The sequence below is a fragment of the Petromyzon marinus genome, unplaced genomic scaffold (genome assembly GCF_048934315.1).
Source record: "Petromyzon marinus isolate PM22_M1 ecotype Great Lakes invasive population unplaced genomic scaffold, UKy_Petmar_22M1.pri1.0 PM_G_Scaffold_24, whole genome shotgun sequence".
NCBI lineage: Eukaryota > Metazoa > Chordata > Hyperoartia > Petromyzontiformes > Petromyzontidae > Petromyzon > Petromyzon marinus.
The window spans coordinates 824,881-969,059 of record NW_027422806.1 but is presented as its reverse complement, the minus strand read 5'-3'; the positions used below and the strand labels follow the sequence as shown (position 1 = coordinate 969,059).

At 51.4% G+C, this 144,179-nt stretch overlaps 5 protein-coding genes and 1 long non-coding RNA gene across 6 annotated transcripts in view; 3 read left to right on the top strand and 3 right to left on the bottom strand.

Moving 5' to 3' along the window:
- The first annotated feature begins 23,875 nt into the window (after window positions 1–23,875).
- On the top strand, window positions 23,876–50,632 carry LOC142913308 (protocadherin Fat 1-like). Its single transcript, XM_076060842.1, has 18 exons — window positions 23,876–26,000; window positions 26,146–27,252; window positions 27,391–27,515; window positions 31,349–31,562; window positions 31,865–31,926; window positions 32,828–33,133; window positions 33,250–33,466; window positions 35,230–35,369; window positions 36,015–36,311; window positions 41,319–41,529; window positions 41,800–42,731; window positions 42,815–45,527; window positions 46,398–46,784; window positions 47,014–47,216; window positions 47,912–48,065; window positions 48,193–48,435; window positions 49,264–49,653; window positions 49,776–50,632. Exons 1-18 carry the CDS (start codon window positions 23,876–23,878, stop codon window positions 49,973–49,975), a joined length of 10,026 nt encoding a protein of 3,341 aa, XP_075916957.1. The 3' UTR covers window positions 49,976–50,632.
- A 3,524-nt stretch (window positions 50,633–54,156) lies between these two features.
- On the bottom strand, window positions 54,157–80,608 carry LOC142913273 (uncharacterized). The gene is made up of 8 exons (XM_076060811.1): window positions 80,396–80,608; window positions 73,107–74,902; window positions 64,817–64,923; window positions 63,724–63,908; window positions 61,720–61,801; window positions 57,143–57,327; window positions 55,889–55,970; window positions 54,157–54,627 (listed from the first exon to the last, which is right to left on the bottom strand). The coding sequence occupies exons 2-8, from the start codon at window positions 74,872–74,874 to the stop codon at window positions 54,454–54,456; spliced, it is 2,583 nt and encodes an 860-aa protein (XP_075916926.1). The 5' UTR covers window positions 74,875–74,902; window positions 80,396–80,608; the 3' UTR covers window positions 54,157–54,453.
- Window positions 78,826–101,550, top strand: LOC116937341 (uncharacterized). The gene is made up of 7 exons (XM_076060841.1): window positions 78,826–78,846; window positions 85,937–86,569; window positions 89,758–89,858; window positions 97,237–97,273; window positions 98,897–99,080; window positions 100,094–100,200; window positions 100,720–101,550. The coding sequence occupies exons 1-7, from the start codon at window positions 78,826–78,828 to the stop codon at window positions 100,951–100,953; spliced, it is 1,317 nt and encodes a 438-aa protein (XP_075916956.1). The 3' UTR covers window positions 100,954–101,550.
- A 4,097-nt stretch (window positions 101,551–105,647) lies between these two features.
- LOC142913272 (rho GTPase-activating protein 5-like) lies at window positions 105,648–121,476 on the bottom strand. The gene is made up of 5 exons (XM_076060810.1): window positions 121,387–121,476; window positions 113,218–117,043; window positions 112,591–112,701; window positions 107,520–107,678; window positions 105,648–106,074 (listed from the first exon to the last, which is right to left on the bottom strand). The coding sequence occupies exons 2-5, from the start codon at window positions 116,839–116,841 to the stop codon at window positions 105,901–105,903; spliced, it is 4,068 nt and encodes a 1,355-aa protein (XP_075916925.1). The 5' UTR covers window positions 116,842–117,043; window positions 121,387–121,476; the 3' UTR covers window positions 105,648–105,900.
- A 4,248-nt stretch (window positions 121,477–125,724) lies between these two features.
- Window positions 125,725–128,341, top strand: LOC142913307 (uncharacterized). Its single transcript, XM_076060840.1, has 2 exons — window positions 125,725–125,742; window positions 126,249–128,341. Exons 1-2 carry the CDS (start codon window positions 125,725–125,727, stop codon window positions 127,275–127,277), a joined length of 1,047 nt encoding a protein of 348 aa, XP_075916955.1. The 3' UTR covers window positions 127,278–128,341.
- Window positions 128,342–142,590: 14,249 nt separating this feature from the next.
- The window catches only part of LOC142913271 (uncharacterized), a 6,884-nt gene continuing 5,295 nt past the window's right edge, over window positions 142,591–144,179 (bottom strand). The window contains exon 4 of the long non-coding RNA XR_012934593.1: window positions 142,591–143,316. This is a non-coding gene — a long non-coding RNA (uncharacterized LOC142913271). The remainder of the gene's footprint in view (window positions 143,317–144,179) is intronic.

Genomic DNA, 144,179 nt, shown 5'->3' with positions numbered 1-144,179 from the left:
GTGTAACTGGAGGAGGTGGAGGAGGTGTAACTGGAGGAGGTGGAGGAGGTGTAGGAGGAGTCTGATGGGGACATCTCCTGGTGATGTCTCTCCCCCCGCGGCCTCCATGGGCGCCACTGTCGGCTCACACCGCTGGCGAGGCCTCTCGGTCTCCGTGTGTGTGCAGCGTGCGCATTAGTGGTGTTGTTGTTGTCGTTATTGTTGATGTTTCGATTTAAAGCTTTCGTGACTGCAAGGATTCATCTTGTTTGGTTCTTTCGGTAAAGTCACGTAGATTGATAATAAAATAATGCTAAATTCTCCTGTTTGATTTGTACTAGGTGCCTCTGTGGATGTGTAAGCTTTGACTTTTACATTGCCATTTCTATGACCAGTCACAAGCTAATCACTCAGTTATTTCAATGCTAAATTCTGTTTGATTTGTACTAGGTGCCTCTGTGGATGTGTAGGCTTTGACTTTAACATAGCTATTTCTATGACCAGTCACAAGATAATCACTCAGTTATTTCAATGCTAAATTCTCCTGTTTGATTTGTACTAGGTGCCTCTGTCGATGTGTAGGCTTTGACTTTAACATAGCTATTTCTATGACCAGTCACAAGCTAATCATGCAGCTATTTCAATGCTAAATTCTCCTGTTTGATTTGTACTAGGTGCCTCTGTGGATGTGTAGGCTTTGACTTTAACATAGCTATTTCTATGACCAGTCACAAGCTAATCACGCAGCTATTTCAATGCTAAATTATCCGAACCAAACATTGAACTAATTTTCAATGGTACAGTATATTTTTTCAAGTATTGGTATCCCAAACTTTCGCAGCAGCTTAAATTCCCTTTTCACACCATCAATATGTAAATTCCCCCTGGTCTGCACATGTTCACCCCCTCTACACCGTTCATCGTGCTAAGTCCGCCAATTAAATGCAAATTTTTATGCTAATTCCTTTGTCAAGGCGCTCTGTTTCTTCTCACACAGCTTAAAGGTCGCGGTCTGAGCTTGGCTGTGTTCGCTCCAGCGCTGTCCTCCAGACAGTCTCGTCCCTTCACCTGATGAAGGCCACTTGTGTTGTGGCCGAAACGTCGTGATAATTTTATTGTGTTATTTTATTAATTTATTACTTTATTCTCATTCTACGTGGTGACTTTACCGAAAGAACCAAAGAAGATGCACCTCTTAACCCCGTCATCTCGTCAATTCCCGGATGCTCTTAGTTTTGAGTATCCTGCGGTGGTCTGAAGCGTTTACTGTGATAAAAATTTGGAGTGTTTCAAAGCAGTCCGCAACCTCGAATAGTGCAGCTCGGAATAATGGAGGACTTCGCGTTCATATTGTGTTGCTTTCTGGAGCCGAGGACATGATTACGAGGCGCAGGACCAGCAAAACGGTGTCGTCCAGCGGTGTGGAATAAACGTGTGTTGCCTCCTACTCCTTAGTGCCTCAGAAGTGACTCACTGCCTCTGGTACCACAAGTACACAGTATATATTCCCCGACAGTACACAGTATATATTCCCCGACAGTACACAGTATATATTCCCCGACAGTACACAGTATATATGCCCCAACAGTAAACAGTATATATATTCCCCGACAGTACACAGTATATATGCCCCAACAGTACACAGTATATATTCCCCGACAGTACACAGTATATATGCCCCAACAGTACACAGTATATATTCCACAACAGTACACAGTATATATTCCCCAACAGTACACAGTATATATTCCCCAACAGTACACAGTATATATTCCCCAACAGTACACAGTATATATGCCCCAACAGTACACAGTATATATGCCCCAACAGTACACAGTATATATTCCCCAACAGTACACAGTATATATTCCCCAACAGTACACAGTATATATGCCCCAACAGTACACAGTATATATTCCCCGACAGTACACAGTATATATATGCCCCAACAGTACACAGTATATATTCCCCGACAGTACACAGTATATATTCCCCAACAGTACACAGTATATATTCCCCGACAGTACACAGTATATATGCCCCAACAGTACACCGTATATATTCCCCAACAGTACACAGTATATATTCCCCGACAGTACACAGTATATATGCCCCAACAGTACACAGTATATATGCCCCAACAGTACACAGTATATATTCCCCAACAGTACACAGTATATATTCCCCGACAGTACACAGTATATATTCCCCAACAGTACACAGTATATATTCCCCAACAGTACACAGTATATATGCCCCAACAGTACACAGTATATATGCCCCAACAGTACACAGTATATATTCCCCAACAGTACACAGTATATATTCCCCGACAGTACACAGTATATATGCCCCAACAGTACACAGTATATATTCCCCAACAGTACACAGTATATATGCCCTGACAGTACACAGTATATATTCCCCGACAGTATACAGTATATATTCCCCAACAGTACACAGTATATATGCCCCAACAGTATATAAAAATGAGGCAAAAGTTGAATGTAGAATGTCGATGTTGACGCGGAGGAAGACGCCGTGGTGTCTTCGGACGTGGAATACGCCGGGGAGGTGATTCCCCAGACAGCCCCGGGGCACCCCGGGGAATAATCCCTAGGGGCCGCTCCCGGCGGAGCAGCTGGAGGAACAATTACGATAATAAATATTACCCGACACATTCTGTTCTTCTTTGGTTCTTTCGGTAAAGTCACCACCACGTAGAATGAGAATAAAATAATAAAATAAAACAATAAAATTATCACGACGTTTCGGCCACAACACAAGTAGCCGTCCTCGGGTGAAGAAACAGGACTGTCCAGAAGACAGCGCTTTTATTCTCATTCTACGTGGTGACTTTACCGAAAGAACCAAAGAAGATGAATCCTTGCAGTCACGAAAGCTTTAAATCAAAACATTCCAATCTGTTCCCGTTCACAGCGATTTCGAGCACTCTGCTGAATTTCTAACGGCAAGTGCTTGATATTGTTGCGTACGAGAATCAGATGCATCCACTCGAAGCGATTTTATCAGATTGACGAATCTATTGTTATCTGTACCGTGTGTGCATCTGGTGATACCGACGTCGATTAGGACAGGGGTGATCCATTCATAAAGCGATATGTAAGCTGCTGTTTGGAAGAGCGCAACCGATTCGAGAAGGAATCGACAACTGGAATCGAAATCTCCGCCACCCAGAGTCGTGAGTATTTATCGAGGCCGCACGAGCAAATCCGACGAGCCGTGAAGCTCTTTGTGACGGGTCTCGCATTTAAAGGCGCCGCTGCTAACGTGGCCTCCCTGTTTGGATCTCTCGTTTGTTGTTGGGGGATTATCAAGAGGCATCGAGCGTCTTGTTTACTGTTGTTGTTAGTGTCACCCCCCCCATCTCCCCCCCCCCCACGTCTCCCCTCTCCCCCATGTCCCCCTCCCCACGTCTCCCCCCCCCCACGTCTCCCCCCCCCATCTCCACCCCCCCACGTCTCCCTCCCCCCACGTCTCCCCCCCCACGTCTCCTCCCCCCCCACGGCGCCCTCTGGTTGAGCACCAATTGGGACGAGGCTCAAAAGAAAGCCGTCCCTGGTGTGGACCAATCAGTTTCAAGGACAATGCATCATCATCATATTATCATAGTGTGTGTTTTGTTTGTATTTTGACCACAAGTATTGTGGTTAATGCAGCAACATGATTCCTTGTAACAAAAAAAGGTTTGAGTTTTGTTGCTGGAAAAAAAGTGGGAAACTCCTATTATTATATCATTATTACATTATTATATTTTATTATTATATTTTGGTACTGGCAAAAAGGTCTAATGATGTGAATCTTCCTGCGGTAACGATTTTCTGACGTTTTACAAAGCCGGCCTTGTGTTGTGAGCACAGCTGATGCTGCGTGCTCGTCATTCCGAACATCAAAGGCACGCACGCGCCACAATTAATGATAATGAGTGATAATTAGTGATAATTAATTGTGCCTGTTCCCCAACAATATAATTATTGATGTCGTATAACCGGTGGCGAGCCAGTGGGGGGTGGGGTGGCACGTGTCCACCCCCCCTCAATGATCCAATCGAAATCCCTCATTTCGATTGGATCATTGGGGTTTATTAGCATAATTATACTTAAGTAATTATACTGTGCCCCAACAGTACACAGTATATATTCCCCGACAGGTGTGACGCTGCTACGAGTCATCTGGGAGATGAAACGAGGACACGCAGCGAGAGGTCCCAGGCCAGACAGACACACTACAACACGTTTAGAGACCCACACACACTACAACACGTTTAGAGACCCACACACACACTACAACACGTTTAGAGACCCACACACACACTACAACACGTTTAGAGACCCACACACACACTACAACACGTTTAGAGACCCACACACACACTACAACACGTTTAGAGACCCACACACACACTACAACACGTTTAGAGACCCACACACACACTACAACACGTTTAGAGACCCACACATACACTACAACACGTTTAGAGACCCACACACACACTACAGCACGTTTAGAGACCCACACACACTACAACACGTTTAGAGACCCACACACTCACTACAACACGTTTAGAGACCCACATACACACTACAACACGTTTAGAGACCCACACACACTACAACACGTTTAGGGACCCACACACACACTACAACACGTTTAGAGACCCACACACACACTACAACACGTTTAGAGACCCACACACTACAATACGTTTAGAGACCCACACACACTACAACACGTTTAGAGACCCACACACACACTACAACACGTTTAGAGACCCACACACACACACTACAACACGTTTAGGGACCCACACACACACTACAACACGTTTAGAGACCCACACACACACTACAACAAGTTTAGAGACCCACACACACACTACAACACGTTTAGAGACCCACACACACACTACAACAAGTGTAGAGACCCACACACACACTACAACACGTTTAGAGACCCACACACACTACAACACGTTTAGAGACCCACACACACGCTACAACACGTTTAGAGACCCGCACACACGCTACAACAAGTTTAGAGACCCACACACACACTACAACAAGTTTAGAGACCCACACACACACTACAACACGTTTAGAGACCCACACACACACTACAACACGTTTAGAGACCCACACACACACTACAACACGTTTAGAGACCCACACACACACTAAACAAGTTTAGAGACCCACACACACACTACAACACGTTTAGAGACCCACACACACACTACAGCACGTTTAGAGACCCACACACACACACTACAACACGTTTAGAGACCCACACACACACTACAACACGTTTAGAGACCCACACACACACTACAACAAGTTTAGAGACCCACACACACACTACAACAAGTTTAGAGACCCACACACACACTACAACACGTTTAGAGACCCACACACACACTACAACAAGTTTAGAGACCCACACACACACTACAACAAGTTTAGAGACCCACACACACACTACAACACGTTTAGAGACCCACACACACTACAACACGTTTAGAGACCCACACACACACTACAACACGTTTAGAGACCAACACACACTACAACACGTTTAGAGACCCACACACACACACTACAGCACGTTTAGAGACCCACACACGCACACTACAACAAGTTTAGAGACCCACACACACACTACAACAAGTTTAGCAACCCACACACACTACAACACGTTTAGAGACCCACACACACACTACAACAAGTTTAGAGACCCACACACACTACACCACGTTTAGAGACCCACACACACACTACAACACGTTTAGAGACCCACACACACACTACACCACGTTTAGAGACCCACACACACACTACACGTTTAGAGACCCACACACACACTACAACAAGTTTAGAGACCCACATACACTACAACACGTTTAGAGACCCACACACACACTACAACACGTTTAGAGACCCACACACACACTACAACACGTTTAGAGACCCACACACACACTACAACACGTTTAGAGACCCACGCACACACTACAACACGTTTAGAGACCCACACACACACTACAACAAGTTTAGAGACCCACATACACACACTACAATACGTTTAGAGACCCACACACACACACTACAACACGTTTAGAGACCCACACACACACTACAACACGTTTAGAGACCAACACACACTACACCACGTTTAGAGACCCACACACACACTACACCACGTTTAGAGACCCACACACACACTACAACAAGTTTAGAGACCCACATACACTACAACACGTTTAGAGACCCACACACACACTACACGTTTAGAGACCCACACACACACTACAACACGTTTAGAGACCCACACACACACTCCAACAAGTTTAGCGACCCACACACACTACAACACGTTTAGAGACCCACACACACACTACAACAAGTTTAGAGACCCACACACACACTACAACACGTTTAGAGACCCACACACACACACTACAACACGTTTAGAGACCCACACACACACTACAACAAGTTTAGAGACCCACACACACACTACAGCACGTTCAGAGACCCACACACACACTACAACAGGTTTAGAGACCCACACACACACTACAACACGTTTAGAGACCCACGCACACACTACAACACGTTTAGAGACCCACACACACACTACAACAAGTTTAGAGACCCACACACACACACTACAACAGGTTTAGAGACCCACACACACACACTACAACACGTTTAGAGACCCACACACACACTACAACAAGTTTAGATACCCACACACACACTACAACACGTTTAGAGACCCACACACACACTACAACACGTTTAGAGACCCACACACACACTACAACACGTTTAGAGACACACACACACTAAACAAGTTTAGAGACCCACACACACACTACAACACGTTTAGAGACCCACACACACACTACACCACGTTTAGAGACCCACACACACACACTACAACACGTTTAGAGACCCACACACACACTACAACACGTTTAGAGACCCACACACACACTACAACAAGTTTAGAGACCCACACACACACTACAACAAGTTTAGAGACCCACACACACACACTACAACAAGTTTAGAGACCCACACACACACTACAACACGTTTAGAGACCCACACACACACTACAACAAGTTTAGAGACCCACACACACAATACAAGTTTAGAGACCCACACACACACTACAACACGTTTAGAGACCCACACACACTACAACACGTTTAGAGACCCACACACACACTACAACACGTTTAGAGACCAACACACACTACAACACGTTTAGAGACCCACACACACACTACAGCACGTTTAGAGACCCACACACACACACTACAACAAGTTTAGAGACCCACACACACACTACAACAAGTTTAGCGACCCACCCACACTACAACACGTTTAGAGACCCACACACACACTACAACAAGTTTAGAGACCCACACACACACTACACCACGTTTAGAGACCCACACACACATTACAACACGTTTAGAGACCCACACACACACTACAACAAGTTTAGAGACCCACACACACACTACAACACGTTTAGAGACCCACACAATACACTACAACACGTTTAGAGACCCACACACACTACACCACGTTTAGAGACCCACACACACACTACACCACGTTTAGAGACCCACACACACACTACACCACGTTTAGAGACCCACACACACACTACAACAAGTTTAGAGACCCACATACACTACAACACGTTTAGAGACCCACACACACACTACAACAAGTTTAGAGACCCACACACACACTACAACAAGTTTAGAGACCCACACACACACTACAACAAGTTTAGAGACCCACACACACACTACAACACGTTTAGAGACCCACACACACACTACAACAAGTTTAGAGACCCACACACACACTACAACAAGTTTAGAGACCCACACACACACTACAACACGTTTAGAGACCCACACACACTACAACACGTTTAGAGACCCACACACACACTACAACACGTTTAGAGACCAACACACACTACAACACGTTTAGAGACCCACACACACACACTACAGCACGTTTAGAGACCCACACACGCACACTACAACAAGTTTAGAGACCCACACACACACTACAACAAGTTTAGCAACCCACACACACTACAACACGTTTAGAGACCCACACACACACTACAACAAGTTTAGAGACCCACACACACTACACCACGTTTAGAGACCCACACACACACTACAACACGTTTAGAGACCCACACACACACTACACCACGTTTAGAGACCCACACACACACTACACGTTTAGAGACCCACACACACACTACAACAAGTTTAGAGACCCACATACACTACAACACGTTTAGAGACCCACACACACACTACAACACGTTTAGAGACCCACACACACACTACAACACGTTTAGAGACCCACGCACACACTACAACACGTTTAGAGACCCACACACACACTACAACAAGTTTAGAGACCCACATACACACACTACAATACGTTTAGAGACCCACATACACACACTACAACACGTTTAGAGACCCACACACACACTACAACAAGTTTAGAGACCCACACACACACTACAACACGTTTAGAGACCCACACAATACACTACAACACGTTTAGAGACCCACACACACTACACCACGTTTAGAGACCCACACACACACTACACCACGTTTAGAGACCCACACACACACTACACCACGTTTAGAGACCCACACACACACTACAACAAGTTTAGAGACCCACATACACTACAACACGTTTAGAGACCCACACACACACTACAACAAGTTTAGAGACCCACACACACACTACAACAAGTTTAGAGACCCACACACACACTACAACAAGTTTAGAGACCCACACACACACTACAACACGTTTAGAGACCCACACACACACTACAACAAGTTTAGAGACCCACACACACACTACAACAAGTTTAGAGACCCACACACACACTACAACACGTTTAGAGACCCACACACACTACAACACGTTTAGAGACCCACACACACACTACAACACGTTTAGAGACCAACACACACTACAACACGTTTAGAGACCCACACACACACACTACAGCACGTTTAGAGACCCACACACGCACACTACAACAAGTTTAGAGACCCACACACACACTACAACAAGTTTAGCAACCCACACACACTACAACACGTTTAGAGACCCACACACACACTACAACAAGTTTAGAGACCCACACACACTACACCACGTTTAGAGACCCACACACACACTACAACACGTTTAGAGACCCACACACACACTACACCACGTTTAGAGACCCACACACACACTACACGTTTAGAGACCCACACACACACTACAACAAGTTTAGAGACCCACATACACTACAACACGTTTAGAGACCCACACACACACTACAACACGTTTAGAGACCCACAAACACACTACAACACGTTTAGAGACCCACGCACACACTACAACACGTTTAGAGACCCACACACACACTACAACAAGTTTAGAGACCCACATACACACACTACAATACGTTTAGAGACCCACATACACACACTACAACACGTTTAGAGACCCACACACACACTACAACACGTTTAGAGACCAACACACACTACACCACGTTTAGAGACCCACACACACACTACACCACGTTTAGAGACCCACACACACACTACAACAAGTTTAGAGACCCACATACACTACAACACGTTTAGAGACCCACACACACACTACACGTTTAGAGACCCACACACACACTACAACACGTTTAGAGACCCACACACACACTCCAACAAGTTTAGCGACCCACACACACTACAACACGTTTAGAGACCCACACACACACTACAACAAGTGTAGAGACCCACACACACTACAACACGTTTAGAGACCCACACACACACACTACAACACGTTTAGAGACCCACACACACACTACAACAAGTTTAGAGACCCACACACACACTACAGCACGTTTAGAGACCCACACACACACACACTACAACAGGTTTAGAGACCCACACACACACTACAACACGTTTAGAGACCCATGCACACACTACAACACGTTTAGAGACCCACACACACACTACAACAAGTTTAGAGACCCACACACACACACACTACAACAGGTTTAGAGACCCACACACACACTACAACACGTTTAGAGACCCACACACACACTACAACAAGTTTAGATACCCACACACACAATACAACACGTTTAGAGACCCACACACACACTACAACACGTTTAGAGACCCACACACACACTACAACACGTTTAGAGACCCACACACACACTAAACAAGTTTAGAGACCCACACACACACTACAACACGTTTAGAGACCCACACACACACTACAGCACGTTTAGAGACCCACACACACACACTACAACACGTTTAGAGACCCACACACACACTACAACACGTTTAGAGACCCACACACACACTACAACAAGTTTAGAGACCCACACACACACTACAACAAGTTTAGAGACCCACACACACACACTACAACAAGTTTAGAGACCCACACACACACTACAACACGTTTAGAGACCCACACACACACTACAACAAGTTTAGAGACCCACACACACACTACAACAAGTTTAGAGACCCACACACACACTACAACACGTTTAGAGACCCACACACACTACAACACGTTTAGAGACCCACACACACACTACAACACGTTTAGAGACCAACACACACTACAACACGTTTAGAGACCCACACACACACTACAGCACGTTTAGAGACCCACACACACACACTACAACAAGTTTAGAGACCCACACACACACTACAACAAGTTTAGCGACCCACCCACACTACAACACGTTTAGAGACCCACACACACACTACAACAAGTTTAGAGACCCACACACACACTACACCAAGTTTAGAGACCCACACACACATTACAACACGTTTAGAGACCCACACACACACTACAACAAGTTTAGAGACCCACACACACACTACAACACGTTTAGAGACCCACACAATACACTACAACACGTTTAGAGACCCACACACACTACACCACGTTTAGAGACCCACACACACACTACACCACGTTTAGAGACCCACACACACACTACACCACGTTTAGAGACCCACACACACACTACAACAAGTTTAGAGACCCACATACACTACAACACGTTTAGAGACCCACACACACACTATAACACGTTTAGAGACCCACACACACACTACAACACGTTTAGAGACCCACACACACACTACAACACGTTTACAGACCCACACACACACTACAACACGTTTAGAGACCCACACATACACTACAACAAGTTTAGAGACCCACACACACACTACAACAAGTTTAGAGACCCACACACACACACTACAATACGTTTAGAGACCCACACACACACACTACAACACGTTTAGAGACCCACACACACTACACCACGTTTAGAGACCAACACACACACTACAACAAGTTTAGAGACCCACACACACACTACAACACGTTTAGAGACCCACACAACACACTACAACACGTTTAGAGACCCACACACACTACACCACGTTTAGAGACACACACACTACACCATGTTTAGAGACCCACACACACACTACACCACGTTTAGAGACCCACACACAGACTACAACAAGTTTAGAGACCCACATACACTACAACACGTTTAGAGACCCACACACACACTACACGTTTAGAGACCCACATACACACTACAACACGTTTAGAGACCCACACACACACTACAACACGTTTAGAGACCCACACACACACTACAACAAGTTTAGAGACCCACACACACACTACAACACGTTTAGAGACCCACACAACACACTACAACACGTTTAGAGACCCACACACACTACACCACGTTTAGAGACCCACACACACACTACACCACGTTTAGAGACCCACACACACACTACACCACGTTTAGAGACCCACACACACACTACAACAAGTTTAGAGACCCACATACACTACAACACGTTTAGAGACCCACACACACACTACAACACGTTTAGAGACCCACACACACACTACAACACGTTTAGAGACCCACACACACACTACAACACGTTTAGAGACCCACACACACACTACAACACGTTTAGAGACCCACACACACACTACAACAAGTTTAGAGACCCACACACACACTACAACAAGTATAGAGACCCACACACACACACTACAATACGTTTAGAGACCCACACACACACACTACAACACGTTTAGAGACCCACACACACACTACAACACGTTTAGAGACCAACACACACTACAACACGTTTAGAGACCCACACACACACACTACAGCACGTTTAGAGACCCACACACACACACTACAACAAGTTTAGAGACCCACACACACACTCCAACAAGTTTAGCGACCCACACACACTACAACACGTTTAGAGACCCACACACACACTACAACAAGTTTAGAGACCCACACACACACTACACCACGTTTAGAGACCCACACACACACTACAACACGTTTAGAGACCCACACACACACTACAACAAGTTTAGAGACCCACACACACACTACAACACGTTTAGAGACCCACACAACACACTACAACACGTTTAGAGACCCACACACACTACACCACGTTTAGAGACCCACACACACACTACACCACGTTTAGAGACCCACACACACACTACACCACGTTTAGAGACCCACACACACACTACAACAAGTTTAGAGACCCACATACACTACAACACGTTTAGAGACCCACACACACACTACAACACGTTTAGAGACCCACACACACACTACAACACGTTTAGAGACCCACACACACACTACAACACGTTTAGAGACCCACACACACACTACAACACGTTTAGAGACCCACACACACACTACAACAAGTTTAGAGACCCACACACACACTACAACAAGTTTAGAGACCGACACACACTATACAACACGTTTAGAGACCCACACACACACACACTACAACAGGTTTAGAGACCCACACACACACTACAACACGTTTAGAGACCCACACACACACTACAACAAGTTTAGAGACCCACACACACACTACAACACGTTTAGAGACCCACACACACACACACTACAACACGTTTAGAGACCCACACACACACTACAACAAGTTTAGAGACCCACACACACACTACAGCACGTTTAGAGACCCACACACACACACTACAACAGGTTTAGAGACCCACACACACACTACAACACGTTTAGAGACCCACACACACACTACAACAAGTTTAGAGACCCACACACACACTACAACAAGTTTAGATACCCACACACTCACTACAACACGTTTAGAGACCCACACACACACTACAACACGTTTAGAGACCCACACACACACTACAACACGTTTAGAGACCCACACACACACTACAGCACGTTTAGAGACCCACACACACACACTACAACACGTTTAGAGACCCACACACACACTACAACACGTTTAGAGACCCACACACACACTACAACAAGTTTAGAGACCCACACACACACTACAACAAGTTTAGAGACCCACACACACACACACTACAACAAGTTTAGAGACCCACACACACACTACAACACGTTTAGAGACCCACACACACACTACAACAAGTTTAGAGACCCACACACACACTACAACAAGTTTAGAAACCCACACACACACTACAACACGTTTAGAGACCCACACACACTACAACACGTTTAGAGACCCACACACACACTACAACACGTTTAGAGACCAACACACACTACAACACGTTTAGAGACCCACACACACACTACAGCACGTTTAGAGACCCACACACACACACTACAACAAGTTTAGAGACCCACACACACACTACAACAAGTTTAGCGACCCACCCACACTACAACACGTTTAGAGACCCACACACACACTACAACAAGTTTAGAGACCCACACACACACTACACCACGTTTAGAGACCCACACACACACTACAACACGTTTAGAGACCCACACACACACTACAACAAGTTTAGAGACCCACACACACACTACAACACGTTTAGAGACCCACACAATACACTACAACACGTTTAGAGACCCACACACACTACACCACGTTTAGAGACCCACACACACACTACACCACGTTTAGAGACCCACACACACACTACACCACGTTTAGAGACCCACACACACACTACAACAAGTTTAGAGACCCACATACACTACAACACGTTTAGAGACCCACACACACACTACAACACGTTTAGAGACCCACACACACACTACAACACGTTTACAGACCCACACACACACTACAACACGTTTAGAGACCCACACATACACTACAACAAGTTTAGAGACCCACACACACACTACAACAAGTTTAGAGACCCACACACACACTACAACACGTTTAGAGACCCACACAACACACTACAACACGTTTAGAGACCCACACACACTACACCACGTTTAGAGACACACACACTACACCACGTTTAGAGACCCACACACACACTACACCACGTTTAGAGACCCACACACACACTACAACAAGTTTAGAGACCCACATACACTACAACACGTTTAGAGACCCACACACACACTACACGTTTAGAGACCCACACACACACTACAACACGTTTAGAGACCCACACACACACTACAACACGTTTAGAGACCCACACACACACTACAACAAGTTTAGAGACCCACACACACACTACAACACGTTTAGAGACCCACACAACACACTACAACACGTTTAGAGACCCACACACACTACACCACGTTTAGAGACCCACACACACACTACACCACGTTTAGAGACCCACACACACACTACACCACGTTTAGAGACCCACACACACACTACAACAAGTTTAGAGACCCACATACACTACAACACGTTTAGAGACCCACACACACACTACAACACGTTTAGAGACCCACACACACACTACAACACGTTTAGAGACCCACACACACACTACAACACGTTTAGAGACCCACACACACACTACAACACGTTTAGAGACCCACACACACACTACAACAAGTTTAGAGACCCACACACACACTACAACAAGTTTAGAGACCCACACACACACACTACAATACGTTTAGAGACCCACACACACACACTACAACACGTTTAGAGACCCACACACACACTACAACACGTTTAGAGACCAACACACACTACAACACGTTTAGAGACCCACACACACACACTACAGCACGTTTAGAGACCCACACACACACACTACAACAAGTTTAGAGACCCACACACACACTCCAACAAGTTTAGCGACCCACACACACTACAACACGTTTAGAGACCCACACACACACTACAACAAGTTTAGAGACCCACACACACACTACACCACGTTTAGAGACCCACACACACACTACAACAAGTTTAGAGACCCACACACACACTACACCACGTTTAGAGACCCACACACACACTACAACAAGTTTAGAGACCCACACACTACAACACGTTTAGAGACCCACACAACACACTACAACACGTTTAGAGACCCACACACACTACACCACGTTTAGAGACCCACACACACACTACACCACGTTTAGAGACCCACACACACACTACACCACGTTTAGAGACCCACACACACACTACAACAAGTTTAGAGACCCACATACACTACAACACGTTTAGAGACCCACACACACACTACAACACGTTTAGAGACCCACACACACACTACAACACGTTTAGAGACCCACACACACACTGCAACACGTTTAGAGACCCACACACACACTACAACACGTTTAGAGACCCACACACACACTACAACAAGTTTAGAGACCCACACACACACTACAACAAGTTTAGAGACCCACACACACACACACTAAAATACGTTTAGAGACCCACACACACACACTACAACACGTTTAGAGACCCACACACACACTACAACACGTTTAGAGACCCACACACACACACTACAACACGTTTAGAGACCCATACACACACTACAACACGTTATTAGGGGCAGCGCTGTCACCAACCCCTCAGCGTGCCGCCGTCTCCATCCCGTGCTGCTGCTAACGGCCCCATTTGGTGCTGTCCGCTCTCACCACTCTGCAGGCAAGTGGCAATGTAACTTTCACCACTAACTATCACTAACTACTATCACCACTAGCTACTATCACCACGACAGCCACCACTACTATTACTACCACCACGACTATCACTAGTACCACCACTACTGCCAGCACTACTACCACTGCTACTGCATTCGACGATGTGTCTACTACAGGGGGTGTGCGGTCTCTATATATGTAATGTGTATGTGGTCTCTATATCATGGTAACAATGTGTGTTCATATTCTTGGTTCTTTCGTTAAAGTCGCGTAGACGCAAAATAAAATATATTTCACGACGTTTCGATCGCAACACAAGCGATTGTCATCAGGCGAAACAGAACCCAGCAGTATAGAACAGCTGAACTAGGAAGAACACAGCGAGAACGCTGCTACCACAACGGGTTGTATATGTCAGCTGTGTCAATGGGCGAGATTATGGGGAGAGAGATTAGTGAGAGATGAGCGTGTCAAAGTCAATGAGCTTCCATCGCCGCATGAGAGCACACCGTCGCCTGCACAGCGGTAGCGTTAACGGGGGATTGGCACTGTCGATGGGAGAGAGGGAGAGCGATTGGGGGAGATTACCAAGCGAACGTCAAGTCTGTGGAGCACAAACTGGCCAGGCCTGCGCTGTGAGAGGCAAGCGCGTCAACCACCGCAGTAGTGGCCGTGCCAGGTGAGAAACGCGCCCATCGAACGGTAAGAACCATTGATGCATCGAGGCAAAGGGAGCAGAGGTGGCGATGTTAGTGAGAACCCCAGCCCGTTAATGCAAAGTGCATCCCACAGGGCAATGCAACTCAGTCGGAGGTAACGGCCAAACGGCAGGAAGGTTGGAAGCATCACAGCGAGTTATTACTTTACCCGGTTCATAACGTCCTTCCAATGATTGCTCGGCTTATGCCCATCTCCTCGGTTGAAATTGTTTCTGTGTTTATATATCTGGACGGCTTGATGGACAAATCTCGATGGTGGCCCAAAGGTTTGCGGAGTATCTTGGTCTCGGAAAACACAATATCGTGCAAGCCCACAGCGTTATAACAATGATCAGCCACGGCAGAGGTATTGGTTCTGCAGTGTTTCAAATCTGCCTTGTGTTCGCGAACACGGTCCGAGACACGTCGTTTCGTTTCCCCAATGTCACTGCTGCTGCAGACACAACTTGGTTTGTAGACACCCGGGTATTGCATGTCAGGAATGACATCCTTAACAGATGTGATCAATCACGGATTTTGTGTATTGTATTGATTCGTACCTGGATCTTGTGTATGTTTAAGATTTTGGAAATCTTTTTGGTAACACCTGCTATGTATGGCAAGGTGATGGTTTTAACTGGGTGCTCAGATGGTTGTCTCCCCATGGTTTGGGATACAGCTTTGTGGATTGTGCGGCCTGAATATCCATTCATCTTGAGGGCCTTGTGTACGTGCTCCGGCTCACTGGCTCGGTGATGTTGGTCGGAGATGCAGTGTTGCCCTACAGTGTAGTGATTTGATGGGGGAATTCTTCTGGGCCGGATGGTGTTGGGAATCAGGCTTTAGAAAGGAACCCGTGTGGGTGGCTTTCCTGCAGACGCAATGTCCCAATGAGCCATCAGGCCTCTCCTCGATCAAAACATCCAGGAATGGTAGCTTATCGTCATTCTCCACTTCCATGGTGAATCTGATGGATGGGTGTATGGAAATTATGTGGTTGAAAAAATGGTTCAGTGCTGGCAGGCCATGCGGCCAAATGACGAAAGTGTCATCTACGTATCTCTTCCACAAGGAAGGACGTAGGGTGGATGGCTGGATGGCATCTGTTTCAAATTTCTCATTGAAAACATTTGGTACCACTGATCAGGGAGAACCCATGGGGGTACCTTCATTTTGTTTGTAGAATATGTGTGTGTGTGGGGGGTCTCTCTATAACAGGGGTCGGGAACCTTTTTGACTAAGAGAGCCATGAAAGCAAAAAATTTGGAAATTTATTTCAGTGAGAGCCATATAATATATTTTAAAAGTGAATTCAACTAAATGTCAGTATAATAAGCCTCTGAATTTATTCTTTTAAATAATGTTGTTATAACACTCACCATTAATGCGACTTCTGGTGCTGCATGGATTTGCTGATGTCTTTGTAGTCGGGTTGGTACTTGGTGAGGTTAAGCTTCATGCAAGCGTTGAGGCTTTCATCCGTTAAACGTGATCGTAGGTTGGACTTGATGTTTTTAAGATGTGAGAATGACTGCTCACATGTATACGTAGATCCAAACATGGTCAATACAGCAATACTCACACGCTGCAGTGTGTGGTATGTGACAGGAAGCGCGTTCCAAGTTTTGAGAATCAGCTGGTCTTCGGGTTGGAGTTTTTTCATTTCTGTCCACATGTGCTTGCTCGCCAACTCCGCTTTCTGTCGTGTGATTCTTTCCAAATCTTCATTCAGTGACTTGAACTTATTCACCCACATGTCTGAGGCCTTCAGGTCAGCCACTTCTGCTTCAAAATCTCTGACGGAGACACCAGGGATGTAATTCAGGTCGGCTGTGTTCAGTGAACACTCGTTTGGATGGGTGATGAACTTAAAAAGACGAGTGTGCTCACGAAATTCTCCAAAGCGTGCTTTGAAGGACTGTAGGAGACTGGATGTGCAGCCAGCTAGCTGGTGGAGATCAAGGTTTTGAATGGGCTCACTTGCTGTGCATGCATCTTTAAATTGGCTCAGTTTTTCAAAATGTAGTAAACGACCTGTTTCAAGATCCGTGATGAAAAGCTCCAGCTTGTTTTCAAAAGCAAATACAGCTTGTTGAAGGGATAACACTGTATTTCCAATGCCTTGCATTTTCACGTTGAGCTGGTTCAGATGTTCAGTCAGATCTACGAGATAGTAAAACTTGAGGAGCCACTCGGTGTCGGCTAGCTCAGGATGCCCGACGCCTTTCATTTCAAGGAAAGTCCGGATTTCGTTCAGGCAAGCCGCAAAACGGCTAAGCACAACGCACATTGCTGTGCAAAAGCAGACCAGGATAGTTATTTACAACTTCATCCAGCAGTGTTTTAAACTGGCGATCATTTAAGGCTCGGGCAACAATAAAGTTGATCACACGAATGACCAGCGACATCACTTCGCCAAACTGCCTGTCACACATCTGAGCACAAAGTGCCTCCTGGTATATAATGCAATGGAAACTTAGGATGGGTCTATTTTCATGTTCACGGAGAAGCGCCACAAATCCTTTGTTTTTCCCCACCATACACGGAGCACCATCAGTACACACTGAGAGAAGTTTATCCATAGGTAGACTTTTTTCTTGAGCAAACTCCATGAAAGACTTGAATAAATCCTCACCTCTTGTGGACCCTTTTAATGGCAGAACAGCAAGACTTTCTTCGCGCAGTGTGTCACCAACAGCATATCTTGCAATCACGCTGAACTGCGACAAATGGCTCACGTCTGTTGACTCATCCAAAGCCAGAGAAAAGAACGGCGCTGCATTTATGTCCTTCACTTGCGTTTCCTCCACTTTGTTTGCCATCACGATGGTATGATCATGAACAGTTCTTGCCGACAGAGGCATGTCTTGTATCCGTTTGATTATCTTGTCTTTGTTCGGAAGATCATCAAAAAGTTCATTGGCTACATCCAGCATGAACGTTTTAGCATACTCGCCATCTGTGAATGGTTTTCCGTTCCTCACTATTGCTAAAGAACCAGCAAAGCTAGCCGAATTATAGTCACCTTGCCGGGTCCATACGCGGAGTTGCTGCTGGCTAGCTTGCACCCTGCTCAGAAGCTCTTGGCACGCTTTCTTTCTGCTGTCTCCCGCAGGGTATTTTGATGCAAAGGTAGCGTGGCGCGTGTCGAAGTGCCGCTTTACATTCGACTGTTTCAACGATGTAATTTTGTCATTGCAAATTAGACACACCGCAGAACCCGCTCTCTCCACAAAGGCGAATTCTTCGGTCCGTTCGTCCTGAAATGTACGATACTCGTCGTCTTTTTTTCTTTTCGCCATCTTCGTCGAAGGGTCAGCTTTGAGCTAATGACCGAGCAGACGCAGTCTCAGACTGATTCAAAAGGGGGCGTTTACCTGTTTTACCCAGCAACGGCAAACGTAGGCCAGTATCATCCAATTAAAATAATGGACAATTGCTCCTGCAGCCCTGAACAGGACATGCGCAGTGAAAAATAGATGGATGGATTACAACAAGTGAGAATATTTTGTTTTATCTGCGAGCCATATGCAATCATCAAAAGAGCCACATCTGGCTCGCGAGCCATAGGTTCCCGACCCCTGCTCTATAATAATAATGTGTGGTGTGTGTGTGTGGTCTCTATATAAATAATAATGTGTGGTCTCTATCATAATGTGTGGTGTGTGTGGTCTCTATACAGGTGGTCCCCAACTTACGACGGTCCGACTTACGATATTTAGATGTTATGTGGGGGCTAGTGCCCCCCTCCCCACTCCCCATTACGTGGGGGCTGATCTCACTCACCACGAGCGGGGGGGGGGCGCCACGTCTAATGGGTGGGGGCTGGTACCCCCCTCCCCCTCCACGCGCGGGGGGGGGGTGTTTGCCTCCCCCACCCCCGTCCCCTCCGCGTTTGTGTCTCTCGGACCGACATAGCTAGCGGCTGGCCCAGCCCGCCTAGGGGTTGATTAGGCGCCGCGTGATTCCCCCACTCCGTGTGGCCTAACCGCGTGGATGACGTAATGGTTTGACTGGCCGGCTGTTTAGAGTTAATTAATTACTTCTGCTAAGCCATTGTGTCAACAAGCCAAGGTGCTCGGAATCAATAATTAATTACTCTCTGCGCGCTACGCTCGCGGGCGCGTTCAAGCGTCCCTATAATTAATTATTTATTTGTGCGTGTGCGCGTCTTGCCTATGCCGATTAAAGTCACCCACACACCGTCGTTGCGCCGACTGCTGTCCCACCGCTCTTCACAGATGCACACATGGCACCACGCGTCACAGCGTCAGTCTGTGCTGAGATTTATTTCCCGGAGCGAATAGTGAACCCCCGTTTATGGCCCCCTCCAGCCAGCACCCTTCCTCCTATCACTTACCCGTCGCAGATTGCGTCTATCCCCCAAGCTCGAGCTGACTGAATTGGCCCCCCTTTCCCGTACCCACTCACCTCTTCAGCTGCCCGATGGGGGCTGGGGAAGATGCTCGCCTCGGGGACTTTTTCTGGCCGACCGTTTCCAGCTCCACCCTGCAGGCGTCGCACGGACGCTGAGGACGGCTGGTCTCTCCCGCCGCTCCAGAAGAACTCTGATTCAATCCACCCCTCCGGCCCCCTTATGTCTCCAAAGCCCCTTAACCCCCGGGTCACATGACGTCATCCTGCGCATCCAATCGAATCCTCTTTGCGGCCGCTTTGAGCGCTCTGGCCGTTGGGTGGGGGGGGGGTCGCGTCATCCCCCCCCCTTCCCATTGTGTCTGTGCCTGCGTTCCTCGCCGTTGACTCATCGATAATCCCCTCGTTCCCTCCAACTTAAGTCAACTTCTTATCTGCCTAGGGGCTTTTCCCTCCCACCCCACTGTTTACCCTGCCGCTGGGTACTGGCTGAAGGTCCCACCCCCCCATGCTGTGTATGCTTCATCACGGCCGGCCTGTAAAGCTCTATGCCCCCTTCTTGGGGGGGGCGCCATATAATCCGGTCTGGGGGGCTCGGCCAATTTCCTGGTCCGGGGAAACCGTGGAACATCCCTGCTAGTGGGGTCCTCGGGTGAAAACCCATCGCACCAGGTGATCCCTCCTCGCGACCCTACGGGGGTGCATGCGGGTGTTTAGTGGGGCGTGCGTGCGTTCGTGGGATGGGGAGGGGGGTGCGAGTAGAGGGTAGAGCCGGCGGAGTTGCTCCGCTGTGGTGGCACCACAGTTACGATGGCGATAGCAATATGACAAAATAGCAAAATATTTTTAATTTTGCGCGGCAGGCAAACGCAGCAGCGTGCTACGAGGTACGAGACTGTAACTTGATCATCGCCATCCTCCTCTTCCAACAACTAAGTTAATGTGGCCATCAACCTAACATCGTTCAAGTGTGCAGACGACGGACAGAATCTTGGTGAGTCCAGTACAATATGATACGTTACGATACGTTCAATGCGTGTATGATAACATAGCTTTAGCGATTTCATTTTAGGGTTACTACGATACATACGTTTAATGCATGTTAAAAGTTTTTATAGCAGATAGGATTGTTTCCTGAAAACACTTTCTATGAAATTGCAGTTCACATAGGTAGGCTAAGAATTTACCTTGTTTTTTACTTTGAATTTTACTGTGCAATACAGTATTGTAATTAATAAATACATACAGTGTATAGTTTATACAGTACGATACTGTAAATTGCTCTGTTTTGCTAAACTATCACCATTCTTTAAGACTCCTGGGTAGGCTTAGGCCATTTTCGCATTACGATATTTTCGACTTACGATGGGGTCGTGGTAACGCATCTCCATCGTAAGTCGGGGACTACCTGTATATATAATAATGTGGTGTGTGTGGTCTATATGGGGAGCGGTAGTGTAGCGGTTGTCGCGCTGCGCTATGAACCCAGCGACCCGGGTTCGATTCCCGCTCACGGCCAACACCATCAGTGACGATTATCTAAACCGATCCTGGGCCTCCCCTAGGTCGACTCAGCCTCAAATGAGTACCTGGTGCGGTGTGTAGTAAACATCGCCACTGGGGAGACAAAGGCGGTCGGGTGTGGTTGCTGGCCACCCACCCCCTCGTGTACCGTTACCGGCCTTCGTAGGCGCTCGCAAACAGCACTTGCCCCTACAGTCTGTTAAGGCTACACGGGGGGGTCTTTGTCTCTCTAACCTATACAATTAATTTTATCGTCTGTCTGTGTCCGTCTGCGCACGCGTGCTTGCGAGGGATTTGGCTACCAAACCGTGGGGTTCACGTGAGAAATGTTTCTGCCAGGAAGCACGCCGTGGGCAAGCGCTGTGCCGTCTTCCCGTCGCTCGCATTCAAAAGAGTTAAAGTTGAGTTGTGTTGGCGATTTCCATTTAAATATTTAGTTAGGTTTGCGGCTATCTATTTATTTATTTATTTCCCCACGCGCCTCGGCCCGGAGACAACGTCATCAGCTGCGCGCACGTGCACAACGCTCGCACGGTTGGCCCCTGCAAGCTCTCACGCACCATCGACGGAGGCGTGCGTCCTTTTTTATTCGCCTGCACACTCTACAGGCAAGTCGCACACATTGGTATCGTAAGCATTTATATAATTACACTTTGCACCGCTGGCAGGGGTTGCCCCTAGCAATGCACACACGATCGGCACACATTTTCATTCGCGTTAAAACTGCAACAAAAACGCACACAACACGCTGAGGTTGAATGTCCTCTTCTCCCCACTCCACACCAATGCATCCTGTTACTACTATAGAGCCCCTAGATATTATTATTACTGCGCTTAGATAGTATTATTGTAGCGTGGCCGGGGGAGCGGCCCAGCCCACACCCTACCAAGGTGAGTGGGTCTCTCTGGTCTCGCAGTGGGTGGGTTTCTGTGGATCTCTGTGCCTGTAGAAACGTGCCTTTTCAAGTATTTGGCTGCTGCTGTAATTATAAATGTCCACGAGGTGACGACGACGATGATGAGCCACTTTGTTGAGCTATCGTTCACGACAGCCAATTCGCTTCTCAAAAAGCACTACCCGGTAGCTCAGCGGGGTGCCTTACCTGGCAAAAAAAAATAGTTTGGTTTGTGTTTGGTCTTGATCTGACATGTTAGAGGAGGAGGAGGAGGAGGAGGAGGACCGACACCCCATTGGGAGCGCCAGACTTTGGCGTCGCCCACCTCTCCGACCGCGGCTCCGTGTCGTCGGCGGCTCTCGGGCGCAGAGCCTGACGCCCAACACGATGGCCTCGGCGCTCCTCCCGCTGCTGCTCCTGCTGCTGCTGCCGCCATGCGGGAAATGCCTCGACGGGCAACGGGGCCGGCCGAAGCCCGCCTTGCGCTTCACCAGCTTGTCCTACAAAGCCACCGTCTACGAAAACTCCGCGCCCGGGACGTACGTGGAGAGCCACGACAAGATGGGGATCCACGTCGGCCGCTCGGCCCCCGGGGCCCGGTACGCCGTCGTGTCCGGGGACGAGGGGGCCGCGTTCGAGGCGGAGGGGCTCGTCGTGGGCGACTTTTGGTTCCTGCGCGTCCGCACGAGGGGCGTGCCGTTGGACCGCGAGGAGCGCCACGGCTACACGCTGGGGGTGAAGGCGTTCTCCGAGAACAGCCGCGGTTCGGCGTCCGCCACGGTCTTCGTCCAGGTGCTGGACCGCAACGACCTGAATCCGCTGTTTTCGGCTTTGTCGTACGCCGCGAGCGTCGCCAACGACGCGCCGGCGGGCACCACGGTCCTACGTGTCGCCGCCACGGACGCCGACGAGGGCCCCAACGGGCGCTTCAGTTACGCCCTGGCGTGGCGCTCGGACGCGTTCGCCGTGCACCCGACGAGCGGCGCGGTGACGCTCGCCAGGAGGCTGACGGAGCCCGGCGACGCGGGGCTGCACGAGTTCAAGGTGATGGCCGTCGACGGCGGCGGGCTGAGCAGCTCGGCGCGTGTCGCGGTGAATGTGAGCCGGGCGAACGCCCACGCCCCGCGCGTCACAGTCGTCGCGACCCGCGGGCAAGGGGCGCCGTTCGCCGACCCCGCTGCCGCGTACGCGGAGCTCGCTGCGGTGGACCGCGACGCCGGCCCCGAGGGGGAGATCGTCGCCGTGGAGATCGTCGCCGGCGACCCCCTCCGGGCGTTCTCCGTCGCCCCGATGGACGGCGCCGGCACCGCCTCGGCCTACGCGGTGAGGCTCTCGGGGCGGCTGGACTGGGCGGACTTCCCCTTCGGGGTGAACCTCACCGTGCAGGCTCGCGACGGGGGGAGGCCGCCCAGGCACTCGCGGCCCGTCACGGTCACGGTCCGGGGGGGCGGCGCCGCCGGCGCGTTCGAGCGGAGCATCTACGCGGGCGCCGTCGAGCGGCAGTCTCCGCCCCGCGCCGTCGTGCTCGCGGTTCGAGCCTCTTGCGGCGCGCGGGGCTGCCGGTACGTCGTCCGAGGCGGCGCCGATGGCGACTTCTTCGCCGTGAACCCCGCCACCGGGGTCGTCTCCGTCCGCGGGTCCCTGGCGGCGGTCGACAGACGCCGCTTCGAGTTCGACGTCGGCACCGACGCCGGCCCGGGCGTCGCCGGGGTCGCGATCGACGTCGCGGACTACAACGCCCACGCCCCGGTCTTCGAGCGGCCCAACTACTCCGCCTCGTTGAGCGAGGACGTCCCGGCGGGCACGTTCGTGCTCATCCTGCACGCCGCCGACGACGACGAGGGGGACGACGGCCGCGTGACGTACGGCCTGGCGGAGGACGAGCCTGGCCCCTTCGCCGTCGACCCCCGCATGGGCATCGTCGTCACGACGGGGCCGCTGGACCACGAGGAGATGGCGGGGGCCTACCGGCTGCGCGTGCGAGCCTCGGACTGGGGGACTCCGTTCCGCCGGGAGGCCGAGGCGACCGTGACGGTGAACGTCACCAACATGAACGACAACGCGCCCGTCTTCGAGTCCGTAGACTGCGTGGGCGAGATCCCCCGGGACCTCCGGCCGGGCGAGCCGATCTTCACCGCGTCGGCCATCGACGCCGACGAGCTCCGGCCGGTGCTCTACGGCATCGCGTCCGGGAACGAGGGCGGCTTCTTCGCGCTGGACGGCGCCCTCGGCGTCGTGACGCTCGCGCGCTCCCTCGCCGACGAACGCCGCCGGGCCGGCGGGGGCCTTCCGCCTCGGCCTCACGGCCACCGACGGGGAGCTCTCGGCGGAGACGGCGTTCCTGAACGTCTCGGTCGTGGACGCCGCTCCCGGACGGGTGCCGTCATGGCGGTGCGTGGAGACGGGGATCGCCCGGAGGATGGTCGCGTGGCTCCACCGGGCAAACCAACGGCGAAACCGCCCGCGCCCCCTCGCCGCCGGCGCCGTCAATCGGCACGCGCCGGCGTTCGCCGCCCCGGCAGTCGCCGTGGAAGTCCGCGAAGATTTGCCAGTCGGGGCCGAGGTCACCCGAATGGAGGCCACGGATCCGGACGACGGCTTCGAGGGGAAGCTGCTGTACGCCCTGACGGACGACGGCGGGGCGAGCGGCCTCGCCGTGGACGCGGAGACCGGCGTCGTGAGGGTCCTGGTGCCGCTGGACCGCGAGGCCACCGCCTCCTACCTCGTGAACATCGTCGTCCGCGACCTGGGCACGCCGCGGCGCTCCGCGAGCGCCACCCTCCGGGTCGTCATCTTGGATGTCAACGACAACCGGCTGGAGTTCTCGCGGCGCGCCTACGAGGCCCGGGTGCCGGAGAGCACGCGGCCGGGCCGCGAGGTGCTCCGGCTGGAGGCCGCCGACGGCGACGCGGGCGCCGCGGGCGCCGTGCGCTACCGTCTGCTGTCCGACACCGACCTCTTCCGCGTGGACGCTGAGACGGGCGCCGTGGAGGTGGCGGCGCCGCTGGACCGCGAGCGGCGCGCCGAGCACGCGCTGCTGGTGGAGGCGTCGGACCTGGCGCCGGAGGAGAGCCGCCTCTCCTCCGTCGCCGCGGTGACCGTGACGGTGGAGGACGTGGACGACCACGCGCCCGCGTGCGCGCCGGCGCCCCTCCGCCTCCGCGTGCCCGAGGACTTCCCGGTGGGGGCCGTCCTCGGCTGGCTGGACGCTCGCGACCCCGACGCGGGGCCGGCCGGGGAGGTGCGCTACTCCCTGCCGGGCGAGGACGAGGACGGCGGCACGTTCGGGGTGCACGAGACGAGCGGGGCCCTGCGTCTGGCGCGGCCGCTCGACTTCGAGAGGCGGCGCCGCCACGACCTGACGGTGGCCGCGCGCGACGGCGACCCCGGGGGGCCGCCGCCGGCCGCCTGCCGGGCGACGGTGGAGGTGGTGGACGTGGACGAGAACGACCACGCCCCGCGGTTCGCGGAGTTCGCGGCGGCCGCCGCCGTGCGGGAGGACGCCCCCGTGGGCGCCGTCGTCGTCACCGTCACGGCCACGGATGAAGACCGGGGGATCGACGGGGAGGTGCGGTACTCCCTCGTGAATGAATCCGGCCTGGGCGTCTTCAGCATTCATCCAGAGAATGGTAAACCGCACCTACTCCCCCCCCTCCTTCCTCCCTTCCCCCCCCCCATCCTCCTCCTCACGGCTCACGACGCCGACTGACGGCTCACGCCGGCGCCCGTCTCTGCCGTGTGTCGTGCACGGCGCTCCGCGCCGGCAGGGATGATCATCACGGTGCAGCCGCTGGATCGGGAGACTGCTGACAGCTACTGGCTCACGGTGCGCGCGACGGATCGCGGAGTCGTCCCTCGCTTCTCCACACTGCACGTCTACATGGACGTGCAGGTACGGAAACTCACACACACGTACACACACACACGTATATACACACACACACGTATACACACACACATGTATACACACACACGTATACACACACACACGTATTCACACACGTATACACACGTATATACACACACACGTATACACACACACACGTACACACACACACACACGTATACACACAACAACAACAACCGCCATTCGCCATTAAGTGGCGGTGACGTCACCACGACGCTTGTGCCAGGCTATGTGCACCCTGAGGCCACGTGAAGTGTCGAACGCCCGCTGGCAGGAGGTCACGGGGCAGACCCAGGTGCCACGGGTCGACTGACTGAGATGACTGGCTGATGCACCACCTGTACCCCCTACTGTGCCAACCTGCTGTGCTTGAGCCACTCGGCGCTCCGCTTGTTGTTGTGAGCGTCGCTCCTCTGCCCTCCGTTGTTGTTGGATGGCGACTACCTCCAACTGCCCAGTAGCGTCCTTCACGAGCCTCCTCCACAGAGGCCGATCTAGACACCGCTGGTACCAGTCATCGGCAAGTCCACTCAGCTCCACGTCCTCCTGTACCACATCACACTATCTCTTCTCTAGCCCGTGCCGCGCCCGCTTAGCCCCCTCAATCCGGCCGAACAAAAGCTGTTTTGGCATGCGGTGGCTGGGCATGTGGGCTACATGACCCAGCCATCGCAGCCTTCCCCACCGGAGGAGCTCACCGATTGGACCTTGCCCAGATCTTTCCAGGATTTGTGAGCTCCTCACACAATCCAGTCTGGTTAAACCCAGGATGGATCGTAGGCAGGCCAGCCTAAATGTTTCTAACCGGCGAAGATGTTTCATTAGGGGGGTCCACGTTTCGCAAGCGTAGAGAAGGGAGGGAATGACCGTGGCCGAGAAGACCTGAAGCTTAGTGCGGAGCGACAGACCAGGTAGCTTCCACACAGCGTTACGCAACCGATGAGTCCTCTGCTGTTAAACTGGAGCCAGTCATAAGCACACTGCCCAGGTATGGGAAACTCTCCACTCTCTCCACAACTGCCCCATCACCGATTGGGAGTTGTGGGGGTGGAGTGTCCGATGGTACAAAATACCCAGGCAGGTGCTTCGTTTTGGTGGGGCTGATTGTAAGGCCCCACCTCTTAGTGGCACGCTCCAGTCTCAGCAGCAGCGTCTCCAACTCCTCCTCTGAATGAGCAGCTATTACCAAATCATCAGCATACATAACGTGGTTGAGCAATAGGGAGCCATCCCTTGACCGCACCCGGGCATCGATCAGCCTCTCATTATATCTGTACCATATGGAAATTCCCTCGGTACAGCTATTGAAGGCTTCACGAACTATGTGGTCAAAATAGATGTTAAATAATGTGGGAGCCAGAGGACATCCCTGTCGCACCACAAGGTGTACAGGGAATGGCTCTGACTCCCGGCCACGTAATTTTACCCGGGCCCACTCACCATCATGAAGGTCCTTAATGATCGTGAGCAGAGGGTCAGGTACTCCAAAAGCAGGAAGAACAACCCAGAGCCCAGGCCTACTGATGGTATCATAGGCCTTGACCAGGTCAATAAAGCAGATATGTAGGTCTTGTTGGAATTCCCTACACCTCTGCTGTAGCAGACGGACAGAAAATATGGCATTTGTGCAGGACCGCCCTTTCCTGAAACCGCATTGGGGCTCCGCAAGCCTCTCCTCAGCGTGCCTGGCAAGGCGATGCTGAATAATCCTTGCCAGGACCTTTCCCGGCACACTGAGGAGTGAGATGCCCCTGTAGTTGTTACAGTCTGTGCGGTCCCCCTTCTTAAAAAGGGGGACCACCAGGGCATCCTTCCAATCCTGCAGAACCCGTCCAGTGGTCCAGACCGTTGTTATGATGTCATATAGGGCAGTCTGTGCACAAACGCCACCCTCCCTCAGCATTTCGCTTGGGAGATCATCTCTGCCCGCTGCCTTTCCTGGTCTCAGACTCCGGATTGCCTTCAGGACTTCCTCAACAGATGGCACCTCAGCCAGCCACTCACAGGGGGTGACTTCTTCCAATATTTGAGGCACCGCAGCCTCAGCAGGGTCATCCTCACTTTGTGCCACGATGTTTTTCTGGCTGAGGGATTTTCCCTCCCCCAGGACCTCACAGAAATGCTCAGCAAATCTGAAAACCTGTTCCTGGGGGTCGGAGATTGGATCACCGTTTTTTCACCTAATGATGGTAATAGGTGTGGCGCTGCAGGTTACTTTTTTGATGGAGTTAAATAGAGATTTGTGATCACGGGCCACTGAGGCAGACTCCATCTCCTCAGCAACCCGCGACCACCACCCATCCTTGCAGCGCCTCACGGCTCTCCGAACCTCCGAGCGAAGGCTGCGGTAAGTCTCCTCATTCTCTGACGTGGGATTCTGTAGCCGATGACAGTGGGCCTGTCGCTTTTTCTCAATCATCCTGAACACCTCCTCTGTCAGCCAGGGTCTCTGGGGAGGTCTGGACCGTGTACCCAAAGCAGCCATTGCAGCTGCATGAGTCACAGTCCTAAACCTCGCCCATTTACCCTCGACATCAGGAGGAGTCGGGGACGATGCCAATCCCAGCCGCAAGCGATGATGAAATTCTCGCTTGCAACTTTCATCAGATAACTGAGACCAGGCCACTTTAGGTTGGAAAGGGGTCCTGGGTGTACACCCACCACCGGAGTGGAAGAATGGCAGGCGCATCTTACAGATGACAAGTCGATGGTCAGAGGGCAGATCAGCTCCACGGTAGGTCCTGGTGTCAAGGACGAGGGCTCACATCCGCTGGTCCGTCACTATGTAGTCCAGCAGATGTTCTTGCTTGGACCCGGCATGCAACCATGATGTTGTGTGGATGCGCCGATGCCGGAACAGCATGTTGGTAATTACAAGCCCATGGGCTGCACAAAAATCTAGCAGCCTCCTACCGTTGTTATTGAGCTGATCTGGCCCATGCCCTCCAGTCACTCCATACCAGGTGCCAGTATCATGACCAACTCAGGCATTGAAGTCACCCAACATGATGACTCTATCCCGAGGGGCCACTTTAGCCAGCACCTGTGACAGGAGGTCATAGAAGGCATCTGACTCATCGGCTTTGCCTGCATCCCTCCACGGATGTTCATCTTCGGTGGGGGCATAAGTAACCACGACCACCATGCCTTGCCTCCGGTTGATGGGAAGGCGAGCCCAAAGTAGCCTGGGGCTTACAGCTTCCCACACCTCACCGCCACGCTCCCACACCCCCTTCATTCTTTTGTTCAAAAGAAGAGGCACACCCTGTTGTTTGGCAGTCTGCTGCCACGAGTAGAGGACTGTCCACCCCTCATGGTGGCAGGAGCCAGAGCCGGTCCACCGGACCTCCTGAATGCCACATAGATCCAGGTGGTACCGGTCCAGCTCCCGACAGAGGAGTGGCAGCCTCTCCTCCGCTGTGAGCATTCGAACATTCCACGTGGCCACCCGTAGTGGCTTTTCGTTGTTTCTGGAGGACACACACACGTATACACACACACACACACGTACACACACACGTATACATACACACACGTATACACACACACGTATACACACACGTATATACACACACACACGTATATACACACACACGTACACACACACACGTATACACACACACACACGTACACACACACGTATACACACACACAAACACACGTACACACACACGTATATACACACACACACGTACACACACACGTACACACACACAAGTACACACACACATACACACACATGCGTATGCACCGCTGCATTTTAAAACGACACACAATGCGAGTACCGTGTGTCTCTCCCCCCCCCCCCCCCCCCCCAGGACGTTAACGACAACCCCCCGCGGGCATCGCGTCCGTGGTACCAGGCCGCGGTGGCGGAGAACTCCCGTGGGGGCGTCAGGGCAGTGCAGGTGGACGCCTGGGACCTGGACAACGCCGCCGCCATGTCCTCCAACGATGCCCGGGGCAGGGGCCTCACGTTCAACATCGTCAGCGGAGACCCACAGGGATTCTTCACCATAAACAACGCGACAGGTGGGGGTTGGTGGTGGTGGAGAGCAAATCCAGAACATTTACAATTATAGTGTAGTGTAGAAAGCAAATCTATAACATTTACAATTATAATGTAGTGTATAGTGTACACTACATTATGCACGACACAACTATACACTACAGAATGTGCCAATTCGTTACTAGTACAGCACTAACCGGTGTGTTGGTGAGCAAATCCAGCAACATTTACTATCCCCGTTGGCCCCCACCCCACCCCACTGCGTGCGTGTGCCGGCCGGCGTGGGATGGTTGTTGTTGACCTCCGGTGAACGGACTCGTTGCAGGCGTCATCCACACCACCAGCAGGCGGCTGGACAGAGAGAGGCAGGTGGAGCACGAGCTGGAGGTGAGAGTCACCGTGATGGTGGTGGTGGTGGTAGTGGCCTTCAATAGCTGTACCGGAGGAATTTCCATCTGGTACAGATATAATGGGAGGCTCATCGATGCCCAGGTGCGGTCAAGTGATGGCTCCCTATTGCTCAACCTTGCCGATGATCTGGTAATTGCTGCTCACTCAGAGGAGGAGTTGGAGGCGCTGCTGCTAAACGTGGAGCTTGCCACTAAGAGGTTGGGACTTACCATCAGCCCCACCAAAGCTAAGCACCTGCCTGGGTATTTTGTACCATCGGACAATCCACCCCCACAACTCACAGGGCAGTTGTGGAAAGAGTGGAGAGTTTCCCATACCCTGGCAGTGTGCTCATGACTGGCTTCAGTTTGACAGCGGAGGTCTCACTCCGAATCAGTCGAGCGGCATTATCTTTTCATCGGTTGCATAACGCTGTGTGGAAGCTACCTGGTCTGTCGCCCCGCACTAAGCTTCGGGTCTTCTCGGCAAATCATTCCCACCCTTCTCTACGCTTGCGAAACGTGGACCCCCCCTAATTGAACATCTTTGGCTGGTTAGAAACATTTAGGCTCACCTGCCTACGATCCATCCTGGGTTTAACCAGGGTGGATTGTGTGAGGAGCTCACAAATCATTAAAACATCTGGACAAAGACCCATCGGAGCGCCGGGTGGCTAAAGCACAGTAGGGGGCACAGGTGGTGCATCGGCCACTCATCTCAGTCAGTCGACCCGTGGCACCTTGGTGTGCCCCGTGACCTCCTGCCAGCGGACGTTCGACACGTGGCCTCGACGTGCACATGGCCTGGCACAAGCGTCGTGGTGCCGTCACGGCCACTTAGTGGAGGTCGTTGTTGTTGTTGCGCGTGTGTCTGCGTGCGTCCCGCCCGTCGGCGCCAGGTGTCCATCGTGGACGGCGGCGTGCCCCCGCGTGAAGCGAGGGTGGCGGTGACGCTGAGCGTCTCCGACGAGAACGACAACGCCCCGCGCTTCCGCAGGAACCTCACGCGCGTTTACGCGGTGGCGGCGAAGGAGCCGACGGTGGTGGCCATCGCCCGCGTCTACGCCGCCGACGCCGACTGGGGCAACAACGGCATGCTGTTGTACACCGTCCACGGGTGGCAACACAATTACTATTCCGATGAGCACGGAGTCGTCTACAGCCGGAGCGACTTGCACCGTGCGGGGACATCCCACTCCATCCTGGTACTGGGCACACTCCCCTCGCGGTCCTCCCCCCTCATCCTCACGGACACGCTTGACAATGTTGACCCCCCACCGTGAAGCAGAACTCGCCGATCTCGCCGTTGCCCGCCCCGCAGATCGAAGCCAGAGACTCGGGGCAACCGCCGACCTTGCCGTCGACGGCCGTCATCCACGTGGAGTGGATCGCTGCTCCCCGGCCGCCGGAGACGCCCGCGGCCTTCGGCCTGAGCCGGCACGCGGTCACCGTGTCGGAGACGGCCGCCGTGGGCTCCGTGGTGATCGCGCTGCCCACGCAGAGCACGGCGGGGAGCCTCCTCTGGTTCAGCATCACAGGTCACGTGGTGCCACCACACACATTCCAAATCCCACCCCACATCATGATGGTGTGTTAATGGTGACATCATGATGATGGGTTAACGGTGACATCATGATGATGGTGCGTTAATGGTGACATCATGACGAAGTGTTAACGGTGACATCATGATGATGTGTTAATGGTGACCTCATGATGATGGGTTAATGGTGACCTCATGATGATGGGTTAACGGTGACCTCATGATGGTGTGTTAACGGTGACCTCATGATGGTGTGTTAATGGTGACGATGATGGTGTGTTAATGGTGACCTCATGATGATGAATTAATGGTGACCTCATGATGATGTGTTAATGGTGACCTCATGATGGTGTGTTAATGGTGACAATGATGATGTGTTAATGGTGACCTCATGATGATGGGTTAATGGTGACATCATGATGATGTGTTAACGGTGACGATGATGATGTGTTAATGGTGACCTCACAATGATGGGTTAACGGTGACATCACGATGGTGTGTTAACAGTCACATGATGATGGTGTGTTAATGGTGACCTCACGATGATGGGTTAACGGTGACCTCACGATGATGGGTTAACGGTGATATCATGATGGTGTGTTAATGGTGACGATGATGATGTGTTAACGGTGACGATGATGATGTGTTAATGGTGACCTCACGATGATGGGTTAACAGTGACATGATGATGGGTTAATGGTGACATCATGATGGTGTGTTAACGGTGACATGATGATGATGGGTTAACGGTGACATGATGGTGTGTTAACGGTGACATCATGATGGTGTGTTAATGGTGACGATGATGGGTTAACGGTGACATGATGATGGTGTGTTAACGGTGACAATGATGGTGTGTTAACGGTGACATCATGATGGTGTGTTAATGGTGACGATGATGGTGTGTTAACGGTGACATGATGGTGTGTTAATGGTGACGATGATGATGGGTTAATGGTGACGATGATGTGTTAGCGGTGACCTCACGATGGTGTGTTAACGGTGACATCATGATGGTGTGTTAATGGTGACCTCATGATGATGTGTTAATGGTGACCTCACGATGATGGGTTAACGGTGACATGATGATGGTGTGTTAATGGTGACGATGATGATGTGTTAACGGTGACATGATGATGGTGTGTTAATGGTGACGATGATGATGTGTTAACGGTGACGATGATGGTGTGTTAATGGTGACAATGATGATGTGTTAACGGTGACGATGATGGTGTGTTAATGGTGACGATGATGATGGGTTAACGGTGACGATGATGTGTTAACGGTGACAATGATGGTGTGTTAACGGTGACATCATGATGGTGTGTTAATGGTGACGATGATGGGTGTTAACGGTGACATCATGATGGTGTGTTAATGGTGACATCACGATGATGGGTTAACGGTGACCTCACGATGATGGGTTAACGGTGATATCATGATGGTGTGTTAATGGTGACGATGATGATGTGCTAACGGTGACGATGATGATGTGTTAATGGTGACCTCACGATGATGGGTTAACAGTGACATGATGATGGGTTAATGGTGACATCATGATGGTGTGTTAATGGTGACATCATGATGGTGTGTTAACGGTGACATGATGATGATGGGTTAACGGTGACATGATGGTGTGTTAACGGTGACATCATGATGGTGTGTTAATGGTGACGATGATGGTGTGTTAACGGTGACATGATGATGGTGTGTTAACGGTGACGATGATGATGACGTTAGGGGGGCGCCGCGTGTTGACAGGCGGTGACGTGGAGCACAGCTTCCACGTGACGGAGCACAGCGGCGTTGTGGAGGTGGCCAAGCCGCTGGATGCCGAGCGGTGCTCCTCCTACCGGCTCACCGTGACGCTCACCGACGGGACCAACGCTTCAACCACCCTGGTGGGCGGGCACGCGTGTCTGTGTGTGTGTCTGTGTGCGTGTCTGTGTGTGTCTGTGTGTGTCTGTGTGTGTCTTTGTGTGTGTCTGTGTGCGTGTCTGTGTGTGTGTCTGTGTGTGTGTGTCTGTGTATGTGTGTCTGTGTGTGTGTCTGTGTGTGTGTCTGTGTGTGTGTGTCTGTGTGTCTGTGTGTGCGTGTCTGTGTGTGTGTCTGTGTGTGTCTGTGTGTGTGTCTGTGTGTCTGTGTGTGTGTCTGTGTGTGTCTGTGTGTGTGTGTCTGTGTCTGTGTGTGTCTGTGTGTGTCTGTGTCTGTCTCTGTGTCTGTGTGTGTGTCTGTGTGTGTGTCTGTGCGTGTCTGTGTGTGTCTGTGTGTGTCTGTGTGTGTCCGTGTGCATGTCTGTGTGTGTGTCTGTGTGTGTCTGTGTGTGTCTGTGTGTGTGTGTCTGTGTGCGTGTCTGTCTGTCTGTCGCACAAGGTGGGCGTGACGAGGCCGTCAGGGCGATGCGGTGACGTCACGAGGCCGGGGGTTGCCGCGGTGGCCGCGTGAGACGTGCCGGGTGCATCGGCACCTCTTGCCAATTCCTCCTCACCACCACCACCACCGCCACCCGCATCACCACTTTACTCACCCCCCCCCCCCCCCGCTAGGTGGTGGTGACGGTGCAGGACGTGAACGACCACCGGCCCCGCTTCTCCCGTGACCTCTATGAGGCGACCGTCACCGAGGACGCCTCTCCCGGCGCCTCCCGGATCCTGCGGCTGGAGGCGACCGACGCCGACGCCGGCGCCGCCGCCGCCCGGCTCTCCTTCTTCCTCGTCGGCGTGGGCGGCGGCGACGCCGTGGAGGGCCGGCGTCTGTTCCGCGTAGACCCCGTCACCGGCGAGGTCACCGTCGCCGAGAGGCTGGACCGAGAGGCCAAGTGGAGCCACGTACTCACCGTCATGGTGAGTACGTGGCTCCACGCCGGGTGTGCGCGTGTGTACGTGTGTGTGTACGTGTGTGTACGTGTGTGTGTGTACGTGTGTGTACGTGCGCACATGTGTGTGTGTACGTGTGTGTGTACGTGTGTACGTGTGTGTGTACGTGTGTGTGTGTGCGTGTGTGTACATGTGCACGTGTGTGTACGTGTGTGTGTGTACGTGTGTGTACGTGTGTGTGTGTACGTGTGTGTACGTGTGTGTGTGTCCGTTGAACTTCGTCCGCAACTGTACGTAGCCGACTGCTGATCGAAGGCGACGATGATGACGACGACGACGCCGTGACCACCGTCTTGCGTGGTGACCACAGTGTGCGGTGTACTTCATAGTAATGCGTATAGTGTAGTTTGTCACGTAAACAAGCCGTGTAACTAAATCGCCACATTTTGTTTGGGTGACACAAAACCTTGCCGACCGGCCGTGTCAGGCGGCGGTGGCACAGTCGGATGACGACACGTTGCACGCGACCAGCACGTCCCTCCACCGAGAATGGCGTCTGCCGCGAAAGCCTCCTGTCCGGGGGCGTTCGGAGCGAGCGCTCCGCTCAGCCCTCTCTCTCTTCACTCTCTCACTCTCTCTCACTCTCACTCTCTCACTCTCTTTCTCACTCTCACTCTCTCACTCTCTCACTCTCTCTCTCACTCTCTCTCTCTCTCACTCTCTCACTCTCTCTCTCACTCTCACTCTCTCACTCTCTCTCTCACTCTCTCACTCTCTCTCTCACTCTCTCACTCTCTCTCTCACTCTCTCACTCTCTCGCTCTCTCGCTCTCTCACTCTCTCTCACTCTCTCGCTCTCTCACTCTCTCACTCACTCTCACTATCACTCACTCACTCTCACACTCTCTCACTCTCACACTCTCTCTGCGCATGCGTGGAGGAGGCTGCGTCCAGGTGAAGTTCCGCGCTGCTCACCTGGATCAATGGGGGCCTGATTTTCCATAAATTAGGCCAAGCCTGAGAGAGGTTACAATGGGGAGTTTAAACATCGCTCTTCCCCTCGTTTTGTAATGGTTTATTCCCTTTGATTTCTTCTTTATTTTTGCTCACTGAGTCGTCCCGGAAAATTTATTCCAAGCGGCTCGTGGGCTGAACAGAGAACGGCAACAACGACGACAACAACAACAACGACGACGACAACAACAGCGAACACGTGCGCAGGTGTGGCTGCTGCCGACCACCACCATGGTGCAGCGCACCGCGCTGGAGACTCTCACGAGGACGAACGGTTTCGCCACCTTTCCGCCGTCCGGGATCGCCGTCGTCGCCGCCGCGGTGGCCGCGACGACGTCGGCTATGCCGGCGTCGTCGCGGCCCAGCGGCAGAGCGGAGGGGTCACGGTGTACGTGGCGGAGGAGGCGATGGCGGCGCGCCTGGTGGAGACGGGGCTCACCGTGGGTGAGCTTCACCTGCGGTGCGCCCCGCTCGCCACGCCCGCCGTCAGGGTGGCGCTCTCGGGCACGCCGCCCTTTCTGAGCGGCGCCGACCTGCTGCGGGACCTCCAACGCTACGGGACGGCGGTGTCGAAAGTCACGCTGCTGCCTCTACGAACGAGGGACCCCGGGTCGGCGCACGTATTGTCGCTTCAGCGCCAGGTTTTTATGGTCCTGAAGGACGGCAACACGGACTTAGACATTAACTTTAAGTACACGGTGCAGGGCCACGTGTACACAGTACACGCATCCACGGCGGGGATGCGTTGTTCCGGGTGCGGATGCAGCGGCCACGCCCGGAGGAACTGCCCGAACAGGGCGAGCGAGTCCGCCGCGCGTGCTGCTCCGCCCGCAACGGGGCGGGCGGAGCAGCAGCAGACACAGCAGCAGCGGCCGCAGCAACAGCACCGCCATCAACTACAACAAGAAGAACACCAAAATCAACAACAGCAGCAGCAGCAGGGAGGGCAGCGGGGTGATCTCGCCGTCCTGGCAGCTGACTGCGGGGCACGGACGACCGAGGACGAGGGAGACGTTTTCGTCCGCCCGTCCGCCCCTCCCTGGCGGAGGAAGCGGAGGGCAAGGAGCGACCCCGCGTCAGCGGGACGCGTCGGGGCCCCCGCGATGCGGACGGTGGTCGCCGGCGACAACAGCGAGCCGGAGGACCGCACGGAAGCGGCGACGGGGAGCGACGGCGAACCCGGGCCGCGGGACGGGATGAGCAACGACGGCGGACTCCACCTGCCGGACGACGTCGCGGTAGCAGAGCGACCGTCGGAGCCGGACCCAGCCTTGGCCGCTCCGGAATTGCAGACCAACAACAACAACAACCGCCATTCACCACTAAGTGGCGGTGATGTCACCACGACGCTTGTGCCAGGCTATGTGCACACTGAGGCCACGTGAAGTGTCGAACGCCCGCTGGCAGGAGGTCACGGGGCAGACCCAGGTGCCACGGGTCGACTGACTGAGATGACTGGCTGATGCACCACCTGTGCCCCCTACTGTGCCAACCTGCTGTGCTTTAGCCACCCGGCGCTCCGCTCGTTGTTGTGAGCGTCGTTCCTCCGCCCTCCGTTGTTGTTGGAGGGCGACTGCCTCCAACTGCCCAGTAGCGTCCTTCATGAGCCTCCTCCACAGAGGCCGATCTTGACACCGCTGGTACCAGTCATCGGCAAGTCCACTCAGCTCCACGTCCTCCTGTAACACATCACTCCATCTCTTCTCTAGCCCGTGCCGCGCCCGTTTAGCCCCCTCAATCCGGCCGAACAAAATCTGTTTCGGCATGCGGTGGCTGGGCATGCGGGCTACATGACCCAGCCATCGCAGCCTTGCCCGCCGGAGGAGCTCACCGATGGGACCTTTCCTAGATCTTTCAAGGATTTGTGAGCTCCTCACACAATCCAGTCTGGTTAAACCCAGGATGGATCGTAAGCAGGCCAGCCTAAATGTTTCCAACCGGCGAAGATGTTCCATTAGGGGGGTCCACGTTTCGCAAGCGTAGAGAAGGGTGGGAATGACCGTGGCCAAGAAGACCTGAGGCTTAGTGCGGAGCGACAGACCAGGTAGCTTCCACACAGCGTTACGCAACCGATGAAAAGATATTACCGCTCGACTGATGTGGAGTGAGACCTCTGCTGTTAAACTGGAGCCAGTCATAAGCACACTGCCCAGGTATGAGAAACTCTCCACTCTCTCCACAACTGCCCCATCACCGATTGGGAGTTGTGGGGGTGTAGTGTCCGATGGTACAAAATACCCAGGCAAGTGCTTAGTTTTGGTGGGGCTGATGGTAAGGCCCCACCTCTTAGTGGCACGCTCCAGTCTCAGCAGCAGCATCTCCAACTCCTCCTCTGAATGAGCAGCTATTACCAAATCATCATGGTTGAGCAATAGGGAGCCATCCCTTGACCGCGCCCGGGCATCGATCAGCCTCCCTTTATATCTGTACCATATGGAGATTCCCCCGGTACAGCTATTGAAGGCTTCACGACCACCACCACCATCACCTTCACCGGCGCCGCCGCGCCTGACGGTGCCGCGGCGCTCGAGGGTGCCGTGACACCTGACGGTGCCGCGGCGCACGCGAAAGACGAGCAGCCCGCCTCCCCGTCTGACGGGGCGATGGCTGCTGGACCCGCGGAGGTACACCACCCCAAGCCCAAGAAAAACCCGGCTCGGGGTGGCCTGACACGAGAGGCGGCCGCCAAGCCCCAAGAGAACATACAAGGCGACTGTAAAAACAACAGCAACGAAAATAACGACAACAACAACAACACCTACAGGGACGACGGGTGGTTAAGGTCCAACGTTGTTGAGAACACAAGTGAAACGAGCCGCCCGCGAGTCCGGAGGGGGATAGAGTACAACCCAGGGGCCATCATTGACTATGTACGACACCCCTTCAAGGGGCGCGCGGGCACCTTCAGAGAGCAATTCCCCGACGCGCTGGCCTTCATGCAGGCCGCGCGACCACTTTGCAAGGATCCGCAAAGGTAAGTCTGCAGCCGGAAGGAGGCCGACAAGGTGGAGGCTCTAGTACGGAAGGCAGAGAGGAGGTATTCCTCCCAGCTAAAGGGCCCCCCCCCTGCGGCCACCGCCAACACCAACACCTAGCGTTGTGGCCTCGGGATTTAAAAGGGCAAGGTGCGCGATGACGCGCGCGGACTCGAAATGGTTTCCTCTGCGCACGCGATCACCAGAGGCTGGCGGTGGACCGTGAGCCACCTAAGCTGGCGGTGGCCACGCCAGGAGGTGTGCTGTGCGTGCCTCGTGTGCAGCACGTCCACTGAGGCGGTCTGTATACCTACCTGCATTGGCGGCGATCAGCTGCGTCATTTGGATGTGCACGCGGTGACACGTGCGGACCGATTTTGATTTGGTTTTGGTGGTTGGGTTCACCCGTACCGTGGGGGGGGCGGCGCGTGGTTCGCACTTTGGACCCGGTTTTTTTCCCGCTTCTGTGTCATTGCAGAACGGTGTTGTTTTTCGATATGTGCGCTTGTGTTGACGGTGACGAGGTTGTTGCCTGTGGCTGGTGTCGATGGTCTTGCGCGCAATGACGCGCACGGACATTGTTGGCTTTTTTATTGGCGACTCTCGCAATGGAGCACCGGAACCGTCCAGGGCATTTGCTGCTGGACAATAAAGTTTATTTAAAAGTCAAAGTCTCTCACTCTCTCTCTCTCACTCTCACTATCTCTCTCACTCTCTCTCACTCTCTCACTCTCTCGCTCACTCTCTCACTCTCTCTCACTCTCTCACTCACTCTCTCTCTCTCACACTCTCTCACTCTCTCTCTCACTCTCTCACTTTCTCTCACTCTCTCTCTCACTCACTTTCTCTCTCTCACACTCTCACTCTCTCTCTCACTCTCTCTCTCACTCTCTCTCACTCTCTCTCTCTCACTCACTCTCTCTCTCTCACTCTCACTCACTCTCTCTCACTCTCTCTCTCTCACTCTCACTCTCTCTCTCTCACTCTCTCACTCACTCTCTCACTCTCTCACTCTCTCACTCTCTTTCTCTCACCCGCGCGAGCAGGTGCAGGACGGCGGGGTCCCCGTGAGGCGAGCGTACGCCACGCTGGCGGTGAGCGTCAACGATGCCAACGACCACGCGCCCCGCTTCACCGGCGGCCCCTACGAGGCCCGCGTGGCCGAGTCGGCGGCCGTGGACTCCACCGTGGTGCGCGTCACGGCGACGGACCGCGACGACGGCCCCAACGCCGACGTCAGATATAGCATCAGATACGGTGACCGCCGCTTCCGCCGCCGCTCCCGCCGCCCCTCCCAACCGCCCCGGGGGGGGGGGGGGAGTTTCTGCACAGGGGCACGTTTCCAGCGTCGTGGTTTCTCCGTCGCGTCCCTCTCCCCGAGCGAGTCGCGAGCCGCGGGTCCAACTCGGATCGCTCGGGAGCCGACGGGCGCCGCGGTTTCCCCCGCGTCGTTTGCCCTCGGCGTCTCCCTCCGGATTCGGTGACGTGAACTCGCGCCCGTCCCGCTCCTCCGAATTCTCCCGGCAGGAAACGTGAGGAATTCCTTCGCCGTCCACCGCGCGCTGGGCGTCGTCTTCGTGGCGAGGAAGCTGAACGGCTCCGCGGTGGAGGCCTACGAGCTGACGGTGAGGGCGGTGGACCGGGGGCGCCCGCGCCGCGTCACGAATGCCGCCGTCCGCGTTGTCGTCGTCGCCGCCGACGCCGACGCCCCCCCCAAATTCGCCTCCGGAGGCGGCGGCGGCGGCGGCTACTCGGCGGAGGTCGCCGAAGGGGCCGCGCCCGGGAGCTTCGTGCTCGCGGTGAGCACCTCTGGCCGGTCGACGGTCGCCTACGAAATACGGGAGGGCGATCCCGAAGGCGCCTTCGACATCCACCCGACGTCCGGGGTCGTTGCCGCCAAACGGCCGCTGGACCGCGAGCGGACGCCGTCGTTCCAGCTGACGGTGCGGGCCACAGACGCGTCGGGCCTCTCGACGGACGCGTCGGTGACGATCCTCGTGCTCGACGAGAACGACAACGGGCCCGTCTTCGACCGCCCTCGCTACCGCGGGGCCGTCGGCGAGGAGGCGGCGGCGGGGACCCCGGTGCTGGACCCGGACGGCGTCCCGCTCGTCGTCAGGGCCGCCGACGCGGACGACGGCGAGGGGCGCGCGACGGTCGCCTACGGGATCGTCGAGTTCGGAGCCAGGAAGTACTTCTCCATCGACCCGCGCACCGGGGCCATCAGGGTCGCCAGGGCCCTCGACCGCGAGACGACGGCCGAGTTCCGCTTCCGGGTGACCGCCTCGGACGGCGGCAGCCCGAGGATGTCCGCCGAAGCTCCGGCCGAGGTGACGGTCGCCGTGCTGGACGCCAACGACTGCCCGCCGGCGTTCTCGACGGCCGCGTACGAGACGACGCTGACCGTGCCGACCCGCGCCGGCGTCCGCCTGCTGACCCTGGCAGCCTCCGACCCGGACGTCGGTGCCACGCTGACCTACGCGTCGCCTCGGGAAACGTCGGCGGCGCGTTCGCCGTGGACGCGCGCACCGGGGACGTCGAGGTGCGAAACGCCTCCCTCCTCGCCGCCGGCTACGACCTCGGGGTCGAGGTGTCCGACGGGAAATTTCGGAGCGCCGCGCGGGTGAAGGTCTCCGTGCGGGCGGTCGGCGGCAGGCTGCGGGTTCCGCCAAAGATCTCGGCGCGCATCCCCGAGAACGGCACGGCGGGCGCCGTCGTGGCCGCGGTCGTCGCGACGGGGGGGGACCTCAACGAGCCGCTCGTCTTCGACCTGCTCGACCCGAGCGGCGCGTTCCGGATGAGGCCGACGGCGGGCGTCCTGGAGACAACCGGCGTCGCGTTCGACAGGGAGGAGCGCGATCGCTACGAGCTGCTGGTGGAGGTGAGGGGCGGCTCGCGGGCGCGCCCGAGCGTCGCTCGCACCGTGGTCGAGGTGGCCGTCGAAGACGTCAACGACAACACCCCGGCGTTCGTCGGCCTGCCGTACCGCGCCGTTGTCGGGGCGGCGGCGGCGCCGGGGAGCGCCGTGCTCACCGTGGCAGCCCTCGACCGGGACGTCGGCGAGAACGCCAGGGTGAGGTACTCGTTGAGGGACGACCGCGACGGCCGCTTTCGCGTCCGCCCTTCCGGCGGCGAGATCTTGCTGAGGACAAGCTTCGCCCCGGGCGCGTCGGGCAAGGACTTCGTCGTGACCGTGGTGGCGACGGACTGCGGGACTCCTCCGCTGTCGTCTGCGGTCGGCATCACGGTCACGGTGCTCGACGAGGACGCGCCGGCGTTCGAGAGCCTCTCCCACGTCGCGTGGGTGCCCGAGGACGTCGGGCCGCCCGCGCCGATCGCTCACGTCCGCGCGGCGGGTCCCGAGGGCCTGCCGCTCGTTTTCTCCATCGTCGACGGCGACCCCTTCGACCAGTTCTCCGTCGACTTTGGCACGGGCGTCGTGAGCGTTGTCGGCTCGCTGGACCGCGAGACGCGGGCCAACTACCGCCTCGCGGTGCGGGCCGCCTCCCCGGCGACGGGCCTGCATGCCGACGTGAGCCTAGACGTCGTCGTCGGGGACGTCAACGACCACCGGCCGCTCTTCGCGCGGGGCGCCTACGCCGCCACGCTGTCCGAATCCGCGCCCCCGGGGACCTCCGTCGTCCGGGTGAGCGCCGTCGATGCCGACGCCGGCCCCAACGGGGCGCTCCGCTACGAGATCGTGGACGACGGGGAGAAGGGCGGCGAGGGATTCTACGTGGACCCGGACGGCGGGCTGGTCGTGACCACGGCGCCCCTGGACCACGAGCGGAGCCGGCTCCATCGTTTCTCGGTGCGGGCGACGGACGGCGGCTCCCCTCCCCTCGCCTCCGACGTCACAGTGACCGTCGCCGTCGAGGACGCGAACGACAACGCGCCGGTGTTCGAGCGGCCGCTGTACGAGGCGTCCGTGAGCCGGCTGTCTTGGCCCGGGCACTTCGTGGCCGCGCCGAGGGCGTTGGACGCCGACGCGTCGGACGCCTACCGGCTGCGGTACGCCATCGTCTCCGGCGACGACGACCCAGCGAGCTTCGCCATCGATGCCGAGACGGGCGTCGTCTCCGTCGCCATCCCGCTTGAGCGGAAGAAGCCGGCCGCCTGCTACCGCCTCCGAGTCTCGGCCACGGACGGCGCGTTCGTCGGCGACGCCACACTGGCGGTCGACGTGCGGCCCACCAACCGGCACGCCCCCGCCTTCGAGCGGGCCGAGTACGCGGCGGAGATTCCCGAAAACTCCGTGGCGGGGACCCCGGTGGCCTCGGTGCGGGCCACGGACGCCGACGTGGGCGCGTTCGGGCGAGCGTCGTACTCCATCGCGAACCGGTTCGCCCGCGAGCGCTTCACCATCGACGGGAGCGGGCGGATCTTCGCGAGGGCGCCCCTCGACAGGGAGGACCCCTCGCAGAGGGCCGTGGATGTCCGCGTCGTGGCCCGGGACGGCGGAGGCAGGGCGGCCTTCGCCACGGTCAGGGTCGTCGCCACGGACGAGAACGACAACGCGCCCCGGTTCGTCGCCGCCGAGTACTCCGGCGGAGTGCCGGCGAGTGCCGCGAAGGGGACCGCGGTCCTGCGGGTCGCCGCCACGGACCGCGACGAGGGGAGCAACGCGGCCGTCGTCTACTCGCTCCGGAAGGGGTGGGAGCCGGACGCCTCCGAGGACGTCCTGGAGGTGGAGCCCCTGACGGGCCGCGTCATCACCAAGGGCGGCCTCGCCGGCCTGGAGGGCTCGCGGCTGTCGTTCTTCGTCGTGGCGGAGGACGGCGGCGGGCGCGCCACCGCCGTCCCCGCATCCGTCGCCGTGCTGCCCGCCGGCACGGCGGCGCCGGCCTTCGCCCAGGCGGCCTACGAGCTGACGGTCGCAGAGGACGCGCGGGCGGGGAGCGAGGTTGGCGCGGTGGCGGCCGCGCTCGCAGGCGACGAGGCGGCCGCGTACGCCGCAGTGCCTGGCGGCGGCGGCGGGGTGGCGGATGACGGCGCCGGGGGCGGCGCATTCGCGGTGGTCGCCGGCGACGGGCGGATCGTGGTGGCGAGGGCGCTCGACCGCGAGGCCGCGGGGAGCCACCGCTTCGAGGTGAGGGCCACGTGGCGGCGGGGCGGAGCCGACGTCACGGCGCAGGTCCCGGTGACGGTGCGTGTGGAGGACGTGGAGGACGAAGCGCCCGTGTTCGAGTCGAGCGTCTACGAGGCCACCGTGTTGGAGAACCTGCCAGGCGGGGTGCTGCTCGTTCAAGTGAGAGGTAACGCAACCGTGTGCGGCGCTGGGCTCACTCGGTCAACAAACGCGTCTTTGTGTGGGTGTCTGTGTGGTGTGTCTATGGGTTTCTGAGCGAGTAGTCTATGGGTCACACAGATAGCTCCAAATGGTAGGGGCTGCCACTCTTCGGTAACCAATTTAACCAATTTACTGGGAAAATATCACGGCGGGAGGAAGTGTCCGCAGGGACGAGGCCTGGAAACAGCAGGGCAGGTGGGGGACCCCGCCTGACGCTGTTGACGCAGCGGCGTGCTCTCCCCTGGCGGTGTCGATTGCGCGTGCCGCTGGTTCTCTGCGATGCTGGCTCGGTCGATGCTTGGCGCTTTCCGCCCTTTCTCGACGTTGATGGCTTGACATTGCAGAACTCTTTGGTGACTGATCGACCTCGGTGGCTGGCCGTCGTCTTCGTTAGTTGGTCGCCGTCTTCTGCCGCCGGTAGCTGTGATGACGATGTATGGCTCGTGTCTCTCTTCTTATGCCAAATTTCTTCCTCTGCCGCCTTCTCACCAAGGATCGGAACTTCCTTTGATTTCGCTCTGTGCTGTGGGGGGGGGGGGGGGGGGGGGTTGGTTGTACGTGTGTCCGTGTGTTCTGATTTATTAAGCCATCTGTCTGTTCAGTCTCACCCTGGTTTGATTCTTTTATGGCTTATCTCCGTCCCTCGGTTGTGTGTGAGAAACTGTTGCTGTGAGGGGAGGGAGGGGTGTTCACCTCACCCCATCTGGCCTCCAAGCGACACCATGATTGATAAAAAAAAAAATATTGGCAAAATCATTCTTAATATCAATTTGGAAAAAAGGCCTATATACAACACCCCCCCCTCCCCCCATCCTCCCCCCGACCCGTCCCTCAGCGACGGACCGAGACGGCGGTGCCCAGCCGGTGTACAACCTGGTCGAGCCGCGCGAGAGCGGCGACGCCGGAGAAGCGGAGCCGCTCTTCATGGTGGACGCCCGCAGCGGCTGGGTGAGCACGCTGAGCCGGCTGGACTGCGAGGCCCGTGACAGGCACCACCTCCTCGTCAAGGCTTTCGACCCGGCACGCCCCGAGCGCCCGCCGGCCGTCGCCAAGGTGCTCGTCATCGTGAGCGATGCCAACGACCACCCCCCGCGGTTCTCGGCCTCGGTGATCGACGTCCGAGTGCCGGAGGACGCCGCGCCCGGCCTGGCGTTGGCTGTCGTCCAGGCGGACGACGCGGACGCCGCGCCGGAAAACCGGGATCTTACGTACCACCTGACAGGTAGTGTGCAGTAGTGTATAGTGTAGTCTACTAGTACACCACTACACCTGTTGTGTTGGAGTGAACCCACCACCGCATTCACAGTTGGTCGCGGAAGCCTCTGCATTAAACCGACTCTCGTCATCATACTCTCGCCATCATACTCTCTTCATCACACTCTCTTCGTCACACTCTCCGTCTCGACGGCGAGCGACGTCCGCGTCCCACCCCCCGTCCACGCTGGCCACAGGCGGCGACCCGCTGGGCCACTTCTCCCTCGGCCCCATCAAGAGGGGGGGCGAGTGGACGCTGCGCCTGGAGCGGCCGCTCGACCGGGAGGAGCAGGAACGCCACCACGTGCTGGTGATGGCCACCGACGGCACCTTGGTGAGGACGGTCGTCGTGGCCGTCACCGTGCTGGACGTCAACGACAACGGCCCCGTGTGTGACAAGGTATCCGTAACCGTAGACTCGCCACACAGGCTCACAGACTCGTCATACCCTACCACACCACCGTACTGCTGTAACGCCATGAACACACGGTATACTTACCTGCACTGGCGGACAGACGCCAGTAGGGGGTGGTATGTGGGCCACCGGGGTTCCCAAGACCCCAATAAGGGGGCTGTGGGAATATTCTAATATCCCCTGGAACACTCTGGAAGGAAGGCGTGGCCAGGGGCAGAGAGGGCGTGGCCAGGGGTGGAGAGGGCGTGGCCAGGGGCGGAGAGGGCGTGGCCAGGGGCGGAGTATAAAAGCCGGACCCCTGAATGGGTTCCGCAGTTCTCAAGTTGAAGACTGGAGACCGGGCTTAGAGTAGGACCCTGGGAACCCCCAGACCCACTGTCCTTGTAAGGGCCGGGGCTGTGAGGGAAAGTGGTCGGACCCAAGGACCTTGGCCGGGTTGGGTCAAAGTAGCCTCCCCCTAGGGCCCCTAGCCGCAGGGCTGAGAGTGTACGTGGTCCCAGTCGATAGGACACGATAGCCCGGAGGCCACACCTCCCCAGATGGCGGGCGTAAGGGGCCGTCACCCCCTTTGTGTTAGAGGCCCTGTGCTATAGTTACTGTTAAATAAGTGTCGCCTCGACTACCGGCTCTCCCTCACCTTTGGGCTCACTGCACTACCGCTGTGCCCCACGGTGCCCCAGCTGTGGTACAACGTCACCGTGCGGGAGGACGTCGCCCCACAAGTCTTCCTGCTGAGGGTTTCAGCCCGTGACTCCGATTCCGGCTCTAACGGAACCATCGGGTACTCGCTACACGGTGCCGGAGCGAATCTCTTCCGCTTGGACCCCGTCAGCGGTAACGCTCATCGCGCTCTCTCCATCGCGCTCTCGCAGCCGTCGGGGTTGTGATCAAATTTCACGTCCACCTCCTGTGTAGCGGGCGAGGTGGTTAACGTCTTTCTCGTCGGCGTGGCCCCGCGTAGGGGAGCTCTTCATGCTGGCGCCGCTGGACCGCGAGGCCGCCCCGGCCCACGCGCTCGCCGTGGCCGCGACCGACGGCGGCGGCCGCTCCTGCCGGGCGGAGGTCCTCGTGAGGGTGGAGGACGTGAACGACTCGGCCCCGCGCTTCCTCACGGGGTCGCCCCCCCGCGCCGTCGCCCTGCGCCTGAGCCACGCCAGTGTAGGGACGGCGGTGACGAGCGCGCGCGCCGTCGACGCCGACCTGGGTACGACGGTGGCGACGGTGACGACGTACACACGCGCCCGCGCGTGACTTTGAGTGTGTATGTGCGCGTGTGTGTGTACATTATAGGTAGCGGTTATCGCGCAGCGCTACGAACCTGGCGAACATCGCCACTCGAGAGACAAAGGCGGCCGGGCGTGGTGCTGGCCACCCACCCCCTCGTGTGCCACGGTGCCGGCCTTCATAGGTGCTGCTCTCTTACAGCACTTGCCCCTACAGCCTGAGGCTACACATGGGATCTTTGGCAATCTAGACATGTTCTTATCGGTGAGTTCCGGCAGGCAAGACTGCGTTGGCTCGGTCGTGTAGCCCGCATGGCCCAGCCACCGCAAGCCCAAGCAGCTCCTGTTTGGCCGGATATAGGGGGCTGAACGGGCGCGGCACGGGCTAGAGAAGAGATGAAGTGATGTGGTACAGGAGGATGTGGAGCTGAGTGGACTTGCCGATGACCGGTACCAGCGGTGTCAAGATCGGCCTCTGTGGAGGAGGCTCGTGAAGGACGCTACTGGGCAGTTGGAGGCAGTCGCCCTCCAACAACAATGGAGGGCGGAGGAGCGACACTCACAACAACGAGCGGAGCGCCGGGTGGCTAAAGCAAAGTCGGGGGCACAGGTGGTGCATCGGCCACTCGTCTTGGTCAGTGAACCCGTGGCACCTGCTGGGTCTGCCCCGTGACCTCCTGCCAGCGGGCGTTCGACACTCCACGTGTCCCCAACGTGCACCTGGCCTGGCACAAGCGCCGTGGTGACGTCGCCGCCACTCGGTGGCGAACGGCCGTTGTTGTTGTTGTTGTTGTCGCCGTGTATTGTAGGCCCCCACCGCAAGGTGACTCACTCTCTGCTGAACTCTGCCGGCGACCGCTTCGCCATCGACGGCCGCTCGGGTGTCATCACCGTCAAGCGTCCGCTGGAGAGCCGCGACGTCTACAGCCTCATGGTGCTCGCCCACAGCGGCGGCGGAGCCTCGGCGACGGCGTCCTCCACCGCGGTGATTTCCGTGTCCCTGCACGACGACGATGAGCGCGGCGTCGCCGCCGCCCCGGCGTTCCGGCGGCTGGCCTACCGCGCCGCCGTGCCGGAAGACGCGGCGCCGGGCACCGCGGTCATCGCCGTGGCGGCCGTCCTCGGCGGGGGGGGTGCGGTGAGCTACGGCGTCGCCGGCGGCAACGAGCTCGGGGCCTTCGACGTCGACCGGAGGCTCGGTGAGAGACGCGGCGCGGGGCGCAGGCGGCGGTCCCCTCGGGCCGTGGGGGGGGTCCCCCCGTCCGTGTGTCTCCGTCTCTCCGTCTCACGGACGTGCGCCGCGTGTGCCGCGTGTGCCCAGGCGTGATACGCGTCGCGGCGAAGGCCCTGGACTACGAGAAGCGCCGCCACCACTACCTGACGGTGTGGGCGGCCGCCGCCGCCGCCGACGACGCCGCCGCCGGAGGGGCGGCGACTTCGCCGAGCGCTGTCGCCGTGGTGACTGTGGACGTCACCGACGTCGACGACGACGCTTCCGCGGTTCCCCCAATGGGCTCGTGAAGCGCCGTCGTCGGGGAGGACGCCCTGCCTGGCGACGCCGTCGTCGCCGGGCCGCCGTGGCGGTGGTGGCATTGACCCGTAACGACGCGGTTACGTTGTCGCTAGACCGCCGGCAAATTTACATTTCAACGGGATCATTTGGCCAAACGGTCATCGTCCCTCGTGGTCGTCATCGGCAGCTGGCAGCTAGCAGCAGCAGCAGCTCAGCGGGGTGGGGGGGGTCTTCACCTGCTGACCGTCAAAATGCACCGCTGCTTTTGTTTTGCACGAGCAGGATTTAAATTCGCGAACTCTTCCCGTTGCCGAGCCGCTCACCGTCACGCCCAGCCGCCTGCGGGGCTACCGTGGGGTGCCAGGATGCGGCGACATCATGGTGACCATGGTGGCTGGTAGTGTTCGTTGTTCAGTTGAAGAAGCCGTCTCCCTACTGTGTTTGTGCTGCGCCGTTGAAGCCGCCTCCTTCGCCGTTTCGGCATCCGTTGAGTGGAGCGGCAACGACAGCAGGGAGGAGATGCTGCGTCCTCGCCACAGCCGGCGTGTGGGCGGCGAGTCCACGTTCGACTGATGGTGCCCCCCTCTCTCCTGTTTGTTTGGTTTAGACCCTCGCCCCCTTCAAAGTTGCGTTCGAATAAAAGAAACCACGCGGTTTGAAATGGCGTTGTGTTGTGCGGTGGCCCTATATACTCGCACACGCACAGACTCGCACGCACGCACACAGGCAAACGTACATACTCGCACGCACACACACACACACGCGCTCTGTGTGGTCACCACCTGGCTAGCTACACCAGTCACGTGGTGCCTAGTGTAGTCAGCCTGGTGGTCACCACCTGGCTAACTACACCAGTCACGTGGTAACTAGTGTAGTGAGCCTGGTGGTCACCACCTGGCTAGCTACACCAGTCACGTGGTAACTAGTGTAACTAGCCTGGTGGTCACCACCTGGCTAGATATACTAGTCACGTGGTAACTAGTGTAGCTAGCCTGGTGGTCACGACACACTCCACGGGGTTCCAAGCAAGTTCCCACGGGGTTCCAAGCAACTTCCCAGGGGTTCCCAAGCAACTTCCCACGGGGTTCCAAGCAACTTCCCACGGGGTTCCAAGCAACTTCCCACGGGGTTCCAAGCAACTTCCCACGGGGTTCCAAGAAAGTTCCCACGGGGTTCCAAGAAAGTTCCCACGGGGTTCCAAGAAAGTTCCCACGGGGTCCCAAGCAAGTTCCCACGGGGTCCCAAGCAAGTTCCCACGGGGTCCCAAGCAAGTTCCCAGGGGTTCCAAGCAACTTCCCACGGGGCCCCAAGCAAGTTCCCACGGGGTCCCAAGCAACTTCCCGCGGGGCTCCCTCCACAGCCGACTGCTGCCCCGTGCTGCCTCCTCGTGGCCAGCGTGGGATCAGCCAATCACGGCCGGCCACGAGGAGCCCCGCAGCCACCTCCAGCCCCGGCGCTGTTCCCCGACTCCTCCTGTGACCCCGTGACCCCCTGACCCCGTGACCCCTCCGCTCCACCCAATGCTATCAGTAGCAGCCACCACCACCACCCGCTATCAGCAGCAGCCACCACCACCACCCGCTATCAGCAGCAGCCACCACCACCACCCGCTATCAGCAGCAGCCACCACCACCACCACCCACTAGCAGCAGCCCTCACCACCACCACCACCCACTAGCAGCAGCAGCCACCACCACCCACTATCAGCAGTAGCAGCCCTCACCACCACCACCACCCACTATCAGCAGTAGCCACCACCACCACCCGCTATCAGCAGCCCTCACCACCACCACCACCACCCGCTATCAGCAGCCTTCACCACCACCACCATCACCCGCTATCAGCAGCCCTCACCACCACCCGCTATCAGCAGCCCTCACCACCACCACCATCACCCGCTATCAGCAGCCTTCACCACCACCACCCACTAGCAGCAGCCCTCACCACCACCATCACCTGCTATCAGCAGCCTTCACCACCACCACCCGCTAGCAGCAGCCCTCACCACCACCACCACCACCCGCTAGCAGCAGCCACCACCACAACCACCCACTATCAGTAGTAGCAGCCCTCACCACCACCACCACCTATTATCAGCAGCAGCCACCACCACCACCACCCGCTAGCAGCAGCAGCCACCTCCACCACCCGCTATCAGCAGTAGCAGCAGCCACCACCACCCACTATCAGCAGCCACCACCACCCGCTATCAGCAGTAGCAGCAGCAGCCCCAGGTTAATGTCGCTCTATGTAGCTTGAGTCGGCCACACCCCTTGTCAGCATGCGAGCTCGCATGCTGACACGGGGTCTGTATGCGTCTGCGGGTTATATGCGGGAAAATACGGTGCTCATATTACAGGAATACACACGCTTCTCTTTTTACGCATTTAGACCTGAGGGCTAAGGTAGTTTACCTCACTTAATTTTTTAATTAAATATCATGAGTTTAATAAAAAATAAACGTTGTAATTACTGTCCGGATCTGCGCACCTTCTTCATACGTAAATGGAATTGTAAATCACGAGGCGGGTAGAACTCGTAACAGCCTTTATTATAAATCACTGTGGAACGTCAATCTCAGTGGAGTGCTAATACAACTCACATGATAACCACCACCATCATAACCACCACCACCATCATGACCACCACCATCATAACCACCACCACCACCATCATAACCACCACCATCATAACCACCACCACCATCATCATAACCACCATAACCACCACCATCATAACCACCACCATCATACCCACCACCACCATCATAACCACCACCACCATCATGACCACCACCACCATCATAACCACCACCACCATCATAACCACCACCACCACCATCATAATCACCACCACCATAACCACCACCACCATCATAACCACCACCACCATCATGACCACCACCACCATAACCACCACCACCATCATAACCACCACCACCATAACCACCACCATCATAACCACCACCACCATCATAACCACCACCATAACTCTCACCACCATGATAACCACCACCACCATCATAACCACCACCATCATAACCACCACCATCATAACCACCACCACCATAACCACCACCATAACCACCACCACCATCATAACCACCATCACCATCATAACCACCACCACCATCATGACCACCACCACAATCATAACCACCACCACCATCATAACCACCACCACCATCATGACCACCACCACCATCATAACCACCACCACCATAACCACCACCATCATAACCACCACCATCATAACCACCACCACCATCATGACCACCACCACCATCATGACCACCACCACCATCATAACCACCACCACCATCATAACCACCACAACCATCATAACCACCACCATCATAACCACCACCACCATAACCACCACCATCACCATAACCAACACCACCATCATAACCACCACCACCATCATGACCACCATCATAACCACCACCATAACCACCACCATAACCACCACCACCATCATAACCACCACCACCATCATGACCACCACCACAATCATAACCACCACCACCATCATAACCACCACCACCATCATGACCACCACCACCATCATAACCACCACCACCATAACCACCACCATCATAACCACCACCATCATAACCACCACCACCATAACCACCACCATAACCACCACCACCATCATGACCACCATCATAACCACCACCACCATCATAACCACCATCACCATCATAACCACCACCATCATAACCACCACCACCATAACCACCACCATCACCATAACCAACACCACCATCATAACCACCACCACCATCATGACCACCACCATAACCACCACCACCATCATAACCACCACCATAACCACCACCATCATAACTACCATCATAACCACCATCACTATAACCACCAACATCACCATAACCACCATCATAACCACCATCATGACCACCACCACCATCATAACCACCACCACCATAACCACCACCATAACCACCACCACCATCATAACCACCACCATAACCACCACCATCATAACCACCACCATAACCACCACCATCACCACCATCATAACCGCCACCACCACCATAACCACCACCACCATCATAACCACCACCACCATAACCACCATCATAACCACCACCACCATAACCACCACCATCATAACCACCACCATAACCACCACCATCATAACCACCACCATAACCACCACCATCACCACCATAACCACCACCATCATAACCACCACCATAACCACCACCACCATAACCACCACCATCACCACCACCATAACCACTACCACCATAACAACCACCACCACCGAGCTGTGCCGAGCGGTTCACTTGTGCGGCGATGTTTAAGGAGCGGTCGAGTGCGGCGACGTCGTTACAGACGAGGGCCTATTTCAGGACGGCTCGTAGAAGCAGCAGCAGCGGCGGCGGCGGCCGTGGTCGTCCCCGTCGCCACAATCACCAACACCGTCGTCACCGTCGCCACAATCACCAACACCGTCGTCACCGTCGCCGCCGCCACCGCCACCAGGGATGCGTGGGCACCGACGGTGCGAGCGGCGGCGCTTGAGAGCTCCGCAACCGGCGGGATGCTGGCGGGGGGTGGCCGGGCGGCGGGGCCAACCGGCGGGTAACCACCAGGAGCTCCCCCCCCCGCTCGCTTGAGGCCGGGTCGACCTAGGGGAGGCCCGGGTGCCGTTCAGATAATCCCCGTCACTGTTACAGCGACGGATGAACTTCGACCTTTGAATTGATGCCGTGGTGCAGGAACGGTGCAGGAGGGGGGAGGAGAATGGGGAAGGAGGAGGGTGGGGGTGGTGGTGCAGGTGATGGGGGTTGGACGAGGTGGAGTAGATGGAGGTGCAGGAGGTGGGGTGGATGGAGGTGGAGTAGATGGAGGTAGAGTGGATGGAGGTGCAGGAGGTGGAGTGGATGGAGGTGGAGTGGATGGAGGTGGAGTAGATGGAGGTGGAGTGGATGGAGGTGGAGTCGATAGAGGTGCAGGAGGTGGAGTAGATGCAGGTGGAGTAGATGGAGGTGGAGTAGATGGAGTAGATGCAGGTGGAGTAGATTCAGGTGGAGTAGATGGAGGTGGAGTAGATGGAGGTGGAGTAGATGGAGGTGCAGTAGATGGAGGTGGAGTAGATGGAGGTGGAGTGGATGGAGGTGGAGTGGATGGAGGTGGAGTAGATGGAGGTGGAGTAGATGGAGGTGCAGGAGGTGGAGTAGATCGAGGTGGAGTAGATGGAGGTGCAGGAGGTGGAGTAGATGGAGGTGGAGTAGATGGAGGTGGAGTAGATGGAGGTGGAGTGGATGGAGGTGGAGTAGATGGAGGTGGAGTAGATGGAGGTGGAGTAGATGCAGGTGGAGTAGATGGAGGTGGAGTGGATGCAGGTGGAGTAGATGGAGGTGGAGTAGATGCAGGTGGAGTAGATGGAGGTGGAGTGGATGGAGGTGGAGTAGATGGAGGTGGAGTAGATGCAGGTGGAGTAGATGGAGGTGGAGTGGATGGAGGTGGAGTAGATGGAAGTGGAGTAGATGCAGGTGGAGCGGATGGAGGTGGAGTAGATGGAGGTGGAGTTAATGGAGGTGGAGTAGATGGAGGTGGAGTGGATGGAGGTGGAGTAGATGGAGGTGGAGTAGATGCAGGTGGAGTAGATGGAGGTGGAGTGGATGGAGGTGGAGTAGATGGAGGTGGAGTAGATGCAGGTGGAGTAGATGCAGGTGGAGTGGATGGAGGTGGAGTAGATGGAGGTGCAGGAGGTGGAGTAGATGCAGGTGGAGTAGATGCAGGTGGAGTAGATGGAGGTGGAGTAGGTGCAGGTGGAGTTGATGCAGGTGGAGTAGATGGAGGTGGAGTAGATGCAAGTGGAGTAGATGGAGGTGGAGCGGATGGAGGTGGAGCGGATGGAGGTTCTGGTGTCTGTACGCCGGTCACCTTGGCGGTGCTGGCTCCCACGTGGGGGTTGGCAGAGCGCGTGTGGATCTCGCGCGTCTCCTGCTGCTGCTGCTGCCGCTGCCTGTAAATGTGGAGGCGGAGGTTTGGCCGCTGCTCTAACGACGGCACTACACGCACCTCTATGAGTCTCCATGAGTCTCTATGCGTCTCTATGTATCTCTATGAGTCTCTATGTATCTCTATGAGTCTCTCTGTATCTCTGAGTCTCTATGTATTACTGAGTCTCGATGTATCTCTGAGTCTCTATGTATCTTTACGAGTACGTATCTCTATGAGTCTCTCTGTATCTCTATGCATCTCTATGTGTCTCTTATGTATCTCTATGAGTCTCTATGTATCTCTATGCGTCTCGATGTATCTCTACGAATCTCTATGTATCTCTACGAGTCTCTATGCGTCTCTATGTATCTCTATGTATCTGTATGAGTCTCTCTGTATCTCTGAGTCTCTCTGTATCTCTGAGTCTCTATGTATCTCTACGAGTCTCTATGTAACTCTATTAGTCTCTCTATCTCTGAGTCTCTATGTATCTCTATGAGTCTCTATGTATCTCTATGAGTATGTATCTCTATGCGTCTCTATGTATCTCCATGAGTCTGTAAGTATATCTATGAGTCTATGTGTCTCTATGTATCTCCATGAGTCTATGTGTCTCTATGAGTCTCTATGCATCTCTATGTACCATAGAGACTCAGAGATACCTAGAGACTCATGGAGATACATAGAGACTCATGGAGATACATAGAGACTCATGGAGATACAGAGACTCCACACGACCACGGGGATTATCTATGCAACCTCCTGTAGACCAAGTGAGGTAGTCAACATCTCATAGCCACCGTGATGAGACACGTAGACTCCAAATATGCAGCAGCAGACATCGTCAGGATTGGTATCAAACCCACGACCTCCTGTACACCAGGCGAGGTAGTCAACATCTCATAGCCACCGTGATGATGATGACAGACGCAGACTCTAAATATACAGCAGCAGGCATCATCAGGATTGGTATCAAACCCACGACCTCCTGTACACCAGGCGAGGTAGTCAACATCTCATAGCCACCGTGGGTCCCATGAGTGTGAGGCGAGTCAAGAGCTGCAAGGCTGAACTTGTCCGTTCATCGACGTGGGATGGATGACGCCTCGCTTGGACGCTCTGTGGACGCTCACCATTCACCGCTCGACGCTCACCGCTCTCCGCAGACTCGCAGAGCGAGTCGATGCCAATTACCGGTTCATTGCGGCCGTGGCGGTGGTGACGGTGGTGGTGGTGGCCGTGGCGACGGTGACGCCGGTGGCCGTGGCAGGGGTGATGGCGTCCGTGGCGACGGCGTTCCTGGCTTCGGTGACGTGCGTCGTCCACGCCGCTTCCTGCTCCAGCCGTCGCCACTTGGCTCGTCGATTTTGGAACCAACCCTTGACGAGGACCGCAATAACAAAATCATCCAGCGGTGTGCGTGGTGTCTGTGTGTGTCTACGTGTGTCTGTCTACGTGTGTGTGTGTGTGTCTACGTGTGTCTGTGTGTGTCTACGTGTGTCTGTGTGTGTCTGCGTGTGTCTGTCTGTGTCTGTGTGTCTACGTGTGTCCGGCAAAACAACCCCTTACCTCCTCGCGGTGCCGGACGGGCAACTCTGTCGTGGACAGTGCTGTGGGGGGAGGTCCAATTTTGATTGGCTCCTCCCCTCATGGCATATGTGTCCACCACAGGGGCTAAACGGGGGCTCTGGATGGGTGCGAGGGGCTGGTAACCCCTCCACCTTCAATTAATTACCACTAAACCACGAGTTAAACTGAAATATGTAACTAATAAGCTTGTGCCGGACGCCCCGGGGGGCCAGGCGTCTATGACGTCTCCTGACCAAACCCCAATTGGCGGAGCCAGGAGATTGAATATCTACCCTCGGGGCTCCTCCAGAAACAACGAAAAGCCACTACGGGTGGCCACGTGGAATGTTCGAATGCTCACTGCGGAGGAGAGGCTGCCACTCCTCTGTCGGGAGCTGGACCGGTACCGCCTGGATCTATGTGGCATTCAGGAGGTCCGGTGGACTGGCTCTGGCTCCTGCCACCATGAGGGGTGGACAGTCCTCTACTCGGGGCAGGAGACTGCCAACCAACAGGGAGTGGCTCTTCTTTTGAACAAAAGAATGAAGGGGGCGTGGGAGCGTGGCGGTGAGGTGTGGGAAGCTGTAAGCCCCAGGCTACTTTGGGCTCGCCTTCCCATCAACCGGAGGTGAGGAATGGTGGTCGTGGTTACTTATGCCCCCACCGAAGATGAACATCCGTGGAGGGATGCAGACAAAGCCGATGAGTCAGATGCCTTAAATGACCTGTCACAGGTGCTGGCTAAAGTGGCCCCTCGGGATAGAGTCATCATGCTGGGTGACTTCAATGCCCGAGTTGGTCATGATACTGGCACCTGGTCTGGAGTGATTGGAAGGCATGGGCCAGATCAGCTCAATAACAACGGTAGGAGGCTGCTAGATTTTTGTGCAGCCCATGGACTTGTAATTACCAACACGCTGTTCCGGCATCGGCGCATCCACACAACATCATGGATGCATGCCGGGTCCAAGCAAGAACATCTGCTGGACTACATAGTGACGGACCAGCGGATGCGAGCCCATGTCCTTGACACCAGGACCTACCGTGGAGCTGATCTGCCCTCTGACCATCGACTAGTCATCTGTAAGATGCGCCTGCCATTCTTCCACTCCGGTGGTGGGTGTACACCCAGGACCACATTCCAACCTAATGTGGCCTGGTCTCAGTTATCTGATGAAAGTTGCAAGCGAGAATTTCATCATCGCTTGCGGCTGGGATTGACATCGTCCCCGACTCCTCCTGATGTCGAGGGTAAATGGGCGAGGTTTAGGAGTGTGACTCATGCAGCTGCAATGGCTGCTTTGGGTATGCGGTCCAGACCTCCCCAGAGACCCTGGCTGACAGAGGAGGTGTTCAGGATGGTTGAGAAAAAGCGACAGGCCCACTGTCATCGGCTACAGAATCCCACGTCAGAGAATGAGGAGGCTTACCGCAGCCTTCGCTCGGAGGTTCGGAGAGCCGTGAGGCGCTGCAAGGATGGGTGGTGGTTGCGGGTTGCTGAGGAGATGGAGTCTGCCTCAGTGGCCCGTGATCACAAATCTCTATTTAACTCCATCAAAAAAGTAACCTGCAGCGCCACACCTATTACCATCATTAGGGGAAAAAACGGTGATCCAATCTCCGACCCCCAGGAACAGGTTTGCAGATTTGCTGAGCATTTCTGTGAGGTCCTGGGAGACGGAAAATCCCTCAGCCAGGAAAACATTGTGGCACAAAGTGAGGATGACCCTGCTGAGGCTGCGGTGCCTCAAATATTGGAAGAAGTCACCCCCTGTGAGTGGCTGGCTGAGGTGCCATCTGTTGAGGAAGTACTGAAGGCAATCCGGAGTCTGAGACCAGGAAAGGCAGTGGGCAGAGATGATCTCCCAAGCGAAATGCTGAGGGAGGGTGGCGTTTGTGCACAGACTGCCCTATATGACATCATAACAACGGTCTGGACCACTGGATGGGTTCCACAGGATTGGAAGGATGCCCTGGTGGTCCCCCTTTTTAAGAAGGGGGGACCGCACAGACTGTAACTACAGGGGCATCTCACTCCTCAGTGTGCCGGGAAAGGTCCTGGCAAGGATTATTCAGCATCGCCTTGCCAGTTACGCTGAGGAGAGGCTTGCGGAGCCCCAATGCGGTTTCAGGAAAGGGTGGTCCTGCACAGATGCCATATTTTCTGTCCGTCTGCTACAGCAGAGGTGTAGGGAATTCCAACAAGACCTACATCTCTGCTTTATTGACCTGGTCAAGGCCTATGATACCATCAGTAGGCCTGGGCTCTGGGTTGTTCTTCGTGCTTTTGGAGTACCTGACCCTCTGCTCACGATCATTAAGGACCTTCATGATGGTGAGCGGGCCCGGGTAAAACTATGTGGCCGGGAGTCAGAGCCATTCCCTGTACACCTTGGGGTGCGACAGGGATGTCCTCTGGCTCCCACATTGTTTAACATCTATTTTGACCACGTAGTTCGTGAAGCCTTCAATAGCTGTACCGGGGGAATCTCCATATGGTACAGATATAATGGGAGGCTGATCGATGCCCGGGTGCGGTCAAGGGATGGCTCCCTATTGCTCAACCACGTTATGTATGCTGATGATTTGGTAATAGCTGCTCATTCAGATGAGGAGTTGGAGACGCTGCTGCTGAGACTGGAGCGTGCCACTAAGAGGTGGGGCCTTACCATCAGCCCCACCAAAACTAAGCACCTGCCTGGGTATTTTGTACCATCGGACACTCCACCCCCACAACTCCCAATCGGTGATGGGGCAGTTGTGGAGAGAGTGGAGAGTTTCCCATACCTGGGCAGTGTGCTTATGACCGGCTCAAGGTTAACAGCAGAGGTCTCACTCCGAATCAGTCGAGCGGCAATATCTTTTCATCGGTTGCGTAACGCTGTGTGGAAGCTACCTGGTCTGTCGCTCCGCACTAAGCTTCAGGTCTTCTCGGCCACGGTCATTCCCTCCCTTCTCTACGCTTGCGAAACATGGACCCCCCTAATGGAACATCTTCGCCGGTTAAAAACATTTAGGCTGGCCTGCCTACGATCCATCCTGGGTTTAACCAGACTGGATTGTGTGAGGAGCTCACAAATCCTTGAAAGATCTGGGCAAGGTCCCATCGGTGAGCTCCTCCGGCGGGCAAGGCTGCAATGGCTGGGTCATGTAGCCCGCATGCCCAGCCACCGCATGCCGAAACAGCTTTTGTTCGGCCGGATTGAGGGGGCTAAGCGGGTGCGGCACGGGCTAGAGAAGAGATGGAGTGATGTGGTACAGGAGGACGTGGAACTGAGTGGACTTGCCGATGACTGGTACCAGCGGTGTCAAGATCGGCCTCTGTGGAGGAGGCGCGTGAAGGACGCTACTGGGCAGTTGGAGGTAGTCGCCCTCCAACAACAACGGAGGGCGGAGGAGCGACGCTCACAACAACGAGCGGAGTGCCGGGTGGCTAAAGCACAGCAGGTTGGCACAGTAGGGGGCACAGGTGGTGCATCAGCCAGTCATCTCAGTCAGTCGACCCGTGGCACCTGGGTCTGCCCCGTGACCTCCTGCCAGCGGGCGTTCGACACTTCACATGGCCTCAGGGTGCACAAGCATCGTGGTGACGTCACCGGCACTTAGTGGAGAATGGCGGTTGTTGTTGTCTACGTGTGTCTACGTGTCTGTGTGTGTCTGTGTGTCTACATGTCTGTGTGTGTCTACGTGTGTCTGTGTGTCTGTGTGTGTCTGTGTGTGTCTACGTGTGTCTGTGTGTCTGTGTTTGTGTGTGTCTACGTGTGTCTCCGTGTGTCTGTGTGTCTACGTGTAGATGGAGGTGGAGTAGATGGAGGTGGAGTGGATGGAGGTGGAGTAGATGGAGGTGGAGTAGATGGAGTAGATGCAGGTGGAGTAGATGCAGGTGGAGTAGATGCAGGTGGAGCGGATGGAGGTGGAGCGGATGGAGGTGGAGTAGATGGAGGTGGAGTAGATGGAGGTGGAGCGGATGGAGGTGGAGTAGATGCAGGTGGAGTAGATGCAGGTGGAGCGGATGGAGGTGGAGTAGATGGAGGTGGAGTAGATGGAGGTGCAGGAGGTGGAGTAGATGCAGGTGGAGTAGATGCAGGTGCAGTAGATGCAGGTGGAGTGGATGCAGGTGGAGTAGATAGAGGTGGAGTAGATGCAGGTGGAGTAGATGCAGGTGGAGCGGATGGAGGTTCTGGTGTCTGTACGCCGGTCACCTTGGCGGTGCTGGCTCCCACGTGGGGGTTGGAGGAGCGCGTGTGGATCTCGCGTTTCACCTGCTGCTGCTGCTGCCGCTGCCTGTAAATGTGGAGGCGGAGGTTTGGCCGCTGCTCTAACGACGGCACTACACGCACCTCTATGAGTCTCCGTGAGTCTCTATGCGTCTCTATGTATCTCTATGAGTCTCTATGTATCTCTATGAGTCTCTTTGTATCTCTATGAGTCTCTCTATATCTCTATGTATCTCTATGAGTCTCTCTGTATCTCTATGAGTCTCTATGTATCTCTATGAGTCTCTCTGTATCTGAGTCTCTATGTATCTTTACGAGTCTCTCTGCATCTCTATGTATCTCTATGCATCTCGATGTATCTCTATGAGTCTCTATCTATCTCTATGCGTCTCGATGTATCTCTACGAGTCTCTATGTATCTCTATGAGTCTCTATGCGTCTCTATGTATCTCTATGAGTCTCTCTGTATCTCTGAGTCTCTCTGTATCTCTGAGTCTCTATGTATCTCTACGAGTCTCTATGTATCTCTATGAGTCTCTCTGTATCTCTAAGTCTCTATGTATCTCTACGAGTCTCCATGTATCGCTATGAGTATGTATCTCTATGCGTCTCTATGTATCTCCATGAGTCTGTAAGTATATCTATGAGTCTATGTGTCTCTATGCGTCTCTATGTATCTCCATGAGTCTATGTGTCTCTATGAGTCTCTATGCATCTCTATGTACTATAGAGACTCATAGAGATACCTAGAGACTCATGGAGATACATAGAGACTCATAGAGATACATAGAGACTCATAGAGATACATAGAGACTCATGGAGATACAGACTCCACGCGACCATGGGGATTATCTATGCAACCTCCTGTAGACCAAGTGAGGTAGTCAATATCTCATAACCACCGTGATGAGACACGCAGACTCCAAATATGCAGCAGCAGACATCGTCAGGGTTGGTATCAAACCCACGACCTCCTGTACACCAGGCGAGGTAGTCAACATCTCATAGCCACCGTGATGATGATGACAGACGCAGACTCTAAATATACAGCAGCAGACATCGTCAGGATTGGTATCAAACCCACGACCTCCTGTACACCAGGCGAGGTAGTCAACATCTCATAGCCACCGTGATGATGACAGACGCAGACTCTAAATATACAGCAGCAGGCATCGTCAGGGTTGGTATCAAACCCACGACCTCCTGTAGACCAAGCGAGGTAGTCAACATATCATAGCCACCGTGATGATGATGATGATGACAGACGCAGACTCTAAATATACAGCAGCAGGCATCGTCAGGATTGGTATCAAACCCACGACCTCCTGTACACCAGGCGAGGTAGTCAACATCTCATAGCCACCGTGATGATGATGACAGACGCAGACTCTAAATATACAGCAGCAGGCATCGTCAGGATTGGTATCAAACCCACGACCTCCTGTACACCAGGCGAGGTAGTCAACATCTCATAGCCACCGTGATGATGATGACAGACGCCGACTCCAAATATATAGCAGCAGACATCGTCAGGATTGGTATTAAACCCACGACCTCCTGTACACCAGGCGAGGTAGTCAACATCTCATAGCCACCGTGATGATGACAGACGCAGACTCTAAATATACAGCAGCAGGCATCATCAGGGTTGGTATCAAACCCACGACCTCCTGTACACCAGGCGAGGTAGTCAACATCTCATAGCCACCGTGATGATGACAGACGCAGACTCTAAATATACAGCAGCAGGCATCATCAGGGTTGGTATCAAACCCACGACCTCCTGTACACCAGGCGAGGTAGTCAACATCTCATAGCCACCGTGGGTCCCATGAGTGTGAGGCGAGTCAAGAGCTGCAAGGCTGAACTTGTCCGTTCATTGACGTGGGATGGATGACGCCTCGCTTGGACGCTCTGTGGACGCTCACCATTCACCGCTCGACGCTCACCGCTCTCCGCAGACCCGCAGAGCGAGCCGATGCCAATTACCGGTTCATTGCGGCCGTGGCGGTGGTGACGGTGGTGGTGGTGGCCGTGGCGACGGTGACGCTGGTGGCCGTGGCGGGGGTGATGGCGTCCGTGGCGACAGCGTTCCTGGCTTCGGTGACGTGCGTCGTCCACGCCGCTTCCTGCTCCAGCCGTCGCCACTTGGCTCGTCGGTTTTGGAACCAATTCTTGACGAGAACCGCAATAACAAAATCATCCAGCGGTGTGCGTGGTGTCTGTGTGTGTCTACGTGTGTCTGTGTGTGTCTGCGTGTGTCTGTGTCTGTGTGTCTACGTGTGTCTCCGTGTGTCTACGTGTCTGTGTGTGTCTACGTGTCTCCGTGTCTACGTGTGTCTGTCTACGTGTGTCTGTGTGTTTGTGTGTCTACGTGTCTCCGTGTGTCTGTGTCTACGTGTGTCTGTGTGTGTCTACGTGTCTGTGTGTGTCTGCGTGTGTCTGTCTGTGTCTGTGTGTCTACGTGTGTCTACGTGTGTCTGTGTGTCTGTGTGTCTACATATGTCTGTGTGTCTACGTGTGTCTGTGTGTGTCTGTATGTGTCTGTGTGTGTGTGTCTACGTGTGTCTGTGTCTGTAGTGTAGCGGTTAGCGCGCTGCGCTATGAACCTGGCGACCCGGGTTCGATTCCCAACACCAGTGACGATTATCTGAACCGGTCCCGGGCCTCCCCTAGGTCGACTCAGCCTCAAATGAGTACCTGGAGCGGTGTGTAAACATCGCCACTAGGGAGACAAAGGCGGTCAGGCGTGGTGCTGGCCACCCACCCCCTCGTGTACTGTTCCGGCCTTCATAGGTGCTCGCTAACAGCACTTGCCCCTACAGTCTGTTAAGGCTATATGGGGGATCTTTGTGTGTGTCTACGTGTGTCTTCGTGTGTCTGTGTGTCTACGTGTCTGTGTCTACGTGTTTGTCTACGTGTGTCTGTGTGTGTCTACGTGTGTCTGTGTGTGCGATGGTCTAGCAACCAGACATGACCACCGTCTCCAGTAAGATCGGTCACTAAAGCCAACGACTACTTCTGCTCCTCCCACCCTAGCGTTGAGGTTACCACCACGTGGTTGGTGGGGGGGGGGACTTACCTTGACCTTCCACACCGAGATGTTGGTGGCAAGAGCGAGCATGAGCTGTCGATGTAGGTCCGGGTAGGGCTCGTCCACGAATGCCTCCTCCAGCCGGGCAAGCTGAGCTGCGCTCCGTCAGGGGTTTAGACCGTTAAAATCTCTTCCCGTCCGGGACATCGTAAAAAAAAAAATCACGCGGGAGATTTGGTTTAGAGCGCAGGGGCGAGAGTCTCGGTCGCCCGTCGAGTTTGTCAGTGGCCGACGACGAGCAAGATGGGGGGGGGACGCGGGGTGCGGAGGTTGGGAAGGGGTGGTGGGGGAGGTTGGTGATAGGGAGAGGGGTGAGGCGAGGTGGATGGTGGGGGAGGGTGGTGAGGGTGGGTGGTGGAATCAACTGAATCAATTGTGAATTGTCCTCGCCAATTCAGCATCAGAATATCCATACTTCAGCAGCGGAAGGGGGAAGCCGAAGAGCTGTGAAGCTCTTAGTGCATCACAGATGTCCAGTAGTAGGGGCCATGGGGTAAGAACGTTACAACAGAGACAAATATCCCCCGCCGTGTCGCCTGTGGCAGACTTAGGGGCGAGTGCTGGTAGTGGCGAGTAGCAGCACCCATGAAGGGCGGCACGACACAGCAGAGGGTGGATGGCTCACACCACCACGCCTTAGTCTCCCCGGCAGCAACGTTCACTACATACCGCCGCACCAGGTACTCATTTGAGGCTGAATCGACCTAGGGGATGCCCGTTGACCGGTTCAGACAATCGTCACCCGGTGGCGTTGGTGGCCGTGAGCAGGAATCAAAACCCCGGCTCGCCGGGTCGCTAGTGCAGCGAAGCGCCGAACCGTTACCACGCCACAACAACTACGGCGACGAGGCAGCGACACGCAAACAGGACGGGAGTGCAGCGTGTGTGGCACGGGTGGCCACGTCGCTCAGCGGTAGCAACGTCGCGCCAACGACGGGGTCGGGGAATCGGAATCTTTAAGCCGCGGCGGGAGGAATCCAAAGGGCCGCAAAGTGCTTCGCGCGTCACGGATGTCCAGCTTTTTAAGTGATGAAATTAAATATTTTTTTTGCATTTATATATATACCGGGGACTACCTCTACTTACGAATGAGTCAGGTTCCAGAGATCTGTGTTCGTAAGTCGATTTATCCAACTTTACTCCTCTAGATTTGTACGGCATGTACATCTACATCTGCGGAACGTGAAGAACCAGTGGCATCTACATCTGCAGAACGTGAAGAACATATTTAATTTCATCACAGTACTACTATACATGACACTACTATACACACTACGCTACTATATACTACATTACTATATACACTACACTACGATACACACTACACTACTATATACAACACTACTATACATATTACAATACTATATACACTACTATACACACTACACTACCATAGACACTATACTACTATACACACGACGCTACTATATACATTACTATTTACACTACACTACTATATACACATTACTATACATATTACAATATTATAAACACTACTATTCACACTACACGACTATACACACTACACTATACAGGGACTTACCTCTACTTACGAACGAGTTAGGTTCCAGAGGGTCTGTGTTCGTAGATGTAGATGCCACTGGTTGTTCACGTTATGCAGCTGTAGATGTCACTGGTTCTTCACGTTCTGCAGATGTAGATGCCACTGGTTGTAGGAAACATGATGCCTTGAATAAAGGTGTCAGTTTTTGTGCCAGTTAAAAGGGTAAAACCTATTCCTATATCTTGCTACTGGCAAAGGAGGTCTCATGCCACTGGTTGTTCACATTCTGCAGATGAAGATGTCATTGGTTCTTCGCGTTCTGCAGATGTAGATACCACTGGTTATTAACGTTCTGCAGATGTAGATGCCACTGGTTCTTCGTGTTCTGCAGATGTAGATGCGAATGGTTCTTCATATTCTACATATGTAGATGCCAATGGTTCTTCATATTCTAAAGATGTAGATGTCACTGGTTCTTCACGTTCTGCAGATGTAGATGCCATTGGTTCTTCGCGTTCTGCAGATGTAGATACCACTGGTTCTTAACGTTCTGCAGATGTAGATGCCACTGGTTCTTCGTGTTCTGCAGATGTAGATGCGAATGGTTCTTCATATTCTACATATGTAGATGCCAATGGTTCTTCATATTCTAAAGATGTAGATGCCACTGGTTCTTCACGTTCTGCAGATGTAGATGCCACTGGTTCTTCACGTTCTGCAGATGTAGATGCCACTGATTCTTCACGTTCTGCAGATGTAGATGCCACTGGTTCTTCATGTTCTACAGATGTAGATGCCACTGGATCTTCATGTTCTGCAGATGTAGATGCCATTGGTTCTTCACGTTCTGCAGATGTAGATGCTACTGGTTCTTCACGTTCTAGAGATGTAGATGCCACTGTTTCTTCACGTTCTGCAGATGTAGATGCCACTGGTTCTTCACGTTCTGCAGATGTAGATACCACTGGTTCTTAACGTTCTGCAGATGTAGATGCCACTGGTTCTTCGTGTTCTGCAGATGTAGATGCCAATGGTTCTTCATATTCTAAAGATGTAGATGCCACTGGTTCTTCACGTTCTGCAGATGTAGATGCCACTGGTTCTTCACGTTCTGCAGATGTAGATGCCACTGATTCTTCACGTTCTGCAGATGTAGATGCCACTGGTTCTTCATGTTCTACAGATGTAGATGCCACTGGTTCTTCATGTTCTGCAGATGTAGATGCCATTGGTTCTTCACGTTCTGCAGATGTAGATGCTACTGGTTCTTCACGTTCTGCAGATGTAGATGCCACTGGTTCTTCATGTTCGACAGATGTAGATGCCACTGGATCTTCATGTTCTGCAGATGTAGATGCCATTGGTTCTTCACGTTCTGCAGATGTAGATGCTACTGGTTCTTCACGTTCTAGAGATGTAGATGCCACTGTTTCTTCACGTTCTGCAGATGTAGATACCACTGGTTCTTAACGTTCTGCAGATGTAGATGCCACTGGTTCTTCGTGTTCTGCAGATGTAGATGCGAATGGTTCTTCATATTCTACAGATGTAGATGCCAATGGTTCTTCATATTCTAAAGATGTAGATGCCACTGGTTCTTCACGTTCTGCAGATGTAGATGCCACTGGTTCTTCACGTTCTGCAGATGTAGATGCCACTGATTCTTCACGTTCTGCAGATGTAGATGCCACTGGTTCTTCATGTTCTACAGATGTAGATGCCACTGGATCTTCATGTTCTGCAGATGTAGATGCCATTGGTTCTTCACGTTCTGCAGATGTAGATGCTACTGGTTCTTCACGTTCTAGAGATGTAGATGCCACTGTTTCTTCACGTTCTGCAGATGTAGATGCCACTGGTTCTTCACGTTCTGCAGATGTAGATACCACTGGTTCTTAACGTTCTGCAGATGTAGATGCCACTGGTTCTTCGTGTTCTGCAGATGTAGATGCCAATGGTTCTTCATATTCTAAAGATGTAGATGCCACTGGTTCTTCACGTTCTGCAGATGTAGATGCCACTGGTTCTTCACGTTCTGCAGATGTAGATGCCACTGATTCTTCACGTTCTGCAGATGTAGATGCCACTGGTTCTTCATGTTCTACAGATGTAGATGCCACTGGTTCTTCATGTTCTGCAGATGTAGATGCCATTGGTTCTTCACGTTCTGCAGATGTAGATGCTACTGGTTCTTCACGTTCTGCAGATGTAGATGCCACTGGTTCTTCATGTTCTACAGATGTAGATGCCACTGGATCTTCATGTTCTGCAGATGTAGATGCCATTGGTTCTTCACGTTCTGCAGATGTAGATGCTACTGGTTCTTCACGTTCTAGAGATGTAGATGCCACTGTTTCTTCACGTTCTGCAGATGTAGATGCCACTGGTTCTTCACGTTCTGCAGATGTAGATACCACTGGTTCTTAACGTTCTGCAGATGTAGATGCCACTGGTTCTTCGTGTTCTGCAGATGTAGATGCCAATGGTTCTTCATATTCTAAAGATGTAGATGCCACTGGTTCTTCACGTTCTGCAGATGTAGATGCCACTGGTTCTTCACGTTCTGCAGATGTAGATGCCACTGATTCTTCACGTTCTGCAGATGTAGATGCCACTGGTTCTTCATGTTCTACAGATGTAGATGCCACTGGTTCTTCATGTTCTGCAGATGTAGATGCCATTGGTTCTTCACGTTCTGCAGATGTAGATGCTACTGGTTCTTCACGTTCTAGAGATGTAGATGCCACTGTTTCTTCACGTTCTGCAGATGTAGATGCCACTGGTTCTTCACGTTCTGCAGATGTAGATGCCAATGGTTCTTCACGTTCTGCAGATGTAGATGCCACTGGTTCTTCACGTTCTGCAGATGTACATGCCACTGGTTCTTCATGTTCTGTAGATGTAGATGCCACTGGTTCTTCACGTTCTACAGATTAGATGCCACTCGTTCTACATTTTCTGTAGATGTAGATCCCACTGGTTCTACATGTTCTGTAGATGTAGATGCCACTGATTCTTCACGTTCTACAGATGTAGATGCCACTGGATCTTCACGTTTTGTAGATGTAGATGCCACTGGTCTTCGTGTTCTACAGATGTAGATGCCACTGGTTCATCACGTTCTGCAGATGTAGATGCCACTGGTTTTTCATGTTCTGCAGCTGTAGATGCCACTGCTTATTCACGTTCTACTGATGTGGATGCCACTGGTTCTTTACGTTCGGCAGATGTAGATGCCAATGGTTCTTCACGTTCTGCAGATGTAGATGCCACTGGTTCTTCATATTCTATAGATGTAGATGCCACTGGTTCTTCACGTTCTGCAGATGTAGATGCCACTGGTTCTTCATGTTCTGCAGATGTAGATGACACTGGTTCTTCACGTTCTGCAGATGTAGATGCCACTGGTTCTTAATGTTCTGCAGATGTAGATGACACTGGTTCTTCACGTTTTGCAGATGTAGATGCCACTGGTTCTTTATATTCTACAGATGTAGATGCCACTGATTCTTCACATTCTGCAGATGTAGATGTCACTGGTTCTTCACGTTCTGCAGATGTAGATGCCACTGGTTCTACATGTTCTGCAGATGTAGATGCCACTAGTTTTTCATATTCTGCAGCTGTAGATGCCACTGCTTATTCACGTTCTACTGATGTGGATGCCACTGGTTCTTTATGTTCGGCAGATGTAGATGCCAATGGTTCTTCACGTTCTGCAGATGTAGATGCCACTGGTTCTTCATATTCTATAGATGTAGATGCCACTGGTTCTTCACGTTCTGCAGATGTAGATGCCACTGGTTCTTCATGTTCTGCAGATGTAGATGACACTGGTTCTTCACGTTCTGCAGATGTAGATGCCACTGATTCTTCATGTTCTGCAGATGTAGATGACACTGGTTCTTCACGTTTTGCAGATGTAGATGCCACTGGTTCTTTATATTCTACAGATGTAGATGCCACTGGTTCTTCACATTCTGCAGATGTAGATGCCACTGGTTCTTCACGTTCTGCAGATGTAGATGCCACTGGTTCTACATGTTCTGCAGATGTAGATGCCACTGGTTCTTCATGTTCTGCAGATGTAGATGCCACTGGTTCTTCACGTTCTGCAGATGTAGATGCCACTGGTTCTTCACGTTCTGCAGATGTAGATGCCACTGGTTCTTCACGTTCTGCAGATGTAGATGCCACTGCTTCTTCATAGTCTACAGATGTAGATGCCACTGGTTCTTCACGTTCTGCAGATGTAGATGCCACTGATCCTACATGTTCTGCAGCTGTAGATGCCACTGGTTCTTCACGTTCTGCAGATGTAGATGCCACTGGTTCATCACGTTCTGCAGATGTAGATGCCACTGGTTCACGTTCCTCATATGTAGATGCCACTGGTTCTTCACGTTCTGCAGATGTAGATGCCAATGGTTTTTCCTGTTCTGCAGCTGTAGATGCCACTGGTTATTCACGTTCTACTGATGTGGATGCCACTGGTTCTTAACGTTCAGCAGATGTAGATTCCAATGGTTCTTCACGTTCTGCAGATGTAGATACCAATGGTTCTTCATGTTCTGCAAATGTAGATGCCACTGGTTCTTCATTTTCTATATATGTAGATGCCACTGGTTTTACATGTTCTACAGATGTAGATGTCACTGGTTATTCACGTTCAACAGATGTACAGTGAGGGAAAAAAGTATTTGATCCCCTGCTGATTTTGTACCTTTGCCCACTAACAAAGAAATGATCAGTCTATAATTTTAATGGTAGGTTTATTTGAACAGTGAGAGACAGAATAACAAAAAACTCCGAAAAACGCACGTCAAAAATGTTATAAATTGATTTGTATTTTAATGAGGGAAATAAGTATTTGACCCCTCTGCAAAACATGATTTAGTACTTGGTGGCAAAACCCTTGTTGGCAATCACAGAGGTCAGACGTTTCTTGTAGTTGGCCACCACGTTTGCACACATCTCAGGAGGGATTTTGTCCCACTCCTCTTTGCAGATCTTCTCCAAGTCATTAAGGTTTCGAGGCTGACGTTTGGAAACTCGAACCTTCAGCTCCCTCCACAGATTTCCTATGGGATTAAGGTCTGGAGACTGGCTAGGCCACTCCAGGACCTTAATGTGCTTCTTCTTGAGCCACTCCTTTGTTGCCTTGGCCGTGTGTTTTGGGTCATTGTCATGCTGGAATACCAATCCACGACCCATTTTCAATGCTCTGGCTGAGGGAACGAGGTTCTCACCCAAGATTTGACGGTACATGGCCCCGTCCATCGTTCCTTTGATGTGGTGAAGTTGTCCTGTCCCCTTAGCAGAAAAACACCCCCAAAGCATGTTTCCACCTCCATGTTTGACGGTGGGGATGGTGTTCTTGGGGTCATAGGCAGCATTCCTCCTCCTCCAAACACGGCGAGTTGAGTTGATGCCAAAGAGCTCCATTTTGGTCTCATCTGACCACAACACTTTCACCCAGTTGTCCTCTGAATGATTCAGATGTTCATTGGCAAACTTTCTTGAGCAGGGGGACCTTGCGGGTGCTGCAGGATTTCAGTCCTTCACGACATAGTGTGTTACCAATTGTTTTCTTAGTGACTATGGTCCCAGCTGCCTTGAGATCATTGACAATATCCTCCTGTGTAGTTCTGGGATGATTCCTCACCGTTCTCATGATCATTGCAACTCCACGAGGTGAGATCTTGCATGGAGCCCCAGGCCGAGGGAGATTGACAGATCTTTTGTGTTTCTTCCATTTGCGAATAATCACACCAACTGTTGTCACCTTCTCACCAAGCTGCTTGGCAATGGTCTTGTAGCCCATTCCAGCCTTGTGTAGGTCTGCAATCGTGTCCCTGACATCCTTGGAGAGCTCTTTGGTCTTGGCCATGGTGGAGAGTTTGGAATCTGATTGATTGATTGCTTCTGTGGACAGGTGTGCTCCTAATCTCAGCTCGTTACCTGTATAAAAGACACCTGGAGCCAGAAATCTTTCTGCTTGAGAGGGGGTCAAATACTTATTTCCCTCATTAAAATGCAAATCAATTTATAACATTTTTGACATGCGTTTTTCTGCATTTTGTTGTTGTTATTCTGTCTCTCACTGTTCAAATAAACCTAGCATTAAAATTATAGACTGATCATTTCTTTGTCAGTGGGCAAACGTACAAAATCAGCAGGGGATCAAATACTTTTTTTCCCTCGCTGTAGATGCCACCACCACCATCTGTTGCACGCCGGTTGAACTTACGACTCTCGGTACGAGCAGCTGCAAGTGGACATACGGACCAGGTTTGTTCGCATCTCTGAAAGTTCGTAAGTCGAATGTTCATAAGTAAGGAAGTCCCTGTAGTAATGTTCGTACATAGAGTACATGCTGTGATGTCCGTAGGTAGGGGAATCCACGTCGTAGCGCTCTTAAGTATGGGAATCTCTGAAGTAATGTTCGTAAGTAGGGGCGTCTCTATAGTAATGCTTGTAAACAGGGGCGTCTTGCGGTAATGTAAGGGAATCCCTGCAGCAGTGATAGTAAATAGAAGAATCCCTCTGGCGATGTTCATAAGGGAGTATCTGCAGTAATGATTGTAAGTAGGGAAGTCCTCGCAGTAATGTTCATAAGTAGGGGATTATCTGAAGTGATGTTTGTAAGTAGAGGAGTTCCCTGCCTTGGTGATTGGCTTCACTTCTCCTCCATCTTGCACCCCGAGTCAAACGGAAACCGCCAAAACAACCGACGCCGTCGCTGCGACCGCTACCGTCACCGTGTACACATACGCCGAGTGAAGACGCTCCTGGCTCGCTGTTTCCTCTCCTTGGGCGGCTCCGCGGCCTCGGCTGCAACCTCCCCAGAGCCTCGGCGGGGACTGTCATCCGCAGGCCGCCCCCCGGCGTGCGTCCCCGGATGGCTCGGGGGCGCGGGGGGGAGACCGGCCGGCACCGGCGGCGGCTGGCCCCGTGCCGCCCGGCACGACTCCTCCCAAAGCCGCCGGCGCTGCCGGCCGGCGTCGGGCGAGCGCCACGAGGAGGAGGCGGCGGCGGCCTCCGCGTCGTCGAATCGTGAGAGACCGCACCCCGCCGGGCCGACGGGAAGAAACGCGCCCCACGGGTTCCGCACGATTTGACGGACGCCGCCGACGAGAGGCCGCGCCGGCTCCGAGCTCGCGCCAGGGTGGACCGGCGGAGCTCCGCCTCGGCTCGCGAGCTCCGCAGCGGAGGCCCGGCCGGCGTCCCGTCGCGGCCCCCCAAGGTTCCGCCGAGGGGGAGGTCGGCCCACCGCTCGCGTCCCCGCGCCCAAGGCGGCGGCCGCGAGACGACAAGCGCCGCCGACCCCGGCCCCGACCCCGGCCTCCTCCTCGGCGTGGGCGTCCCCCCCGCGGAAAGAGGTGCCCCGCCGAGCGTCCTCAAACGGCTCGCCCGGAGCGCCGGGGCTGCAGGGAGACGCGGCCGCGACCTCCCCGGGGCTATCGTCGTCGTCCCCGCCGCCGCCGCCACGCCAGGCGTTTTCTATCAGCTTGAAAATAACGAGATCCGACTCTGTCCAGGAGGAGCCCCCTCGGGTCACGTCGTCGATGGCCTCCGAGGGGAGACCTCCGAGAGTCGACGACGTCGAAGTGGAGGCGGTGGAGGTCACGGCGGAGGCGACGTCAAAGATCCGTTCCCAGGGGTCCCCTCCGTCGGAACACGGCAAAGCCTCGTCTCCAATCGACTCCATGGGAGAGCACTTGTAGCCTACGTCCTCCACCTCGTCTAACTCATCACACGGGACACGCTCCCCCACCTCGTCTAACTCATCACACGGGACACGCTCCCCCACCTCGTCTAACTCATCACACGGGACACACTCCCCCACCTTGTCAAACTCATCCCACAAGACACGCTCCCCCACCTTGTCAAACTCATCCCACAGGATACGCTGCACTTCATCTTCCACCTCGTCTAACTCATCCCACGGGACACGCTCCCCCACCTCGTCTAATTCATCACATGGGACACGCTCCCCCACCTCGTCTAACTCATCACACGGGACACGCTCCCCCACCTTGTCTAACTCATCACGCGGGACACGCTCCTCCACCTTGTCAAACTCATCCCACGGGACACGCTCCCCCACCTTGTCAAACTCATCCCACAGGATACGCTGCACTTCATCTTCCACCTCGTCTAACTCATCCCACGGGACACGCTCCCCCACCTCGTCTAACTCATCACATGGGACACGCTCCCCCACCTTGTCAAACGCATCCCACAGGACACGCTCCCCCACCTCGTCTAACTCATCACACAGGACACGCTGCACCTCATCGTCCAGCTTGTCGAACTCATCCCACGAGGCACACTCCAGCTTGTCTAACTCATCCCACGGGTCACGTTCCACCTGCTGTCCCTCCTCCTTTTCCTCCGCCTCTTCCTCCTCCACCTCCTCCTCTTTCTCCTCCACCACCACACAAAGCCCTTCCAAGGTAACGCTCCGCTGGGCTAAGTGGAGCTGGGTGTGAGCGCCGCCGCCGACGTGGTGAGTCTCCACGTCGTCTGGAAGATCCATTGCTTCAACATTCACGGCATTCTCTTTCCTGGGGGGCGGGGGGTTTGTTTAAAATAAAATATAAGAGTTATTATCATACTCTTGGTAAAGTCATGTAGGTAAAAAATAAAACAACAAAAATCACGACGTTTCGGCCACAACACAAGCAGCCTTCATCAGGTGAAGGGACCAGACTTTCTCGAGGACAGCGCTGGAGTGAAACACAGCCACGCTCAGACCGTGACCTTTAAGCTGCGTGAGAGTAATTAAGGTGCCTTGTCATTATCTGTATCGTTATAATATCTTTATCACGATTATCCGTATTATCAGTATCTGTATCATTGTCATTATCTGTATCATTATAATATCTTTATCACAATTATCCGTATTATCAGTATCCGTATCAGTCATTATCTGTATCGTTATAATATTTTTATCACGATTGTCTGTATTATCAGTATCCGTATCATTGTCATTATCTATATCGTTATATCTTTATCACGATTGTCCGTATTATCAGTATCCGTATCATTGTCATTATCTGTAACGTTATAATATCTTTATCACGATTATCCGTATTATCAGTATCCGTATCATTGTCATTATCTGTTTTGTTATAATATATTTATAACGATCATCTGTATTATCAGTATCCGTATCATTGCTATCATCATTACGATTATCATAAATTGTTAAAATTATCCTTGTTATCCTTATTGTTCATTATTGTTAATGTTATCATTGTTACCATTATTGTTCTTAATCTGTCATGATAATTATCATTATTAAACGAGGTCATTTAATATTCTTGGGTCTTTCGGTAAAGTCACTTAGATAGGTTCAAAGAAAATAACAAAAAAATGTTTTGTGTTAAAAAAATATTTTTGTTATTTCAAAATCAGTGAAGTTGTTAACAACACTTTAGGTGGGTAAACAAATTAAAGATTAAAGATGAATCTTGGAAAACATAAACCAAATAATGATTATTAGAGTTAAGCCAAGGGTCACCCAGAGGAGATGGAGCGTGATGGGTTGATCACGGGACCGAGAGAAAAGGATTCCATAGAGGAAGCCTATCGGCCGCCTTTTTTCCCAGCCACATGCGGTAGCAATAAAACGACAAAGGGAGAGAACACGACTCCCACCGAGATAGACAAAGGCAACACCCGACCGCGAAGGAAGGAGCCAGGCCTTGATGAGACATCTCATCACCACAATAAAATAGAACAAACACACATACATCAGACGAAATAGGACAAAACTCAGCAACAAGAATAAGTCTTCTTTGGTTCTTTCGGTAAAGTCACGTAGAATGAGAATAAAACAATAAATTAATAAAATAAAATAACACAATAAAATTCTCACGACGTTTCGGCCACAACACAAGTGGCTTTCATCAGGTGAAGGGACGAGACTGTCTCGAGGACAGCGCTGGAGCGAACACAGCCAAGCTCAGACCGCGACCTTTAAGCTGTGTGAGAAGAAACAGAGCGCCTTGACAAAGGAATTAGCATTTGGTATTACCTTAGAGTCGCGGCATCTCTTCAGAAAGGTGAGAGACTCGATTAGTTGAGCCATCTTATCCCGGAGTCTGTTGAATGATCTTAAGGTTATGTGGAATCCCTCCCCGTAGAGGCGGTTAAATTTCGATTTAAAGCTGCGACTCTAAGGTAATACCAAATGCTAATTCCTTTGTCAAGGCGCTCTGTTTCTTCTCACACAGCTTAAAGGTCGCGGTCTGAGCTTGGCTGTGTTCGCTCCAGCGCTGTCCTCCAGACAGTCTCGTCCCTTCACCTGATGAAGGCCACTTGTGTTGTGGCCGAAACGTCGTGAGAATTTTATTGTGTTATTTTATTTTATTAATTTATTATTTTATTCTCATTCTACGTGACTTTACCGAAAGAACCAAAGAAGATGAATCCTTGCAGTCACGAAAGCTTTAAAGAATAAGTTGACATTATAGGAATCTACACACTCGCTACGATAAAAAAACAGACTACAATCTACATAGTGGGTATTACTTCTCGTACATAATACTGATACTAACGTTATTCACCTTAAATTACACTACATCTTGCCATTTACGTGACTTTACAAAAACCATAGAAATTAATTACAGCAGTCAAGAAGCTTAACCGAAACTAAGTAATACCTCTAAAACTGAGGACACCAATAAATTACTCTAGTATAACAGCACGGGTCCGCGGATACTGACAGGGGGACGAAATAAAAAAAACCCTAAGAAATACGTGGTGATTACAATGTTAAATCACAAATCTTGGGAAACATTAACCAAATAATAATTATGCAGTATTAAACCGAGGGTTATCCAGAAAAGATGAGGCGAAATAAGTCACACACAACCAAGATAAACTGTATCCCATAGGAAAAGACCCTCCCAACCGTCTTTGTCTTCCCGCAGCACGGCATAGCAAAGAATGTAACGCCCAGAGCGAGGGAAATTACTCTTGTATTGCAGGGGGGCATCTGTGTTCCACAGATGAAATGATGGCTTGGGGAGAGACACAGATGGCTTAATAAATGACACACACACGGACACACATACAACTCCCCCCCCACAACACAGAGCGAGATCATAGAAAGTTCCGGTCCTTTGTGAGAAGGCGAGTAGAGAAAGAAATTTTGGCATAAAAAGAGAGACACGGGCAATACATTGCAACACAGCTACCAGCGGCAGAAGACGGCGGTCATCAGCTACCGAAGATGACCAGCTACCGAAGATAACAGCCAGCCACCGACGCAGGAGATCACCGCCGACGCAGAAGAAGACTCCGCAACTCATCCAGGATGGTGAGGCTCGCCGAGTAGCGACATGCTACGCCGTGCGAATTCAGCGCCGTCCGAAGAAGTATCGCTCGAAAATCATTCTGCTCTGGGCGTCGACTCACAAGAGCCACTGCAGTTCGAGCTAAGCTGACCAGAATTCCAGCGTCATCCATCGACGAACGAAAGCATCGTTCGTCGCCAGAGAGCCGGAGCCGGCGCGCACCAAGCAAGGGTGTCAGCTGCCAGCGGAAGAGCTGTGGGTGCTACCTGACGACGGGGTCATCGCGTCGTGCCGACTCTTCGGACTGGCTGCGGACCGAACTCCGGCCGCCCGTGTGAGAGGAGAACCCAGCTATCCGTATGACATGCACGCCGCCACGCATTGCAATGCATCACCTGGCATCTGCTTGACACAAATAATTGATCAACAACACATCCCCACTCAACCCATACCATGCCCACTCAACACATATACACGAATCATTACTAAGAAGACTCATGATAAGTGCGTCAAGTATCAACTGATAACGAAGAACACGGTTGCCATTGGGTTACGGGGAAACGGTCGTGTAGAAGTATTTTTAGTAGTTATGTTTCTTTTTGATTTGCATAAATATTATCAACGAATTCATTGATGAAAACTAAACGTTTAAAAACATAAGTTACGAATTCACACACTCACAGGGAGAACACTGCGTTGAAATCTTCCTTTGATCACAGAATCTGGCCCGTGAATGTATTGAAACCTCAGCCAATTAATGAGTATTTGCTGAAGCAGGCCTACTGCTGCACACCATGGTTTCAACATTTCGTTAACTTACGTAATCTTGCCCATGGATTCATTGCCGTATACGTTTTGCCTTCGGGATAAGTTTCTTTATTGCCTTCGTGTGAATGTCGTTGCATGAATTTTTTAAGGACTTTTATTCCTTTTGATTTAAAGCTTTCGTGACTGCAGTAATTCATATTCTTAGTTCTTTCGGTAAAGTCAGGTTGAAGGGAAACAATAAAATAATAAAATATATATAAAACAATAAAAATTCTCACGACGTTTGTGTTATGGTGGAAACGTCGTGAGAATTTTTATTGTTTTATATGTTTTATTGTTGCCCTTCAACGTGACTTTACCGAAAGAGCTAAGAAGGACTTTTATTCCTATTTGCCGTATATGCTCGTGTTACTCTGATGAAGCAATCGTTTGTTCCGGTACCCAGTAAACAAACGTGATCATTGAGGGTTAAATGTATGAATCCATGAAGCCTTAGCCAATTGATGAGTATTTGCTGAAGCAGGCGTACTGCCACACACCCTTGTTCCAAGACATTTCGCAATTACGTAATCTTGCTCATGAATTAATTACCGTGTACTTTGCCTTCAGGACATGTTTCTTTATTGCCTTCGTATGAATATCGTTGCACGAATTTTTAAGGAGTTTTGTTCCCTATCGCCGTATATGATCGTGTTACTCTGAGGAAGTAATCAATTGTTCTGGTACCCAGTTAACAAACGTGATTATTGAGGGTTAAATGTATGGATCAATGAGGGGAACATCTCCTGGAATACTGTGTTGACAATTTCAAGCATAAGAATTCGCATATTAGAGTGTTAAAGTTTTGTTTAGAAATTAAAATTGCTTAACACAGCAGTGTTTGAGTGTTTATTTCCTAAGTTAATTCTTAATTACAAGAACTGTATCCTGCGGTGAGATTTGAATTTGGAGACCTGAGATAACACACTAATACATAATCAGTAAATGTTAAAGCGAGAATAATTGTATCATAGCGATCGATAATACGAACCTAGACAACAAAGCCGAGCTCAATCTAGCATACTTACATCACACCTGCATAACTTCATACAATTAATTGTATGCCGATTGATGATACGACCCTGGGCAACGAAGCTAAGCCTAATTATCATAACTGTATACATTAGCATAATAGCATGCGTTCGCATAAATTAATACGTCATATCTCCACTTAGCATAATTTATGCACATAATTGAAACATTAACATAACTTTGGATAATTACGCATAAAATTAAATTAAATTTTATTATTTACATCAACATTTTCATACAATAATCCTCAAATTAGTAAAAAAAAATGCACTTACAGTTTAAGGGGTGACTGAAGATTTGCCATCTAACGATCTCTGTATAATTAAATTATTAAACACCTTAGGTGGGTGAACAAATTAAAGATTAAACCTTTAGGCCTAAGGCTTGAGGCCTACTAACATGTTACTAGGCGAAGCTTTCGGCGTGAGAATCCTCTAATTAGTTAAAAATGCACTTACAGTTTAAGGGGTGACTGAAGATTTGCCATCTCACGATCTCTGTAAAATTTAATTATTAAACATCTTAGGTGGGTAAGTAAATTAAAGATTAAACCTTTAGGCCTAAGGCTTGAGGCCTACTAACCTGTTACTAGGCGAAGCCTTCGGCGTGAGAATCCTCTAATTAGTTAAAAATGCACTTACAGATTAAGGGGTGACTGAAGATTTGCCATCTAACGATCTCTGTATAATTAAATTATTAAACACCTTAGGTGGGTGAACAAATTAAAGATTAAACCTTTAGGCCTAAGGCTTGAGGCCTACTAACCTGTTACTAGGCGAAGCCTGAATCCTCAATTACGTTTAACTTATAGGTTAAGGATGTTTCATGAGAACATTTATTACCGGAAGAAATCCGATTATCTATGAAGCTCTTCACCGCCGCACATACACAAAGACACATTTAAACGATTCTTACTTTTTTGGGTGACGATATTCCCCCACGTGCTAAGAGACTCTCTCGCTCCTCCCAAGGCTCTCAGCTCAACGTCGCCTTTCCCAAGACGCCGATTCTGCCGAGTCGAGCAGAGAACTTTAAACTCCTTCACCACGTCCGAGGGGATCAATAACCAACAACCCCCTCAACGTAAAACTTGTTTACAAAACATCGGGCGGTCACCCGTGGGTCAACCCATGTTGAATGGAGGTGGTGGGGGGGTAGGGGTGTAACCCCGTTTACAATCATCCTTGTCAGTAATATTATGATTGTCATTGCTATTTTCATTGTTGTTACAATTATTATAACTATTTTTTATTGCACTTAAAGGTGACTGCCAACCTACCATGGAAGATATCTGACCGTGTCTGAGCCGACGGAGGGGGCCGACGGAGCCGAGGGGGCCAACGGAGCTGGGGGGGCCGGGGGGGCAACGGAGCCAGGTGGGGTCGACGGAGTCGGGGGGGGGGGGCGACGGAGCTGGGGGGGGCCGACGGAGTCAAGGGGGGGGGCGGGGCGATGGCGCAAGCAGAGGGAGCCGACACTGACTTTCTCACACATCATGCACTGACTCACTCACACCATGCACTGACTCACACATCATACACTGACTCACTCACACATCATACACTGACTCACTCTCACATCATACACAGACTCACTCACACATCATACACTGACTCACTCACACCATGCACTGACTCACTCACACATCATACACTGACTCACTCACACCATGCACTGACTCACTCACACATCATACACTGACTCACTCACACATCATACACTGACTCACTCACACATCATACACTGACTCACTCACACAATGCACTGACTCACTCACACATCATACACTGACTCACTCTCACATCATACACTGACTCACTCACACCATGCACTGACTCACTCACACATCATACACTGACTCACTCGCACATCATACACTGACTCACTCACACATCATACACTGACTCACTCACACAATGCACTGACTCACTCACACATCATACACTGACTCACGCTCACATCATACACTGACTCACTCACACCATGCACTGAATCACTCACACATCATACACTGACTTTCTCACACATACACTGACTCACTCACACCATGCACTGACTCACTCACACATTATGCACTGACTCACTCACACATCATACACTGACTCACTCACACATCATACACTGACTCACTCACACCATGCACTGACTCACTCACACATCATGCACTGACTCGCTCATCATGCGCTTACTCACTCACACATCATACACTCGCACAACCACTGACCCATTCACTCATCATACACAGGTTCACTCATTGTTTGCTGGCTCACTTGCACATCATACACTGACTCACTCATCATGCGCTAACACATCGTGCGCTGACTCACACATCATACACTCACACTGCCACTGACTCGCTCACACATCATACACTCGCTCACACATCATTCACTAACTCACTCTTCATACGCTGACTCGCACATCATACACTCACTCACTCTGCTGCTGACTCACTCACACATCATACACTGGGAGTGTCGTGCTGCCAGCTATGGCTGCAGTTTTTTTGTCGTACGTGTTATGTATATCGTTTATTGTTAAATTTAAATTCACAGTTCCTATGATTACTGTTGTTACATTGTTTTTACAGCTTTATTTTGGTGATTCGAAAACATATGGTTAATCTAAATTGTCTTATGGTTGTTGTTGTTGGCTTGCACCACATTGATTTTAACACACAGCGTTTTAACATGTTTTTTTGCGTGGAATATTTGCTGGTTTATTCCAGAATGTTTCTGTTACGCATTGTCGCTTTAAGATGTTCTGTGTTCAAATTTAGTTTGTTGCGGTTGCACCTGACTTAAGAGCCGCATGGCTCACAGGGCTATACCTAATAAATGAAACTTGAAAACTTGAAACTCTCTCTCTCACGCAAATGCCAGACACAACGCAGATGATCGCCACTGAACGCTGCCACCGCCCGATGTCGACCACCACCCCCGGGTTGAAGTCTTCAAGTGGTTTTGCCCGTGGCCATGGCAACGGGGGCTGCTGGAGGCTCCACGAGGCTTGGAGGTCGTCGTCATGGAGATTAACACTCGTCATCATCATCGTCGTCATGGAGATTTACAAACTCGTCATCATCATCATCGTCATCATGGAGATTAACAAACTCATCGTCATCGTCATGGAGATTGACAGACTCATCATCATCATCATCTTCATGGAGATTTACAAACTCGTCATCATCATCGTCGTCATGGAGATTGACAAACTCATCGTCATCATCATCATCATGGAGATTTACAAACTCATCATCGTCGTCATGGAGATTGACAAACTCGTCATCATCATCGTCGTCATGGAGATTTACAAACTCATCATCATCATCATCATCGTCATGGAGATTGACAAACTCATCATCATCATCGTCGTCATGGAGATTGACAAACTCATCGTCATCATCATCATCATGGAGATTTACAAACTCATCATCGTCATGGAGATTTACAAACTCATCATCGTCGTCATGGAGATTGACAAACTCATCGTCATCATCGTCGTCATGGAGATTTACAAACTCATCATCATCATCATGGAGATTGACAAACTCGTCATCATCATCGTCGTCATGGAGATTTACAAACTCGTCATCATCATCGTCGTCATGGAGATTTACAAACTCAACATCATCGTCGTCATGGAGATTTACAAACTCGTCATCATCATCGTCGTTATGGAGTTTGACAAACTCATCATCATCATCGTCATGGAGATTTACAAACTCGTCATCATCATCGTTGTCATGGAGATTGACAAACTCGTCATCATCATCATCGTCATGGAGATTGACAACCTCATCATCATCATCGTCGTCGTCATGTAGATTGATAAACTCATATTCTTAGCTCTTTCAGTAAAGTCACGTTGAAGGGAAACAAAAAAATAATAAAGTATATATTATATATATTTTATTATTGAAGGGAAACAATAACATAATACAATATATATAAAACAATGAAAATTATCACGTTTCGACCATAACACAAACGGTCGTCATCAGGTGTGCCGGTTTCGCATTTATTTATTTATTTAAACCGGTGTATTTATTTATTTATATTTAAAAAACGCCAGCGCCATGCGCAGCGATTTGGCAGTTTATTTAGAAGGACTAGTCCATCTATTTTCTGAAAAGAGGAGGGGGGAGACGAAAAATTAATGTATGCTGTCTGAAAGCCACTGTAAGCGTGAACAATCAATTAAGACCTGAAATGGTTTATCTAATCTTTCCAATGATTGCTAAGCCAGAATCCATCTTCTCGGTTGAAATTGTCTCTGTGCTTGTATATGTGGATAGCCTCATGAACGAATCTCTCATGGTAGCCAGATGGCTTACAAAGAACCTGTCTTGGAAAAGTCAATGTCATGTGAGCCTACTGAATTATAACAATGATCTGCCACGGCCGAGGTGTTGGTCCTACCGTGTTTAAGGTCTGCTTTGTGTTCACGAATGCGGTCCGAGATGTGGCGTTTGGTTTCTCCAATGTAACTACTACCACAGAGGCAACTTAGTTTGTAGACACCAGGGTACTGTATGTCCAGAATCACATCTTTTACAGACGGAACCAGATCACCGATTTTATGTAATGTGTTGAAACGGACCTGGATCTTGTGTTTATTCAAGATTTTGGAGATCTTTTTTGTGATCCCCGCAATGTAGGGTAAAGTGATGGTTTTGAAAGGCTCCTCAAGAGGGTCCTTCTTCATGGTTTGAGTGATAGCTTTGCGGATTGTATAGTCGGAGTAACCATTAGCCTTAAGAGCTTGGTGTACGTGCTTGAGTTCACTGCCTATGTGTTCCTGGTCGGATATGCATTGGGCTCTATGATACTCTTGATGAGAGAATTCTTCTGTGATGGATGGTGGTGGGAATCCGGTTTCAGATAAGCATCCGTATGGGTAGCTTTCCTGTAGACAGAGTGGCTCATTGAACCATCAGGTCTCTTTTTAATTAGGACATCCAAAAAAGGCATCTTGCCATCTATTTCGACTTCCATGGTAAATCTGATGGCTGGGTGTATGGAATTGATGTGGTCGAAGAATTGGTCTAGAGCAGGCCGGCCATGTGGCCAGATGACAAAGGTGTCATCCACGTACCTTTTCCATAAGGTTGGGTGCAGAATGGCAGTCTGGATGGCGTCAGTCTCAAATTTCTCCATGAAAATGTTAGCTATAACCGGAGATAGGGGGGAGCCCATTGGGGTGCCCTCAGTTTGTTTGTAGAAAGTTCCATTCCATTGTTAAGATGTTCAAACACCAACTAGAAACCTTCTTCAAGGAATCAAGTTCTGCTTTTACCACGTACTTGTTAACATGCAAACAAACATGCTCTGATAATTATATATACAATGTCTTTGAAACTGATCAGCCTACACCAGAGAAGTCCTTCTTGATGGCCTAGTCTCATCCGTTTACAGACCAGAGAATGCTGCGTGGTGACGTCACCACGCTCAGGTTCATCTTCTTTGGTTCTTTCGGTAAAGTCACCACCACGTAGAATGAGAATAAAATAATAAATTGATAAAATAAAATAACACAATAAAATTCTCACGACGTTTTCGGCCACAACACAAGCGGCCTTCATCAGGTGAAGGGACGAGACTGTCTGGAGGACAGCGCTGGAGCGAACACAGCCAAGCTCAGACCGCGACCTTTAAGCTGTGTGAGAAGAAACAGAGCGCATTGACAAAGGAATTAGCATATAATGTAGCATTGAAATAGCTGAGTGATTAGCTTGTGACTGGTCACAGAAATGGCTATGTTAAAGTCAAAGCCTACACATCCACAGAGGCACCCCTTGACAAAGGAATTAGCATAGAATTTAGCATTGAAATAGCTGAGTGATTAGCTTGTGACTGGTCACAGAAATGGCTATGTTAAAGTGAAGACGCTGTGTGTGAAGACGCTGAGTGTGAAGACGCTGTGTGTGAAGACACTGTGTGTGAAGACGCTGAGTGTGAAGACGCTGTGTGTGAAGACGCTGTGTGTGGTGACGCTGAGTGTGAAGACGCTGAGTGTGAAGACGCTGTGTGTGAAGACACTGTGTGTGAAGATGCTGAGTGTGAAGACTCTGTGTGTGTAGACGCTGTGTGTGGTGACGCTGAGTGTGAAGACGCTGAGTGTGAAGACGCTGTGTGTGTAGACGCTGAGTGTGAAGACGCTGTGTGTGAAGACGCTGAGTGTGAAGTCGCTGTGTGCGGAGTCGCTGAGTGCGGAGTAAGCGAAGTAATAGTGGGGAGTGGAGAGACAAAGGTGGCGAGCGAGCCGTGGCGACCTGGATACTGTGGAATGTGGAGGACGTGCTGAGAGTTGTAAATAAAGCGGCGTTCGAAGAAAGACAGAAGTTGTCTGAGTGAAGTCGAACACTACAAGTCTATAGGCGGTGCTTATCAGCTGTACGAAATCTGAGCCTCGCCAAACACGTGATCGCCTATCCGCGCTACGTTTTTCTAAAAGCGCCCCAAGTGGCCAAAAGCGCGCGAAATTTTTTTTCATTTAACGGCCTTCACCACCACCATCACCACCTCCACCTTCACTACCACCACCACCATCACTACCTCCACCACCACCTTCACTACCACCACCTTCACCACCACCTTCACTACCACCACCTTCACTACCACCTTGATCACCTTCACTACCACCACCACCTTCACTACCACCACCACCTCCTCCTTCACTACCACCACCTTCACCACCACCACCACCCCCACCACCTTCACCACCACCACCTCCACCACCACCTCCTCCACCACCTCCACCACCTTGACCACCACCTCCACCACCTTCACTACCACCACCACCACCTTGACCACCACCACCTTCACCACCACCACCTCCACCACCTTCACCACCACCTTCACCACCACCACCACCTCCACCACCTTCACCACCACCTTCACCACCACCACCACCTCTACCATCACCACCACCACCATCACCACCACCATCACCACCACCTCCACCATAACCACCACCACCTCCACCACCCCCCAGGGAGTCGTTATTGCCGGCGTCACCTTGCCACGACAGAGCAACAAGACCCTCAAGACCCCCCCATCCCCTGGACATCTGCGGAGCGTTGCACCGGTGAGTCTGGGGAGACCCACAGACTCACCACACAGAGACTCATAGACTCACCACATAGAGACCCATAGACTCATCACACAGAGACCCATAGACTCATCACACAGAGACCCATAGACTCATCACACAGAGACCCACAGACTCACCACACAGAGACCCATAGACTCACCACACAGAGACCCACAGACTCACCACACAGAGACCCATAGACTCACCACACAGACCCATAGACTCATCACACAGAGACCCATAGACTCACCACACAGAGACCCATAGACTCATCACACACAGAGACCCACAGACTCACCACACAGAGACCCATAGACTCACCACACAGAGACCCATAGACTCACCACACAGAGACTCATAGACTCACCACACAGAGACCCATAGACTCACCACACAGAGACCCATAGACTCATCACACAAATACTCATAGATTCTTCTAGATTTGAAGCTTTCGTGACTGCAAGGATCCATACTCTTTGGTTCTATTTGGTAAAGTCACGTAGGTAAAAAATAAAACAACAAAAAATCACGACGTTTCGGCCACAACACAAGTTGCCTTCATCAGGTGAAGGGACCGGACTGTCCAGATGACAGCGTTGGAATGAAAACAGCCAAGCCCAGGTCGCGTCCTTTAAGCTGTGTGGGAGGAAACAAAAGCGCCTTGACAAAGGAATTAGCATAACAATGAGCACGATGTACGTAGGAGGTACATGATGGACCGGCGCGGGGGTGGGGGAGTTTAAGTAATGTTGGTTTGAAGGGAAAATAAGCAGCTGTGAAAGTTTGGGATACCACTACTTGAAAAAAGATACTGTACCATTGAAAATTAGTTTAATGTTTGGTTTGATTTATAAACATCTTTCCAATGATTGCCTAATTTGAAACCATCCTCTCGGTTGAAATTGTGTCCGTGTTTGTAAATCTGAATTGCCTCGTGAACAAATCTCTGATAAAAAAAAAACCCGTGGTTTTGCAGAGAACCTTGGTATTGAAGAAAACTATATCGTGATCACCCACAGCGTTGTAACAGTGATCAGCTACGGCAGAAGAATTCGTTCCGCCGTGTTTCAAATCTGATTTGTGCTCGCGAATTCGGTCAAAGACATGTCGTTTCGTCTCCCCGATATAGCAATCACCGCAGGTACAACTCAATTTGTAAACCCCGGGGTACTGTAAGTCAGGAATGACATCCTTCACGGATGGGATCAGATCACGGATTTTGTGTACTGTATTGAACCGGACCAGGATCTTGTGTTTGTTTAGAATTTTGGAGATCTTTTTAGTAACACCTGCTATATATGGTAGTGTGATGGTTTTTATCAGAGTATCAAGTGGTTCAACTTCATTGGGTGCTTTCGTGACTGCAGTAATTACTCTTTGGTTTTCTTCGGTAAAGCCAGAACATGCGTTAATTGTGTTTTGACCGACCCTCTGTGCTGCATTATATTGTTTCCAAATTTTTACTAAATCTTGTCCAATTTGATGCACTTCTCCATCTCTCTGTGTTTCCTCTCTCTCTTAAATTTAGCTCTGTCCCATGTGTGTGTCTCTCTCTGTGTGTCTCTGTGCTGGCTCTCTCTGCTTGGATGTCTGTAATATGTGTCTGTGATCTGTACTCTATCACTCTTAACCTATAATTTAGCAATGTTTGAAATAACTTAATCAGCCAGAACATGCGTTAATTGTGTTTTGACCGACCCTCTGTGCTGCATTATATTGTTTCCAAAATTTTACTAAATCTTGTCCAATATCATGTGCTTCTTCATCTCTCTGTGTTTCCTCTCTCTCTTAAATTTAGCTCTTCTATACCTGATGATGATTGCTTGCATTGCAATCGAAACGTCGTATGCTATTATGTTATTTTATATTATTATTTCTTATTTCTACGTGACTTTACCGAAAAAAACAAAGAGTATCAAGTGGTTGTTTCTGTATGGAGGGAGAAACAGCTTGGCGAATGGTACGGTCAGAGTATCCGTTGCTCTTGAGGGCCAGATGTACATGTTTTAATTCACTGGTCAGGTGGTGTTGGTCCGAAATGCAATGAGCCCTGTGGTATAACGTTTTGATGAGAGAATTATTTTGAGCTGGGTGGTGGTGGGAATCAGGTTTCAAGTAGGAATCTGTGTGGGTGGGTTTCCTGTAGACAGAATGCCCCAATGAGCCATCAGGTCTCCTCTCAAACAGAACATCCAAGAATGGCAGCTTGCCATCTTTCTCCACTTCCATGGTGAATTTGATGGCGGGGTGTCTGGAATTGATGTGGTGTAGGAAAAGGTTCAAAGCTGGGAGGCCATGTGGCCAAATGACAAAAGTGTCGTCTACATATCTCTTCCACAGGGAAGGTCTGAGGGTGGAAGTCTGGATGGCGTCTGATTCAAATTTCTCCATGAAAACGTTAGCTGTCACTGGTGACAAGGGGGATCCCATGGGGGTACCCTCATTTTGTTTGTAGAAGGAGCCATTCCAAGTAAAGTAGGTATTGGTGAGGCAGTGCCTAACCAGCGCAGGTGTATCGGGGTCTAGTCCATGTTGGACCAAATTTTCAATTATTTCAATGGTATCGGGAACTGGGACCTTGGTGAACAGAAAGACCACATCGAAGCTGACAAGGATATCGTCAGGGGACAGTACAACGTCTTTGACCATAGAGACCAATTGGGCTGAGTTAAGTACTGCTGAGGTGGTCTTGCCAGTGAAAGGCAGCAAGGTATCTGACAGAAAACGGGCTAGCCTGTAGGTAGGGGAGTTGATCGTTGATACGATGGGTCGTAGTGGGGTGCCTTCTTTATGAATCTTGGGAAGACCATAGAATCTAGGGGGTCTTGCAGCAGAAGGTTTTAGGGAGGGACGTTTAGTTGGGTCGATTAGGGAGGTCGAACTTGTGATGATCTTGTTGGTTTTCATCGCCTTCTGTTGACCAGGGTGGTACTGTGACCCCTCCACAGTCACCTCCACGTGACCCAGCCTTTTGTTGACCAGGGTGGTACTGTGACCCCCCCCCCCCAAAGTCACCTCCACGTGACCCAGCCTTCTGTTGACCAGGGTGGTACTGTGACCCTCCACAGTCACCTCCACGTGACCCAGCCTCCTGTTGACCAGGGTGGTACTGTGACCCTCCACAGTCACCTCCACGTGACCCAGCCTTCTGTTGACCAGGGTGGTACTGTGACCCCCCACAGTCACCTCCACGTGACCCCGCCCCCCTCCGCCTGGCAGCCCGGGTTCGGAGTTCAACTCGTCGGCGTGGATCCTGCACCATGTTGACGCTCCTCCTGCTGCTGTGAGTCAATGTTACATTAATCTCCCATAGGTATCAATGTCACTGGTAGAAACCTGGTTATTAGACCACCAGCCCACAGGGGAGTATTGTTGTGTCCATCCGTCCGTCATGCATCCAAAAATGGGAGGGGTGGGGCTGGGTGGGGAGGGTGGGGAGGGGAGGGGAGGGGCTGGGTGGGGAGGGAGGGGCTGGGTGGGGAGGGTGGGGAGGGGCTGAGTGGGGAGGGGAGGGGTGAGGATGACCCTGCTGAGACTGCGGTGCCTGAAATATTGGAAGAAGTCACCCCCTGTGAGTGGCTGGCTGAGGTGCCATCTGTTGAGGAAGTACTGAAGGCGATCCAGAGTCTGAGACCAGGAAAGTCACCGGGCAGAGATGATCTCCCAAGCGAAATGCTGAGGGAGGGTGGCGTTTGTGCACAGACTGCCCTACATGACATCATAACAACAGTCTGGACCACTGTACGGGTTCTGCAGGATTGGAAGGATGCCCTTGTGGTCCCTCTGTTTAAGAAGGGGGACCGCACAGACTGTAACAACTACAGGGGCATCTCACTCCTCAGTGTATTGGGAAAGGTCCTGGCAAGGATTATTCAACATTGCCTTGCCAGGCACGCTGAGGAGAGGCTTGCGTAGCTCCAATGTGGTTTCAGGAAAGGGCGGTCCTGGACCAATGCCATATGATCTGACCGTTTGCTAAAGCAGAGGTGTAGGGAATTCCAACAAGACCTACGTCTCTGCTTTATTGACCTGGTCAAGGCCTATGATACCATCAGTAGGCCTTGGCTCTGGGTTGTTCTTCGTGCTTTCGGAGTCCCCGATCTGCTGCTCATGATCAGTGAGGACCTTCATGATGGTGAGCGTGCCCGGGTAAAACTAGGTGGCCGGGTGTCAGAGCCATTCCCTGTACACCTTGGGGTGCGACAGGGATGTCCTTTGGCTCCCACATTATTTAACATCCATTTTGACCACATAGTTCGTGAAACCATTGATGGCTGTACCAGAGGAATTTCCATCTGGTACAGATATAATGGGAGGCTGATCGATGCCCGGGTGTGGTCAAGGGATGGCACCCTATTGCTCAACCACGTTATGTATGCCGATGATTTGTTAATAGCTGCTCATTCAGAGGAGGAGTTGGAGGCGCTGCTGCTGAGACTGGAGCATGCCACTAAGAGATGGGGCCTTACCATCAGCCCCACCAAAACTAAGCACCTGCCTGGGTATTTTGTACCATCGGACACTCCACCCCCACAACTCCCAATCGAGTGATGGGGCAGTTGTGGAGAGAGTGGAGAGTTTACCCATACCTGGGCAGTGTGCTTATGACCGGCTCCGGTTTGACAGCAGAGGTCTCACTCTGAATCAGTCGAGCGGCATTAACTTTTCATCAGTTGCGTAACGCTGTGTGGAAGCTACCTGGTCTGTCGCTCCGCACTAAGCTTCAGGTCTTCTCGGCCACGGTCATTCCCTCCCTTCTCTACGCTTGCGAAACATGGACCCCCCTAATGGAACACCTTCGCCGGTTAGAAACATTTAGGCTGGCCTGCCTACGATCCATCCTGGGTTTAACCAGACTGGATTGTGTGAGGAGCTCACAAATCCTTGAAAGATCTGGGCAAGGTCCCATCGGTGAGCTCCTCCGGCGGGGAAGGCTACGATGGCTGGGTCATGTAGCTCGCATGCCCAGCCACCGCCTGCCGAAACAGCTTTTGTTCGGCCGGATTGAGGGGGCTAAGCGGGCATGGCACGGGCTAGAGAAGAGATGAAGTGATGTGGTACAAGAGGACGTGGAGCTGAGTGGACTTGCCGATGACTAGTACCAGTGTTGTCAAGATCGGCCTCTGTGGAGGAGGCTCGTGAAGGACGCTACTGGGCAGTTGGAGGTAGTCGCCCTCCAACAACAACGGAGGGCGGAGGAGCGACGCTCAGAACAATGAGCGGAGTGCCGGGTGGCTAAAGCACAGCAGGTTGGCACAGTAGGGGGCACAGGTGATGCATCAGCCAGTCATTTCAGTCAGTCGACCCGTGGCACCTGGGTCTGCCCCGTGACCTCCTGCCCGTGGGCGTTCGACACTTCACGTGGCCTCAGGGTGCACATAGCCTGGCACAAGCGTCGTGGTGACGTCACCGCCACTTAGTGGCGAATGGCGGTTGTTGTTGTGTCGGTGAGTGTGTGACCGAGCGTGTCTTCGTGTGCCTCTGTGCGAAGGGGGCGGTTGCTGTTATTTTATGGATTTGTGGGCATTCGACACTTCACGTGGCCTCGACGTGCACCTAGGCTGGTCCTCGAGCAAGCGAGCAAGCAGTTTGGCGGCACGGCATGGTTCACCGCCTGCGCGGGGCGTCTGGGGCCGGGCCCGAGCGGTGGAGGTGAACGCCAGCGGCACTTGCCTCAACAGTCCACGTAGGCTGTACGTGGGTGTAAGTGTGTAAGTGTGCGCGTGTGTACGTGTGTGTGTGTACGTGTGTGTTTACATGTGTGTGTCCGGCAAAACAACCCCCTACCTCCTCGCGGTGCCGGACGGGCAACTCTGTCGTGGACAGTGCTGTGGGGGGAGATCCAATTTTGATTGGCTCCTCCCCTCATGGCATATGTGTCCACCACAGGGGCTAAACGGGGGCTCTGGACGGGTGCGAGGGGCTGGTAACCCCTCCACCTTCAATTAATTACCACGAAACCACGAGTTAAACTGAAATATGTAACTAATAAGCTTGTGCCGGAGGCCCCGGGGGGCCAGGCGTCTATGACGTCTCCTGGCCAAACCCCAATTGGCGGAGCCAGGAGATTGAATATCTACCCTCGGGGCTCCTCCAGAAACAACGAAAAGCCACTACAGGTGGCCACGTGGAATGTTTTAACGCTCACTGCGGAGGAGAGGCTGCCACTCCTCTGTCGGGAGCTGGAACGGTACCGCCTGGATCTATGCGGCATTCAGGAGGTCCGGTGGACTGGCTCTGGCTCCTGCCACCATGAGGGGTGGACAGTCCTCTACTCGGGGCAGCAGACTGCCAAACAACAGGATGTTGCTCTTCTTTTGAACAAAAGAATGAAGAGGGCGTGGGAGCGTGGCGGTGAGGTGTGGGAAGCTGTAAGCCCCAGGCTACTTTGGGCTCGCCTTCCCATCAACCGGAGGTGAGGAATGGTGGTCGTGGTTACTTATGCCCCCACCGAAGATGAACATCCGTGGAGGGATGCAGGCAAAGCCGATGAGTCAGATGCCTTCTATGACCTCCTGTCACAGGTGCTGGCTAAAGTGGCCCCTCGGGATAGAGTCATCATGTTGGGTGACTTCAATGCCCGAGTTGGTCATGATACTGGAACCTGGTCTGGAGTGATTGGAGGGCATGGGCCAGATCAGCTCAATAACAACGGTAGGTGGCTGCTAGATTTTTGTGCAGCCCATGGGCTTGTAATTACCAACACGCTGTTCCGGCATCGGCGCATCCACACAACATCATGGATGCATGCCGGGTCCAAGCAAGAACATCTGCTGGACTACATAGTGACGGACCAGCGGATGCGAGCCCATGTCCTTGACACCAGGACCTACCGTGGAGCTGATCTGCCCTCTGACCATCGACTAGTCATCTGTAAGATGCGCCTGCCATTCTTCCACTCCGGTGGTGGGTGTACACCCAGGACCCCATTCCGACCTAAAGTGGCCTGGTCTCAGTTATCTGATGAAAGTTGCAAGCGATAATTTAATCATCGCTTGCGGCTGGGATTGGCATCGTCCCCGACTCCTCCTGATGTCGAGGGTAAATGGGCGAGGTTTTGGACTGTGACTCATGCAGCTGCAATGGCTGCTTTGGGTACGCGGTCCAGACCTCCCCAGAGACCCTGGCTGACAGAGGAGGTGTTCAAGATGGTTGAAAAAAAGCGACAGGCCCACTGTCATCGGCTACAGAATCCCATGTCAGAGAATGAGGAGGCTTACCGCAACCTTCGCTCGGAGGTTCGGAGAGCCGTGAGGCGCTTCAAAGATGGGTGGTGGTCGCGGGTTGCTGAGGAGATGGAGTCTGCCTCAGTGGCCCGTGATCACAAATCTCTATTTAACTCCATCAAAAAGTAACCTGCAGTGCCACACCTATTACCATCATTAGGGGAAAAAACGGTGATCCAATCTCCGACCCCCAGGAACAGGTTTGCAGATTTGCTGAGCATTTCTGTGAGGTTCTGGGGGAGGGAAAATCCCTCAGCCAGGAAAACATCGTGGCACAAAGTGAGGATGACCCTGCTGAGGCTGCGGTGCCTCAAATATTGGAAGAAGTCACCCCCTGTGAGTGGCTGGCTGAGGTGCCATCTGTTGAGGAAGTACTGAAGGCGATCCGGAGTCTGAGACCAGGAAAGGCAGCGGGCAGAGATGATCTCCCAAGCGAAATGCTGAGGGAGGGTGGCGTTTGTGCACAGACTGCCCTATATGACATCATAACAACGGTCTGGACCACTGGACGGGTTCCGCAGGATTGGAAGGATGCCCTGGTGGTCCCCCTCTTTAAGAAGGGGGACCGCACAGACTGTAACAACTACAGGGGCATCTCACTCCTCAGTGTGCCGGGAAAGGTCCTGGCAAGGATTATTCAGCATCGCCTTGCCAGGCACGCTGAGGAGAGGCTTGCGGAGCCCCAATGCGGTTTCAGGAAAGGGCGGTCCTGCACAGATGCCATATTTTCTGTCCGTCTGCTACAGCAGAGGTGTAGGGAATTCCAACAAGACCTACATCTCTGCTTTATTGACCTGGTCAAGGCCTATGATACCATCAGTAGGCCTGGGCTCTGGGTCGTTCTTCGTGCTTTTGGAGTACCTGACCCTCTGCTCACGATCATTAAGGACCTTCATGATGGTGAGCGGGCCCGGGTAAAACTACGTGGCCGGGAGTCAGAGCCATTCCCTGTACACCTTGGGGTGCGACAGGGATGTCCTCTGGCTCCCACATGATTTAACATCTATTTTGACCACGTAGTTCGTGAAGCCTTCAATAGCTGTACCGGGGGACTCTCCATATGGTACAGATATAATGGGAGGCTGATCGATGCCCGGGTGCGGTCAAGGGATGGCTCCCTATTGCTCAACCACGTTATGTATGCTGATGATTTGGTAATAGCTGCTCAGTCAGAGGAGGAGTTGGAGACGCTGCCCCTGAGACTGGAGCGTGCCACTAAGAGCTGGGGCCTTACCATCAGCCCCACCAAAACTAAGCACCTGCCTGGGTATTTTGTACTATCGGACACTCCACCCCCACAACTCCCAATCGGTGATGGGGCAGTTGTGGAGAGAGTGGAGAGTTTCCCATACCTGGGCAGTGTGCTTATGACTGGCTCCAGTTTAACAGCAGAGGTCTCACTCCGAATCAGTCGAGCGGCAATATCTTTTCATCGGTTGCGTAAAGCTGTGTGGAAGCTACCTGGTCTGTCGCTCCGCACTAAGCGTCAGGTCTTCTCGGCCACGGTCATTCCCTCCCTTCTCTACGCTTGCGAAACGTGGACCCCCCTAATGGAACATCTTCGCCGGCTAGAAACATTTAGGCTGGCCTGCCTACGATCCATCCTGGGTTTAACCAGACTAGATTGTGTGAGGAGCTCACAAATTCTTGAAAGATCTGGGCAAGGTCCCATCGGTGAGCTCCTCCGGTGGGCAAGGCTGCGATGGCTGGGTCATGTAGCCCGCATGCCCAGCCACCGCATGCCGAAACATCTTTTGTTCGGCCGGATTGAGGTGGCTAAGCGGGCGCGGTACGGGCTAGAGAAGAGATGGAGTGATGTGGTACAGGAGGACGTGGAGCTGAGTGGACTTGCCGATGACTGGTACCAGCGGTGTCAAGATCGGCCTCTGTGGAGGAGGCTCGTGAAGGACGCTACTGGGCAGTTGGAGGTAGTCGCCCTCCAACAACAACGGAGGGCGGAGGAGCGACGCTCAGAACAACGAGCGGAGCGCCGGGTGGCTAAAGCACAGCAGGTTGGCACAGTAGGGGGCACAGGTGGTACATCAGCCAGTCATCTCAGTCAGTCGACCCGTGGCACCTGGGTCTGCCCCGTGACCTCCTGCCAGCGGGCGTTCGACACTTCACGTGGCCTCAGGGTGCACATAGCCTGGCACAAGCGTCGTGGTGACGTCACCGCCACTTAGTGGCGAATGGCGGTTGTTGTTGTGTACGTGTGTGTACGTGTGTGTGTGTACGTGTGTGGGGCAGTTGTGGAGAGAGTGGAGAGTTTCCCACACCTGGGCAGTGTGCTTATGACCGGCTCTGGTTTAACAGCAGGGGTCTCACTCCGAATCAGTCGAGTGGCAATATCTTTTCATCGGTTGCGTAACGCTGTGTGGAAGCTACCTGGTCTGTTGCTCCGCACTAAGCTTCAGGTCTTCTCGGCCACGGTCATTCCCTCCCTTCTCTACGCTTGCGAAACGTGGACCCCCCCTAATGAAACATTTTCGCCGGTTTAGGCTGGCCTGCCTACGACCCATCCTGGGCTTAACCAGGCTGGTTTGTGTGAGGAGCTCACAAATCCTTGAAAGATCTGGGCAAGGTCCCATCGGTGAGCTCCTCCGGCGGGCAAGTCTGCGATGGCTGGGTCATGTAGCCCGCATGCCCAGCCACCGCATGCCGAAACAGCTTTTGTTCGGCCGGATCGAGGGGGCTAAACGGGCGCGGCACGGGCTAGAGAAGAGATGGAGTGATGTGGTACAGGAGGACGTGGGGCTGAGTGGACTTGCCGATGACTGGTACCAGCGGTGTCAAGATCAGCCTCTGTGGAGGAGGCTCGTGAAGTACGCTACTGGGCAGTTGGAGGCAGAGGAGCGACGCTCACAACAAAGAGCGGAGCGCCGGGTGGCTGAAGCACAGCGGGTTGGCACAGTAGGGGGCACAGATGGTGCATCAGCCAGTCATCTCAGTCAGTCGACCCGTGGCAACTGGGTCTGTCCCGTGACCTCCTGCCAGCGGGCGTTCGACACTTTACGTGGCCTCAGGGTGCACATAGCCTGGCACAAGCGTCATGGTGACGTCACCGCCACTTAGTGGCGAATGGCGGTTGTTGTTGTGTTGTGTGTGTCTGTGTGTACGTATGTGTGTGAGCGGTGGTGCAGCGGTTAGCGCTACGAACCCGGCGACCCGGATTCGATTCCCGCTCACGGCCAACACCGGTGGCGATTATTTGAACCGGTCCTGGGACTCCCCTAGGTCGACTCAGCCTCAAATGAGTACCTGGTACGGTGGGTAAACGTCGCCACTGGGAAGACAAAGGCGGTCGGGCGTTGTGCTGGCCACCCACCCCCTCGTGTGCCTTTCCGGCCTTCATAGGTGCTGCTTGCTAACGGCGCTCGCCCCTACAGTCCGTTAAGGCTACACGGGGGATCTTTACCTTTGTCTTTGTGTCCCTAGGTGTTCGTTGTCACCCGCGCTCTACCTGCAGGTGCAGGTGAGCGAGAGCGCCCGGTACTGACGCACGTGTCCCTCTACACCTGTCCGTGTCCGTGCCGTCAAATCCTTACGCCGTCCCGGGCGAGGGCGTAGATCTTCACGCAAGGGGATCCCGGCTTAGTCTCTGTGATTCTCCACAGAGACCCACAGACTCACCACACACAGAGACTCATAAACTCACCACACAGAGACCCACAGACTCACCACACAGAGACCCACAGACTCACCACACAGAGACCCACAGACTCACTACACAGAGACCCACAGACTCACCATACAGAGACCCATAAACTCACCACACAGAGACCCATAGACTCATCACACACAGAGACCCATAGACTCACCACACAGAGACCCATAGGCTTACCACACAGAGAGACCCACAGACTCACCACACAGAGACCCATAGACTCACCACACACAGAGACTCATAGACTCACCACACAGAGACTCATAGACTCACCACACAGAGACCCATAGACTCACCACATAGAGACCCATAGGCTCACCACACAGATACCCACAGACTCACCACACAGAGACCCACAGACTCATCACACAGAGACCCACAGACTCACCACACACAGACCCATAGACTCAGCACACAGAGACCCATAGACTCATCACACAGAGACCCATAGACTCACCACACAGAGACTCATAGACTCACCACACAAAGACCCATAGACTCACCACACAGAGACCCATAGACTCACCACACAGCGACCCATAGACTCACCACACAGAGACCCATAGACTAACCACACATAGACCCATAGACTCACCACACAGAGACCCATAGACTCACCACACAGAGACTCATAGACTCATTACACAAATACTCATAGACTCACCACACAGAGACCCATAGACTCACCACACAGAGACCCATAGGCTCACCACACAGAGACCCATAGACTCACCACACAGAGACCCATAGGCTCACCACACACAGAGACCCATAGACTCACCACACAGAGACCCATAGACTCACCACACACAGAGACCCATAGACTCACCACACAGAGACCCCTAGACTCACCACAACACAGAGACCAATAGACTCACCACACACAGAGACCCATAGACTCACCACACACAGAGACCCATAGACTCACCACATACAGAGACCCATAGACTCACCACACACAGAGACCCATAGACTCACCACACACAGAGACCCATAGACTCACCACACACAGAGACCCATAGACTCACCACACACAGAGACCCATAGACTCACCACACAGAGACCCCTAGACTCACCACAACACAGAGACCAATAGACTCACCACACACAGAGACCCATAGACGCAGCACACACAGAGACCCATAGACTCACCACACACAGAGACCCATAGACTCACCACACACAGAGACCCACAGATTCACCACCGTCTACGTCCACGAGTCTCCGTGTACCTCCACGAGTCTCCGTGTATCTCCACGAGTCTCCGTGTACCCCCACGAGTCTCCGTCTACCTCCACGAGTCTCCGTGTATCTCCACGAGTCTCCGTCTACCTCCACGAGTCTCCGTCTACCCCCACGAGTCTCCGTCTACCCCCACGAGTCTCCGTGTATCTCCACGAGTCTCTGTGTATCTCCACAACCCCCCCCCAGCTGACCGAGTCCACGTCCTCCTCGGCGAAGTTTGAGCGCCACGTGTTGGAGGCTTCGCGTGTCAGCGACGAGCTGTCGCGGCGCCGCGTGCGCACCTACCAGCTGTACTCACGCGCCAGCGGAGCCCACGTGCAGGTGCTGGGCACACACGTCGTGGCCCGCGGGGACGACGGGGACCCCTACGGTGAGACGGGGCGGCGGGGCCCATAGACTCAGCACACACAGAGAGAGACTCATAGACTCAGCACACACAGAGACTCATAGACTCAGCACACAGAGACTCGTAGACTCAGCACACACAGAGACTCATAGACTCAGCACACACAGAGACTCATAGACTCACCACACACAGAGAGAGAGCCATAGACTCACCACACACAGAGACTCACTACACAGAGACCCATAGACTCATCACACACAGAGACCCATAGACTCACCACACACAGAGACCCATAGACTCACCACACAGAGACCCACAGACTCACCACACAGAGACCCATAGACTCACCACACAGAGACCCATAGACTTACCACACAGAGACCCATAGATTCACCACACAGAGACCCATAGACTCACCACACACAGAGACCCATAGACTCACCACACAGAGACCCACAGACTCACCACACAGAGACCCACAGACTCACCACACAGAGACCCATAGACTCACCACACAGAGACACCCACAGACTCACCACACAGAGACACCCACAGACTCACCACACAGAGACCCACAGATTCACCACACACAGAGACCCACAGACTCACCACACACAGAGACCCACAGACTCACCACACAGAGACACCCACAGACTCACCACACAGAGACCCATAGACTCACCACACACAGAGACCCATAGACTCACCACACACAGAGACTCATAGACTCACCACACACAGAGACCCATAGACTCACCACACATAGAGACCCATAGACTCACCACACATAGAGACCCATAGACTCACCACACACAGAGACCCACAGACTCACCGCACAAAAGTTGAAGCGAAATAAAATTGTATTTTTGCGAGGCTGACACCAAATAATAGTCAGCGTCCACCAACGAAATGACGAGGCCCCTCTCCAGCTGGTGGAGGCCCCTGGCCTGACTCCGGCCCTGCCTCGTCGTCGTAGCGGCCCGCCGTAGATGACTCCGAGCGCGAACGCCACGGTGACGACTCCATCCCTGCTGCAGCGCTGCTCCAGGCCGAGATGGATTCGTTTGGCGGGAACATTCGGCTCCGCGGGGTTCGCACCAAGTACCACATCTGCATGGACAGGAATGGCAAGCTGGTGGGCAAGGTAGGCGGAGGCGACACTCACTCAACCACTCACTCACTCACTCGCTCACTCGCTCACTCACTCACTCGCTCGCTCAACCACTCACCCACCCACTCACTCACCGACCCAACCACTCACCCACTCACTCACTCGCTCACTCACTCACTCAACCACTCACCCACTCACTCACTCAACCACTCACTCACTCAATCACTCACCCACCCACTCACTCGCTCACCCACTCACCCACTCACCCACTCACCCACTAACTCTCTCAACCACTCACCCACTCACTCGCTCACCCACTCACTCAACCGCTCACTCACTCGCTCACCCACTCACTCACTCACTCATCTACTCACTCGCTCGCTCCCCCACTCACTCACTTGCTCACCCACTCACTCGCTCACCCACTCACCCACTCTACTCGTTCACTCGCTCACGCACTCATCCACCCACCCACTCACCCACCCACCCACTCACCCACCCACCCACCCACTCACGTCCTAACCTCCGCCCCGCCCCGCCCATCGCGGGCAGCTGTCCGGGCGCTACCGAGGCTGCGTCTTCAGCGAGCTCTACCTTGAGAACCATTACACGGCGCTGCGGTGCGCCCTGCTGCCAGAGCGCTACGCCGCCTTCGACCGGAGCGGGCGCGCCAAGAACGGCGGGCGGACGACGAGCCGCTGGCTGGTGGCTCACTTCCTCAAGAGGCCCGCGAGGGGCCAATCACAGAGGCCGCCCTCGGCCACCTTCTGGGTGGTGGGGTCGTGACCACCGTGAGTCTGTGGGTCTCTGTGTGGTGAGTCTATGGGTCTCTGTGTGATGAGTCAATGGGTCTCTGTGTGTGATGAGTCTGTGGGTCTCTGTGTGTGGTGAGTCTATGGGTCTCTGTGTGGTGAGTCTATGGGTCTCTGTGTGTGGTGAGTCTGTGGGTCTTTGTGTGGTGGTGAGTCTGTGGGTCTCTGTGTGTGGTGAGTCTGTGGGTCTCTGTGTGTGGTGAGTCTATGGGTATCTGTGTGGTGAGTCTGTGGGTCTCTGTGTGTGGTGAGTCTATGGGTCTCTGTGTGGTGAGTCTATGGGTCTCTGTGTGTGGTGAGTCTATTGGTCTCTGTGTGGTGAGTCTATGGGTCTCTTTGTGTGGTGAGTCTATGGGTCTCTGTGTGTGGTGAGTCTATGGGTCTCTGTGTGTGGTGAGTCTATGGGTCTCTGTGTGGTGAGTCTGTGGGTCTCTGTGTGGTGAGTCTATGGGTCTCTGTGTGTGGTGAGTCTGTGGGTCTCTGTGTGGTGAGTCTATGAGTCTCTGTGTGGTGAGTTTATGAGTCTCCGTCTGTTCTTGTTTGCGTTCAATAAAAGTCAACGAATTGGTTGGTAAAACGATGGTCAAGTGTCTCTTTGTATTGAATGTTGCGTTGTGGTTTTTGATGTTTGAAATGAAGGTTTAGCGTGGGAGAGGGGGGAGAAAAAAACATAGAGGGGGGAGAGGGGGGAGGGAGGTGGGAGAGGAGAGGGAGGAGAGGGAGGGGGGAGAGGGGGGAGGGAGAGGGAGGGGGGAGAGGAGAGGGAGGGGAGGGAGAGAAGATAAGGGGGAGAGGGGGGAGGGAGGGGGGGGAGGAGGCGCCTCGCCCCTCCCCCCCATGTCGGGTGACGTCACCCACTAATTATTAATGGCGGGGGGCTGGTCCATGTGGAGTGACATCACCTGCTCATGATTATTAATGGAGGGGCGGGTCCACGTGGAGGCTGTAACCTTTTCATTATTGAGAGGGGGGCTGGTCCATGTGGAGTGACGTCACGGGCATTAAGGACAGACATTCCTGGGTGATTAGAGGTGGCATGACTTACTCGACGAGCCATACCAACGTCGCTACGGATTGACGAGTCTGTGAATTCACAGGCGTGCAACGATCGGCAAAACGTTAACAGTTGAAGGTTTCGTTAGGCCAAGGACTTATCAAGCGCTGGCACATCTCGCAGATTGTCGCAACTCGTCAATCTTCGCGCGAACTCGCGAGGGACACGTCGCTTGTTTGCCGTTCGTACACGCCACGCTCCATTCACAAACGGGGGTTTTCGAATTAAAATCTTCGTTGGCGGCTTACAATGCGAACGTCTCTCCGACGTGAGAAAACCGGAACCGCTTTGCCGTGCTCGCCGTGTGGAGATGAGGCACCGCTAGACGAACGTGGAATTGCCGCCACGCTCCGTCTCATCGCCCCCGTCCGAACAGCTGAGATGCGTGACGGGGGTCAAGTTGTTCGGAGCGAGGAGAAGTCGAGGTTTCGTTTGGAGCTTGAGAGATTGGTGTTCCCGTCCTCCGTGCTTGAATACACAATTCAGTGCCCCCTCGGGCGCCTTCACAAGTTCCTGGGAGGTGCCCGTTCACACGCCACGCGCTTCACTTACCTCTCTCCGTTCCTCAGCAAGCCGCTCGCGTCTCGACGGGGGTAATCCAAGCGGGCTTTTGTAGAAGCGTAAAGTGTGAAGTTTTGAATATAGAATCGTGCAAATTATCGCGAGCATAAGCAACGCCGCCATTTGCAATGTGGGTCGGTAGGTGGGGATTTCCACGCTGCAGATGGTGGTCCAGAGTCTGCGTCGATTACGTGGAGGTGCTGTAGGCCAGGGGTTAACTCGCGTTACCCCTTAGTACTTTGATTTAAAGCTTTCGTGACTGCAGTGATTCATATTCTTAGCTCTTTCGGTAAAGTCACGTTGAAGGGAAACAATAAAATATATATAAAACAATAAAAATTCTCACGTTTCGACCATAACACAAACGGTCATCATCAGGTGTGTTATGGTGTTACGGTCGAAACGTCATGAGAATTTTTATTGCTTTATAATATCCGCAGTACATAAAATATAAAATGTACTAAGGGGTATATTCTGAGCTCTTTCGGTAAAGTTACGTTGAAGGGAAACAATAAAATAATAAAATATATATAAAACAATAAAAATTCTCACACCTGATGATGACCGTTTGTGTTATGGTCGAAACGTCGTGATAATTTTTATTTAACACGTAGGCTTTCGCGACCAATATTATTCATAACAAAGGTTTTTGGGTTAGGTCGACCTAACCCAAAAACCTTTATCATGAAGAATTTTTATTGTTTTATATATATTTTATTGTTTCCCTTCAACGTGACTTTACCGAAAGAGCTCAGAATAAACCCCTTAGTACATTTTATATTTTATGTACTGCGGATATTATTTACGAGTCAAATGTATCTTTTATTGTCATAGACTATAATAATACGTACTTTTCCCCTGTAAAATTTAAGTCAGCTGGGGGTCATATCAATCTGTCCACATGGAGTGCGAGTGGGGGGAGCTCAAGTCCATTGGTTCTCGATAACAATACAAACACGACTCCTTGTCAAAAAGGTGTCAGTTTTGTTGCCAGATAAAAGGGTAAAAAAACAATGATCATATTTTGCTCCTGGCAAATGAGGTTTCCAATGTTGTGTAAATGCTTCACCCCGAGCTCTCATACTCTGATGGTGGTGCATTGTCCTTGAGTTGTGTGCCTTTTGACGTCATCAGGTCCAACACCAATGTGAGACTGGGCTCTAAGGAAAGCTGTCTCGGGTGTGGACCAATCAATTTCAAGGACAGTGCCACATACATTATCAGAGTTGTTGTTTTGTGTTTGCGTTCCGACCGCAGGTATTGTGGTCAATGTAAACACGACTCCTTGTCAAAAAGGTGTCAGTTTTGTTGCCAGATAAAAGGGTAAAAAAACCAATTATCATATTTTTGCTCCTGGCAAAGGAGGCTCCAATGGTCTTATTGGTCCTACCTCCAGGCTGCCAAGTCACAGAGGATGTTGCCAATGCAGTGCCAACTCTGGATGCCAGAGGGTGTTGCAGTTCGCGGGGGCAAAACGTGTGCAGGGTGGATGAGTGGCAGGTGATGGACACGGGCACGAGAGCAGAGGGCCGAGATAGGAGAGCAGCAAGCTGCAGACGCTCACCGATGCAAGGCGACACGAGTATCAGAACCAACTATTTCATGCACGCCAACGACACGCTCACGTCACACTGAGGCTGATCGAGTGAACAAAAACTGTAAATTGGAGGCAGAAAAAGCAACGACACAAACGAGTAAGGTAAATGAAAGAAGACGAAAACTTTATTTTCGAATCAAATCGCGGTCCTCTACATTTCGAAAACGGATCGATTCACTGCGAAGAATGAATCGGGACTCAAAAATGTAGCCACTGTGTGCAACACAAGAGGATTTTTTAACATCCACAGGTTAGAGAAATCATCGGTAAATTAACACGTTATATCAGGACTAATGCTTCTTGTTTGACATAAGTGTCTTCTAGTGCTGCATAAATAATACTGTGTAGGAACCTGGTTATTACACCACCAGCCCACAGGGGATTATTGTTGTGTCAGTCCGTCGTGCATCCACAAATGGGAGGGGTGGGGCTGGGTGGGGAGGGGAGGGTGGGGAGGGGCTGGGTGGGGAGGGGCTGGGTGGGGAGGGGCTGGGTGGGTAGGGGATGGGTGGGGAGGGGAGGGTGGGGAGGGGAGGGTGGGGAGGGGCTGGGTGGGGAGGGGCTGGTCACCCCGTGGTGCCCTTATAAACTCAACGTTTCACCTACTCACCCTGGCTTGTGCCTGCCCTCACAGTCGTGCATATTGTGCTGAATACACCACGTGGTGCTGAATACACCACGTGGTGCTGAACACACCACGTGGTGGTGCCGCCGTTGTTGACCCTGGCCATTGACCGAGCAACCCAACACGTTCCTACTAGCTCCCTCCCTCCGCAGGAGAATGTTGTAACAGAGAGCGTCCAATGGCACTTGGAGCGTGACGAGACATTGCTCAGCGCGAGCCCGATGAGCTGTGTAGACGTGCCAGCCGCAATGCAATCTGCTGCAGCTGTGGACCAATTTGGTTGAACCACAACGATACATCACAAAGCTTCCAAATTGACTTACGGCCGGCGACTTGGCTGAGGCGAGTGAGACGTGGGAAACCGTGCGCGGCACTCGGCACGTGGGGGCGCAGTTAAAAGTGAACACGTGAATGACATTAACAAAACAACTTATTTGGTTCTTTCGGTAAAGTCACCACGTAGAATGAGATTAAAATAATAAATTGATAAAATAAAATAAAATTCTCACGACGTTTCGGCCACAACACGAGCGGCCTTCATCAGGTGAAGGGACGAGACTGTCTGGAGGACAGCGCTGGAGCGAACACAGCCAAGCTCAGACCGCGACCTTTAAGCTGTGTGAGAAGAAACAGAGCGCCTTGACAAAGGAATTAGCATTGGATGTGTATGCTTTGACTTTAACATAGCCATTTCTGTGACCAGTCACAAGCTAATCACTCAGCTATTTCAATCCTAAATTCAATGCTAATTCCTTTGTCAAGGCGCTCTGTTTCTTCTCACACAGCTTAAAGGTCGCGGTCTGAGCTTGGCTGTGTTCGCTCCAGCGCTGTCCTCCAGACAGTCTCGTCCCTTCACCTGATGAAGGCCGCTTGTGTCGTGGCCAAAACGTCGTGAGAATTTTATTGTTATTTTATTTTATCAATTTATTATTTTATTCTCATTCTACGTGGTGACTTTACCGAAATAACCAAAGAAGATGAATCCTTGCAGTCACGAAAGCTTTAAGTCGAAAATTAACAAAACAACTGGCACAGACGCGGCACACACCAACTACAACAACGACAACAACAAAACAATCGGCATTCACACCTGTGCATTCCCCCAGTTCGGCGTGGACCGGGGGGGTATCACCGAGGGCAACGCCGAGTGGACCGCCCGTGTCAGAGGAGGCGTGGAGGCGGCGGCGGCGGCGTCGGCGGCGGCGCCCTCCGGGCGAAAGGTTTCCCTGGAGAAACGGCCGCCGGGCCGAACTCGAAGCTGCAACGAGGAGAACGATAAAACCCACCAATCGCTGTGAGAATTTCGATTTAAAGCTTTCGTGACTGCAAGGATTCATCTTCTTTGGTTCTTTCGGTAAAGTCACCATGTAGAATGATAATAAAATAATAAAATAAAACAATAACATTCTCGCGACGTTTCAGCCACAACACAAGTGGCCTTCTTCAGGTGAAGGGAACAGACCTGACAAAGCCTCAACTTTAGCACCACGGATAGCAACGAGCTATGAACTCGTCCGTCTGAACGGGGCTCGTAGCTATCCATGGTGCTGAAGTTGAGGCTCTGTCGTCCCGACAGGTCCGTTCCTTTCACATGAAGAAGGCCACTTGTGTTGTGGCCGAAACGTCGTGAGAATTTTATTGTGTTATTTTATTTTATTAATTTATTATTTTATTCTCATTCTACGAGGTGACTTTACCAAAAGAACCAAAGAAGACGCTGTGAGAGCCGCGAGGCTCGCGATACTTTTGGTGGCCTTGTTTTAAGATAGATTTTTGACTTTCTGCCGGGGTGACGATCTCTGAATTAATTTAAGACCAGCTGCATTTGAAAAAACGCGAATACGTCGCGATCGGCCGTGTTCTAAATGGTCTCCCCTCCCACGGCTAACCGATCCTTCATAATCCTGCAATGCCAGAACTGCGCTCCTGCGCATGAGATCATCTCCATCTGGCTCCACGGTCACTGCTAAAGGGGAGCGTTTTCTCCTTTGGGTGCCATTCCATCAATCAAGTCTTGTGCGAATGCTATCATCCTACGTCATCCTGGCCAAGAGCCCCTCTTGCTTTGAAGTCAACAAGATGCCACTTTATTTATCCCAACAGCTTCATCTTGACCCGCGCTGGTTCCGTCAACCCAACCGAGAACGGCTCAAAGCTCGGTGGGAGGGGGTCACCTCCGCTCGTCGCCGCGACCTCTCACCCCGGTGATGAAGGCCGCTTGTGTTATGGCCGAAACGTCGTGAGAATTTTTATTGTGTTATTTTATTTTATCAATGTATTATTTTACCGAAAGAACCAAAGAAGATGAATCCATGCAGTCACGAAAGCTTTAAATCGAAATTTAACCGCCTCTACGGGGAGGGATTCCACACAACCTTAAGATCATTCAACAGATTCCGGGATAAGGAGGCTCAACTAATCGAGTCTCTCACCTTTCTGAAGAGATGCCGCGACTCTAAGAGCTTAAAGGTCGCGATCTGAGCGTGGCTGTGTTCGCTCCAGCGCTGTCCTCCAGACAGTCTCGTCCCTTCACCTGATGAAGGCCGCTTGTGTTGTGGCCGAAACGTCGTGAGAATTTTTATTGTGTTATTTTATTTTATCAATTTATAATTTTATTCTCATTCTACGTGGTGGTGACTTTACCGAAAGAACCAAAGAAGATGAATCCTCGCAGTCACGAAAGCTTCAAATCGAAACTCTCACCCCGGGTCGAGCTCCCCGGGCGTGCGGCCATCGGGGCCGCGGCACGCCGGCCGGAGCGCGACGAGCCGCTGGTTCACGAGCGCCGGGGGGGTCGACGCCCCCGGCGACGTCGGTCAGCCGATCCGGGTCGCCGGTCGTGTCGTAGGCTCGGACAAACTCCTGTGGGGAGGGGGGGGGGGGGCGGGCAGCGAGGAGGTGCAGACAAATATTCTTCGGGTCTTTCGGTAAAGTTGACGCTGGTAGAACGATAAAATGATAACATAAATTAAATGAACAAAAAAAATATGATAATTGGTTTTTTACCCTTTTATCTGGCAACAAAACTGACACCTTTTTTTACGAGGAATCATGTTTACATTGACCACAATACCTACGGTCGGAACGCAAGATAAAAGGTGTTGTATATGAGCCTTTTCCAAAATTGATATTAACAATAATATTTGCGATATATATATTTTTTTAACAAACAAACAAAAATAATCAATAAAACCTGTAAGCCAGGCACACGAAAAACCAGATGTCGATCATAAACAGACCATTAAAAAATAAAGGAATAATAAAACTCTCGAGGCGAGTATGTTAGCAGCTATCTGCGAAGATCTCCAGATGAACAAGAGTTTGATGTGCCCTAAGGGAGGTCACGCAGAGGGAAGCCCTCTGCAAGCCAGAAACGAGGACGCCCACGGGTTAAACCATATATATTTTTTTCCTTTGTCATTAAAACAACGGTTCAAATTTAAAATGCAATAACAAGAATATGCTAAAGTTAGCGGTCCTCGCGCTCACTCCAATCAAGACCAGGCCACCAGATACATCAGTGAATTATTATCCAATAATTAATTCGCTATCAAATGATTTTCCCCTTGAATACTTTTACTGTTAAAACAAAGCTTGGAGACAAAATACCGAGTCACATCAAAGGTTATCGAGAAGGAATGAGGCGAACGGGCAAACTTACGAAAGAGTTTAAACAATATCCCAAGCAACCCCGACCACCTTTGTCTCTCTCACAGCACGGAGAAGCAGGAATTACACCTTATCACAAGGGGCCATCTGGAAAAGCCAGCCGGGTTTGATGAGGAGACACACCCCACCCCACACACGGCAACCAGGCAAACAAAGTTTTAAAGAAAATTGCAATATAACATTAATAATGTGTTAGCCTTAAACGATATTCCATTATAGAACCTTACAGAACCAAGGGATATGGATTCCAACAATCTGGAAACGGACCTCTTAAACTCAGGATGAAAATTATTTTTCTTTCTAATAACTCCATCATATCAATGCGAACCTCGGTAACCCGAGAGGGGTGTCGGGAGGACGTAGTTACAAACACGAGTCTTGGCGAACATGGGACCAAATTGTATTTGAGAAATATAAAGTCCAAAGTATAAAGAGATAGGTACTCCCGACCACCTTTGTCTTTCCCGAAGAGCGCGAGAGAGGAATTTCACACCAGGACAGACAGATCGTTATCGCAGGAGCCATCTGTACACACACACGAACTCACACACACAGACCCCGACCCCCCCCCCCCTTTTCCACTGCGCAGAGAGAATTGTCTTTTGAATATAACGGTCAGCCGCATTTTCAAAAGTCAGTGAAGTTAAGTCAAGAGTCAAGACAGATCAGCGAGTCAAGACGTCCACAGGACGAGCAGTCGCATGGAGCGGCTGGCTCCAAGCCTCGCTGAGTAGCGAGGATCGCATGAGTCGCGATGTATCAACAAAAGTTAGTCATACAGCAGTGGAGGAAACCTGCTGTCAGCGAACCAGCACGGGCACGTTCGCGCACTTCAACAGAGAGAGCACGTGCGACTCAACTCACTCAGCAGAAGAAAAACTTGACCTGTCGCCCGCGAGCGCAGTGTCAGATACTACAGCAGCGGAAAGAGCGCGCACCGGCGCAGCTCATCCAGCAGTAGAGGAAACTGCTATCAGCGAATCAGCACGGGCGCGTTCGCGCATCTTCAAGGAGAAAGAGCGCGGCCAGCAACGCCAAGCAAGAGCGTGCAGCAGCTCAGCCAGCAGTGGAGAGAAACTGCTATCAGCGAACCAGCACGGGCGCGTTCGCGCATCTTCAAGGAGAGGGAGCGCGCGCCACCAGCGTGCCATCAGCACCAGCACCAGCGCGTGCCAACAGCGCGCCACCAGCGTGCCACCAGCACCAGCACCAGCGCGTGCCAACACCGTGCCACCAGCGTGCTACAGCGCGCAACTTCGCGTCACCAGGGCTGAGAGGGAAGCGGCCCCGCACTCAACACCCATCGGCGTGACGACGGCGAGCGTCGTGCTGACTCTTCCAGCCAGCGGTGGACAGAAACTGGCAGTCGTTCGTATGCCCCTCCCCCACACTCCCTCCTCACTCAATGAACGAACATCGCCGTGGTACTGTGCTGACGATTTCAAGCATAATAATTTCGCATATCAGAATGTGTTAAGGATTGGATACGAATCAAAGACCGAGTGCCGTGTTGTGTAATCATTCAAGAATACGAGTTTGCATATTATAAGGTTAAGGTTTTGATAGAATAGTTCGCTTGTTTTTAATCTCTCTCTCAACAACCGATCGATTGCGTTACGCGTCGGGAATTAACCACAGGTGCCGCTATCGAGGTGAAACAACGCAATCGTGATGGTATCATGTTAACGCTGTGTTGAAATTCCAACATCCCGAGATTGAGTTTTCATATTATCCAAAAATTTAAGTTAGCTAGAAAATAAAATTGATCAAAGCAGAAGGTTTGTGTGTGATTCTTCCTGAAATTCTGCATAATATTGTTCTGTGTATGAGATCTGAATCCTGGGGACCTATCATAAGCACACTATCACCACACATAATCCATAACACACATAATTCATAATGTTCAATCGAGAGTAATCGTATCCTTATCGATAATACGGAATTAAAGAGCAGAGTCGAATCGACTCTCTCTCATTCACGCTCACAATGCCTGCGTCACTGCATACGATTAATTGTGTTATTCCAATTCATAACACAATCCTCGTCACCGAGGCTCGACCTGATAATCCATAACGACCTGCATTATCATAACCACGCCCACTCGCATAAATTAATACGATTATCTCTCGAATCAGCATAATTTATGCGCATAATTACACTGATTAACATAATTTTGGATAAATTATGCAAATCTCAAATTTCATTTATTTTCATTATTTTCATCAATTTTCATAACGCCTATATATACAACAAAGGGTAAAAAAAACAATTATCATATTTTGTTACTGGAAAATGAGGTTTCCAATGTTGTGTAAATGCTTACCCCGAGCTCTCATACTCTGATGGTGCATTGCCTTTGAGTTGTGCGCCTTTTGGCATCTTCTGGTCCAACACCATGTGAGACGAGGCTCTAAAGAAAGCTGTCTCGGGTGTGGACCAATCAATTTCAAGGACAGTGCCATATATATTATCAGAGTTGTTGTTTTGTGTTTGCGTTCCGACCGCAGGTATTGTGGTCAATGTAAACACGACTCCTTGTAAAAAAAGGTGTCAGTTTTGTTGCCAGATAAATGGGTAAATAAAACAATTATCATATTTTGTAACTGGCAAATGAGGTTTCCAACGGTGTAAAAAAATATATCGCGACATTTCGATCGCAACGCGAGCAAGCAAATCGTCGTCAGGAGAATAGGAGTGGGGGGAATCTGCCGTGCCGCTGTGCTTGGGGATTGCTGCGTTGCATTAAGCGGCGAGCTCAAAATCATTCGCCCACGAAAGCCTCTTTCTTCTTCATGTACGTCTCTGTGCTTGGGAAGTCGGTGGCAATATCCCAGCCGTGCCCATGTGGCGTTCCACGCCATCGTCAAATACCACACACACACCATTCAACTTCCACGTCAACTGCCTCAGACGCAAGCATCGCGTTGTTGTTTATTAAAGTAGGTTCCGCTTACAACATTGGGCCATATTGTTAGCTCTTTCGGTAAAGTCACGTCGAAGGGAAACAATAAAATAATAAAATATATATAAAACAATATTTTATTGTTATTATTGATGGAACCAGTGCAGATCAAGATGTTTATTGTTTCCCTTCAACGTGACTTTACCAAAAGAGCTAAGAATATGAATTACTGCAGTCACGAAAGCTTTAAATCAAAATTCAACATTGGGCCAATTGAGATGATTTTTTTTTTCACTTGAAAGGAAACCGCAATGCCCGGAGAAAGCCCCGACACACAAGGGGAGAATCCTTAATCGCTAAACTTGTTAACCTACTTGCTGTACCGCCTCCAAATGGCACATCGCTTTCCATGTGGTGCACTAGAAACTCGGAGCAGAATTTCTTTAATACAATATTTTAATGTATTCAGTTGGCGATCTACAATAAAAAAAAATTACTCTTAAAAACATGTTATGTTAATTGCACTGTTAAAAATAGTTGTCGTAAATTCCCCCATTCGAACCAGCACTGAGCAGCTCTCTGTCTCGGTAAACAATGGAGGTGGAATAATTTAATAACGTAGTTTTAATGTCATCAGGCCTGGAAGGGACGATGTTCTAAATAAATGTACAACCTTCTCATTGCGAGTCAAGAGCGAAAAACCGCAGCGATACCCAAAAGATCACTGCGCCAGGATCTGTGGCTTTCTCCATTTGCCAACACCAGACAGATCACACTGCCCTTAGACAAAGCGTGAGGTTGCCTTGTTACGCCTCTTGCGCAGTGTGTACGCGCCTATGTGGGGTAGCTGCTGGCGCAGCGGGTTATTGCACTCTGCCACGAACCCGGCGACCCGAGTTCAATTCCCACTCGGGAGCAAAAAACCTTGGCGGATATCCGACGAGGTCTTGAAGTCGACTCAGCCTCAAAGAAGTGCCCGCTACAATGTGTTAACATCACCACTTGGGGTGACATTGAAGGAGGCCCGGGCGTGTCGCTGGCCCACCCACCCACGTGCCATGCCGGCCTTCATTAGGCGGTCGCGAGCACCGCTTGCCCCAAACGTCTATTGTGGCTATAAGGGGGATCTCAGTCTTGCATATGTGCCAATGCCTGCCTCCGTTGGGATGGGGGTGGGTGGGGGGTGGTGGTGCGTTTCATCACCTCCGTGTCGGCGAACTCGCAGTACTGCAGGTTGGCGGAATGGGAGAGGGTGCGCACGCACGCGCACGTGTCGCCGGTCGAGTCCTCGCGCACGCAGTCTGGGAAGCGGTGCTGGGAATGGAACCGTGCAACATTACCGCGAGACGAACGCCTGCGACTGGCAAAATAGTGCAAAATACGTCTCCCCCTGCCTCGTAGCCTCACATCCATTCATTCTCTAAAGGGAGGTCTGATGACCAAATAGTTGAAGGTTAAGAGGTACGGCACCTTATAATGTTACTTCCTCGTGCTAGACCTCGCGGCTGTCGCGCGGCGAGCACGTGGTGCGCGTTCATTTTCACTGAATCGGCAAATCATTCAATCAATTAATTATTAAACCACGTTTACAAAAATGTATATTGATCGCCTTCAAAATGACACCCCGCATGAATTTAATCATTTTTAAGTTGTCCAATTTGTGAAACTGCCCACCACAACACTGCCTCGCGTTTGCCGTGACTAGACAAGGCAACATTTTTTTCACAAGTAAATACAACGTCATGGGCATGAGCCCTGAAACGTACAGCGTGTGGCGGGAGAAAGAAAATCTCACGAGGGACGCAACAACAAAAATATCGCACCACTCACTTTGGCCTCGCCTCCCCTCTCGTCCTGTGCACCTTTCTCTCTTCTCGTCCCGCCGCCGCCGCCGCCGGATACTTCGTCATGGAACTGCGCGGCGGGGTTGTCAAGGCCCGGACGGTCGCGCTCCGAGGGCAACAGAAGCGGCTCGGAGTCACCGGCATCGGAGGGGCGCACGGCGTGCCGCCGGATTGCGTCTGCGGGGTCCGCCTGCTTTCTCCTGGACTTGAACCCGCACGGGCGGTTTCTCCTCGCCTGCCGCCGGACTCTCGGCCTCCGCTCAAGCGGGCCGCCGTCTCCGTTCGGCCCCGCCGGTTTGGCACGACCGAACGGCTTCGCCATCGACCGCATCTCGCCACCCTGCACTGGCAGAAGCTCGGTTGACTCCGAGTCCGCCGGTGACGTCACGGGAGCTTTCGGAGGGCCCTGAGGTCTCACGGGTGCCTTGCGGACGCTGCCGTTTATCTTCTCGAGAAGTTTGGGCTCCGATTTGTTTACCTGCGGCCTCTCCATAACGGGTTTGGGTTTCGGAGGAGGGAGCAACTTCTTGCGTGTCCTCTCGATGTCTTGGCTCGTTATGTTGGCACACGAGAGTGGATTCATATTCCCCTTGGATTTTACACGGGGCGTGGTGCTTGGAATAAGCTGAGCTTCATCGCTCGTTGTGCCGTACCGAGGCTGGCCCTCGTCATCGTCGCTCTCAGGTGGCGACGTCAATGACGGCAATGACGCCTGCCGCGGCGTTTCGTTGCGCGATTCCAAAGTGCGGCCACTCTTGTAGTCGTCTTCAACCACAGCCTTCGTCTCCAAAACTTTGGTGAAAAACGTCTTCAGATATTCCTTCTGCCGGTGAAAATGCGGCTGTGCGGGTGCGGCAATGGACTCGGCTCCGATCTCATTCGCAATACGGCTGCCCTCGGGGAAAAGTTCTCTTGCCAGCGCATTTTCCAGAAACTCTGCGGAGCTGTCAGTGATGGCCACGAGCAGAACCGGAATGGCCTCTGTTACGTCGGAGAGGAATGCTCGAAGCATTGCAAAGGAAGCTTTTCTTTTGGCAGAATACACCAAAACGTAGCCATGGGTGAGCTCTTCCCGCTTCAGCATTGCTGCGTGGTAAGAGATGACGGTAACCTTGATCCTTCTGCTCTGCATTCCCACAAACATTTCTAGATTCATGCAGTCGTTGCCAGCAGGATGCCCACTGCTGCAGAATTCCAGAAAGGGCGTTAGGACTGTGCCAATGTCGAAAGGGTCTCCACACATCAGACACATGGTGATGTTCACGTCGGGCGCGCCAGACTCTGGGCTGCTGAATGGGTCGGGCAGAAGGGTCGTGTTCTGGCAAGCATTCACAATCTGACTCAGGGCACGTTTGATCTGTGTTTCATGGAATTGTTTTGGAGATGACATCTCAGAAGGGCAATCGATAAAAGAGACTTGTAGCTTGTCGGCCGCTTCCTGGGCTTGCTGCCGTAGCAAAGGCAGCTTTCTGTCTGTAACGTCCTTCTGATTTGCCAGCATCAAAGCAACAGGAATGCAGCTCGAGAGGCCATCCTTCTTTATGAAGGACGCACAAGAATTCACTCTTCCTAGGCTGTCCACGATGTAATTTAACGATTTCAATGAGTTGAAAGCACACAGACATCCGCTGGGCTGAGAAACGTTACTCTGCATGATGTTTGCAAAGCCCGTCACATCTCCATCCATTGCTTTCAGTTCCAACTCATAAACCTTCCCATTCACCGTGAACTCATTTCCGGCCGATTGTTGTTTGATTTCGCTGCAAAGTTTGCTTGCGAGGCCATCTCTACCGAATATTATGACATCAAATGCATCCGCACTGTCAAAATTGATTAAAGATTCCGAACGTTTGCTTACCAATTTGGGAATAGCACTTGAGAGAAGCAGCGGAATTTGCAGGTCAGTGCACTTATCTTTGCTGAAGCAAGACTCCCAGGTTGGGTGACGAACAGAGAACACGTGTTTCAGGATCAGCGCATCTCTCAAGGCAGGCGCCCACTTGAGCGCCTCATGGCGACCGTCACGTTCCAGGTCCTGGTGAATCTCCGCTATCTCGTCGCGGTCAAACGCTTCGTTTCTGTCCACGCCGGCGAACGTTTCCGAGCGCTCGAGGAGCAGCTCCTGGTATTCGTCTTTCGCTTCATCCGTCATCTTGCCTCGGCACTCTCGGTAGATTGAAACGCGCCCTCGCCCGCACGGCGTCCGCGAGCCCTCCTCGTCAATGAGGAACGACCGTGCGTCATCCCACGGCCTCCCTGGCAACACCTCGCCAGAATTCTCCAACGTGTCGCGAAGGGCTCCCTTCATTTCCTCCTTCTTCCTCAGCACCTGCAATTTCCGCATGTGGGCTTGGAAATGCGAAGGGCCGAACTCTCGCAAAAACGCAACGGGGACACGCCCGTCGGCGACGGTGTTGACGCGACCGCTGTCGGTCCAAACCCCATCGGACAGCTCGACAAACCACAATCCAAACTCTGGTTTCTTCCGCAAGAGCAGCAAAGCCTCGTCCCAGCTGAGGGATTCAATGTCCGTGATGTCAGGGACCAATGAGTCAAAAGCGTCGGGCAGAGAGCTGATGCATTGTGCCACCTTTCCTTCGATATGTGCAGCCTTCAAACGCGTGATGTGTTCTCGAAAGTAACTTTCAGCCCTGTTAGCACCCAGCAAGTCCACAAGCTGGACATACTCCGGGCAGTCATCCAGTTGCTTGCCGGTCACCTGCCAGGTCACGCAGTAGTCTGTGACAATTTTTGTCAACCGAGAATTATAATCCTTAATGGCACTTTGGTGGTGTTCCTTGACTTGCTTGGCGGCCTTCTCAAATGGCACCAACTTTGGCTTTCCTTTCGGCTTGTCAATCATCTGCGCAAGGGTCAGAAATGCTGCCGACACATTCACATTGTCACTTGCTGACGTCTCGACTATCGGCAGGCGAACTTTTTTCCCAGAGGCAAACGCTCGAAGTTCCTTCAGGTGCTGCTCATCCAACACGTCACACTTCGTGGCAACCAACAAAATGGGCTTCTTTAATTTCACAAGTTGCGACACCAACTCCTCCAGAAACCTCAACTGATCTCGCAGCGTTCTCTGCGCGGAAACGCTGACATCGAAGCACGCCAAGAAGCCATCAATGTGCAGCTTACCGTCGGGCATTGGATACTGCTCAAAATCTTGCTCGACTCCCAGTTGGTCAGTGCAAATGTACATGAGCTTTTCGGCCGAGGCAAGCCTGGTGGCGGCCGCGCGTTTGACGTAATGCCGGGAGTCGGAGCTCCTGTGTGGCTGGAAAGTGGCGTCGTCAACAAATTCGGTTTGTTCGACGACGTTGAAGGCGTACTCTCGTCCCCCGTCAGCGGTGCGCGTTGCCCCGCCCCAGTAAAGGTAGTGGTCGTTATTCACGACCCGACCGCCGAAATCAACTTGGCTCAGTATCGAAGTGTGTTCCGTGTGATAGTCGTCTGCTCTTGGCCTTGAGAACCTGTTGCTGAGGCACGACTTGCCTACTCCACAGCTTCCCTTCTCCTTCTCGGTCCCGGAAAGACCGACGACACTGATATTGTAGGTCCGCGTTTCCTTGCTGCCTTGACATCGCCGCGCCGCGTGTGACATCGCACCGCTATTGCACGAGAACAAGGGCAGTTACGGTTCCGTGCGACACGTCGTGATGATTACTTTGGCTCTTTCGTTGCACTTGCAAAACAATATTTCCCCACGTGACTGGCGGTAATAGAAATTACTTGAACAAAAAAAATGTTCACTGACAACGAGGTCCTTTAAATGTTTATTTTTTTTTCCAGATGAGCAATTGTTTCTGAAATACACAAAAAAACACAGAGGACATTTAAAAAATTACAAAAAAATAACGTTCCACTTGCATTGAGAGCTTAGTTATTTAACGCGGTGAAATCAATGGAAAATAAACACGATTGTCACAATGATTATGTGACGGCAATGTTTAAAATACACCGATGATGTGCCGAGGTGAGCCCAGGAAAAATAAAACGTTGTTCTCAAACAAGCACAATGTAAAGCTGTGAGTACAGGCAGGGAGGTGTCTGATCGCCTCATACCGGCACCGATAAATTTCCAGTTGGGACATCACAGTTGACGTTCTGACGGTAGACGTCACTACAGACGTCAAACAAACCTTTAGCAGGATTACAATATTGTGATTTAAAGCTTTCGTGACTGCAGCAATTCATATTCTTAGCTATTTCGGTAAAGTCACATTGAAGGGGAACAATAAAATAACAAAATATATAAAACAATAAAAATTTTCACACCTGATGACGACCGTTTGTGTTATGGTCGAAACATCGTGATAATTTTTATTGTTTTGTATATATTTTATTATTTTATTGTTTCCCTTCAACGTGACTTTACCGAAAGAGCTAAGAATAAGGATCACAATGGTTTTGTAACGTGGAAAGGGGGAACTTGCACGTGAGGTAAATCGTACATCAGGATTTTAACAGAACTTTATTTTAAAATGCGCGCGCGTGTGCTAAGCCACGTGGCCTTCGTGCTAAGCCACGTGACCTTCGTGCTGAGCCACGTGACCTTCGTGCTAAGCCACGTGACCTTCGTGCTAAGCCACGTGACCTTCGTGCTAAGCCACGTGACCTTCGGTGGGCAGGGCTGCCTGGGAAATTAGCGGTGATGTTATTTGGGGTGGTACGGCACAAACGAACGCTCACCAAACAAAAAATATAACGAAATAAAATAAAACAAAAGGCCAAACATGTTTAGAACAAACCACCCCACCCCACCCTGCCTATCAGAGTTTCCCTGAAGAAGAAGAAACCGCTGTGGATACGTCTAAGAAGCTTGCGTTCTACACATCGGCACAAATGCTGGCGTTATGTGGCAAGGCCCCTATCGCTGTCTGTGGGCTGACTTGCGTGTCGCTCTCTGCGTTGTTGACAGACAAGGACCCCTTGCTCACGCACGGTCAAGTTAAACAAATTAAATACGTGTCCAATGCAAAACATTTGGTGGATTATGAGCCGGGAAATCGCCTTTTGGTCAAACCTAAAGCACGGTAGAACAATGGTCGCACGATCAACGTCCTCATTGAGAAAAAAACACGAGTCAAAATGTATCACTTTAAAACAAGCTGCAGTAGACACAACACGCAGCAGTAGACACAACACGCAGCAGCAGTAGTAGTAGCAGTAGACACAACACGCAGCAGCAGACACAACACGTAGCAGTAGCAGCAGCAGTAGACACAACACGCAGCAGTAGCAGCAGTAGTAGTAGCAGTAGACACAACACGCAGCAGTAGACACAACACGCAGCAGTAGCAGTAGACACAACACGCAGCAGCAGTAGACACAACACGCAGCAGTAGGCACAACACGCAGCAGTAGACACAACACGTAGCAGTAGACACAACACGCAGCAGTAGTAGACACAACACGCAGCAGTAGACACAACACGCAGCAGTAGACACAACACGCAGTAGCAGTAGACACAACACGCAGCAGTAGACACAACACGTAGCAGTAGACACAACATGTAGCAGCAGTAGACACAACACGCAGCAGTAGACACAACACGCAGCAGCAGTAGTAGTAGCAGTAGACACAACACGCAGCAGCAGACACAACACGTAGCAGTAGCAGCAGCAGTAGACACAACACGCAGCAGTAGCAGCAGTAGTAGTAGCAGTAGACACAACACGCAGCAGTAGACACAACACGCAGCAGTAGCAGTAGACACAACACGCAGCAGCAGTAGACACAACACGCAGCAGTAGGCACAACACGCAGCAGTAGACACAACACGTAGCAGTAGACACAACACGCAGCAGTAGTAGACACAACACGCAGCAGTAGACACAACACGCAGCAGTAGACACAACACGCAGTAGCAGTAGACACAACACGCAGCAGTAGACACAACACGTAGCAGTAGACACAACATGTAGCAGCAGTAGACACAACACGCAGCAGTAGACACAACACGTAGCAGTAGACACAACACGCAGCAGTAGACACAACACGCAGTAGCAGTAGACACAACACGTAGCAGTAGACACAACACGCAGTAGCAGTAGACACAACACGTAGCAGTAGACACAACACGCAGTAGCAGTAGACACAACACGCAGCAGTAGACTCAACACGCAGCAGTAGACACAACACGCAGCAGTAGACACAACACGCAGTAGCAGTAGACACAACACGCAGCAGTAGACACAACACGTAGCAGTAGACACAACACGTAGCAGTAGACACAACACGCAGCAGTAGACTCAACACGCAGCAGTAGACACAACACGCAGCAGTAGACACAACACGCAGTAGCAGTAGACACAACACGCAGCAGTAGACACAACACATAGCAGTAGACACAACACGCAGCAGTAGACACAACACGTAGCAGTAGACACAACACGCAGCAGTAGACTCAACACGCAGCAGTAGACACAACACGCAGCAGTAGACACAACACGCAGTAGCAGTAGACACAACACGCAGTAGCAGTAGACACAACACGTAGCAGTAGACACAACACGCAGTAGCAGTAGACACAACACGCAGCAGTAGACACAACACGCAGCAGTAGACACAACACGCAGCAGTAGACACAACACGTAGCAGTAGACACAACATGTAGCAGCAGTAGACACAACACGCAGCAGTAGACTCAACACGCAGCAGTAGACACAACACGCAGCAGTAGACACAACACGTAGCAGGAGACACAACACGCAGTAGCAGTAGACACAACACGCAGCAGTAGACACAACACGTAGCAGTAGACACAACACGCAGCAGCAGCAGTAGACACAACACGCAGCAGTAGACACAACACGCAGTAGCAGTAGACACAACACGTAGCAGTAGACACAACACGCAGTAGCAGTAGACACAACACGCAGCAGTAGACACAACACGCAGCAGTAGACACAACACGCAGTAGCAGTAGACACAACACGCAGCAGTAGACACAACACGTAGCAGTAGACACAACACATAGCAGTAGACACAACACGCAGCAGTAGACTCAACACGCAGTAGCAGTAGACACAAAACGCAGCAGTAGACAACACGCAGTAGCAGTAGACACAACACGCAGCAGTAGACACAACACGCAGCAGTAGACACAACACGCAGCAGTAGACACAACACGTAGCAGTAGACACAACATGTAGCAGCAGTAGACACAACACGTGGCAGTAGACTCAACACGCAGCAGTAGACACAACACGCAGCAGTAGACACAACACATAGCAGTAGGCTCAACACGCAGCAGTAGACACAACACGCAGCAGTAGACACAACACGCAGCAGCAGCAGTAGACACAACACGCAGCAGTAGACACAACACGTAGCAGCAGTAGACACAACACGTAGCAGTAGACACAACACGTAGCAGCAGCAGCAGTAGACTCAACACGCAGCAGTAGCAGCAGTAGACTCAACACGCAGCAGTAGCAGTAGACACAACACGCAGCAGTAGACACAACACGCAGCAGTAGACACAACACGCAGCAGTAGACACAGCACGCAGCAGTAGTAGACACAACACGCAGCAGTAGACACAACACGCAGCAGTAGACACAGCACGTAGCAGTAGACACAACACGCATCAGCAGTAGACACAACACGCAGCAGCAGCAGTAGACACAACACGCAGCAGTAGCAGCAGTAGACACAACACGCAGCAGTAGACACAACACGCAGCAGTAGACACAACACGCAGCAGTAGACACAACACGCAGCAGTAGCAGCAGTAGACACAACACGCAGCAGTAGACACAACACGCAGCAGTAGACACAACACGCAGCAGCAGTAGACACAACACGCAGCAGCAGCAGTAGACACAACACGCAGCAGTAGCAGCAGTAGTAGTAGCAGTAGACAACACGCAGCAGTAGCAGCAGTAGACACAACACGCAGCAGTAGACACAACACGCAGCAGCAGTAGACACAACACGCAGCAGCAGTAGACACAACACGCAGCAGTAGCAGCAGCAGTAGACACAACACGCAGCAGTAGACACAACACGCAATAGCAGTAGACACAACACGCAGTAGCAGCAGTAGACTCAACACGCAGCAGCTGGAGCAGGAGGAGGAGCAGCAGGAGGAGCAGCAGGAGGAGCAGGAGCAGCAGGAGCAGGAGCAGCAGGAGGAGGTCACCTCAGGTGAATGTTTGACCACGAGGCTGCTGCTGCTGTCTGTGAGGCGCGCGGTCACCGCCGCTAGGCCGAGATTTCTTCGCGCTGCACTTCCGGGTTGGCCCCGTTGGATCCGCCCACGACGGGCGCCGCGATTGGTCAGAATTCCCGACCCTCTCGTCACCGTGGTGACGTAAACCCGAGTCACGGATTGGTCAGAATTCCCGACCCCCTCGTCACCGTGGTGACGCGGCCCGAGTCACGTGGTTAAGGTTCATGAACTCTGCCGTTAGTGACGTTGATGAATTTTGTGGTTCCACCTTCAAGATATTTACATCACACTTTGTGTTTATTTGTTTAAATGTCCTCCCTGGCGGTGCAAATAATCAGAAAAACTATTATTTAGTTGTATGTTTTGTAAATTTCGTCCAATTATCGTGTTCAATTATTCATTTTTCACCTCTATTAATAAGGAGACACACAGTGTACACACATACAGTGTACACACACAGTGTACACACACAGTACACACAGTGTACACACACACAGTGTACACACACACAGTGTACACACACACAGTACACACACAGTATACACACAGTGTACACACACACACAGTACACACAGTGTACACACACAGTGTACACACACACAGTGTACACACACAGTACACACACAGTATACACACAGTGTACACACACACACACACAGTGTACACACACACAGTGTACACACACAGTACACACACAGTATACACACGCAGTGTGCACACACACAGTACACACAGTGTACACACACACAGTGTACACACACACACAGTACACACACACAGTGTACACACACAGTACACACACAGTATACACACGCAGTGTGCACACACACAGTACACACAGTGTACACACACACACAGTACACACACACAGTGTACACACACAGTACACACACACAGTATACACACAGTATACACACACAGTGTACACACACACAGTATACACACAGTGTACACACACAGTACACACACACAGTGTACACACACACAGTATACACACACAGGGTACACACATAGTGTACACACACACAGTACACACACAGTGTACACACACACACAGTGTACACACACACAGTATACACAGTGTACACACACACAGTGTATACACAGTGACACAGTCTACACACACACAGTGACACACACAGTGTACACACAGTGACACAGTGTACACACACAGTGTAGATACACAGTGTACACACACACACAGTGATACACACAGTGACACAGTGACACAACAACAACCGCCATTCGCCACTAAGTGGCGGTGAAGTCACCACGACGCTTGTGCCAGGCACAGTGACACACAGTGACACACACAGTGACACAGTGACACACACAGTGACACACACAGCGACACACAGTGACAGTGTATACACACAGTGTACACACAGTGTATACAAACAGTGTACACACACAGTGTACACACACACAGTGTACACACACAGTGTGCACACACAGTGTACGCAAACAGTGTACACACAGTGTATACACACAGTGTAGACACAGTGTACACACACAATGTACACACACACAGTGTACACACAATGTACACACACACAGTACACACACAGTGTACACACACACACAGTGTACACACACACAGTATACACAGTGTACACACACACAGTGTATACACAGTGACACAGTCTACACACACACAGTGACACACACAGTGTACACACAGTGACACAGTGTACACACACAGTGTAGATACACAGTGTACACACACACACAGTGATACACACAGTGACACAGTGACACAACAACAACCGCCATTCGCCACTAAGTGGCGGTGAAGTCACCACGACGCTTGTGCCAGGCACAGTGACACACAGTGACACACACAGTGACACAGTGACACACACAGTGACACACACAGCGACACACAGTGACAGTGTATACACACAGTGTACACACAGTGTATACAAACAGTGTACACACACAGTGTACACACACACAGTGTACACACACAGTGTGCACACACAGTGTACGCAAACAGTGTACACACAGTGTATACACACAGTGTAGACACAGTGTACACACACAATGTACACACACACAGTGTACACACAATGTACACACACAATGTACACACACAGTGTACACACACAGTGTATACACATAGTGTACACACACACAGTGTACACACACAGTGTACAAACACAGTGTATACACACACACAGTGTACACACACACAGTGTACACACACACAGTGTATACACAATAATGTCCACGTTGTTGCTGAGCTCACACACCCAAGGGAGAGAGCAATGGAAAATTAATCTAAATCAACTTAAACTCCAACTCTGTGACGTCACCACTCTGCATTACCTCATCGGCGTGAAACGCCAGGGGGAGGTGTACCTCGCTAGTGACGTCATGTCACCACAGTATTCACCCCTCCCCCGTCCACAATGCTTTTGAGCGTGACGTCACCTCCGCTTGGGTCACTGCCGATATCGTTCCAGTGCCAATCCTTATTTGGGCAAAGCTACGCCCAGTGACTGGTGGCTCATTAACATAATGTTTTCGTTAAAGCCGTCGCGAGTTTATAGCGACGGGTTCAGCGCCCACGCCCCCATCCCTCGACATATGGGCCGGTCTCATTAACATAATTTATTCAGTTAGAGAGCCGCTCGTGGGAGGGAAGTGACGTCAAACTACTTCCTGCTGTCGCGAGGTAACAGGAAGCTGCCGTGTGCGCGCTTGCACTGAAATCCGAGGTGAGAAATTCTCATCGTTGTGGTGGTGGTTGTTGTTGTTTACCAAGGTAGAGCCTCGCTCTCTCTCGTAGGGATGTCAGTTGAGTAGCAGCGAGCATGGGAATCGATGTCCAGGTTGGAACTTTACAACGCGGGGCCTAGCCACGCGGGGCCTTGCCTCCTGCCCTCGCCTGATTGCATTCACTTTAATTATCTCGCTTAAGTTTAATTTGTCTTCACCCGGCTCGCCACTTTGTAACTTTGTTTTATTGTAAATATTCACGCAGTTTTTATTTTCTTTTGTTAGCAGGCCAAGCCCGCTTGGGCTGCTATACCGCTCTTGTTATCAGAAGCGACCTGCCCACAACAACACAAGGTGAGGCTTTGTCAACGTGTGTGAATGTTTTGACTTAAAACTTTGGTGACTGTAGGAATTAATATTCTTGGTTCTTTCGGTAAAGTCACATAGATAGAAAATTAAATAAAAATAACAGATATATTTTTTTACAATGAAGCAAAAAACCCCACAACGTTTCTATGGCAACATTAATGTTGAAGATGCGAGGGCTTACAGGAATATTTATGACATTTGCCCTCTCATTGCGTGCCATGACAGTGCTGTTTGCACAGTCACACATAGTCACTGTAAGATGTTTTTCTTGGTCGTGTTTTTGTTTTGTTGCTTGTTGTGGTTGCACCCGATTCAAGAGCCGAATGGCTCACGGGACTATAACCAAAATAAATCAAACTGAAAATCAAAAAACTGAAACCGCGTGATGAATTTGGGAAAGTTTTTCACTGCATCTCCAAATATATATAAAAGGCAAAGTTGTGATTGTGTGTGTTGTCTGTTCAAAATGTTTAGCGTACTTCCCGACATGCAACAAGCTGGAAATTTGCCATGTGGGTACTTTCCAGACTGTACACCATACAAACATTATACAAATACACTTTTAGTTTATTTTTGGGGGGTAGAGGGGAGCTCAATAATGTATAGAGTTTTTTGCACGGCAAGTGAGCTGTGACGTCAAATCTGTCACGTGACCCTCGCATGTGGAAGCGTAACTCACTGTAGTGTAGCGGTTAGCGTTGTCTGTGTGTGTCTGTGTGTGTGTTTGTGTGTCTGTGTGTGTCTGTGTGTGTGTCTGTGTGTGTATCTGTGTGTGTGTATCTGTGTGTGTGTCTGTGTGTGTGTCTGTGTGTGTCTATGTGTGTCTTTGTGTCTGTGTGTGTGTGGAAGCGAAACGCATTGTAGTGTAGCGGTTAGCGCTACGCTGCGCTACGAACCCGGCGACCCGAGTTCGATTCCCGCTCACGGCCACCACCGGTGATAATTGTTTGAACCGGTCCTGGGCCTCCCCTAGGTCGACTCAGCCTCAAACGAGTAACTGCTGTGGTGTGAACATCGCCACTGGGGAGACAAAGGCGGCCGGACGTGGTGGATCCAAGTCCCGGGCGAAGCCGGGTAGTACAGCTAGTCGTGAATACATGAATGAATATAGACGTGTAAGTCACGTGTGACTGTATATATTCATTCCTCCATGGCTCGATACTGACGTGTAGATGGTGTGGATATTCTTATTTTTTGTCTGCAGCTGAGACTGGTCTAATGGAGCAAAGGCAGTCAGCACAGCAGCTCTGTACGACAAGTCAACAATGCGACCAGCGTGCATACAGCATGGATCAGCCTGGAAATTTGACACAGCACCAGAGAACTCGCACAGGAGAGAAACCCTTCAAGTGCACTGTGTGTGGGAAGACATTTTCAGGTTCATTTGCTCTTAAAACACACCAGAGAACACACGCGGGAGAGAAACCCTTCAAGTGCAGTGTGTGTGGGAAGGCATTTTCAGATTCATCTCATCTTCAAAGACACCAGAGAACACACACGGGAGAGAAACCCTTTAAATGCACTGTGTGTGGGAAGACATTTTCAGATTCATCTACTCTTAAAACACACCAGAGAACACACACAGGAGAGAAACCCTTCAGGTGCAGTGTGTGTGGGAAGACATTTTCAGATTCATCTACTCTTAAAACACACCAGAGAACACACACGGGAGAGAAACCCTTCAGGTGCAGTGTGTGTGGGAAGACATTTTCAGATTCATCTACTCTTAAAACACACCAGAGAACACACGGGAGACAAACCCTTCAGGTGCAGTGTGTGTGGGAAGACATTTTCAGATTCATCTACTCTTAAAACACACCAGAGAACACACACGGGAGAGAAACCCTTCAGGTGCAGTGTGTGTGGGAAGACATTTTCAGATTCATCTACTCTTAAAACACACCAGAGAAGACACACAGGAGACAAACCCTTCAAGTGCAGTGTGTGTGGAAAGGCATTTTCAGATTCATCTCATCTTCAAAGACACCAGAGAACACACACGGGAGAGAAACCCTTCAAGTGTACTGTGTTTGGAAAGGCATTTTCAGTTTCATCTACTCTTAAAAAAACACCAGAGAACACACACAGGAGAGAAACCCTTCAAGTGCACTGTGTGTGGGAAGGCATTTGCACAGTCATCTGCTCTTAAAAATCACCAGAGAACACACACGGGAGAGAAACCCTTCAAGTGCAGTGTGTGTGGGAAGACATTTTCAGATTCATCTGCTCTTAAAACACACCAGAGAACACACACAGGAGAGAAACCCTTCAAGTGCACTGTATGTGGGAAGGCATTTGTACAGTCATTTACTCTTAAAATACACCAGAGAACACACACGGGAGAGAAACCCTTCAGGTGCAGTGTGTGTGGGAAGACATTTTCAGATTCATCAACTCTTAAAAAACACCAGAGAACACACACGGGAGAGAAACCCTTCAGGTGCAGTGCGTGTGGGAAGGCATTTTCACAGTCATCAAATCTTCAAGTACACCAGAGAACACAAAAGCATCAGAAGATCCACAAGGAGCGGAGTCAGAGTCTTAAATCAGCTTGTGAAAGTCAAAGTGCCGCAATGAGCCCATCCCTCATGAAACACGAACCGGAAGAAAATCCCAGCTTGGACACTTTTAAAGGTATCGAGGTGAAATGTGAAGAGGTGATGGTGAAATGTGAAGAAGTGATGGTGAAGAGGGAAGAAGTGATGGTGAAGAGCGAAGAAGCGATGGTGAAGAGGGAAGAAGTGAAGGTGAAATGTGAAGATGAAGATTAAACTCCAAAATGGGACCTTCACATCGATGGAGGCAACGTAAAGCAGGAGGAGAATTCTGACTGTGAGGCAGAGCGAGGCAACTCCCAGCAGTTTGTGGAAGTGGAGGTGTGGGTGGACTTCCTCCGAGACAATACAAAGTCAATTGGAGACCCGGTAGATGTGTAAGCTTGAGATGATGTCGCTCCAATAGATGCACCTTTGTCATAGGCCTTTAATGACAAGAACGTGATGTTGAACACTCAGCTCCTAGGTTCAACCTGCAGAGTAAGGGTGGCCAGTGTTTGTGGACCTGTGGGTTGGGTAGATCTCTAACCAGGAGCGAGAGACAAGCCCCCAAGCATTCACTATGTTATGATAATTGCTTTTACATGGTGCTTGCTTTATCGCCTCGGCAACTCGGAGTTTTGTGTCGTACCACGTCTGAAACACTCGAAGAGCATCCCCAAGTAGCAGCTGCCCCTGTGTGGCACAAGGTGGTGGCCCTGCACCAGCCTGCATGTGGACAAGAGCCTGTCAGTAGGGGGTGATGATTGATGCGTCATCTCAGTTGTGTAGTTTGTAGGCAATCTTGATTCGAAGCTTTCGTGACTGCAGGATTCCACACTCTTGAGTTCTTTCGGTAAAGTCACCACGTGGGTAGAAACATAACAGGTCACGGCGTTTAGATCACAACACAAGCAATCGTCATCAGGTGGGACAACCACAGCAAGAGAAACTGCTGAAGTAGTAGGCGTCTACTCCAGCAGTTTCTTCTTCTTGCTGCTGTGCTTGTCCCACCTGATGACGATTGCTTGTGTTGCCATCGAAGTGCCGTGATCTATTATTTGTAGCGTAATGTTTAGAATTTGATACATTTTGACCCAGACGCCAGCATGCAACGGCCTACTCGTTTTGAATGACGCAACAATAGTACGTTGTACATACACTGTTAAGCAGACGGTGCGTATTTGTAAAATAACTTCTTGTTAATACGATGTAACGTGATGCAGTCAATTTCGCTGCAGTAATTCAATGTTAATATGCCCGTCAATAAGTTAGAATGAATACTTGTCTTATTGTGCGCATACATGTAATATTTTGTCTGAGGGTCACACATTGATTAAGTGATGTTAGGACAAAGTGTGTGTGTGTTTGTTTGAAAGTAACCTGTACAGAGAACTCAGGTGAGACCCGTTGTTCTTGTGATACAGGTCAAAGGGTATTTTTGTGTTTCCCGAAGCGTCTGCCTCTGGAGCAACTCATCATCTTTGAAATAGTGAGCACGCTCGGATCATTCATCAGTTACAAGGCATACCACTTAAAAGTTACACGTATAGGAGGAGGTACATTCTCTACAACACGAATTGTAGTTTTGTCTTACGTGTTGACGTAGATTTTGTCTAACTGGGACTAGAAATGCTCCTTGCTGATTCACGTCTGGATGTTCGTACCTATCGGTTGAAGCAAACCCCACTGCTGTTGTTGAGACGCTGTGCACCAATAAGGGTCCAATACATTGACGGCCTTCAGGCCAGGAAAGTCACTACATTTGCACACGAAGGACGCATTCACGCAAGTACCCCATGTCTCAAACGGCGACTACAGGGACCACGTGATTGTTTAAAAATGTCTTTGATTATAACTATAATTGCCTATAATTCGTCATGTGTAGCTTATTTAGACTATAATTTATTCACTACCCAAACTGTATTGACTTGAAAACATAGAGCTGATATTTATTCTTGTTCTTTCGGTAAAGTCACGTAGAAGGGAAACAATAAAATAACAAAAATATAAAACAATTACATTCTCACGACATTTCGACTGCAACACAAGCAATCATCATCAGGTGTCACACAGGCACACACACAGAGACTCAGGCACACACAGAGATACAGGCACACAGTGTACACACAGTGTACACACATAGTGTACACACACACAGTGTATACACAGTGTACACACACACAGTGTACACACACAGTGTATACACACAGTGTGTATACACAGTGTGTATACACACAGTGTACACACACAGTGTATACACAGTGTACACACAGAAACAGTGTGTACACACAGAAACAGTGTGTACACACAGAAATGTCCATGTTGTAGTTGCTGAGCTCACGCACGCAAGGGGTCTCTGTTCAAGAGATGGAGCAATGTAAAATGAATCTAAATCAACTTAAACTCCATTCCCGCTCTGTGACGTCACTACTCAGCATAACCTCATCGGTGTGAAACGCCAGGGGGAGGTGTGCCTCGCTAGTGACGTCATGTCACCAAGGTATTCCCACCCTCGGCCACCGCACCCTTGAGCGTGACGTCACCTCTGCTTGGTCACTGCCGATATCTGTTCCGGTACAATCCTTATTTGGGCAAAGCTACGCCCAGTGACTGGCGGGTCATTAACATAATGAGTTCGTGAAAGCCGTCGCGAGTTGATTGCGACGGGTTCAGCACCCAAGCCCCCATCCCTCGACATATGGCCCGGGCTCATTAACATAATTTATTCAGTTACGGAGCCGCTCGTGGGTGGGGAGTGTCTTGTACCCCGGACGTGACGGCATGTCACTTGCTGCTGCCGCGTGACGTCACGAGGTAACAGGAAGCGATCGCTTCGCTCTTGCACTGAAATCCGAGGTGAGAAATTATTATCGTGTTGGTGGTCGTGGTTGTGGTGGTGGTGGTTGTTGTGGTGGTTGTTGTGGTGGTGGTTGTTGTTGTTTACCAAGGTAGAGCCTCGCTCTCTCTCGTAGGGATGTCAGTTGAGTAGCAGCGAGCATTGGAATCGATGTCCAGGTTGGAACTTTACAACGCGGGGCCTAGCCACGCGGGGCCTTGCCTCCTGCCCTCGCCTGATTGCATTCACTTTAATTATCTCGCTTAAGTTTAATTTGTCTTCACCCGGCTCGCCACTTTGTAGCTTTGTTTTATTGTAAATATTCACGCAGTTTTTATTTTCGTTCTTTTGTTAGCAGGCCAAGCCCGCTTGAGCTGCTATACCGCTCTTGTTATCAGAAGCGACCTGCCCAGAACAACACAAGGTGAGGCTTTGTCAACGTGTGTGAATGTTTTGACTTAAAACTTTGGTGACTGCAGGAATTAATATTCTTGGTTCTTTCGGTAAAGTCACGTAGATAAAAAATTAAATTAAAATAACAGAAAATAAAATTAAATGAAGAATATATTTTTTTAAATAAAGCAAAAAACCCACGACATTTTGATCGCAACACAAGTGGTCTTTATTTATTAAATTTAATCTGTTATCTTTATTTTCTATCTACGTGACTTTACTGAAAGAACCAACAATACGTGTGTCAATGTATCTATCGGTCAAAGACGCTAAGCGCGTGCCGCTGTTGACTCTGAATGTGTGGAGGGGAACACCTTCACCACGGGGAGAGAGAGACAGAGACACGGATAGCCTCGGCTATGTTGATTGATCCTCGATTCATTACTTGGTGGAGTGAGGAAGAATTAATGCTGAGCAGATGAAGGTGGCCAGGCATGGTTCTGGTCACACCACCACCTGTTTACTCATGGCAGTGTGTGACAGTGTCAAATTTGTGTTTGAAGTAAAGTCTATTAACTCTGTTGAACACGAGGATATATAAAAACAATAGTTTATTTTTGTTTTCCTCTGGATCTCTTTATACGAATGGAAACAGGTGAACACAGCACACACATTCAGCTGAAGTCGGAACTGTTCATCCCCAGCATTCAAGGACATAGCCTGGATTCACACCTGAGTTGCGATTGAACGTTAATTAATGCATTTCTGCATAACAGAAATAGTATTGTTTTCAACACCCTTTGCTATGTCAGCTGAATTTAGCTTTCATAAATATTCCTTTTGTAGTCAGACAGCCGAAATTGTGTGCTTAGAGTTTTGGGTTAACATTCATCTTGAAGATATGAAGGCTTCCAGGCATATCAATGACATTTCCCCTCTCATTGTGTGCCATAGCAGCCCGTGGAGAGAAACCCTTCAGGTGCACTTTGCAGGAAGGCATTTGCACGTTCATCAAATCTGATGAATTTGGGAAACTTTTTCACTACATCATGAATATATTAATAAGTATAGACGTGTAAGTCACATGTGCATTCCTCTGTGCCTGACGTGTAGATGGTGTGGATATTATTTTTTTTCTGTCTGCAGCTGACGCTTCCTCTGCAGATTTGGTCTGATGGAGCAAAGGCACTCAGCGCAGCTCGGTATGACAAGTCAACAATGCGACCAGCGTGCATACAGCACGGACCGGACTGGAAATTTGACACGGCACCAGAGAAGTCACACAGGAGAGAAACCCTTCAAATGTACTGTGTGTAACAAGGCATTTGCATGGCCATCAGTTCTTCAGACCCACCAGAGAACACACACGGGAGAGAAACCCTTTAGGTGCACGATGTGCGGGATGGCGTTTACACAGTCATGTAATCTTGTAACACACCAGAGAACACACACGGGAGAGAAACCCTTCAAATGCAGTGTGTGTGGGAATGCATTTTCAGATTTTTCTACTCTTAAAAATCACCAGAGAACACACACATTAGAGAAACCTTTCAAGTGCAGTGTGTGCGTGATGGCATTTTCACAGTCATCTTCTCTTGTAAAACACCAGAGAACACACACAGGAGAGAAACCCTTCAAGTGTACTGTGTGCGGGAAGCCGTTTGCAGATTCATCAAATCTTCAAGTACACCAGAGAACACAGAAGCATCAGAAGATCCACAAGGAGTGGAGTCTGAAATCAGCTCGTGAAAGTCAAAGTGCCGCAATGAGCCCATCCCTCATGAAACAAGAACCGGAAGAAAATCCCAGCTTGGACATTTTTAAAGGTATCGAGGTGAAATATGAAGAGGTGATGGTGAAATGTGAAGGAGTGATGGTGAAGAGCGAAGAAGTGAAGGTGAAATGTGAAGAGGTGATGGTGAAGAGCGAAGAAGTGAAGGTAAAATGTGAAGATGAAGATTCAACTCCAAAATGGGACCTTCACATCGTAAAGCAGGAGGAGAATTCTGACTGAGGCAGAGTGAGGCAACTCCCAGCAGTTTGTGGAAGTGGAGGTGTGGATGGACTTGCTCCTAGACAATACAAAGTCAAGTGGAGACCCAGTAGATGTGTAAGCCAGAGACGATGTCGCTACAATAGATGCACCTTTGTCACAGGCCTTTAATGACAAGAATGTGAAGTTGAACACTCATTTCTTAGGTTCATCCTGCAGAGTAAGGGTGGCCAGTCTTTGTGGGCCCGTGGGTTGGGTAGATCTCTAGTCAGGAGCAAGAGCCAATAAGCTCCCAAGCATTCACTATATTATCATAATTGCTTTTACATGGTGCTTGCTTTTATCGCCTCAGCAACTCTGAGTTTTGTATCTCATCTCACGCTCGAAGAGCATCCCCAAGTAGCAGCTGCCCCTGTGTGGCACAAGGTGGTGGCCCTGCACCGGCCTGCATGTGGACAAGAGCCTGTCCGTAGGGGGCGATGATTGATGCGTCATCTCAGTTGTGTAGTTTGTAGGTAATGTTTAGAATTTGCTACATTTTCACTCAGACGCCAGCATGCAATGGCCTACTCGTTTTGAATGACACAATAGTATGTTTTACATTCACTGTGAAGCAGACTGTGCAACTTTTTTTTAAAGCTTCTTGGTAATACGATGTAACGTGATGCAGTATATTTCACTGCAGTAATCCAATTTTGTTAATATGCCTGTCAATTTAGAATGTATGCTTGTCTGGTTTTGTGCATACTTGTAACATTTGATCTGTAAGGGTCAAACATTGAATAAGTGATGTTAGGACAAAGTGTCTGTGTGTTTGTTTGAAAGTAACCTGTACAGAGAACTCAGGTGAGACCCGTTGTTCTTGTGATACAGGTCAAACGGTGTTTTTGTGTTCCACGAAGCATCTGGAGCAACTCATTGTCTTTGAAATAGGTGGCACAACTCAGATCATTCATCAGTTACAAGGCATACCACTTAAAAGTTACACGTATAGGAGGAGGTACATTCTCATCAACACGAATTATAGTTTTGTCTTACGTGTTGAGGCCACGTGATGTGTCGAAGGCTCTCTGCCAGCTCACAGGACAGACCCAAGTTGCCATGTGCTCAATAAGATGACTGACAGAGGCACCACTGCACCAACTTGGTGTGGCTGACGCTCCGCTCGTTGTCGTGAGCGTCGCTCATCCGCCCTCCGTTGTTACTGGAGGGCGACTGCCTCCAATTGCCCAGCAGCGTGCTTCACGAGCCTCCTCCACAGAGGCCGATCTTGACACCGCTGGTACCAGTCATCGGCAAGTCCACTCAGCTCCACATCCTTCTGTGCAGCATCAGTCCATACATCTTTAAGAGGGTTATCGAAATGCCATGCTACAGACAGATGGGCAGATATGAACGAACAGAGCTAATGCATTAACATCTCAACCTTGGTTGGAAAGCGTTAAAAAGGAATGTCTTATTTGACCTGAACTGCATATTGTTTGATCTGAGTTAAGGACACTAAAAAAACTAATACAGAGATCGTGCACTCACAGCAGTCTGGGTTAGCGCGTGAGAGGACCTCCTGTAATACTATGATCTTACCAGATACGGAGACAAATTGGCATTAATGCAGATTTGAGGCTATGCGGATGGCTTTGAACCCAATGCACCCTTCAGTGGTAATGCACATAATAGAGCAGGGGTCGGGAACCTATGGCTCGCGAGCCAGATGTGGCTCTTTTGATGATTGCATATGGCTCGCAGATAAAACAAAATATTCTCACTTGTTTTAATCCATCCATCGATTTTTCACTGCGCATGTCCTGTTCAGGGCTGCAGGAGCAATTGTCCATTATTTTAATTGGATGATACTGGCCTACGTTTGCCGTTGCTGGGTAAAACAGGTAAACGCCCCCTTTTGAATCAGTCTGAGACTGCGTCTGCTCGGTCATTAGCTCAAAGCTAACCCTTCGACGAAGATGGCGAAAAGAAAAAAAGACGACGAGTATCGTACATTTCAGGACGAATGGACCGAAGAATTCGCCTTTGTGGAGAGAGCGGGTTCTGCGGTGTGTCTAATTTGCAATGACAAAATAACATCGTTGAAACGGTCGAATGTAAAGCGGCACTTCGACACGCGCCACGCTACCTTTGCATCAAAATACCCTGCGGGAGACAGCAGAAAGAAAGCGTGCCAAGAGCTGAGCAGGGTGCAAGCTAGCCAGCAGCAACTCCGCGTATGGACCCGGCAAGGTGACTATAATTCGGCTAGCTTTGCTGGTTCTTTAGCAATAGTGAGGAACGGAAAACCATTCACAGATGGCGAGTATGCTAAAACGTTCATGCTGGATGTAGCCAATGAACTTTTTGATGATCTTCCGAACAAAGACAAGATAATCAAACGGATACAAGACATGCCTCTGTCGGCAAGAACTGTTCATGATCGTACCATCGTGATGGCAAACAAAGTGGAGGAAACGCAAGTGAAGGACATAAATGCAGCGCCGTTCTTTTCTCTGGCTTTGGATGAGTCAACAGACGTGAGCCATTTGTCGCAGTTCAGCGTGATTGCAAGATATGCTGTTGGTGACACACTGCGCGAAGAAAGTCTTGCTGTTCTGCCATTAAAAGGGTCCACAAGAGGTGAGGATTTATTCAAGTCTTTCATGGAGTTTGCTCAAGAAAAAAGTCTACCTATGGATAAACTTCTCTCAGTGTGTACTGATGGTGCTCCGTGTATGGTGGGGAAAAACAAAGCATTTGTGGCGCTTCTCCGTGAACATGAAAATAGACCCATCCTAAGTTTCCATTGCATTATACACCAGGAGGCACTTTGTGCTCAGATGTGTGACAGGCAGTTTGGCGAAGTGATGTCGCTGGTCATTCGTGTGATCAACTTTATTGTTGCCCGAGCCTTAAATGATCGCCAGTTTAAAACACTGCTGGATGAAGTTGTAAATAACTATCCTGGTCTGCTTTTGCACAGCAATGTGCGTTGGTTGTCAAGAGGGAAGGTGCTTAGCCGTTTTGCGGCTTGCCTGAACGAAATCCGGACTTTCCTTGAAATGAAAGGCGTCGGGCATCCTGAGCTAGCCGACACCGAGTGGCTCCTCAAGTTTTACTATCTCGTAGATCTGACTGAACATCTGAACCAGCTCAACGTGAAAATGCAAGGCATTGGAAATACAGTGTTATCCCTTCAACAAGCTGTATTTGCTTTTGAAAACAAGCTGGAGCTTTTCATCACGGATCTTGAAACAGGTCGTTTACTACATTTTGAAAAACTGAGCCAATTTAAAGATGCATGCACAGCAAGTGAGCCCATTCAAAACCTTGATCTCCACCAGCTAGCTGGCTGCACATCCAGTCTCCTACAGTCCTTCAAAGCACGCTTTGGATAATTTCGTGAGCACACTCGTCTTTTTAAGTTCATCACCCATCCAAACGAGTGTTCACTGAACACAGCCGACCTGAATTACATCCCTGGTGTCTCCGTCAGAGATTTTGAAGCAGAAGTGGCTGACCTGAAGGCCTCAGACATGTGGGTGAATAAGTTCAAGTCACTGAATGAAGATTTGGAAAGAATCACACGACAGAAAGCGGAGTTGGCGAGCAAGCACATGTGGACAGAAATGAAAAAACTCCAACCCGAAGACCAGCTGATTCTCAAAACTTGGAACGCGCTTCCTGTCACATACCACACACTGCAGCGTGTGAGTATTGCTGTATTGACCATGTTTGGATCTACGTATGCATGTGAGCAGTCATTCTCACATCTTAAAAACATCAAGTCCAACCTACGATCACGTTTAACGGATGAAAGCCTCAACGCTTGCATGAAGCTTAACCTCACCAAGTACCAACCCGACTACAAAGACATCAGCAAATCCATGCAGCACCAGAAGTCGCATTAATGGTGAGTGTTATAACAACATTATTTAAAAGAATAAATTCAGAGGCTTATTATACTGACATTTAGTTGAATTCACTTTTAAAATATATTATATGGCTCTCACTGAAATAAATTTCCAATTTTTTTGCTTTCATGGCTCTCTTAGTCAAAAAGGTTCCCGACCCCTGTAATAGAGACATGCTTTGTTCACTTTTCTAAACCCATGCTTTTAAAATAATCTCAAGCAATTTTCCCTGCCAGTCATGTTGCCTGATCTTATTGCACTCACACAAAGACAAATATCCCCCATATAGCCTTAACAGACTGTAGGGGCAAGTGCTGTTAGCGAGCACCTATGAAGGCCGGAACGGTACACGAGGGGGTGGGTGGCCAGCACCACGCCCGAATGCCTTTGTCTCCCTAGTGGCAATGTTTACACACCGTACCAGGTACTCACACTCACACAAAGATCCCCCGTACAGCCTTCAACAGACTGCTGGGGCAAGTGCTGTTGGTGATATAAACGCCGGCACGCACGGCACTCGGGGAGAGTGGCCAACACCGCACCGGGCCGCCTTTGTCTCCCCTGGTATTTACCACACTAGGAAGTCATTTAAGACTACATCGGTGTAGGGAAAACCCAGGACTGGTTAAATATCTGCCACTGTTGTGTGTCATGAGCAGGATTCCAAGTTGGGTCACCGGGTTACGGAGTGCAGTGCGATAGCCACTAAATTACCGCTCCCCACTCATACACAACGACAAGAACAAAGATCCCCGGTAGAGCATTAACAGACTCTAGGGGCAAGTGCTGTTAGCGAGCACCTATGAAGGCTGGCACGGCACACGAGGGGGGTGGGTAGCCAGCACCGCGCCCGGCCGCCTTTGTATCCCGAGTGGCGATGCTCACATCACACTGGGTACTCATTTTTAGGCTGAGTCGACCTAGGGAAGGCCCAGGACCGGTTCAGATAATCGTCACTGGCGGTGTTGGCCATGAGCGGGAAACGATCCCGGGTCTCCGGGTTCGTAGCGTAGCGCTAACCGCTGCCCTACCGCTCGTACAAAGATACGTTTAAACACGCGCACGCAAATACACTCTGTTTGACTAACACTTCTTTCAAACCGTTCGTAGGCAAACATTTCCGTTGTAGAGTTTCTGGATAATGTCTGGAATTACCACAATTTTAACCGTGACACCACAGTGTGTGTACGTACATACACACACTGTGTGTGTATGTACGTACACACACTGTGTGTGCGTGTGTACACACACACGTACAGTGTGTGTGTGTACACACAGTGTGTAGACACAGTGTATACATATAGTGTACGTACATACACAGTGTGTACACACACACAGTGTACACAACAATGTCCACGTTAAATTTTGATTTAAAGCTTTCGTGACTGCAGTAATTCATATTCTTAGTTTTTTCGGTAAAGTCACGTTGAAGAGAAACAACAAAATAACAAAATATATATAAAACAATAAAAAATTCTCACGACGTTTCGACCATAACTCAAACGGTCATCATCAGGTGTGTTGGTTTGCATAAATGTATTTTTAAACGGCTTATTTATTTATTTTAAAAACGTTGGCGTCACGCGCAGCATTTGGCAGTTTGCCCAGGACTAGTCCATCTATTTTTTTTAAAAGAGGAGGGGGGAGACGAATTTTTTTATAATGTATGCTGTCTGAAAGCCACTGTAAGCGTGAACAATCAATTAAGAACTGAAATGGTTTATCAAATCTTTCCAATGATTGCTAAGATAGAATCCATCTTCTCGGTTGAAATTGTCTCTGTGCTTGTATATGTGGATAGCCTCATGAACGAATCTCTCATGGAAGCCAGATGGCTTACAAAGAACCTCCGTCTTGGAAAAGTCAATGGCATGTGAGCCTACTGAATTAGAACAATGATCTGCTACGGCCGAGGTGTTGGTCCTACCGTGTTTAAGGTCTGCTTTATGTTCACGAATGCGGTCCGAGACATGGCGTTTGGTTTCTCCAATGTAACTACTACCACAGAGGCAACTTAGTTTGTAGACACCAGGGTATTGTATGTCCGGAATCACATCTTTTACAGACAGAACCAGATCACGGATTTTATGTAATGTGTTGAAACGGACCTGGATCTTGTGTTTATTCAAGATTTTGGAGATCTTTTTTGTGATCCCAGCAATGTAGGGTAAAGTGATGGTTTTGAAAGGCTCCTCAAGAGGGTTCTTCTTCATGGTTTGAGTGATAGCTTTGCGGATTGTATAGTCGGAGTAACCATTAGCCCTAAGAGCTTGGTGTACGTGCTTGAGTTCACTGCTTATGTGTTCCTGGTCGGATATGCATTGGGCTCTATGATACAGAGTCTTGATGAGAGAATTCTTCTGTGATGGATGGTGGTGGGAATCCGGTTTCAGATAAGCATCCGTATGGGTAGCTTTCCTGTAGACAGAGTGGCTCATTGAACCATCAGGTCTCTTTTTAATTAGGACATCCAAAAAAGGTATCTTGCCATCTATTTCGACTTCCATGGTAAATCTGATGGCTGGGTGTATGGAATTGATGTGGTCGAAGAATTGGTCTAGAGCAGGCCGGCCATGTGGCCAGATGACAAAAGTGTCATCCACGTACCTCTTCCATAAGGTTGGGCGCAGAGTGGCAGTCCACGTTGTTGCTGAGTTCACGCACCCAAGGGATGGGGCAATGGAAAATGAATCTAAATCAACTTAAACTCCATCCCCGCTCTGTGACGTCACCACTCAGCATGACCTCAACGGCATGAAGTGCCAGCGGGAGGTGTAACTCGCTAGTGACGTCATGTCACCAAGGTATTCACGCTCCCCCAACCCCGTCCACAGCGCTCTTGAGCGTGACGTCACCTCCGCTTGGGTCACTGCCGATATCAATCCAGTGGCAATCCTTATTTGGGCAAAGCTACGCCCAGTGACTGCGGTTCATTAACATAATGTATCCGTTGAAGCCGTCGGGTTCAGCAGCCACGCCCCATCCCTCGACATATGGCCAGTTAACATTAACATAATTTATTCAGTTACGGAGCCGCTCTTTACGGGAGGAGCGTGTCTCTTACCCCGGAAGTGACGTTATGTTACCTGCTTACACGCGTGACGTCACGAGGTAACAGGAGGCTGCCGATCCACGCTTGCACTGAAATCCGAGGTGAGAAATTCTCATGGTGGTGGTGGTTGTTGTTGTTGTTTACCAAGGTAGAGCCTCTCTCTCTCGTAGGGATGTCAGTTGAGTAGCAGCGAGCATGGGAATCGATGTCCAGGTTGGAACTTTACAACGCGGGGCCTAGCCACGCGGGGCCTTGCCTCCTGCCCTCGCCTGATTGCATTTACTTTAATTATCTCGCTTAAGTTTAATTTGTCTTCACCCGGCTCGTCACTTTGTAACTTTGTTTTATTGTAAATATTCACGCAGTTTTTATTTTCGTTCTTTTGTTACCAGGCCAAGCCCGCTTGAGCTGCTATACCGCTTTTGTTATCAGAAGCGACCTGCCCACAACAACACAAGGTGAGGCTTTGTCAACGTGTGTGAATGTTTTGACTTAAAACTTTCGTGACTGCAGGAATTAATATTCCTGGTTTATTCGGTAAAGTCACGTAGATAGAAAATAAAATAATACAAATAAATGAAAAATATTTTTTTTCATAATAAAGGTTTTTGGGTTAGATCGCGTTTATTTATAAATGTGTCGTAACCCTCCACCACCCGACACGGCCAATCAGCAAAAAAAGTGTCAAGCAATTCGCCAGAATGATGATGCTGGATGTATTTACGAGCGAAACGTCGTACTCAAACTGTAAATGTGGATTAACTCTTCAACACACCGGTGGGCTGAAGTAGTGAATTATTTGTCTTTTGTCAACGTGACACTTTTTTTGCTGATTGGCCATGTCGGGTGGTGGAGGGTTACGACACATTTATAAATAAACGCGATCTAACCCAAAAACCTTTATTATGAATAATATTGGTCGCGAAAGCCTACGTGTAAAAATATTTTTTTAAATAAAGCAATAAACCCACGACGTTTCGATCGCAACACAAGTGGTCTTTATTTATTAAATTTAATGTTATCTTTATTTTCTATCTACGTGACTTTACTGAAAGAACAAACAATACGTGTGTCAATGTATCTATCGGTCAAAGACGCTAAGCGCGTGCCGCTGTTGACTCTGAATGTGTGGAGGGGAACACCTTCACCACGGGGAGAGAGAGACAGAGACACGGATAGCCTCGGCTATGTTGATTGATCCTCGATTCATTACTTGGTGGAGTGAGGAAGAATTAATGCTGAGCAGATGAAGGTGGCCAGGCATGGTTCTGGTCACACCACCACCTGTTTACTCATGGCAGTGTGTGACAGTGTCAAATTTGTGTTTGAAGTAAAGTCTATTAACTCTGTTGAACACGAGGATATATAAAAACAATAGACGTCATGTCACCAAGGTATTCAACCCTCCCCCGTCCACCACGCTCTTGAGCGTGACGTCACCTCCGCTTGGGTCACCGCCGATATCGTTCCAGTGGCAATCCTTATTTGGGCAAAGCTACGCCCAGTGACTGGTGGCTCATTAACATAATGTGTTCGTTAAAGCCGTCGCGAGTTTATTGCGACGGGTTCAGCGCCCACGCCCCCATCCCTCCACATATGGGCCGGCCTCATTAACATAATTTATTCAGTGGGAGAGCCGGGGGGAAGTGACGTCATACTACGTCATACTACCTGCTGCCACCTGCGCTCTTGCATTGAAATCCGAGGTGAGAAATTCTCATCGTTGTAGTGGTGGTGGTCGTTTTGGTGGTTGTTGTTTACCAAGGTAGAGCCTCTCTCTCTCGTAGGGATGTCAGTTGAGTAGCTCCTCCCCCCTCACTCTATCTCTCCTCCCTGGCTTCTCCCCCCTCTCTTACCTACGTAGCCTCTTGTCACGGCAACCCTTTTGCCCACTTCAGCAATTGTCTCTTGCTGTGGCTGTCCCACCTGATGACGGACGCTTGTCGTGTTGCTAACGAAACGTCACGTGATTTAATTTATTTTATTTTCTACCTACCCACGTGATGACTTTACCGAAAGACCCAAAGAGCGGCCGTCAATCTTGACTTCAAGTCAAGATTTGACGGCCACTGCGTGGCGCGCTTTCAGATGCGCTCCAGCAGCCGTCTGGAACGCTCTTCCTTCTGACATTCATTAAGTCGCTGGAGCTATGCGCTTTTGAATGAAGATTTGACTACGGAACTACCTATCGTACCCTTTGGTTCTTTCGGTAAAAAAAACAAAACAAAAATAGATCACGACGTTCCGATCGCAGCAACAAGCGACCGTCTTCACAGTCACTTTACCGGAAGAACCAAAGAGCGTGGATCCCTGCAGTCACGAAAGCTTCAAATCAGGATTGACGACTTTGTGTGTTCAGTTTGTCGTCCTTCCCCAGCACCTCCGATGAGCACGGTTGGCTACGTACGGCGCGTAAGAAGTTCAACGTACGTACGCAATGAGGGGGTGCTTCTTTTATTAACACGCGGCACAGCGCGGGCCAACCTCATCTTCTCATTCTGAGCGCGGCGTCTCCGCCGGCCACACGCACGGTCGGTCACGCGGCGCCGTTCCACCCGTCCGCTCTCGGCTTCGCCGCTGGCCGGCGGCGTGCCGGGAAGGGCGGCGACGGAACCCCCGCAGGAGATCTTCCGCGCGCGGCCACACGACGGAGAGAGACGACGGCGAGCGGCGACGCAGCCCGGGACCCAAGGCTCCACGCGCGAGCCCCGAGTCCTCCTCCGCCCACCGCTTCTGTCGCCGCAAGGTGCGGCTAGGCTCCGCCTCTGGCCACGCCCTATCGCGGAACCTTCCAGAGGGTTCCCGGCGAGCCCCGCCCATTTACCCTTGGCCTAGATACCTCTCCCTTTCGGATTGGATGTTGCTTTAGCGGTGCCTGTACCCGTGCTTCCGTTTTCTAACCAACAGGTGTCATCATGTCATTACATCACCCCCCCCCCACCCCCCCCCGTAATAAAAAAACATGTAGCCTTCCTGGCTAATATCTTGTTTGGTTCTTTCGGTAAAGTCACCACGTAGAATGAGAATAAAATAATAAAATAAAACAATAAAATTCTCACGACGTTTCGGCCACAACACAAGTGGCCTTCTTCAGGTGAAAGGAACAAACCTGTCGGGACGACAGAGCTACAATAAATGACGGAGCTTCAATAATGAAGCTCTGAAGAAGGCCACCTGCGTTGTGGCCGAAACGTCGTGAGAATTTTATTGTTTTATTTTATTATTTTATTCTCATTCTACGCGGTGACTTTACTGAAAGAACCAAAGAAGATGAATCCTTACAGTCACGAAAGGTTTAAATCGAAATTTTCCTGGCTAATACTCAAATAACAGGTAAGTGCGCCCATGTGCAGGATAACAACAACAACAATATCTATAAAAGCAGGACTCCAGTTATTTTCCTTAAAAAGGCAGAACAATCCGCAGGAACAACACCTAAAGACGAGGGAACAAGGAGCGAAGGGAACATTTACGAAAGGGAACAAGACTTAGGAAAACGAACAGAACAGAACTGAACAACAACCACAACCTCTCCGCCATTCCCGACCAATACCCAGAATATGGAATCAACGGAATCGCAAGCATTTGGACCGAGTTAACCTCGACCAGAACTGAACAACAACAACAACAACCACAACCTCTCCGCCATTCCCCGACCAATACCCAGAATATGGAATCAACGGAATCGCAAGCATTTGGACCGAGTTAACCTCGGCCAGAACTGAACAACAACAACAACAACCACAACCTCTCCGCCATTCCCGAGCAAATACCCAGAATCAGGAATCAACGGAATCGCAAGCGTTTGGACCGAGTTCGCGACGCCGAGTTCCGTTGACGGGGGACGGGTCTTCCGCCCCTGCTCGGGCGGTGCGCGTGCCACGAGAACGGCCGGAGACACACGGGGTGCAACGCAGGAGGCACGGGTGCAGCAGGAGGCACGGGTGCAGCAGGAGGCACGGGTGCAGCAGGCTCGGCGGCAGCAGCCACCTCCCTCGGTCCCGGCGAGGCTTCGATGCGACGGGCGGCACGGCGCGATCCTTCCGACGCACGCCGTCTGAACGCACACGCCATCCCCGGCTCGCCGGACGCACTGGACGCTGGCGGACCAATTTTCGGAGACGGGGGAAGAGGCAATCCGTGGCAGGACAAACGGCTTCGGCCGAGACGGACGGACGAACCAACGGCGAAGACCCAGCCGGAAACGCGCAAACTGCGGCCGCTTAACCTCGGCCACTTCCACGGGCTCTTGCCGGGGGGCTGATGCAGCTTAGGGGACGTAACCAACCGGCACCCGCAGGCAACGTAACCATGCTCCGTCACCGATGGGCCATGCTAGCACGTGATCCCGTTTCCCCGCAATACGTTCATTACTCTTTGGTTCTATTCGGTAAAGTCATGTATTTTTACCTGCGTGGTGACTTTACCGAATAGAACCAAAGAGTATGGATCCTTGCAGTCACGAAAGCTTCAAATCTAGAATACGTTCGTTGTTTCGCCCGTCTTTGGCGGCGTTAAATTTTGCCGCCTCCCGAGCCGTGGAAATGCATTGCGGGGTAATTTTCACATGCTCTGGGCAACTTGGATTTCCCCTTAGCCAGTGGCAAACCCAATTGGGCATCTACAGGGGGTACATTCTGCCTCCCATACATGAGAAAAAATGGTGAAAATCCCGTGGAAGTATGAGGGGCCATCCTATATGCAGCTAGTACACTCGGAACATGCAAATCCCAGTCCGTTTGCGCCGCGTCAATCGCCTGACAGAGCATGGAGGTCAGAGTTCTATTCAGGCGCTCCACCATCCCATCTGTCTGGGGGTGGTACGGCGACGTTTTAATTATCTTAGCACCTAAAGCGTCGCAAACCTCGCGCAGCAGTTTAGATGAGAAATTCAAAATTATCCTGTATCTAAATCACAACAGTGTTTGTGTTCATCATCAAGTGCAGCAAACGATTTTCATCC

Bases quoted from the DNA above. Each gene is read 5' to 3' on its own strand.
- LOC142913308 (XM_076060842.1), top strand. From the start codon at position 23,876: ATGTTAGAGGAGGAGGAGGAGGAGGAGGAGGACCGACACCCCATTGGG. The intron at 48,436-49,263 runs GTACGACGGTGG...CGTGTATTGTAG, and splicing joins CGCCGTCGACGCCGACCTGG to GCCCCCACCGCAAGGTGACT. The intron at 49,654-49,775 runs GTGAGAGACGCG...GCGTGTGCCCAG, and splicing joins CGACGTCGACCGGAGGCTCG to GCGTGATACGCGTCGCGGCG.
- LOC142913272 (XM_076060810.1), bottom strand. From the start codon at position 116,841: ATGTCACACGCGGCGCGGCGATGTCAAGGCAGCAAGGAAACGCGGACC. The intron at 112,702-113,217 runs GTGAGTGGTGCG...TTCCATTCCCAG, and splicing joins AGAGGGGAGGCGAGGCCAAA to CACCGCTTCCCAGACTGCGT. The intron at 107,679-112,590 runs GTGATGAAACGC...CCCTCCCCACAG, and splicing joins GCGAGTTCGCCGACACGGAG to GAGTTTGTCCGAGCCTACGA.
- LOC116937341 (XM_076060841.1), top strand. From the start codon at position 78,826: ATGAAGCAATCGTTTGTTCCG. The intron at 78,847-85,936 runs GTACCCAGTAAA...TTTTTCTAAAAG, and splicing joins TGAAGCAATCGTTTGTTCCG to CGCCCCAAGTGGCCAAAAGC. The intron at 86,570-89,757 runs GTGAGTCTGGGG...GACCCCCCACAG, and splicing joins ATCTGCGGAGCGTTGCACCG to TCACCTCCACGTGACCCCGC.
- LOC142913273 (XM_076060811.1), bottom strand. From the start codon at position 74,874: ATGGATCTTCCAGACGACGTGGAGACTCACCACGTCGGCGGCGGCGCT. The intron at 61,802-63,723 runs GTAATTGGCATC...CCACATTTACAG, and splicing joins GCCACGGCCGCAATGAACCG to GCAGCGGCAGCAGCAGCAGC. The intron at 54,628-55,888 runs GTGACCGGCGTA...GGCCTCCCCTAG, and splicing joins TGGGAGCCAGCACCGCCAAG to GTCGACCCGGCCTCAAGCGA.